This window comes from Lates calcarifer, linkage group LG19 (genome assembly GCF_001640805.2).
Source record: "Lates calcarifer isolate ASB-BC8 linkage group LG19, TLL_Latcal_v3, whole genome shotgun sequence".
Taxonomy (NCBI): Eukaryota; Metazoa; Chordata; class Actinopteri; family Centropomidae; genus Lates; species Lates calcarifer.
This window is the reverse complement of record NC_066851.1, coordinates 14289623-14433801: the sequence shown is the minus strand read 5'-3', so window position 1 is coordinate 14433801 and position 144179 is coordinate 14289623. Positions and strand designations below refer to the sequence as shown.

Sequence of the window (144179 nt, the reverse complement as noted above, 5' to 3'; positions counted from 1 at the left end):
ACGATCTTTTGAATTGTTTTTCTCAGTCATCTGATATACATGCAGAAGTATCGAGTAAAAAAATTATACAGCACGCTGAGAGCTGGAGTAGCAGTTTTCAACAATGGCTCAGTTTCACTCATGTTGCCGCCTTTGTGCTCAACACTGAAAGCTGCTGTCTCTCCCCAACAATAACAGATGTCAAAATCATGTTCTCCTAAAAGTTTATAACTGCTGTGTGCTTATTGCTGCCATCTTAGCAGAAAGCCAATTGTGTTTGATTGACTGTGACTGTGATTGGCAGAAACTTGGCTCTATTGTTTGGCTACTCATGTTATCACATTTGAGAAGCCCGGCTAGCCTACAGCAGTAAAAGCAAGAGGGGGATATTGGCTCCTGAGTAGCTGGCATCAAGCCTCTTTCAGACAGGCAATTCCAGGGGAGCAATTGTCTGGTTTAATTGCTCCAAAAAGAAAAGACGGAGAGGCGGTGAAACTAACAAGCTGTCTACAGAATCCGTAATTTACAGGCTCTGTGATAAAACAGATTTCTATTTTTCTTTAGTTTTTTTCTGTGTGCTCTCTCTCTCTTTTGCTGTTCCAGTTATTGTAAAATATTCACAGGGCAGGTTATTGGGCTGCTGTAATTTACACTTACACTCTGCGCAGTGGGACAGATACACGCTGATTTCACAAAGACTGATTTGATGGGCCAGAGCTGTCTCCCGCCTCATCACCTGGCCCACGTCTAAACTAGAAGGCACTCAAAAGGAGCAGTCATCTAAATTTGTTATTTTCAGAAATGTTTTAATGTGCATCTGGATCTGGATCCACATCAAACAGACATAAGGAGAGACAATAATTATGTACAGGTGCCAGATATTTTTTTCTTTTCAGTCAAATGTAGTAATTGAAGAGGGATTAGCAAAAATGTTCAAAAGTGATGTTGAGAAATCTGTTAAAAAAATCCTGGATCTGCACCAAAATCTATTTGTTGCTTGGCCCATTTTCTCATTTCCACTACAATTCATTAAAATCTGTAAACTACTTTTGGAGCTATTTGACTAAATAACACACAAATTGGGCCAAAAACATTACCTCCCCTCAGGATCACTGGGAGATGTTTCTTCACTCACTTTATTATCTTATTCTGCTTCACTGATGAAGCCACTTATTATTTTTCTCTTTTTCTATTATCATACATCCTACATTTTACAGCTGTGGTCAAAGAAAAGCGGCCACTGTAACTGTGACATTTAAGGATAATTTTCTCCTGAGAGTTACCTGGATTTGAGCAGCACATAACCTACATTATGTGGAGGCAGAAAAACAGCAGGCACCAGTGTGTCGGCCAAATGAAACACAAGCCTTTGATCTTACCACAGATATACCCTTCCCATCTATTGTTGTCACAAAATGGCTTCAATTTTACACAAAACTATTGATTGTGTTTCACAGAATTAATGACCTATGAAATCTGATTTTGAATCTCAGCAGTGAACACAAAGGAATACCAAAATAAGAGGGGGGAGAAATGGGTTAAGAGCAAAATGTGTGTAGAACTAAATCAGTGTGGCACAGACACAAATACGCACAAAAATATTGAATAATCATATCAGAGCAAATTCATGCACACAAATGAAGCTGAGCAGGGGGAAATGGACATTTAGAGGCACAGACACATCCACAGAAACAACGTGCAGTGTGTGTGTGTGTGTGAGAGAGAGAGAGAGAAAGGTTGTGGCCATGGCCTATTCCTCTCCCCTCTGCAGCAGCCTCCATTCATATTCATAACCTCCCAGAGCGATAGCAGAGGGAAGGAGGGAGGGGAAGAAAGGTGTAGGATGAATGAGGATTTCAGTGTGTACAAGTTAAATTGAAAGGAATAAGAAACACTGCATGTAATTTTTGTGTGCATATTTGTCACGAAGATATCTTTGATCATGGACAGTATAGATTTGCAAACATGAATTGAAGTGTAAACTAGAAGCTATAAATAAAACGGCTAATGACTCCGCTACTATTATCAATCGTTTGAAACACACCATTTGCAGCTCACATGAGTTTGACTTTGTGGACTCAGCAACAATATGCAGGGAGATTTAACAGGGATCAGGGTGCATTTTCTGGTTCATAACCATTAGTGTTGCAATTAAATTGAAATGGATGTAAAAGCTCAAACAAATACGTGTGGAATGCATGAAGGCAAGGTCCAGTTAATCATCAAAGGAGATTTTCTGTTTCCAAAATGGACTGTTTCATGTTCCCTCTCTTACTCGACTGTCCAATAAGCAGTTCTTACACAGTATACTGTCACCTTAAGGCTTCAGTATGCTCCAGCAGAAGTTCTTGCTGTACAAAGCTTGTTTAGCTTGTTTCGAGCATACCATCCTCCCTGCTACAATAGGGGCAAGGATAAGTATTAGTGTTTGAAAAAGAGTTCTCACAACAACAAACAAGTGTGTGTGTGTGTGTGTGTGTGTGTGTGTGTGTGTAACCTTATTGTGTATCCTCATCCTCTACTGTGTATTCTTATTCAGGGGCTTTTCACACACGCATATCTGTCACACACACCAATGCGCATCTGTCAATCTATCTAAATATGTCTGTCCCATCATTTCCATCTCCATTCCTCCATCTACTTCATCTCATTCATATCTCATCTCTTTCATCTCACTTTACCCTTATTCCGCTGTGGTATTTCTTCAAGAGAAATTAGGCTGTAAAAAGGGAAGTTTGTCATTATCTCGGTTTGATCTCCTGGAAAACCTGATCTTTTAATGGAAACAGTGAGACGAGCTTGAAGTTTGGTTTGGCATTGATTGGTTTTATACTATCACATGTGCTAATGGCCCTTGTCACTCTATGCTGATTTTAACGGTTCTCTCATGTTTGATTTCAACAGTTATGGAAATGATATGATTCATAGCTCTACAGCTGGCAATTAGCACACATGGACACACAGACACACACACAGACTCTTTTCATGCAATCCCAGAGGACCACTTGATGGGGTGTATAATGTGTTTTCATGTTCAAAGCATTTTACAGTAGACTATCTTAAGGGTTTTAAAACAGACGTGACTGTTTAATCATCTACTTGACACTCTGTGGAGCTTTACTGAGCTCTAAGAGCCCACACATCCTTTATCCACCCTGGACAGCAGACTAACCAAGTCATGCGGCAGAGGGACAGAGGTTATTCTCGGCAGAAAATGACAAACAAGTTTATAAAATTTATATTGTCCTCCCTTGTCCAGTGGTTTGGAAAAACTTTAAGCTGAATTTATACTGACTTGAATGGGAAATGAGACTAAAACTTAATGACTGTTCTAGCTCTGCTTATAATTACCTTTTAAAAAGCATGAAGAACAAATCCAAACACTTTACAACAAGGTACACTGCCAAGACTTTATTTCAACTACCACATTAAACATGTATAAAGCAGTATATAAACAATTAATGAAAAGGTTTATGAGACACTACAAAACACTATAATGTATTTTTAAGTGTTATCAGCAAGTACAGCGTTTATGATCAGTTTTAAACCCACCTGTGAATGATGTGTATAAGCAGTAAATGACACTGTAAAACTGATATAAGTCAGTATATGTATCAGTTAGTCCCCTACACTTTCCAACCTGAACCTTAACCTAAACCTTAACTGATGTGCTAACTAGTTCCTGTATTTGCAAATCTGCATTCTTACAATTTTATTAATAATTCCTTTTTGATTAACATTGTCATGAGAAAAACATCACTTCAAGTGTTTGACTGACAAAAAAAATAATCTAAAATAATTTCCTAACACATTTCATATTGAGTTATTAAATTTAAACTGAGAGCAAATATCAAACATTGACTGGATTCAGCTTCTCAAATATGAGGATTTGTTCTCTTTCTCTTTATTATATATGATTGCAAATAAAATTATACATAAAGTATCGTTGACTGTTTTGGACAAAAAAAAGCTGTTTGAAGACACAACCCTAGGCTCGGTGACACTAGTATTAATTAATAAAAAAGACATTAATTATAAACAAAAATAAGAAATAAGCTGAAAATAAGCTGCAGCCCTAATTACTTCCTTATTTGTGCTTATTACTGACTATTTTTGTGTTTCCTCAGGTACAGCAGTGCTTGAGTGACCAGGAATGCATCATTATTACTTAACCATCTAACGAAGATGAGGGAGAAAGTAAAGCTGACACAGCCACTGTCTAATTAGTGTATTTATGTAGCTGACACTTCAAGTCGAATGTCTTCAATCACTTTCAGATGGAGAATCCAATTCATGTACAGTATGTTCTCTGCCCACACAAGCTATTAGCTACCTCCGCTCGCCTAATTACTGTCATTCATCCTTTATCAATGAGAAGTGGTGGGAAGCAGCTGCTACCGGGTGGCTGTGTTCTCGTATGCATGCAAATATACATGTGCACACACACACTGCTAAACATGCAGACACTGCTCAGAAAATATCTCTCAGTTTGAAAAACATGATAGAGAAGTGGGAAATCTTTTTTTTTTTTTTTTTTTTTTTGGGCATATTTTGTCCTTTCTAAGTGATCTTCAGCCAGTCGGTATTTGGCATTACCACACTGTCTCCCAGCACACTAAGCCTGTGTGTGCATCTGTGGGAGGGGTTATGTGCAGGAATCTATTTGAGGCTGTCTCTTTGACACCGAGGTGATGGCATATTTTATTAGCTCCTGCTCAGGAACCAGCAAGAATCTCACCTGAGAACTCAGCTGTGACATTGTGGATCCTGAACTTCTTTGTTCCCTCTCATCCCCTCTCATCTGTCTTCCTATCCTGTTTCAGCTCCTTCAAATCACCCTGCCTCCATCTCTCCCCGCCCACCACTTCCATCACCTTCCACCCTAATCCCTCTGTCATTCTTACTTCACTTCTCTCCTGCCTTCAATCCTCCAATCCCTCACTCTGCTTGTGCCCTCTCGTTGCATCTCCAACAACAGGTGCCTGTTATCGGTAAAATAATCCCTCCATGCTGTGCCTTCTCCTTCTAACCGGCCTCCGCTCATGACAACTGGCTAATTGGGTGTCACCACGGAAAATGAAAGTTAAATGGAGAGTAGATAAAACCATAAAGCTGTCAACTGTCTCACTTTTGGCAAGAGAGGAGGAGGCAGCAGAAGAAAGGGAGATGAGATAGATTATGTGTAGAGGTCAGTGAAAGAGTGAAGAGCACTGGAAGGACGGTGAATGGACGCACGATTGGGAGGATTGAAAGCCAGATAAATGTGAGAGAGAAGGAGAGGATGAGAGAAGAATAGATATGCGCCAAGAGACGTGGGATGGGAGAAGGTGAGAAAGTGATGCCAGAGGGAAAGGCCACAGCTGCCGTTCCCTGTGGCCGCTAATAAAATGCTCCAGTCAGACCCCTTGCATGTACACACATGCATGTGGAAACACGCACACACATACACAAAGGGCAGTTAGACTTCCTGATCGATTGAGCCATGCCCTGCTCTGACATCTCAGCAGGCCTCAAGATAAATGAGCTGACCTACAAGGGAAAAGAGAAAGAAGAGAAAAGAGGGAAAAACAAACCTTTGGCTTTTAAATCTCAGAGGTTTGTGTCATGTTGGTTAAAGGATGCGAGGGCGTAGTGTGTTTATCATCACTCGTGGCTGCTTTGTCATGTCTGTGTGAACTGATTTCTATAATGTGCCACCACTTCATCTAAGGCTTGGTTTAGATTAGGCAACCAAAACCACTCAGTAAGGTTAGGAAACACCACCTACATTGTCTTTTACATAAAGTAAATTGACTACCTTTGCCTCTGTAACTTTTCTTGTCAGTGTGCAGGCAATATTTTTTCTATGAGATGGGTCTTAGAAGATCTTTTAGAAAGCATGGATTCAAGAGTGCAAACCCTCCTAAGTGTTTGCCCTGACAGTTTTAGTCAGAGTGTTTAGTGTCACTTGCTTTGTGTATCCAACCATACCATCCATATCACCTGCTGTGAACCTAATCCAGGCAACAACTATGTTTCCTCCAAAACATACTTGCCAAGCAAATTAGGAGACAAGACTGTTGTGTTTGCTGAGTTGGTAATTGGTGAGTGTGTCATTTGGTTGCTTTGCTTTGTAGGACGTATGCATTCGTGCGTTTGTATCTAGCTGTGTGTTTCCAGTGTGTTATTGACTGCGTAAATCTGTGTGTCTTGAACTGAGCCATAGCCAGAGACAGATTTGAGCAGCTTCTGTTCAAGCCAGCACCTGAGAACCATCCATCACTTCTCAGCCGATGGTCCACCACTGGCCGGCTGTGTCACCACCGCTCAGACAAGGCAACACTCACGCGGCAGCCAAGAGAATGACTGGTGTGCACTGAAAAGGGCACATCGACTAATAACTGGAACTGTGCCCATACTGAGCTCGAGGCTAATTAGCTGTGTACCACCAAAAGTGTGACCTCCATACTAATAAAGGATATTTTCTTTGCAGCTATTCGGTCTACAGCAGGTAGCTGACAACAGACTCGTCCTCCATTCACTTTTCCTTTGGTACAATCAGGAAACGTTAACATAATGTAATCACTCTCACAAATATTCAGTGATGATATTAATTCTTCATTAAGGCAATTAGGAACAAGAGAAACCAATCAATCAATCTCATTAGCTTCTTTCTGGACTAGTCCGTCTCCCTTCCCTGCATGGCATACAGTATTTATTGCCATGACGCTCATTTAGAGTCAGTGCTTATTCAAGTCATTGCATAGCTTTGAAAATGCCTGGTCACAGATGACTTCCTATTACATTTCATATGGAACATATAAATGAGAATATTAGTCAGGGAGATGATGACTATGCTATTTTATGAGAATGATGGTAATTTTCTATGTACAGTAATAATACAATCCCTTGTATAAGAGAACAGCAGGTACTGTGGCTGACAGTAATTGTCTAGCTGTAACTATCTCAATCTATCTCATTTGCTCAGACATGCACTCAAAGCACCTGTCTGCACACAAGCCCTAAAACCATCTTTGAAGCAGGCCTGGGTCCAGAGAATCATTGAGCTGCTGCTGAAATTATGGGGTGCACTTTTCATAGTTACAGCATAGACTGTGTGGGGAGGAAATGGCTGTGAAGATGGCATACAGCACACAACTAATGCAAGCTGTATGCTAAATGACAATTCATACAAGCAACTATTGACTGGTGGATCTAATCCAGCAAAACATAACACACAGTAACATTTAAATATTCCTTTCAGACCTATGTGAGACAAAAAAAATGCTCTGGTTTGAATAATTAACGTCTGATATGGTTTTTCTACAAACAAAAAATCTATAAAATACTTACAAATTCTTAAAAGCACATTTTCTTCTTGTCATACATTAAATGCATCATTTTAAATTAGACACAGGATGTCTCCATCACCCAAAAGCCCAGTCTCAGTTTATTTATTTCACAAAATCATGCCCATTCATGTCTCGAAATCCTAAAAAAAATAAATGCCAAATTTATAGCGAGCATGACAAAAAATGCTTCATTTCAGCTACTCTCTCTTCTTCAATCAACAGCTACTAAAGGTCCAGTTACTACTGAATAAGCAGTCTGTGTTGTTAGGACACATACATGAGTTCTTTGAGTTCCCATGTAAGTGTGAGAGGCTTGAGGATGGTTCAGATGTTAGTAGGCAGGCTTATTTCAGGCAGATGCTCTCTGTCATTATCAACATTATCAACATTATCCAACATTACACAGGACAAAATGGTATCTGTTCACTACGTTGTTCAGCTTTTTTAGTCATTTTGCAAAGTACATTACTTGCTTTCTAATTACGTGCTGTACATCTTGTGACCATTCTGGACACACAAACAAAATGTATTGCTATCCCTAAGTGTGTATTTAAGTGGTGATGAGGTGTGATGCCAATAACACCGTGGGCTGCTGAGCAGACATGTGGTGAAAAGTTTTACAACAAAGTCACCTGAGAGTGCCTCTATATTAGTCTGAGGGTGCTCAGCATCCTCAAGCACCTCTGTAGAAGTGATACTGCTTTAAAGCTACCCTTTTCAGACATGCATGGGTGGCAAACAGACAAAATGTACCTGCGCACACTTGTATGTACTCACACATTTTGCAAACTCACAATCTCCCACCGTGCACACACACACACACACACACACACACACACACACACACACTTCCATGGACAGTAAGCTCAAGGGAAAATCACTCAAACCACTGAAGAGCAACAGGAGGTGATTACTGTGGTCTAGCAGTACTCTTCTTGTACTCCAGTAATGCAGCCAGCCACAGTGATGCCTGTTGAGTTGATGTTTTAAGAGCTTTAATGGACTGGCGAGCTACAGATGAGAGCTGGGTCTCTGTTGCTCTATTTTAAAGATGCACTCTTGTATATACTGAATGATATGATGTGTGCAAATTAGATAAATCTCTTAAGACTACTAACCTATAGAAATGTGAGGTTTCTCATTTTTAGCCCTGCAAATGAGTGTGTCAGTAGTTTGGTCTCAGAGATGTAAGTGGGGGGGCTTGGTCTCTAGGGACTTCTAACCAAGTTTACAGACTGGTTTTGAGTGTTGATTACTGCTGGAGCGACAGACAAACATGCATTTTAGAGTGTCTTAAAGGCACCATTATTATGTTGTCTGAAGGCTACAATCACATTACTGCTGGAGTTGGAAAGAGCTTAAATGTGCTTTTACAAGCAATGTTCTAAAAGAGCCATGGCTGGTGATTTAGTCTATCTTTAGTCTATCTCTATAGATAATGCTGTGTAGCTCTCCCAGGGGGCTGCATTAGTAGCTCAGATTCTTTTGTGTCTCCTTTAACTTCACAATCCACCTCCTCAGTGCATTTAACTTCTGAAAGTCTAGTATTTTTCTCCCCCTCTCATGCCCTGTTTCCCTTCTGCTTCACCATTCTCTTCTGTGCCCAAGCCTTATGTAGTGTAGTGTAGCACATTCAGTATTGATGAGGCAGATCGATCAGAGGAGCACCACCCTCCACTTTCTGTTACTATAGGTCTTGAATAATCTATCTCTCATCCAATATTCTGATACAAGCAATAAATGACTGCAGTTTAAGATTCCTCCTGCTTTAAGATCGCAGTCTCCCGAGCAAAGAATTCTGACTGTTGAGACTTTATTTATTTAATATTTGTACCGCTATTTGCTTGCACTATGGGACATGCAGTTGTTGCCAGGTAATATTCTCCCATTAAATTACATGGATGAGAAATAAGCCTGAGTTACATAATTACAAGTGCAGACATGTATTCATCACCTCTGAATATTAGAATACATGCCTCTCTATATATATGTAAAATCCCAGCAACAGCAATCACAGCAACCTTTTCTTTTATTTTGACTCTACAGTATGTTCTTTTGTATCTTGGGTCTGCTGACATCATTTTGTGTCAAGCCTCTGCTGTTATGAGTCGGGGCTTTAACCTCGCCTCGCGTCCTCTAGAGACTTCGCCGCAGAAGTGATCCTTGACTGTAGCACCTCAAGTATCAGTCATCATCACAGGAGGATTATGTGACTTTTGGTCTAATGTGGAGCAATATCAATATCATAGTTTGCTCTACCTCTGCCTCGCCTGGAATTTAACTAGATATAAGATACTCTGATGATTGCCTTTTTCCTCTGAGACTCCAAACTGAGTTACATTTTAATCTCCCATTGAATCTAAACACTATGACTTAGAGTATCTAAATTAAATGAAGTGGTCTGCTCCAGCAAAACTGACACAGTGAAACAGATCTGGCAGAGGAGTAATTGTGGGAAATTAAAGTTGCGCTCTGTGTACTGTGTTGTTCGTTGAGTATAAAAGAAATGTAATTATTCTGACGCTGTACCGTACAAACACGCTTACATCAGGATGGCCTGTGGCCTGTAGGGTAGCAACAGTCTGGTTGCACAATTGGTTGACAGTTACCCACAATTCCATCATAGCTGGTCCTTAGGGACTTTGACTGAACTCGACCGGAGCAGTTCTTTTTATTGTTGTTTTTATTTATTTATTTATTTATTTTTACCACAGACAAGCAATTAGTAAACTCATTGTAATGCCACAATCATAGCCTGGTTGCTTTCTCGCACTTGTTAATTTGGCCACTAACGGTTTGTTTGTGTTCCCTTAATCCTTCGACAACAAGCCGGTGATGATGGTAATCAGCCTTAATTGTGAATTTGATGTGATTTTGAAATTAAGACCGTGAGTAAGCTCAGAAGAGCTCACAGCTCAGGCCATATCCGAATAATTCTGATTGTTATTGATTGGCTTGAAGGATTGCGCGACTGTGAGAGATATTTCTGTAATGTGGCAATAAACACCTGCATAAACACATACACACACAACCAGACCAAAGACAATGTTGTCAGATAAAATGTTAATCTTTCCTTTCCCTGCTAGGAGAAGTAAACAGGGCTTATATAAATGTCCTCATGCACTTCAATACTTGTTAGCATTTGTAAATAAGACAACAATGAGATAAGCTAAAATAAATGCATGTTTTTGTCTCCATGTAACTGTAGCCAGTCATGGAAAACATGCAGAGGACAGAGGCACAAAAGCCCACATACTCCCTGCCAAATGTGTACACACACACACTTAAACACATACACACACTTGCACTTTTACCGCAGCCTGGCTAGAGGTCTCAGAGACAGGAGGAGTGTGATGATGGATGTGTTGTATCTACTTCCTTCAGACAGCTGGTCTGCAGAGTGGACAGAGGGACAGGGAAGGCCATCAGTCAACACACACTTTAGCCCCTATTTTAACTTGTATGTGTGTGTGTGTGTGTGTGTGTTTGTGTGTGTCTGTGTGTGTGTCAGTGCACATCCTGGCTGCGGTCTTGTCTCTGTCTCTGACCACGGTTCCTCCAGTGGAGGACTCCGGGCCTCATTCTCCCTTCCCATCTGCCCCAGCACCGCCTTTCCGTCCCTCGGCTTGCCGTACTGACAGGCGGAGTTGCTACGGTGATGGATGACTGTGCGCTTAGTTTCGGTGTCAGAGTCCTGCACCTCTGCTACCTGCCGTGTGGGTCCCTGTCAAAGACTTCCTGTTGGGTCAGCTATACTCTTTCTCTCCTCCCACCCCCCCGCCCCACCTCTTCTTTTTATTCAGCTCTTCATCTCCATCCCGCAGCTCTCTCATCTCTCCTTTATTTAGCTCACTACTGGGACCCATTTCAAAAGTTGGAGCAGAGTGTAAAATTTCCCAGAAATAGGTTGTCAACCTGATAACTTCTAAGAGCAAAAAAAAAAAGGCGCTGATTATGTTGCTTATATGCTCTCTCACGTCACATAAAACATCACTTTCTTTCAAAACAATTCTCCCACAATCAGTAAGATTAGTTGAGTCTATCAAGAGTTTACATACAAAGCATGTTAATGAAGGCATTTTCCTTAATGAGCTGCATGATGTGAAGTCACCACTCCCTTTCTTGCCAGTAAGTTGTGCATGGTAGTATGTGAATTCTGTGATTGTCTGTGTGTGTTGGCCTAAATGAACCTTCATTTGCCAGTGTGTGGCCATGTGTTCATTATACAGCAAGCTTCCTTAAGAGTGACCCCAGTTTCATGCCACACATTTTAACTACTAGCCCTTTTGAAACGAGGTCCATAAGCAAGGCACTCATGAGCTTTGTCTGTGAATGTAATTAGCCAATTAGTCTGTTCTTTATTAGAGACCAGCAGCAGCCATGCGTCTCTGCTACCAGGGACTAGTTAGTGTGTTCTAATGAGCCTTTAGCTTCCAACCAGAAACCCTGTCAAGCATTATTAATAAAGAGGCTATTTGTGCAGGCCTTCCAATTTAAACACTGTTAATACCAGAGAGCCATGCTTATTAAGATTTATCTGCAAGATTCATGAACAAGGTTGCACTGCAAAATTTGAAGAGGGTGAAAAAGAAAAAAGGGGTAAAATCACATATTCATACTCATTAATTCATGATTCTTTTTGTACAAAATACAACTAAATGTCTGTGTTTGTATTTTTGTTGCTGTATTTTTGTAGGAACCTCTTTGATCAATGCAACTATCTTCACAATATAACCAACAGAGATATGTTTTCTGCAACATCTATAAATGTCCACAGGTTGTTTTACAATTACATTCATATTATACCCACATTTTCTTAAACCATTGTGTTACACTATTAAACTGTCACTGGGAACAAGGAAGAGCAAAGACATGTGGGATTACTTATTCTGTACAGTACATGGGAAAGAGAAGGATATATTTAGGATTCAATTCACCGTGCTGTAGTATGGCACTGTAATCAAAACAGACTTGATATGCTAATAACAAAAGCAATTTATGACAGGTTAGTTTCAGAGTAATTGGTGTAGGATTTCTCAAAGCCTTGAATTGATCAAAGAGACACTGAGTGAATAAAGACATAGAAAGTGCCATTGCCATGCATAAAATTGTGCTTTGAAAATGATTTAAAACACCAATACCAAGTAATGGTTGAACCACCACAAACTGGAAATTGTACAGGACTGGATGTTTACATGTGTCAGTAAGCCAGCTAATATCAGCATATCTCTAACTATCATATTCATATTCAAACTAGGTGCCACATACTCCCAAGCTTATCCAAGTGATTACAAAAAGGATAAACAGGGGTTTAATACACCAGTTGGAAGACAGAATAACTGAGCGTAATGGAATGACAATAGTAATGCTACTCAATATCATGTAAGTTAATTAATTAAGGGATTTTATGTCTTAAGAATAATGCAGGTGCTCAAGTGAAAGGTTTCGCAGTACATGGAACTGCTTATTAAAGAGATTTCAAGCATAATTATGATGCAAACAAGAATTTATACCAGCTGAAAAGGTTTTTTGCTTCCATGGATTGGTTGACTGATAGATTTACAACTGCAAAATCAAAAGCTGAATGTAGGGAGAATATACAGTACATTATATTGTACATTATTATAACACTAATATAGGATTATAGGCTGTTGCAGTTTAGTGCAATGAAACAGCCGCTCCTGCTGAGTGAAGATTTGTGCCATTTTATGTGGGATATATAGTGCTTCCATGGAACTAAGTAATGTTGTCATTACTTTTGCCTGACTTAGATGTCTATTATCCACTGTTGTTAGGAAGTTTACCTGTCAGCCCATGTAACTTTATTTCTACCCAGGGTTGGACGATATGAGATATATATAAGTATATACCATGAGATGACAGATAGATCAGAGGTCTTGCCATAAGATTTATATTGTGGTTGCTTCTGGTTGTATTAGACCCTTGCAAATCAGTGAACAGAACTGCTTCATGGTAATATTGGATATTTATAAGTTTTGGATCAGTGTGATAAAAGAAATGTGATTTTTCAGGTGTGTTTAATTTGCTGGATTAACTCAAACCAGATATTCATGTCTGACTATTTTATCCATAAACAGTTTCTCATCTTCTCTTGCATCTCCTGATCTTCTGTCTGTTTTATTGTTCAGAGATCAGTATTAAATATTCTAAAGGAGAAGTAATTGGAAAGAAAAAAAAAGAGGAAGCTGCCATAGGGAAGTGGTTAGATGAAGAGGTTGCAGTTTGGTGGAACCATATATGCAGCTTCCACTGGATGAGAAACCACTTGAGTATTCCAACTGTATGGAAATCCCGCATAACAGCAGTCAAGACCCCAGCTTATCTCAGACACACAACTGTGTAAACCACCTGGGACTCTTTACAGTCTGAAATGTGACTGCTGCCTCTCATTTCTCTCAATCTCTCTCTCTCTCTCTCTCCCTCCCTCCCTCCCCACAGCCTCCCTCCACAACACAGGGATGAGTGATGCTGTCTCTGCCTCGTCTTTGACTGGCAGAATAAACGCAGTTACCACAACAGCAATGCTGGGAGACAAACTACAAGCAACAACAGAGGTAGACAGACACACCACAACTGTGACAGTATACGGCAGGAGAGATAAAGCTGTGACAGTGTTTGCAGAGATAGGTGTGTGTGAGCTCAGCGATGATAACAGAGTTAGGAGGCAGATATACAAGCATGATACTATGAGAGAGGATTCACATGAATATGACAGCACAGGAGCAGGTCTGGGTGGGGAAAGGGGATAGTGACGGTGTGACTGAGAGGCTGACTTGGAATATGAACATAACTAGGGTTTGCATATTAGTGTGCTACTGCTCTGAGCATATTATTAGTGGGGGAAGAAGGGATACTGAGAGAGACACAGACAGACGACATTCAAATGGTGTTTAGAGCACAGACAGGCATGCTATTAGAGGACCCAGCCACTGAGAAAAACAAAATTAGCATTAAAGAAACCTTTTAAGTCCCACCTTGCTCTTTGCTACCTGTAATTAACACAAGAAAAAGAGATGGAGACAAAAAGGTAAAGGAGAAAATGGGTAAACTGAGGTGGGGGTGGTGAGCGGGAGTGGAAAGCAAACAGGAGCGAAGGATGGAGATGAAACACTGGAGGCAAAGCAAGGCGCGAGCAGAAGAAAATTTGCACATGAACAGTAAAGCATGCCAGACAACAGCGCGAGGATAGAACGACTAAAAGAAACAAACAAAAATGTCAGAGTAGAAAGGGAAGCAGTGAGAAGCGGCACAAACAGAGATAAAGAAAGATTGACAGGCCAAAAGGGAGACTACAGAAATGTACATAGCATCAGGCTGATATTGTCATTCTGTGCAGCAGCCCAGCTCCAATGTGCTGATTATGAGAGCATCATTTGAGACTGACAACCTTGTTGCGATAGTACAGCATGCCAAACACATTCCCAGCCCCCATCTTTCTCTCTCTCCCTGCGTTCTCCTCCTGAGCTCGCACAATAGCCGTCTGATGAAGACTGAATGATTGGAGGAGAAACGAAGTGAAACTTGAAAGAATAACAGGAAAAAAACATACTTGGAGAGGCTGGTGATGGGGAGAGTGCAAAAAAAAACAGAGAGAGAGAAAAGAGTGGAGAGGTGTGGAGAACATGGGCTCAATGCAGCTGCAATTAAGGGAGCGATTTTGTGCCAGGGAATATGCTAATTCCTCCTTTGTGTGAGCAGTTGATTGGCCGTTGCGCTGCGCACCAGGCAGTGAGGGAAGGGGAAGCAGTGGGCTTGGACGCCTCTGTCTGGCACGGCGTCCATCACAGGCCTCATTTAGCTACACCATTGCAGTTGGCAGCATCGGAGGAAAAAAGACACACTTGTATCAGCTGTCTCTCCCTGCGTCAGTATGTACGTACATCCAAGGGATGTAGGGAAAGAGGTGCTAGTTCAATTAGCAAGCTCCAGAGACAAAGACCGGAACAAAGATACTCATTAATAGTCACGTATGACCTTTATATATGAGCTGAGCCTCAATCCGCTGAAGACTGGTTGTAATTTTGGACCTGAGGGATTCTGGGAATATTCAGACTATATGAGAGGAAACTGAAGCCACTGTATCATTTCCACTGCAGTTAATTTTGGTAATGCTAAATCACAAGATATATGTTGCATTTTACCTGAAATATTTACAACCAAAACGCCTCAGTATGTATTTATGATCTCCATACGAAGAGGAAATCAAACAGATGGCAGGATTATCATGGTTGCTTATAAAAACAGTACTGTTTAGAAATAATTACAGCTTCTTTTACTGCTACAATAGAGCAGCTGATTGTCTCATTCCATTTTAAAAACTAATCACATGTAATTATTCTGGAGTCTAAAACAAGCATGAGTAGGCTCGTCTGCTCTCCGATTCATGGTCCATCATTTTGCTGAGACATGTGTTGTCATTCAGCATATTGCCTCCACAGCATCACATACAATTAGTCACTCTTTTTGGGAAAGTGGAGGCAAAGCATTACAAGGCAGCGTCAGCCTGCCAGCTGAATGTGTTTGGTGATTAGCACACCTGTCCCTGTGGTATTGAATAGCATGCACTCGAACAGTGAAATGATGGGAAAAGTGAGTTGCTATCACTGATACTGATCAAGCAGTATTTATTTACTGTGGCATGTACTGTAGTTTTGCTTGTCTCCCCAGTCTCAGACATGTCATAACCTTTAGGAAAAAAAGGTTGAAATGTCTTAAAAAGCAGCTTTCAGTGCATTTACAATAAAATAACAGTAGGATATATAGGTTGGATCAGGTCTGGAAGAATTATCAGATTCATTCTCCGTAATTCAGTATATACACTTAAGAACACCATAATAACATTGAGTAGGGCCTCCCTTTGCTCTCAAAATAGTCTTAATTCCTGGATGATGGAGAATGTTGGAATGTTCCTTTGAGATTCTGCTCCATGTTGACATGACTGAATCTCATCATTTCTGCAGATTTGTCAGCTGCACATTCATGCTGCCAAGCTCCCGTTCTACCACATCCAACAGGTTTTCTATTGGATTCATGTCTGGTGCGGCCACTGAAGTTCATTGAACTCATTGTCACACTCATGAAGCCAAAGTACTCATTATAACACGGTAAATTGTGGCCATAAAGGGATGTACATGGTCAGCAACAATACTCAGATAGGCTGATTGATGGTGTTATGGGGTCCAAGAAAATATTCCCCACACCATTACACCACCCCCATCAGCCTGGACTGTTGACACAAGGCAGGTTGGGTCCATGGATTCATGTTGTTGATGCCAAGGTCTTACCCTACCATCTGCATGCCTCAGTAGGAATTTAGATTCATCAGAGCAGGTAATTTTTTTTCCAGTCTTCACCTGTCAAGTTTTGGTGAGCCTGTGCCCACTGCAGCCTCAAATTTCTGTTCTTGGCTGACAGGAGTGGAGCCCGACCTGGTTTTCTGCTGTTGTAGCCCATCCGCCTGAAGGTTCGATGCAATGTGCATTCTGAGCTGGTTTTTGCTCACCGCAGTTGTAAGGACTGCCTTTCTGTCATCTCAAACCAGTCTGGCCGTTCTCCTCTGATCTCACTCATCAACATTTCTGTCTGCGGAGTTGACATCCGCTGGATGTTTTCTGTTTTTGGCACCATTATCAGTAAACTCTAGAGACTGTTGTCTGTGAAAATCCCAGGAGATCTGCAGTTTCAGAAACACTCAAACCAGCCCATCTGGCATCAACAATCATGCCACGGTCAAAGTCACATTTTTTCCCCATTCTGATGTTTAATGTGAACATTAACAGAAGCTCCTGACCTGTCTCTGCTCAATAATTGCATTAATAAGCAGGTGAACAGGTGTTCTGAATAAGGTCCTTCGTGTCTTTTTCACCTCAGCTTTATCCTCCATACAGTACGTGTTGTAATTGATTCCCTTCCTTTATCTAAACTTTGCTTTCTGAGGAACAAAATGATCAACATGCAAAGTACATTTACACAAGTCCACCCCATTTATATCAATAAAGGTCGCCTAAATATAAGAAACAGCTCTCAGTTTAAGGGAATACAATTCAACAGCACCACAAACTACAGCCTCATAAAATGACCATAAAATTCAATTAGCACATCTCTGAAATAGTAGGGTTTAGTTTTAGCTAGGTGCACCAAATATAGTGGCCACTGAGTGTCCATTATGCATGATGATGAATGAAGAACTTTTAATACTTTAGATCAATTTTGCTAATAATTCTTTCATACTTTTAATTGAGTTAAATTTGAATTATCTTTACATTAATCATCATGCAAGTTAAATTATGTTACAGTGTTATAAGTTTTGATTTTGGTCTCGTGCATAGAAACTTGGTGCTATATGTAAGTTATTGCAAGTTGTTGGCTATATAGCAATAGCAAAAAAAAAGTACTTTTACGGTCTTGGAGCTTAAACAGTATCAGTGGATAAACAATCTATCTGCTTCTTGAGGAATGTTTTAGTTGGTCAGAGTCCATTTAAAATGCAACATAAGCTCCTATATTTGAAATACACTCTCTTTCTTTCTTTCTTTCTTTCTTTCTCTCTGCCCCTCTCTCTCTTTCTCTCTCACTCCCTCCCTCCCTTTGTCTTTGACTGATGATGTCAAGAGCAGTTGGGTGGAGCTACCAGTTCAATCACCATCTGGTCCCCAGAAGAAGGAGGCACAGCAGTGCTCACACGACGCACACCCACTCACCAACCCACCACACGCACACACATACACGCACATCCACACATGCAAGCAAACAAACAAACAAATACACACACACACACATCTTTACTCCAAGGCAAATGCCAAGATCCTGCAGTAGCACCTACGTGAACGCACACACACGCCAACACACATGCTGGCACCAATAGGAGCATTCACAAGCACACATACAGGAGCTTGCAGACTTTACCACCCACACTTTCTACAAGGTGCAGTCCATCTGCTCACTCCTCTCCCCATAGATTTAGATGGCAGACTCCAATATGTGATACGAATTACCAGCTTACTGCACATCACAGTCCCAGAAGGTACAGGTGCCTGAGGGACCCACAGAAACCAAGAGATCCTGAACATTAGCTTTGGCAATATTATTGGCCAATTGCAATCTATGATAGATTTGTCTATCATGTTGGTCAATATTTCTACTGTAAACGTCCTGGACAGTATATATCTGTGCATACATATCCAGATTTAAGGGATTGACATAAAAACATTATATTATTTGTTAAAACATGTTTTTTAGCTCTCAAATATTAATGCCTGTATCAGCCTAAGAAATCTAGTCTCAGATTTGTTCTACAAATCACCAGGAAAAGACACATGAGCATACACAAGAAGCTAAATACAGATATTCACTGGAAACAGGCAGGCACTGCTTAAGGTCATAAAAATGCCCTGAGGCATGTAAGAAAACATACAAAGATCCATGAATAAAATATACTACTCCACTCTGAACAGGACCTGGGGCATAGACAGGTGTAAACATCACTGAGACATACCAATAAAGAAAAGTTGGATGAAGGATTGTCACATGCAAGGGTATATGTGTGTGTGTGTGTGTGTGTGTGTGTGTGGAGGCATGGAAAAAAAAATCCCAGAGCAATTTAATTGTAACACTCAAACCAAAGTGAAGCTGAATGCCAATTGAAAGCAGACTACAGAGGAGATCAGCCTACAGTACAGAGCCCTGAGCGCTCAGGTTGCTTGCTGCAGCTTAAAACATCACTGATGGCTGTTTCACCCTCTGACTCACTAAATTAACTCCAAATCCATTTACCAGCGTTGCAGCTTAAGCCCTCCAGTTTGGTCTTGGTCTTCAGCGGTTTCTTCTAATTGAGTTTCTAGTAATTACCACAAGGCTAATGCATTGTAAGTGCCTTCTAAATCAGGGGTAAAGATTTTGTTTCAGACTACAAGTGCACACAGTGATCGTATGCATCGGGATGTGAGAGAAGCTTTGGGGACGCATGTGGAAAGAAAACAACATAGATCCATCGCAGCTCAAACCCCAAAGAGAGGATGATAGTTTGTCATATGTCCTTGAAGCCCCCAACTCCCTTTGCCTTAATCCGTGACTTTGATTCAGAGTGCCAAGCAGAGGTAACCTGGCTGACACGCTGCACAGGGTCCTTTGATCTGCTCTGGCAAATTTGACAACAATGAGTGGGCTGACGCTGGTTGGATAAATACACTTGAAGCAGAACAAATTAGCTAGTTACCTCGTGTTGCCCATTTCTTGATACCCCTAAAAATACAGGAAGAAATGAAGACTTTGTAAGAAAAAAAAAATGGCAGGATCGTGTGTTCACCTCCTCAGGGTTTTCATTATCTCAGTACTTTTTTTAACTTTGTTGTGATGGTCAGGAGAGAGTGAGAGGGAGCAGGCAGGAGGCACAAGTAAACACACCGCTCTCTTTGCCGTCATGAAGTTGCCTGGGACTTTCCCTCTCTCCGAAGATTCCTTTAATTAGGCTTTAATTGCCTTATTAGCTCTGGCTATCGATGAAGGAGGGAAGACAGAGAGAGAAAGTGGTCAGGCAAGGAAGAGAGCTGGAGAGGAGGGAAGATAACAGGGCAAACACACAAGGCTGAGTAACAGGGGCAGGCAAAGGACTGGAGGACACAGAGATGTATCCACCCACACATGCAAACACACATACATTACATGCATGCACACACATGGACGCGCAAGGAGCAGGGTTGCTGCAGGTGAAAGTGAGGCCATCTCCTGTGGAGAAAGAGTTGTCAGGTGATATAAAATAGGAAGAAAAGACGGCATGCGGATACATGACTGCTCCTTCAAGAACGGGCTCTGTGGTGCGTCCAGGCAATTGACCCTTCACCCTGACCTTGGTATGGCAGGGGAGATGGACGAGAGGAGAGGAGGGACAACGAGAAATGATGAATGAGAGGGATATGGAAGAGAAGGAGATGAGCAGGTAGAGAGGGGGTTGCAAAAGCAGGACAAGGAAGAGGAAGGTAAAGTAGGAGGAGGCCGCAGTAAATATTCCTCAGAGAACGCTCCACACACACTCTGGGTCTCTCAAGTATCCCTCAGTGCTGGGGCTGGAGTACCTCAAATGAAAACTATCGAAATCAAATGAAATTAGCCTATGATATAGACTTTTAACAGTCCTAGCTAAATGTCTGGCTTGTTTACTAATGATTCATGATTTAAACATCTTATAGCTATTTAGTAAAGAGGCATGTTTGCCAGTTTAGGGTTTGCAGTTTGTCTACTTGTGTGCTTCTAAGTCTCCTGTCCTGCATTATACATACATGCAGCTCATACTAGCCTTTTAAAATTCATAGCCTGGACCTGGGTTGCTAGCTAATTTCATTTTCAATTTGTATTGTGAACATCATAGCTGGCATTTGTTATTTTCATTAGCCTGTGGCTAGTAATATCCGTTTCAACTTTCATTCCACTGAGACAGAGAACAAAAAAATAAATAAAATAAATAAATAAAAAAAACTTCAAAGACGTGAAACTTAGTGGAGTCAGAGCCCAGTGCACAACACAACACAGAAATAAAACTAACATCTGTTATACAGGCCCAACAAGAATAATGACTGACATTTTTTTACCACTGCTGTAGGCTTTACCAATCCATCTGTTGCTATATCAAACTCTACCTAGTGAAGTGATGCTATAAAAGGATGCCAGTGGGAGTGAAGCTTTCACATAGGAGCATCTGCAGAGGCAATACAGCAAGTTACCTTTCCACTATAATATCTCCTCTTCATCTGCCACCCACTGCACACACTCACATATGCACACAGTACACACTTTATAGCTGCAGCCTGGGAAAAAGAGTAGTTGTTTTTAGTGTTGATTTTCATGTGTCTCCACTTTAAGTATTCTCCCATGTGCATGGCAATGTAATTGTGCACCTTTGCACCGTGAGTGTTCATCAGCGTGTGTGTGTGTGTGTATGTGTGTACCTGCATGTGTTTGTGTACATGAGTGCACGTCAATCCATCAGGGAAACGGAGGAGTGTTTCTTCCTTTCCTGCACGTCGTTCCCCAGCCTCATTAGAACCCATTCAGTCAATCAAGCATGAATCCCTAACACAATAACATGCAAAGTGCTTTGTCTGGGTGTAATTGGCCTTGCCAGAGCTGTTTTTCTCAAATGGTTAGCTTCACTCGCCTCTCTCAGACCGCAGCCAGGAGCCCTGTCCAAGAAATGCAACTGGCTAGGTGAGGATGGAGCGATGAAATGAGTGGGAAAAGAAAAGGCGATAAAGATAAGGAAGGAAAGATTAAATAGACCAAGATAGAGGGTGAGAATGGATTATTAGCCTCGTCTGTGGGTTCATTTTAGAAATATCAAGTATTCATAAAGTCATTTAAGCCATTTTTCATAAGGTTATGCTCTTGCGTTCTCTCTCTATGCGTTCTGTGTGCATCAGGCCTGTGTGTGTCTGTGTGTGTGTGTGTATGCACACGTGTGTGGTGCAGTACTGTGTGCGGTCATCCAGAACTCCTGTCTGTCACAATCACACATGTTCCTCATTACCATGACAAACCAGTTGACCCACCCACCCACACACACAACACACACACACACACACACAGAGAGAGAGAGAGAGAGAGAGAAACAGACCACACATGCAAGGAGCTACTCACACATGCATGCAGACTAGAAAGGCATGATGGGAGATGGATGGCACATACGCACAGAGGCATGGCCCCCCGTCTGAATCCCCACAGGAGAGACCGTTTGTTCGCTATGATGGGTGACACGGCTGACTGGCACTTTCCTCCATACCAACCAAACAGCCAATCTACTGAAATTGTGCAGTGACATTGTTGATTAAGCAGACATTCAGTGTACTGCATGGGTTTTGTTACAGTGTAATGGGTTCACTGGTGCAAGGAAATGCAGTCTTTGTGTGTGTGTGTGTGGATATATGGTTGTGTGTGTGTTACATGTGGATTCCATAGACATGTGACCGCATGAAACAAAGGAACACGATTGACTTTGAACCAGAGCTTTGCATGACTTAAGCCAGGCCACAGCACCTCAAACTGCTGAGATAATCATCAGCAGTCAAGTGCTGCCATCTAGTGACATTAAAAAAGAGATTCTTCTCACGAAAAACACCCAGGCAAATATGATGAACTGCTTAAAATGCAGAGTCACATTTGCCGGAAAACTAAACCTAAGTTGTAAATTCGGCTAAAAGCTGAGCTTGCAACAAACTTTAATTACTGAGGCCATTTTAAATGGACACAGCAGGATCACTTGTGACAAAATCCAGATTCATGAGTTTATTATCCTGACACACTTCCTGTGTCTACTTCTCATTCTTCTTTGGATCTCCCAGCCTCCCCTCAGATCAATAGCTTTGTTTGTTCCAGCAGCACCTCCCAGTGTTTTCACTTGTCCCTCTCTGCAGGAAACGAATTGGAAGATCTATCCTGTGCCGTGGTTATGCTGTGAATCAAAAAAGCCAAATTAAATTGCCTAATTGGTTTCCTTGGGAAGGGTAAAACAGATTTAAATTGATTACCGGTAATGGCCTTTTGTGGAACCACATTGGCTTCTGCTGTTTGAGGAGGATTTAGCAAAACCAATTAATTTGCCTCACCTCTTCCGCGCCCTCCCTCTGTCTCCCTTTGTCTCTGTCTGGGAGCTTTTTCATAGTTTGGTTTTTCCACTTTCTAATGCCCTCCTTCATACTAAAAAATAAAAATAAAAAGGATGATGATGATAATGTCACTGGATAACAATCATTCTGGCCTAATTGGCTGGATACTGTCAGACCACGTTGCTGATAAAGTGGCAGAGATGTTTTTTCCAGGCCTACTGTTACGAGACTCGCCTGACAAAAGATAATTTAAATCTCTCTTTCAATTACGTCAGCTGTGCCTGTTTGCTTCCACATAGCAGCTCTCATTGCTGCTGCTGCTGCTGCTGAGGGCAGAAAAAGTAAGATGTCAAGGTCACATTTTGTCACACAAGCTGATTAAATCCTTAATATGTTCTCCCCCTCTCTGTTTCCCTGGCTCAGTGTTTCTCCCTCCCATCAAATATTATCACAACCAGGCCTAATGTGACATTTAGAATGGGAAAATTACAAGCACTTAATGTGATTTCATTAATTACACTGGGGCAGCTATTGTGTATGATTAAAACAGATGTCACCCACCTCATGCCGAAAAGAGAACAATTATTTTCTCACCCATGACTTTTACTAGCTAAGTCAAAGTTTTTAAACATTTTTCAGCACATCATAAAATGTTTAAAGCCAGATCATGAATGCAGCATCATCTGTTACTGTGTTTTGTGACTAAGCAAAGTCAGATTGCTGTGCTGAACTTTTTCAGTGTGTGCAGTAAAATTAAATGCAGTTACTGAATAGCCCATGACAAATGAACAAAATAATTTTAAGCATTGTTAATGTATTTATAGCTGACTTCATGGATTACAGATGAGTGAAGCAACCTTCCACTGCCTAAAGGTTCAATGGAGATGTAAGAATAATGACTTAAGTACTGCTGTTTAGCTGGATTACACACAAAACCCTTAAGCATTACAAATTACGGTTGAAAGAAGGCCGGATTCCATTATGGGATTACTTTACACACATTTGGTGTGGGTACTGCAAATCTGTATTAACCCAAGTTGGTGTATCTTACCCTGGGAACTATGCAAGGGCACCAATTTGACCCTGGATAGGTCGGTATCGTCAGTATTAAACACCTGAGCAGGTATACTCTATCTGGGAGGTTCGAGTGAGGGCAGAGCAGTGGTGAAAAACAAAGTTATGTAATACTTTAGCTAAACAGTATGAAAACAGGGAGGCAACATCACTTAAATAATCTTTAACAAAACTTATGCAGGGTTTAGATTTTAAAGAGGTGGAGTTTTGTTCATCACAACGACGGAAGACTTGAATATAAACTCAAAGGGGGGCCTAAAAGAGGTCAACGAAACAGAACTGACTGCAGAATACAGTAAACTGAACTGCAACAGAGCTTAACTGACTAACTGGCCAAACACCGAAGACGTAAAGGGTGAACAAAATCCATCAACAAAAAAAGATACAAATAAACACAAAATGATGGAAAAGGTCAAATTAAAGTAAAGATGTGAGGATGAGTGGACATGATATTACAAGCCTTTTTTAGATTACCGTGCGGCCATGGCAGTAGACATCACAACGCACCACTGATTCATTTTATGAGCATTTTGTGCTCTGGTCATTGCTTGTGACTTATTTCAGAGTCACATTGTAAATGATGAACCATTTTAGTATTCCATCAGCAGTTTTGAAAGATGAGGATAATTCGTTTCTCCTTTCCTACAGTGTCATAATCACAGTTTACCACAGGAAACAGATTATCAAGGATTGGGCGGATCAAGTGTCAGGATGGGGGGATGTGATGAGAGGATGATCTTGAAAGCAAAAGACAGTCTGTAAAATGCATTGACGGTAATAGAGGTCAAAATACATACCGCTGAGATATTCCTCTACAATCCATATTGGCTTTTTACCACATCAGACAAGAGTTTCAACCACAAACGTGTATAATTCCAGACTCTCTCTGGTTCCATCATTGTGTTTCATTATTTGTTCACATTTCCCAGACAGATCTCCTTTCACTTTTACCTCCAGTCTGTGCCCTTACCTGCATATGAAGAATGAATCTGAGATAACCTTTTACAAACCACAAAATGCTTTTTTTTAAAAACTGTATCCGGGAAGATAAAAATGCTATCCAAACGAACAAAAACTACAAAGACCAGCAGAAAACACCAAAGAGGAGATAATTCTACCAAAATATATTTTCCACTTCTGAAACTCCCTGTCCAACGCTTTCATCTTTGGCCTAAGGTTTGCAAGCCAAAGGCCACAGCAGCCATCAGTATCAGAGGTGGCATCTGAGTCTAAACATCAAACTTTCTGAACAACAAACACTGTTGTTTTTAGTGAATAATTTATGTTAGTCAAAACTAGTAGAGGCATCGAAGCCAGATATAGCAAAAAGCTCTTACATATGAGGATGAAATCTGCTTTTTAAAATATGTCATCTATAAATGCTCAACTTGTCTTAAAGCAAAGTTCTTGCCCAACTTGATGTGCTCACATCTAAAAAACTATGAATAGAATAAGAATATTTGTAAAATTAAAAGCCTTTTTTACATATATTTATACAGAGTACAATACATTATTAAACAAATAGGTCTTGACTGAGGGCAAACAGTTAAATTTATAGAAGCTAAAGCTACTATAATTTTCCAGCTACAAGACTGATCCTGTACATTTGCATTCTACAGTAGTAACAAACCACAGCTACTACGATTTTTTTCACAGATTTTTTTACACTTTGCTTTCTATCCGTAAACCGAACAATTTAACATGTTACCAGTACTACCTGTGCTGTGACAAAATGTTTCTAGTAATATAAAACAAATAAATTTCTTATTAATGCATCTACATTATAGTGGTCTAAAGTAACAAAGGGTACATAAATAAGAATACAAATAATTCACTTGCAGATCCCTACATGCCCTTACAAGTAGAATAGAATAATATTAATAATAATAATAATAAATATTCACATGGCAATAAACTGTATTTGTTATTCTGTATTTGTTAGTCATTGACTGAGCGCTGCTTTGCCTTTGTGTCATGAGCAAACTTTAATGATAAAACTGACTATTATATCAGCACAGCAACTGTAATATAAAAGGCAACAATAAAAAGCAACAAAATCACAAACATAAATGTTTATTTTTTTTATCTCTCAGTGTAATCTTTACATTTATTTACAATCTTAAATCATTACATCATTAAAAAGTTATTCTATTAAAAGTGCACCAAAGTGCAGAGGGACTCTCAGATCACACCCCACCGAGGAACAATAAAAGAACATTTTGTTCCGTTACTCAGTTTCTTTATGAAATTAAAGTAAATTATGTGTCACTGTTCTCCTCCTCACTGAGGAAAGTCCTGGACCCTGAAAATCCAATAAACATGAACAACAACCAGTTAATGGACAGTGAACACACGCATACATTTACACCCAGAGGTTTAAATTGTTTAAATAGCAGTTCCCTTGGTTGTAAGAGAGAGAAGGAAGGAGTATTAGTTTTTCTCACCTGCTCAGACCAGGGGGTAGCTGGATGCAGTAGCAATGCCACACTGGTTGTGTTTGTTCCTGCTCATCATGATGTATCCTTTGTCTCCCCAGCCCAGACCCCAGCTACAGAAACACACATATTACCAACTAAAATTAGCTGCTGTCTATAAAACAGAATTATTGTCTCAACAGAAGCTACATCAACATGTAAAGTAATTGTAATAGCTGATAATGACACTGTGTTTAAGAAGCTGACAAAATCGTTTCACTTCATTTTGGCAGCTATAAATAAGATGTCTTAACTTAGCTCCCTGTCTCAGCTTTAACACTGTTTACTGACTGCTAGCAGGAGAGCAGCCAGCAATTTAAAATAGGTGGGTTACCTGTTTTTGACCAGCCAGTAGTCATGTCCATTGTCAGTGCCATAACCTACAGCCAGGACACCATGGTCCAAGTCTGTGCTGCTGCACTCTGGCTCACTATACACTCCTAGAAACACACACACACACAAACAAACATGGATAGGTTAAACAAACAAAAGTTTTTCTTATTCCTTTCAGTGTTTGATGAGGTTATTATCTGGCAGAAGCAACATAGTTTCAAACAGTTTTACCTGATTCATAGAGCTGGAAGGAGGAATGAGAAGCGTCAATGGCCACAGACACAGGCCCGATGGTGGCCACGGCCTCCTTCAGGGCATCCTCATCACCTTCTTTAATATCAACGTAGCCCGAGCATGTGGCACCAATAGCACCAGGGTTGTAACGGCACTGTCCATCCTGAATCAGAGACAATATTTTGCTATTTACCGAAAGATTTAACATGTTGACCCATCATGACAGAGGTGATTAATTGTAAATCAAAGAACAGAACAAATACTAATATCCTCAAAAGATTTAACTTTCAAGGTTTAAGTCCATGAGATGGTTATTGTAGGCTTTGTGCTGACAGTCTGCCAGGGTCTAGTTGTACAATAATGTGTCCACAAGATGGCAGTATTGTACAGCTCTCATGTGAAGGATGTAATTTAACACATGCAACTTGCTCCAACTCAGTTTTTAGCATGTTAATGACAAATTGTTGTTTTAGACTGTATGCAGTTGCTGTATTTAAAGTTTATGGCATAAATATCATATCCACGTAGAATCACGCTCAATATTTTTTCAACCAAACCAAACTTTTCTGTTTACCTCAGCCTCATAAGGGTAAGAGTCCTCTGTGTCAATACCTCCGTTGGCCTGGATGTATTTGAAGGCGCTGTCCATCAAGCCTCCCATGCAGCCCATGTTGCCAAAGTCACCAGAGCAGTCAACCAGCTGCTGCTCGCTCAGGGACACCAGCTTCCCTGTTTTCCTGAAGTTCTGACCCTCCAGTGCGCCAGTCTGGAAGAGGGATGAGTGAATTTGTAAGGTTCAGAAAACATTTATGTAAAATTACCTGCATTACTGGAACAACAAGTTAGATTTTACATACTGCGCTGAAGGCCCAGCAGGAGCCACACTGCTTCTGGTCCTTGACGTCAGTGACGTATCCCTTGTCCCTCCAGTCAACAGTGTTGGGCAGATCAGTGCCTTGAGGCAGCCGGAGGAAGGTAGAGCCATGGCGAGGCATAGAGGCGTTGAAGGAGCCCAGGCAGCCCTGGGAGATCAGGCGTTTGTACTCCTCATTTTCCTAATGAGGAGGGACAAAATTCTGTATCATTTAATATGGTCTCCATTCAAAACAGTCAGTCGCTGTATCCTCACAAGCTGACTGCAACCACATGACATGTTTTCCTATGCATACCATGTCAGCAAAGTAGGTCATGCCAAGGCGGTAGGACTTGATGCCCTGATCGGCCATGATATTGTGAACCAGCACCAGTCTGCGGTTGCTGAGCCAGATTTCCTTACGGTGAGCCTCCTCTGATGGAGAGCTATAGGACCTTCCTGCCAAGGACAGAGGAAAATGATCAGTGATAAATTATGAATACTCTTCCAGTTAAGAGATTTGCTTTCATTAGCTGACAAACAAAATATAAGCCATAAACATCTGAACATGACGGCATGTTATGAATCACTTTAGACTTTAAGATGTGTGAATGAGCACACTTACAGACAGGATCTTTACAGACCAATCAATATCTACTATACTTGATAAAAGAAAACAGTCTAACGAGAGCCCTTACCAAACTTAAGTTTCCAGGCATGGAACTCCAGGTCTTCCAGGGAGATGGTGGCACAGCTGGCCACAGCCAGAGCAGCAGCAGCAACCAACAGCAGCTTCATCCTGACTGACACAGGAGCAAAGCAAAGCAAAGAGATCCCTTGTGACTTGCAGGAAACCACACAGGTTGTGACTGAACTCTTTCACTTCAGCTTTGTTTCAAGACCGTTTTGTGTCATGACGTTGCCCTTCACATGTACCACAGCTAGAGCTTTATTTCCCGACTTCTTTGAATCTCTGTTTCATCCCTCCCACAAACTCATCTTTATGAGTCTCTATTTCTTTTCTTTTTTTTTTGCATCTGTGCACCTGCTCTACAGGAAGTGGGTGTGGGTTCTATTTGTCTGCATGCATGTGTGTCCGGGCTGCAGCTGCTTACCTGCCTCTATGTCGATATGTGCAGTGAAGTTTGAGGTACAGCTACCTGTAGAGGATGCAGGGCTAAGGCAGGGAGCCGTCCTTATATAGCCGTCCACAGTTATGACTTACAGTGTGTCCAGTCAGGTGGCTGTCAGCAACTCATAAAGCCACAGAGAGAAAGCGCTAGAGTCAATCATTGAAATAGGGAATAAGGGAGTTATACATTATGAGAAGTTCGCATGACACCATTCTTTTGGGAAACACATTTTTCAACCTCAGCAAAACAAGGAACGTCAGCATTATGAATTAGTATTTCTAAACTGTTTTTCTATGAGGGCATGACTAGTTACTCAGCATGTTGTTATTCAGGAATTATATAGTCATATAAAAAGGAACATGGTCTGTCTGTTTATTAATGTGATGCCTTCATGTGAAAAACCACTGTTGGGATTTTGTGTTCCCTCCACTGCACTGGTTCCAGTCACACAGTGATGGGGATTCCTCTCAAAAAATAAAAGCAAAACAGAAACAATCACATGCACATGTGCTAATGTGTGCCTTCACAGACCTTTCTTAATTTAAACCTTACTGTCTAAATTATGCCTGGAAACTGGAAAATCTGTAAGAAGCTGGTGGAGGTATATTAATTTCTCGAAAATGTAGGTGGCACTCGCACTAACGCCCACTTATTGAGAGTTTGTTCGAGTGATTTACCTGAAGAATCGAGTGTTATTTTAAACTGTTACACATCTTTCCTCCTTTAGAAGACATGTCCACATTGGATTAAAATATTATTGAATTTATTTAATCAGAGATGGAGACAAACTGACCAGGTTCCTACAAATATGTTTGCAATGAACTTTCACGAATGTTTGCCTTACAGTTAAATATTTTTTTAGATTTGTTGTTTTAACTGTATGGCAAAGAATGATTCTCTGAAAAAACTGTTTCCCTGCCAACCACTCATATTTATACAGTTAATATCTTACACATACATGACACGCATTCACATTTCTGATAAATCAACCTTCTCCCAACTTCTCTGTGATATAATTTCATTCATGATTCATGGCAGTTTCCACTGACTGTTATTCAAGACAAGACTTCCTTTCAGTTTCCACACAAACATCCTGTTTCCAACTTGCCTTTAAATGTTTTGATTTGATCTGCAAATGTTACCCATTCATGACTGTTAGGAACATGAAGGCAAATGTTATCTAGCAATTAAATACACAAAAGGGAGACTTCATAACTATGAACTTGCAGAAACCAGCAGTGAGAAATATTCATCAAGAAATTATTTTAGTTTCAAAAATAGCTTAGTTTCATTTCTGAAAATGATGGCAACAGGAATGTGGATTTGTTCTTTTTACATGTGTTTAAGCAAGTCAGTTATGTTTTAACTGCCGTCTGACCACATTGTCGCTGGCCTGTTGTCTCTCTGCCTGTCTGACTGTCACAAGGCTGTCATGTCATGACAGTACTTCAAACCATAAAGACACTGGGAAGTGAGTTAAAACTAACAACTAAGCTAAAAGTTTACGGATGTCATTAAACTCTTTCTAGCTTGTCTCATGTACCTGCCTGTTTGTCTCCTGCATATACTGTATAGACTGTACAGTCAGTAGTGTGCACACATATTCTGATTCCTTCCTATAAGAAAAGTATCGATAGTTTGCCTGCCATTGAAAACAATGGAAACATAGAAGAATTGATGTATCTTTATATCAATCTATATTAGACTGTTAATACTGATCCATTAATGTGTAAGCAGAATTTTATTGTTGTAGTTAGTCAAGGTCGAGCTAGTTGATTTACTTTATATACAGTGGTTCCTTTCACCAGATAAACTTTAGGGGTCATCTGCTACACAAAACTGTGTCAGATTTTTCTAATCTGTATACTTTGTTGTAATATTTTGGATTCTTTGTCTTTAAGACTCAAACACCAACCTTAATGAAACCATCTGAGAAGTTTAAAGGATAAATCACTCTTAGGTGAAACTGCTAACATCTGAAACATGACATACAGCTTTTTATATGGTGATGTTTTAAGCTTATCATATGTTTTTAGTAAAAGTGTAATATTATAGTAAAGTGTAATATTTCCCTCTGTAATGCAGTGGAGTCAAAGTACAAAGTAGTATAAAGTGGATATACTAAAGTGAAGTGGCATATATTGTACTTAGTTACTTTCCACTGCTGCAGTTGAGCAGCAGCTCTTTGAATGATACTCAGCTACTTTTGTGCATTGGGTACAATTTCATACTGAAACTGGGAGATTCCGTATTTATAAGCCACATGAACACAGATATGCATGTGTACGTGAACCTTTGTAATGTCTATAACCAAACATATAGGTGTGTGAACGAAACTTTTGTGAACACAGTTACTGGGGGGAAAAGGTTGGGAAATGCTGGCGTATAGAGTGAAAAGACCAGCTTGTTCTGAGTTCTACTCTGAAGCAAAAAGTCAAGTGCAACTTTATACACACATAAAGTTTGTGATGTTCCTCGTTTGATTAAACATTTACAACAACAGTCAAGTGACAAGATCAAGTCCTGAGTCAGTACAATACAAATGCAGCAGGAAATTGAGTCCATTGAGTCCATAGATCAAGGTTTGTATATGTTTGTGTGCGTGGCCTTTAGGAAGAACTTGAAGTAAAGCATGTGAACATGTTTTCATGTATGGAATACACTCTTAAGTTTACGTGTGTGTGTGTGTGTGTGGTGTGTGTGTGTGTGTGTGTGTGTGTGTAGGGGCTGACAAGTTATTTGATTCTGCGAAGGCAAAACAGAAACCAAATATAAAAGTCTTATGTGATTTCCACTATCACTTCGATATAGTGTACCACGTGTTTTGGTTGCAAGTAATTTCGTTTTATTTGCTTCTATCAGGTTGCACATGACAGCTAGATTTCAGCTTTGGAAATGACATATTAACTATATGAAATGCAGGGCTAAGAATACACAGCAGTGCATCTGAAACTAGGGTGAGTAAAACAAGTAAAACAAGTAAAACAACTGTTTACTACTTTATACAGTCAGTAAACAGGTTGACTGGCAGGCTGTAAAAAGATCAGAGTAAATCTCACAATACTTAGTGAAGAAGTTTATGATTGCTCCGATTAGGTCATATCATCAGTCGGGGAAAATATCAAGTTTTGATAGAAATGTGAGAACTTATGATTTTTTTCAAATGATTCTATATTTGTTTGTTTAGACTGTTTGTTATGATCAGACAAATGATTCTGAATGTGAATCAGTATTCTGTATCATGTGACTTTGACCAATGACAGCTCACATGGCCCACTATCTTTGAGGTTGAGAATGGGCCAGCTCAGGGGTTTGTTTAACTGTAAGTGGTGACTCAATGCATGGACACCACAGATGATAGAATTAGCTGTTCTCAGAAAATGTTGGTGACTGATAACACTCACTTCCCCATACTGACATCTACCCGAGTACAGTTCTAGGGAGACTAAGAGAGGGTTTTCCAAAACTACTTTTGGTCGAAATTAAGCACACTGCAGTCATTATTGTAATTTTATGTATGTATGTATGTTTTTTTTTTTTTTTTTTTTTTTTTTTACTTCCCCAATTGCCGGCAGTCACATGCATAATTCCAAAACAGTACACATTTGGTGTAATTGATGCAAAATCATACTATTTACATTGGTTTTCTGTTGTTTTGTGTGAAATACAACACACTCAACCATTTATAAACCAATATTATTGTCATGTTACATCTGTTAACTGCAACCCCTGTTCTGAGTGATAACACTGATCAGATGTTTGTCAATTTGATTTCAAGTTATTCATCTCACAGTTTCACATGCTTCTGTAAAAGCACCATATAGGATGATTTTGTTAAAACCAGTCATCGCTGAGTGAGTGAGTCTTGGAAACCCTTTTCTTTATTTTTAGCAGGTGCCTGCAATGTTATAGACACACCAGGAGAGGGCAGCATTTCCTTGCTTATGCAGTATTTTAGTTCATTGGTAAACACAGCTTCCAGACATTTAATTTTATGTCAGTAATAAAATAAATCTGCAGCATTTGTCCTGCTGCTTCATCTGCTAATTCATTCTGAATCAATCAATCAGTTCATGTCACTGTTATATCCAGCATTCATGATGACTGAATTTGTGTGACTGTTATCTCCCTGTTACAGTATTGTGGTTAACGTGGCTAATATGAATTGCTATGTAGGGTCTATTGACAGTAACATAATGTGACAATAACTGTGGGTGCATGGTAACTATGGAGTAGATCCTGGAGGATCCAGTGTGAAAAGGAAACCCTTAGGCCCAGTGACAATACTCGTGTGAAAAGGCAGTAAGATGCTTGGCATGGGAAACTGAGAGGAGCGCTATCCCTGGTAAACTCTTCTAATTTCATTACTCTACATGTTTCCTCAGCTTAGAGCCAATCACATAGTTGGCCACTCTCTAGTGGGGGTCACACATAACAGCCACTAAATTGTGATAGTGGCCCAGTCTGGCATACCTTAGCGCATAATCTGATTATCGGATCAATAACACAGCAACATTTGGTGCATAGCTGGGATGGCTCGCTTCTTCTCTGGTTACACATTGCTGGCATTCACCACTCGTTCCCACTTTATAGGTGACAAAGTGTGAATGCAAGCAGGAATTCAAATGGAAGGCCTTTTAAATAAGAGCAGTCGCACAGCATAGCCTTTATCACATCTGGCTGTGCTACTGTCTCTAGGATTCGCACAGCTACTAAAATATCAGCACACTCTAAATAGAAGTGTGTAAAATCAGAAACTGATCTAAAAGTCTCAATCAAATCCACATGGACCATCATGTGCATTCTTTCTAATACTGAGGTACATTTCTTAAAGCTAATAGTAGCATTTACCCCCTCTCTGTCCAGCTACACTTCCAGCGTTCTTTAAATTAGCAGTAGCTCAAATACTATCACTTAACATAAAGATTTAGGAGATGTGACAATGTACCATAAAAATATTTATTGACATCACAATCTTCTTGGACACAAAAATGAGAAATGACACACAAAAAAACATCCCAAAAATATTTAGAAATTCCACATTCAAAAGATCTAAGAATGACAGAAGAATAAAGAGCTAAAATGGAACAACATCATCAAATTTAAAGGACACAATCTGTGAGTCTGTTCAGTGCAAACAACTTGTCGTTTACCTGAACCAATTTATCTGATATGTTTTTCTGAGAAACGATCTTTATTCTCCGCAAAACATTCCTCCGTAGATAGATGAGAAACTCCATCAACAACACATGGTATGGTCATCTCCATCACCTCTGTCTTTAGAAAACACAATAAATTGAATCACAATAATTTCAGAACACTGGCCTAACCAAACATTTTAGAAATGCACATAAACACCAATAAATAGAAACACTTTATTTCAGAGAGCAAAATTATATAATATAACCAAAAAAAGGCATCATGATGACAGTCACAAAGCATAAACCGCCATAATTGCTGCTCCTGTTTGTTGCCGTATGTTGCATTTGTGAAATGCAGATAAGTGGATGATGACAACCACTGTACCAGCAAAGAGCATGAGACAGAGATAACCAGGGACGTTGGAGGGAATCCCTGCTCGCCGCTATTTATCCCTCTGTCCCTCCATTCATCCCTCTTTCTCTCCATCCTCTGCAAAAGTCTGTTGTGATCCTGTCTTTCTCAGTCCAAACAGGTCACTGTGGCTCACACCTTGCCAAGGTCTGTGCTGCACCGGCAGCGACAGGAGAGGGAGCGGAGGAGAGAGCGACCGGAACCCGATTATGGACAGTCTCTCTCCCTCTTTCTCTCTCTCCCTCTCTCCACTTTATCTCCATGGTGCACACACGTCGACCTGGAGCAAGGCTGTATACTGGCAGGGGAGGCCAGGAGTGGAGAGAAGGGGGTAGATGGATGAGGATGTTGTGTGTGTGTGTGTGTGTCTGTGTGTGTGTGTGTGTAGGAGGGGAGTGTTGTGGGGGGGGGGGGGGGATAAAGGGACACGCTGCTTCAATAGCAGAGCAGGTCCAGGGACTAATTGGATCTGGTAATGGCTGGTCAATGTGACTGGAGGGCTCGTTAGAACCAGTACAGCTCCTTGCCTTTCTTGTGCTGCTGGAGGCCTGAGAAAAAAGGACAAAGAAACAATGAGGAGGACAACAGTGAACAACAGAACACAGGTTGTCATGGAGCCTACTTTTTGCCAAACATTCTGTTTTAGAGAGGGGGGTGGCTTCTCTGATGATTATGATGTATTGTGTGTTTGTGAGTGTGTGTCTGCGTGCGTGGGATTGTCTATGGATGGGGTCTGGGGTATTCAGCATCACAAGTGTACACATCTGTGCATGCGTTTCCTACAGACAGTATCACAGGAGTTGAAAAGAGATGCAGATGTGTGTGCAAGTGTGTGTGTGTGTGTGTTTGTGTGCACGTTATGTTTTCTTCTATATCAGATTCAATAATTTTATTACTCACGTTTCACAAGTGCCTGTTGTGAAGTGCTCTAACAATTAATCGGAGGAAAAAATACATTTGTTTCTCTTTTTTTTAATAGCCAGAAATAATCTAACCTTTCTATTTGCATCTGTCTACACTGAGTCTGAGTGGCTGTCTTATGTAAATAAAGGAACATTTGTGCTGTGGAGAAACTATTTGCAAAAGTCTGACATGGTTGAGTGGGTACCTGCATCCATGTTGAGTGCCAGAGTCTGGCTGACATCTCCTGGGGGAAGCAGACTGGGCCAGGACGCAGTGGGTTCCAGCTTGCTCACCTCATAGTGGCTCGGCAAGGCAGGGAGGTGAGGTGGCCTCACCGTGGGCATCAGCAGGGGCCCGTAGTGAGGCTCCAAAGCTGAGGGTGAATACAGTTCATGGAGAGGCCTCGGAGGGCCGTAGGCCTGGGCCTGGGGGTATCCCCAACTCTCTGGAGGGTGAGGGTGGGAGTGAGGATGAGCGTGCGGGTGAGGGTGAGGGTGTGGGTGAGCCAGGCCCGGGTGCAGCCCTGACGCATATGGGTCCATGGAATAGGAGGGTGCCCCCGTCTCACAGTGGGAGCGGCTTTGTGGCGAGGAGTAGTTACTGTCCCAGAAGGATGGGGGGAAGCTTCGTCGGCTGCTAGGCGAAGGGGTATCTAATGGGGGAGGGAGGGAGAGAAGGAAGGGGGGGGGATCAAATTTAGGCCAAGCTGTGAACCCTCGCACAACTGTGCAGTGAATCACTTGATTTATATAGACAAATTGAAAGGCTGGAGCTGTGCAAGAGGAGCGACCCGTGCTAAAACGTAGATGTCACTCACATGACTGCTACACCCTCTGGCCCAGATATCTTCCCCATTGGATCATACTGTCACATAGCCCTAGCCCCAACAAGACACAGAAATAAACACAACAACGTTTGAGCAGACAGAGAGAGAGAGAGAGAGAGAGGGAGAGAGAGAGAGAGAGTGACCGACAGAAAGGTAGAAAGAGAGGCGTCCCTATATCCTAGAATTCTATATAAGGCAGACGCTCTGACCTGGAGGCAGCCCAAGGCTCACAGAGCCTTAAATCACTTGCTGTGGTGACATCTCTCACTCTCACGTCAGCCCAGTACTTCTGAAAGTCTCACAACAAACTCATGCACACACGCACACACACACACACACACACACACACACACACACACACACGCACATGCACATACATACATACTGAGACACGCAACTCTGGCCCTGTGCTAGCACCCACCGCCCCTCTCTTCTGTCTCCTGCACCCCCACCTGTTGTTTTCTCTGCCCCCCCTCCCCCCCCCCTTCCTCGCCCTTGACAGAATGTCAGCAAGCCATTATATGTTTTTAGAAGTATACTTTTATATTTAGATATTCCTCTGAAAAAAGACACTGTGTGGCACGCCTTGAGCTAGTGCACCCCCCACCCCCACCCCCCATCACACAGACCGCAGCATATATAAATCTGACCGGCAAGGCAGGCAGGCAACTGACTGAGCAACCATTGTGGGGCAAGAGCTGGAGCGAGAGTCAGAATGGCAGCCGCGGAGACGTTTGAAGGGGATACGCCGGCGAGGCTGTGCGCTTACGGCCATGTATAAACATAGCATCTGTTGTGAGGCAGAAAGTGTGTGTTAGTGCCGAAATGAAGACGTCCGACTGGACTAGGAAAGAGACTAACAGCGACAGCAGAGAGAGGGAGAGAGTAGAGGCTATAGGCCCTACATGGAGATCCAAGGGAAGGGTCTGCAGGCTGCTGGTAGAAAGGGACTTAGGTGTCTTCAGAAAATGTGTAAATTAATACATGTTACTTCTCATTTCTGGTGCAATCAGAATGAAAGCTAAAACAAAACCAAAAAAGTATGAACATCTAACTATGTTGCAAAGTTTAGGCATTATTCACAGTAATAATTAGGAAATATTTGTATAGCTTTTGGTAACAAAAAAATGTATGTTTTATCAGAATAAGTATTGAATCACAGCAGTGTCTGTAGAAATACTTAAAGATCAAGCCAAAACTAATCTAACCACGTGCATGCTCTCTCTTGCTTTCCTTGAAATCTTTACCCCTTTTAAGTCCCCCTTTGACTGGCTACAGCTCCTGCCTTCCATGACCTATGACCCCTGTGCCCTGACCCCTCCAGGGACAACAGCCCCAACAAGCAGACCCTCTGTCCTGTCACCTGATCACATCACCTGTCTGACACTCTGCTGTGCTCTGCAGAACTGTCAACTCACCCAGTGTGGCCTCAAAAGTCGAGTACAAGACACCACACAGACAACTGCTGCACACTACCATAAATACATGGAAGTTATGAAATTGGGTTAGCCAACTTGTTTTCAGGCTTGCATGTGTCTTCGTGACATGAATTTGTTGTAAATGTGGTAATAAGTCGGTTTAACTGGTGCAATAACAGCTGGATGCGGTGCCAAATTCACTTTATGAAAAACCATTAATAGCTTTGTAAAATGCGCTGATGGTTATTTCCTTTATGTTTGCACGCTGGTGAAAGGATTTACTCAACTTTGTGTTTATCATTACGTCACTTGTGGAGTGTAGCCAGCCCATCTCTCAATTAGGATTAATGGAAACCATACTGTGCTGTAATGGACATGAAAAGTTCTTCCAATGTCCAAAAAGTAGGTGTGCACCTTTATTTGTTCAAATGAGTCTTTACTCATGGACTTTGCAATATACCTGTGCCCTGTTGGTCTGGCGCCCTCCGTTTGCCCTCTCCATCCATGTAGGAGCTGAGGGCCCGGGAGAAGTGTTCGTCCACCACACTGCTGATGTCCCCCTGGTAGTAGGTGAAGAGGACACAGCGAGAAGTGAGGTACTCAGCCTCGGGGGCCTCCTGCTTCTCCTTGGGGCCCTCCTCTGGCCTTGAAGCTGCAGGTGTGTAGGAGGAAGACGAAGAGCTGGATGAAGACGAGGAGGAAGTTGATCCTCCGGTGCCTGGGCCCCCAGACATCCCCTCGGGACCCCTGGGAGTGTCCATAAAATCCCGGCAGTGAGGAGAAGTGTTGCTCAGACCTGTGGGAGCCTGTCAGGGGGGAGTGAGGGGGCAGTGGAAGGGGGGTTAGAGGAGAGGGAGGAGGAGAGGGGAGGGGAGGAACAGGGAGAGGGTTAAGACAGGTGTTGCAGAGGACAGTTCTGGAGCTGTCTATGAGACATTTTGACATAATGCTTTTCTTTGTGTGTGGCATCACTGGCATGTGTGTGTGGTTTGTGCGCGCGCGCGAACGACCGTGCGAGCGTCAAGATATGACTTTTGCGGGTGCACAGCGAGTTCTGTGCGTGGTTAGACACACAAACAACATCGCTGCAAATATAGATATTCATAAATGGCTGATTAATTCAAACGAATACCTACATCACAATCATAAAACACTTTTTATGCAGAATTTTTCCATCTGTTTTTTTTTTTTTTTTTTTTTACGCATACGCTGTATAAACTGGCCCTAATAGTTGTTCCTTACCTCAGCAACCGCCATCTCCCCGCTGACAGTATAAACATAAGACAATATCCAGGGAACATTAGAACATTTGCTCACTTCCTACCTGTAAGCTATTGATAAAAGCAGGAGCAGTCGGTGCGTACGGTGCGTAATGTCCATAGGCTGGGTACATAACATCCAAACAGCTCATGGTAAATGAGCGGCGTCTTCACTGTTCTCTGGAAACCGACCTTGCTGAGAGAGAGAGCGACAACATTCCGTTTGATTTTTTTCCCCCTCTCCCTTTGCCGAAGAGAAACTGCCTCGGCGATCGCTGATTAGTGTGAAAAAGCCCGTGCCAGACGCGACATAGTCACCATGGAAAGAGCGCACCTCTCTGCTCCCCTGTGTGTGCCACGAGCAGCTGCGGCAGCAAAATGTGGTGAGGTTTATGGAGCAAGCATGAGGGTGTCCTGTCCTGTACATCTCTGTGTCAACCCCTCCCACCTTTACCAGCCCCCCCACCGCCCCACAATTCACCACCAACCCTCCCACTACCACCACTGCACAAATCACATCTAGACATTACTGATTGCATGCAAGTAAACCCATTATTACCTGTGATATTTAAAACTGGCAAACCATTCTAAAAATTGGCAGTATATGACAAGTGTAGGTGTAAATCATGTAAAAGTCAAGGATCAAGAAATTTCCATATAAACATAAATACAGGCAAAAATGTTTTCCAGAAAAGCTGGGAACAGCCTGTGACTACTGATGGCTCCACAACATCTTAATCCTGGTATAAAATAAAGGTTAAATAGAATGTCATCCAGTCACACAAATAGATTTGGATGAAGTCATTGAGCTCCACATTGAGCGTCCACACGACAATGAGCACATGATACATGTGATTCAGTGACTTTTTTATTCCTTTCCATGTCCTGCAGATACTTGAAAACTTTGTGCTCAGTCCAGGCTGAAAGTGTATCCATGGTCTTAAAACAGCCATCGGTTGCCAAGTAAACCTCCAAGTCATCTGAAGTATTTAGTGTGTTCCCAGAATGACACATAGGTGTCAACTACAGGTTGCATACACTAGTCATACCAACATAGAGGAGAAAGGGACTCTGCACAAATCTATGACAAATTATCACCTATCAGCAGTGCAAACAAAAGGATATTTTCACACACAACCACAAACATACCCAGTGTCAATACCAAACACCACAGGAGCACAGAATTCATTCATTCATGCATCCATGTACAAAAAGACTTTAAAAAACATCTTGAAAACATTAAACCTGAAACAAGAAGTTAGACACATTCTCCATTAAGTGTAGCCAGTTTCTCTTCTTTTGAGGATTTACAGGTGCCTGGTGTTTGGGCATGCCAGTCTTTTTGACAGGCACTTCAGAATGCTTGGGAGAATAGTGTGGAAAATTTGCAGAATTCCATGGACGAGTGTCAGATGAGGTGGAATGTCTCTGATGTATGCTAGTGGACGAGCTCCTCGGGAAGTTACATCGTCCCTGTACTGCGTTCTCTAGATGGAGAACATGACCAATGTCTCACTGTACATACATCACACATAGTATGAATAACTAGTGGCAGGTTATTGGCATGCTAATGAATTGAACGTACTCTTAAATAGCAGCGGATAAAGATGACATGCAACATGTTCTCACTTTGTCAGCTCTAGTCTTGCATCACTGTTCTAATAAACTGATTTTACACCACAACAGTGCAATACGATACTATGCATTGTACAGTATTATGTTGCATATAGCCTCAGAAGAGCATTGGCAAGCAGAGTGTCAGTTTCTGAAACAAACTGATGAACAAATTTTAATTTGTAAATCCACTTTTCAGTTTTAACATTACTGGGGCATTAATCTGGTGCATGGTGCGCAACATGGGCCACTAGATCCCTATAATGCAGGGTACTGCAGGACAGCATTGGAGTCATGGAGAAAGAGAGTGATGCAATGCTAGAAAGCTCACTGTTACACCAGCGTGATCAACAGCTGCAGCTGACGGAAGGGAAGAGAGGCCACTATTAGTATTAATGGCCATGACTAAATTTCTCTCTGTCTCCCCCTCCCACTTGTCTTCCCTAGTGATACACACACCTTTTCTTTATTTAATCACCCTGTGCTCCCTGGAACAGCCAACCCCTACTGTCATTTGCGTGTGTGTGTGTGTGTGTGTGTACTATTGAGTGTGCATGCACACATAGGCTATGTCCTGCAACACTTGTCATCTAGTGACCAAACTAGGAAGAGGGCAAGAGGGACAACCAGCTTGCAGAAGCATGTCAGTGATCCCAAAGTCGAAAACTTAAGTCAGTCGGTACATTTGTGTTTGTCAGTGATACTGAACTGTGCATGAGAAAATCTTTGCATGTAAAGAACAGTATGTGCAAGAGTCTACAGTTGCTCTCTCATGTGTGTGTGTGTGTGGAGGTGTCTGTGTGTCTACATTTACGTGTATATGCTGAAAATAAACACAGGTTACATCACTCCTTGTGACCCTGCCGCACATCGGAGGACCCGCCCCTTTTAAAAGAGGTCTGACCAGACAAAGTCTCTCATTGGCTGAGATGTTGCAGGGCCAGTTGAGGTAGTAATGGCAACCTGGTTTTATTTAGACCACTATTCACATTGCAACACCACCATTAATAGTTTATACTCTATACTAAAAATACCTGAGTACATTAAAGAAATAACTGCACACATGTTCTTTTATCAACCCATTAGCTGATCGTTAAAGTAAAACTGATGGTCACAATATAAGAAAAAGACAAAGAATTAAATATGTGAATGCAAATCAGGGCAATGTGATCACCAAGCTTATGGTGGTGGTCTGCAAAGTGGGGCTTGTTGAGATATGAACCCGAAACCATATAAGCTACCTCCTGAAACAACAAGGCCTCTATTAAGGTCTCGGTCTGGCTTGGTCCCAAGGGGGTCGGACCTCAGGATTCCACTGTTGTTTATATGCCTCAATGTGTATGTGTATATGTGTCTGTGTGTGTGAGAGAGTCTGTGTAAGACAGAGATGTACAGCTGCCCCATTGTCCAGTTCCACACAAACTCATCTCAGCTGTTCAAAATTATCACTAAGTGTCATCGGAAACACACACACACACACACACACACACACACACACACTCACTCAGAGGGCCACATATGGACAGGTCTGGCTCATTCATCCTTCTACACAAATGTTGGTGATAAATCCTCTGTGATAGAATGTGCAACTGTGCCGCTATTTTCTTCCTAAAACAACTCTCTTATTGTCCACACAGACCACCAGGACTCCAGGAACCTGGAGACTCAAGTCTAGGAGTCAGTTAAAAATAAATAAAGACTTTTAAGGATCATACTTGTTGCAGCACATTCATAAGAGATCATGTACACTTAACATTACTGTCAGTCATTACCCACAGCATACCGAGGCCTTAGTTTTTACATTGATTAATGTATTGTTACCACCTGACAGGAAGTCAGTCAGTTTCAGTTCATGGCTGCAAATTTTGAAAACCAACTTGCAGGGTTGTAAAGCCTGACTGCGATAAAAGAAAACATTTTGTTGCTTTAATAGTTTTCTTGTTGCTGAAACTATTGATTGTAAGGCTGGGCAATATATGGATATTTTACTGTGATAGAAAATATCATCTGAAATTTCGGAGACTCAAACACTGTGATACAGCATAAATGTTGTCTTTTCCTGGTCTTGAATGTGACGTTACAGCAAATTTTCTTTTCTCAAATATTTCTTGAAATATATTCCAAAAAAAAAAAAATACTGAAAATCTTTGCAAAAATGTTGTCACATCATATCAAAATTAAGGAGTTTGGTCAAAGTATTCTGATTTATAACTGTCAACATCACCTGGTGCTGATTGTTCATTTTATGGCATCCATGTCAATTGATTTGCCTCTAACTCTAATGCTGTTATGCAACTCACATCTTAAATGTTGTTGCTTTCCATCAGCACTGACTCTGCCATAGATTGCCCTCAAGCAAGTTTAATGTCAGTGCAAATTGATTTTAATGCCCTACTGAAATTAACAGTACTATAGCTGCTTAGAGGACAGGGAAAACACGATCATAAATCTGCTTTTAAAACTGGTCAGTGCTATTGTGAAGTATATGTGGAAAGTAATAAATTGGTTTAAGCTTACAGATACACAGGTTTGGTCCTGCTGTACCTGTGCTTTGGCAGCTTTAGGTGATACAAGCTGTCTGGGCAAATGTGTAATAAAATAGAGCTGCTGAACTTCAACTGTTATTAATACAAGGAAGTAATCCACACACTTCAAACCATATGCACACAAACACAAAGTGAGCTTCTACACAGGTAGATACACACTGTTTATTAAAGGCTAACCCTCTGAAACGGACAGAATGTGAATTAACAGCATCCTTGGAGAGGCTTACAAGTGCTACATTCCTAACATCCCATTACCGAGCGTACCCTGCCGTCACACTGCTGCTGGGTCACTGGAGTTATGCACACACAATCACAAATTCACGCACACAGATATAAAGCCAAAGGCACACATACAAACACATGAAAGATGCACACAGAAACACCAATCTGGGCATGGGGGATTGTCACCTTCCTGTCTGACATTCCTGCTTCAGTGTGCCAGGGAGGGCTGCAGTTAGAAGGGCACTGTGGGTGGAGGGAAAGAGATGCGGAGGGTGGACGGAGGGCAGAATCACAAATTTGGCATGTCACATGGTCAAACAGGGAAGATTTACGACTGATCAGGTTCCACATCGGCAGCATGGTGTTGTGGCTTCAGAATGCCAGGTATGGGAGTGAGATCAGACTCCGGCTTTAGTTTATACACCCTTTCTGGCAACTGCAGCCAGTGTGACTGGCTGAAGATGGCAGTGTTATTGGTGGCTGGCGTGGGGAACGTGGTCTTTTGTTGCCTGGTCTTTTACATATTCCTGGTTGCATAGATTATTTACACACCTCGGAAAGCTCAGACGTAACAAAATCGGTGGGAACACATGCACAGAAAGAAATCTGATACAGATTTGGAGTGAAAGCCAGAAGGCCAAAAGCATCGTGACATTAGTTTAACCAATAAAAGAGAAATGCAAACAGGCAAAGAGAATCTTGAAACAGTTGAGAAAAAAATACAGATCTTCTTTTATTTCTCTCATTTTATTTCTCCCTCTATAGTCAGGAGCTATGATTTACTCACCGGTGACATCATGGAGACCACAGCTATTTTTATTGGATGGTAAATGGCTAGCTCTTCTCCATGCTATGCCACCTGTCCAATCCGCACCAGTCAACAAGCCCCTGGGAAAAAAAAGTCAAGCACCCAAAAATGATTGAGAGTTGAAAGGCGGAATATGATACATGCATGCCATGCTACTGTCCTAGGCATGTTTCACAAGTCAAATGTCTTGTCACCGCTACTGGTTTGCTTTCCCTATTTGCCTCTGTTATTCATTACAGTCAACTGTGTATCCAATAATTCAACAGTCACACACACATAGCTATCTGGTGTAATGTCTTTTTCCACAGCTCTTTAACCATCACTCAACATACATTTCTTTTCATTTTTTCATGTGAATCTAAAATAAAATACCCCTGTTTTGAGGAAGCTTTGTTATCTATGCCATGCTCTGCTCCCTTGTTCTCCACTGCAGGATTTTTGATGCATGTATGTGTCTGTGTGTGACTCCAAGGGTGGGATTATTCTTGGCCCTGTGTCGTGTACTCTAAGGTGCATTTTAGTCACATGCCATCTGACCAACCCGTAACCCTGAAAAATGATAAGTACAGTAGCCTGTGGGGGGGGGGTTCATCATAACCCACTGCCCTGCATGATGTCAACTATACCAAAAAACTGGTACTTAAGGTAAAGAACACATGTATGAGATGACAGAGCTGTTAAAGGCCACATTGAAACATATGAAATTTTCAAGTATTGATAGAAGGCAAAATCCTAAGAGACTAAAAGACTAAGGAAAACTGACACTGTGGTCTGCTTATGGAACCACACAGAGGTCTAAAGATCACAAATGAGACCCAGAGAGTCTAATGTATTCCAGTTTGATATTTGTAAGGGTTTTTTGAATTGGCAGGTAATAGGCTCTGTGAGTTTATATATAGACTCACAAACTCATATAGATGCTTCTAATTAGTGCCAGAATCACTGGGAACAGACCAACAAGAGCACTTCATAAATGAATAGCTTGTAAGCCTAAATGTAAGGCCCACTAAAGGATCTGCTGATGAAATGTCTTTTATGTGTATGTGAGTAAGTAGAATAACATTTAGTGTTATTCTTTAGAAGTGAAACCCAGAACTGGTCCTGGATGGTGATGTGCGATAATTGCACACCTCACAGAGACTACAGTACTCTTAACCTTACTGCCTTACTTAAATCACAAACTCATGACAGTGACTAGGAGTCCACCTTGTGGCAAGACAGGAAATTGCAATTAATACTCTTTCTTCTCAGAGCATTCCTTGGAAAAAGTGACTGCTGTGCTGTGATACGGCACTAGTAGGTGACAATGGTGATATCGTGGCATTCATTTTTTAAATATATATATACTTTAATATCCTTAAACAAAGGAACTTTAGAAATAGTGAGATATTATTTTCCCCAATGAGATTTGTTCAATCTTGTGATACATGATGCCTCATTGATGCAAGAGCACCAGAAAGAAACAAGTGAACAGGATGAAAGATGTGATTGTGTTAGCAAACAACATTAGATCACCCTTTATTACCTTTTACAGTCCAATAATATAATATACGTTGTTCTGAAATTGATCATTCTCCCATAATGAGTACTTTTACTATTGGTACTTTAACTATATTTTGATGCAGATACTTATCTACTTTTACTTCACATTTTGAATGCATGACTTCTGCTTGAAACAGAAGTAAAGGAGCTGAGTGTTCTTTGACCACTGGCAGTCAGTTGAGAGGAAAGCTGAATACAATCACACAGGACACTAATGTGACTCTTTGTGAACAACATTTCTGAATTAAATTGAGTAGAATGCTATTCTCCTATCAAAGAAAACATTAAATCTATGATCAACAGGCATAACTTAAGTGTACTGAGCCAAGTTATATTTGAAAGGGAATTCTACCCAATTTGAGAATTCATAGCCTACAACCTGTATCAAAGGGTACAGATTAAAGAGACTCTGTAGATTGTGCACTTTAAAGTTGACTTACCTCCACTTGGCTCTCTGTCATCACTCTTAACAAATATTTTAAATAATTTAAAATCGAGAAATTTAGAGATATACCACATTTTTAATAAAGATATACACAGCCTCTTCCGTACACAGCAGAGCAACTGCACGTCTGCCTGAACCTCTGACCTATACATCCTAATATGAACAGACATTCTCCAATAAAACCCAGTTGTTATGAGAAGTAGAAATTGTGAGATAGTATTTCATTTTAATGAGTTGAGTTTGCGTAAATTACTTAAGTATTTACACATTTTAATTTATTTATTATTATTATTTATTCTGCTTAATATCAAATTCTTTGGGATCTATATTAACGTTATATGAGTTGGAGTGTGTGGCTAGTCGTGGGTTACACTTGGCTCCTCCGCGCCACTGGGGGGCGCGCGTCTGCTGTAAATAAATGCCATCGTGGGTTGACGAGGCCGCCCAGCCATGTTGAGAAGTCTGTCAAGCAAACTGCAGCCCGCCATTGTGTAGAAACCAGGCTCTATAGAGAGATAGGGGCGCTTGGCTGAAACTCTTCAATAGCTAGACAAATTCTACACCCTTGCCGCTTTTATTTAGGAGTAAATACAGTTACACAGGCGCCGGGGGGGAAAGACATGTCAGCCAGCAGCCTTCTTGAACAGGTAAAGAGAGGTATTTTCTGAACATTTACGAGGGCCAAATTTCTCAGCATCGCGACGGCTAGCGAGGATAGCTTAGCTCAGAGGCAGCGGCTGTGGCTCAGTAGTGCAGTAGGCCTGACCACCTGCTAAAGGAACTGACTGCTGAAAATATATCTCTTCATCTATTTTTTCCCCTTCCTCTCTTCTCATAAATCAAACCTTCATGAATCACCTGGACCCAATCCAGAGACCGAAAGGCCAAGGTAATAAAGGTAAGACCAAATCCTGTCTTACATTATCGACTTGGGTTGAGTGAATGCGGATCTTTTTTACGTGCGGTGCGCTTTGAAAATCTTGCGTGCGCGGATGAGATAGCTTGTCCCCTAGCGTCTTGGCAAATAGGCCTGTCTGTCTAAGTTGTGAAGATTTTTCATTTAATTTGCCAATTCGATGAAACACAGATTGGCTTGGTGTTTCATAAGAGTGTTCTCGGCCCTTTACTCACCGTTTGTGAGTTTCCCTTACATCCCTGAAATGACACTTGTAAGGTTCCCACAGTTAGCATTAGCTATCTTGTTTAGCTAACAACGTTAAATGGCAACATGATGCACATCAGCATCATTTTCCTGGTTGTACTCGCAACGGTTTTATGGCACTGACAGGTACGAAAATACGCTCTTATCGCCCGGTCTTTTCTCGATATCAGTCAGCGTAACACATTTTTTGCAGTGTTAGGCTACAGGTGCCATCCTAGCACGCTGGCCACTGGGCTAATGTTAGCCAGGTCCGTCATGTTGAAAGGATTGTTGGCGCTCGTTAACATGGAGACGCTGCGCACTGCATGCAGCTAACCACATAGCTAGCGTGCTAACGTTAGCTGGTTGCTAAGTTAACCCAAAATGACACGTCTTCCGACATGCTTTTCCTGTGTCCAAACGGGCCTCACACGTTCCCGTCGTCATGCTGTCCAGACTGTACTCTTAGATAACATCAAGTTAATAATCTGTGTTTTTTAACCTAACTTTTCCATATCCCGAAACGCTTTCAAAGGCTCCCATGTCATCCAACACAGTGCCGCCAGCTATAACTGAGAACACTCGTAAACTTGTGAAAACAAACCATGTAACAGTGGTCCCTCTTCGTCTAGCATACACCAAATCTGCTATGGAAGCATCATTAATGATGTAACCCGTCCCAAGTTTTAATTAGTCTATTTTGAGGGAATCCGAATGCCTTTAGTTATTCATTTATTTCTTACTACTGCTAGGTGCGTTTAATTCTTAAACAATGGCTGCTTCGTCTCATTGTACATGTTTAAGCTTTGTAATCTGAAGCATATTTAGCAGTTACCATATGTGGTGTCTTGGCTATCTCAGTTTGATTCTTGAATGATTGCAGGGAGTGGTTTTGTTATGTAACAAGTCAAGTGGTGATGATGCTGATGTGAAATGGCCACATAATGTAATGTATCTCACCACTTATATTACTGTAGTCACACAAACTTGTGTACTTTGTTAACATCAGTGTTGCTTTCTTTTCAGTGCAAAACGGAGCTGTGACCCAAAAGGATACTTTGAATGACGATGAGTTTGAGCCTTACCTGAATACTCAGGCCAGACAGGTAAGCTTTTATTGACAGCTGTTTGCCCACAGGTGCTGCTTTTCAGTTGAATTATTTTTTTCATAAGCGACTGAACGACCTTAAAGTTAGGTTTTGTTTATGGTTAATTCTTAATCTTTTAACTTATGGCCGACCAAATGATTGTGGTGTAGTTGGTAGATAAAATCAGCAGGTTTTACCTGGAATTCAGTACTTGACTTTCTCTGTGAAGAGTTTGTCAATTGTAGAACCATTTTCAATAAATGTCAAAAAATAAGCTTAAGTTACAGTAGTAGTACGTAGTAAGTAGACTAATGTCCAGAGTTGACAATATTGACTTTGTGATTGCTTTGGTCACTTTAGGTTCAGATTCATACTGATACTGACCTTGCAGTTTTGCTCAGAACATCCATAATAGTGATACTTTGCATGCTTACTTGGATACACAATGTATTTATGGATATTATATTTTAGACATGGGTTTATCCAGATTCATTTAAACTGAATATGGAATGCCTTGAGCGTTGACTAGAGATGTTTTCTCTGAAGAAATTTGTTGGTGTCACCTTCTCGGTAACAGCTTAAAGAAATTTCTCTACTAGAAGATTAATATATACACTTGGAGTCTAACTTGTTTCAGTGGCCTTGAAGCCTATTTATGCGTGTGCATATCCTTGCTATTTGCATCATGAAGGAACACAAGAAGACCTTAAGAATTTGCAGCTGCATTGGGAACATTTCCTTGTTTAGTGGCCTTGGATTTTATTTCACTTTGCAGCGTGGTAGCTGGAGTTCCCTTTGTGTAGTAACACAGACACTGTCTGTTAAGTGGGCTGTAGAGGAAAAGAATGGACCCTGTATTTTCCTCCACTCAAAAGAATGCACCATCCCTTTTGTCCAAGAGACTATAAATAAGCAAAAAGTAACATAGTTCAGTGCAGTGCATTTACAGATCAGTTGCAAAGAGAGAGGAAAGGATACTTGTTATAGATGCTTTGTTATTATGTGGTGAATCTTGGGCAACAAATGATGACAGTAATTTTATAACTTTGCTCATCTATTATCTTGCTCTGTTTACATGAACAAGGTATACATCTATCAAACAGGAGCTTATCTTAACGGTTAATGTTGGTTATGTGTGTTGTTGCTGTTTTTTTTTTTTTTTCTTTTACAAGATCTTGTCACTAAAACACAATCTTTTTCTGTTTAGAGCAATGCCTATACGGCCATGTCGGACTCGTACATGCCCAGCTACTACAGCCCCTCCATAGGATTTTCCTACTCCCTAAATGAGGCAGCATGGTCCACAGGTGGGGACCCTCCTATGCCTTACCTGGCCTCCTATGGACAGCTGAGCAATGGGGAGCCCCACTACCTCCCGGACGCTATGTTTGGCCAGCCAGGCCCTCTGGGGAGCAACCCTTTCCTTGGTCAGCACGGCTTCAACTTCTTCCCCAGTGGCATCGACTTCTCGGCGTGGGGCAATAGCAGCTCTCAGGGACAGTCGGGGACACCGCAGAGCTCTGGCTACAGCAGCAGCTATGCCTATGCTCCCAGCTCCCTTGGGGGTGCCATGATCGATGGACAGTCCCCATTTGCACCTGCTGCCAATGAGCCGCTCAACAAGGCACCTGGTATGAACAGCCTTGACCAGGGCATGGCGGGGCTTAAGATCAGTGGTGCTGCTCCTGGTGGTAATGGGGACATGACTCCTAAGGTGGTTGGCTCTGGCTTGCCTGGTGGGGGTCCCCTTGGCCCTGTATCATCTGTAGGACCTCCCAGCATGCCTCCTGTCTCAATTGCCCCTGCCAAGCCCGCCTCCTGGGCCGACATTGCCAGCAAGCCAGCCAAGCCTCAACCCAAGCTGAAAACCAAGGGTGGCATGGCCGGTGCCAATTTGCCTCCTCCGCCCATTAAACACAACATGGACATCGGCACTTGGGACAACAAGGGTACCATGCCTAAAGCTGCCACCCCTCAGCAGGTGCCCCCTATCCCCAGCAATGGGCAGCCGCCCAATCAGGCTTCCCCACAGCCCGGAGCTACTGCTGCAGGGAACCCACAAATGCCCCTCAGCAATGGACAGCTGGTACCGCCTGTTTCCCAGATGGGGCAGCATCAGCTTCCACCCAGTGGGCAGCCAGGTATGGCTCCAATGCCCCAGCCTCCACTTTCCCAGGGCCCTCCTCCTCCACCAAGCCAACAGCAGCAACCATCTCAGCCTACTCGTTGGGTCCCTCCACGGAACCGGGCCAATGGTTTTGGGGAAGCTGGTGGGAGTGGGACAGGCCAGTCACCTCCCACCTCTTCGGGGGTGGGTGTTGTACCTGGGGTCCCCTCTGAGCCTCACCCAGTCTTAGAGAAGTTGCGTATGGTCAACAATTATAATCCCAAGGACTTTGACTGGAATCCCAAGCAGGGCCGGGTGTTTATCATCAAGAGCTACTCCGAGGATGACATCCACCGCTCCATCAAGTATAACATCTGGTGCAGCACGGAGCACGGCAACAAGAGGCTCGACACGGCCTACCGTTCGCTGGGTGGCAAAGGGCCACTTTATCTTCTGTTCAGTGTCAATGGGAGTGGTCACTTCTGTGGCGTAGCAGAGATGCGCTCACCCGTGGACTACAACACGTCTGCTGGCGTGTGGTCACAGGACAAGTGGAAGGGTCGTTTTGATGTGCGCTGGATCTTTGTTAAGGACGTTCCCAACAGTCAGCTGAGGCACATTCGACTGGAGAACAACGAAAACAAGCCAGTGACCAACTCTCGGGACACACAGGAGGTACCACTGGACAAGGCCAGGCAGGTGCTAAAGATCATCGCTGGATATAAACACACCACTTCCATTTTCGATGACTTTTCTCACTACGAGAAGCGTCAGGAGGAGGAAGAGTGTGTGAAAAAGGTAACATAATTACTGTTGAATAAAGTGATCAAAGAGATGAATGAAAAAAAGTATTGGGCTTTAACTTGTGTTGAAGAAGGTGTAGTATATGAAGCCTGTGTGTGTGTGTGCGGGCATGCACGCATGTTCAATGTTGTTTTTTGCATTACAAAGGATTAGATGAACATCAAGGATTTACAGCTGGATTGAGATCTTTGTCAGAATTTGATGTGATTGTACACAGTAGGATATTTGGTGACTTTTTTTTTTTTTTCTTCTTTCTCCAGTTCTTCACTGTGGTGTCTGTTTTATCACTCATATGTAATGCCCCATATTAAAATAGGAAAACATATGTAAGAATGACACTTAAAAGCTGATATTGTGAAATGCTAACATTAAGCAAATTATGAGAACACATTTAACACATTGATTGGTTTGTGTTGTGGCAGTATCAGTGGTATCTGTTCCTATCTACAACATATACTCAGTTGCGCAACTTCCTGAAGTGTTAATGTGAATTTATTTATTTAAACCCTTTATATCTTAACAGGCATTTTGGTATTTGGTGATATCTGTTTAACTTATGTTGAACTGATCAGCATCAACATAAGTAACAAACACAAGGAACATAGATAAACAAAAACAGGAGTAAATGTGTATTGTAGCTCATAAAATATATGCTTGTTTGCATTTCTCATTACTTTCTGAAAAAGGTACTGGTTAATACTGGGGCTCTGATATCTTGCACAGCTGTATTACACATTTTGTAACCTTTTTACCTTACAGAGGGACAAATTAAGAGAGAACATAATATTTCCTTGGAACTTTCCGTAACACAGCAGCTTGTTAACTTGGATTAAAGTTTCCTTGCTTGCTTTTAGATGTAGAAAAGCTTGTTTTATTCTGTGGATACACAAACATTTATCCTCCCAGTGTTTAGTTGGTTCATGCCAAGAACTGCTGTTATAGTTGGATCTTTATATTCACCCCACTGTGTATTTTTAAGGCATGCACTTGAGGGAAAGTGTAATGGCTTGTTAAAGCCACAAAATGTGCTGCCTAAAGGTTATGGTTACTACTGAAAAGCTAAGATACACGAGCTGTAGAAACAAGTAAGTTGGTCAGTGTCCTTTTTTAAAATACTTGCTTTATATTACAGATTTTGTTGAACACTGTTTTTTTCTGCTACCTGTTTCCTCACACTTTGCAGCAAGCAAGCAAGCAAGATTGTACAAAATCAAATGTACTAGATGTGATGATACAGACATTAGTATTACATATACATTTGAAAATTATTTTGCAGGTGCATAACTCAGTGTGTTCACAAGTATTCATTTAAGACGTATGAAGTACTTTAAAATGTTAAGTGACTGTTATTGACTGCAGTAAAATTGACCTATTTGTTGCATAGTGCTGGATGCAGTGGATGAGGTTTTTCAATGTATCATTGTTGAGTCAAATTACACTTGACAGTAGTAGAATACTGATTGATGTATAATATAAAAGTTAGGTTTTAGATTTGTTGTGTTTGAAATTTGGTTGTTCCAGTTATGCTCAGTTTTCACTCCTCTGTGTGACAGGTGGAGGTCCAAGGCAGTGAGCCATATCCCAGCAACCCAAGCAACAGGACTCATTACAGGCTTCAGGTAACTTGCTTCATCTGTCGCCATATGCAGAAGCAGTATGTATGTTGTTATTTTTGTACCTGGAGGCTGCTTGAAGTCTTTCAGTTTGCTTCTACTGCTATGCAGAATTGTACATATTAAGTTGAATTACTAACAGAAATCAGGCATTGTTGTCCTGTTATGGGTGGTTATACGCATTCAACTTCATCAAAGAATGTACTCGAATGAAGTTGTGGGGATCTGGGTCATCTGTAGTTTGAAAATACATGTATGTTGTATTTTGCCGTTTCGTAATTTTCTGTCTTTTTGATTGTATTCTAGGAGCGCCAAGGACGAGTCAAGTAACAGTGCTTTGGTCTAGAGACTGCAATGGCCCCCCCTAAAGCCCTGTCCACCCCATTACATCATTACATCCAGATCTCTTAAGAAAATCTAATAGGGGTGAAGAATTAACCAAGGACAAAAACTAAATGAAGACTTTCTTTGATTTCTTTGACTTTAAAGACTTACTTCGAACTTGTAGTAAAAAGAAAAAGAAACGATTATAGGACTACAACTAAAATACATAGCATCCTTAGGTGAAATCTTTTTTGCCCCACCCCATTCCACTACATATGCTTTTCCCCCTGTATGCTGCTTTGTCCTTTTTTCCTTTTTTCCTTTTTTCCTTTTTTAAATGAAAGGATCCTCTGTTTTTATGGTCCAAGAGCAATTAATTATCTCATAAACACACAAATCCAATAGAAATGTGTAGTTTTGGCTTATAATAGTGTCCCAAAGTCAAGAATGGGCAGTTTGTCTCATTTTCTTTGTACCCCCTCCCCCACTGTCTTCTGAGGATGCTCAACTCTTCAACCAGGACCCAGTGGAGTTTTCTCCTCAGTGGATCTTCATCATAGGCAGGTGGTGTCAACGATACTCACTCCAGAATCTGTTTAGTACATGCTTGCCATGTTTTTGGTTGAGAGGACTGCAAGATGTTCAGGATGGCCCTCTATTTTGTTTTCGCATGTGTTGGACGGAGTGTGTGGGGAAGGTAGGGTCTGGAGGACCTGGAGGACCTGGAGAGGAGTAGGGAAGGGGGTCAAGAGTTTGAAAGCAGAAGAAATGTTAAGTTGATGAGCCTTGCTCTGTGTATAATTTTATGGTCTAAAAATGGGGCCCTCTGTTAACCAGTCTTCATCGGACTTTATTTACCCTCTTTTTCTTTGTCTTGGACAAGTTAATTCATCGTTGCTATGGGCTGCTTTCTTGTTTTTTTGTTTTTTCTCCTTCCCCCCCGTTTTCTAAAGACAGTGATGCGAGTGGCCTTGCCCCCACTCTTTCTATTAATCAGTTCAAAAGTAATAAATGTGGTATATTCAGCAGAACTGGTGTGCATTCCCCTTGTTTGACTCTGTAAAGCAATTTTGTCACGCAGTACGTCTGTGCATTATTTTCATCTGTTTTTCTTTTCCCTGATGGGTATATGAATGAATGTTTTTCTGCTAACCTTCATACTCAACCCGTCCACTCCCCACCCTTACTTCCAATTTTCACCACTGTACCCTGCATTTCTTTCCAAACCTGCCTCGTCCTCCACACTCCCATCTTCCTGTTTCTGACTGCTCAGCCAACCATACATAGTATAATATCACAAGCAGCTTCCACCATTTTCAGAATGTCATTGTTGGTGAGTTAAAAAAAAAAACGCAAGGTCCTCTTTCAGAACTACTGGCTTTTATTTGTGGCATAATAAAGATGCTCCACAAAGTCACGTGTGGGTTTCCCTCATCATTAGCTATGTTTATTCTGAAGTCACGTGGGTGGCCTGTCGCACCTGTCTACTGTGTTGTATCATAATTATCACCAGGCAGAAAATAATACCTGTTGGGATGTACTAAATTGGTCAAATCTGTTTTTACCGTGCTGTCTTTAATTTCTTTTGTGGCACTACACCACTGTAACGTAGCCCTATAAAATTTGTGCAACGTATTTTTGTCTTGGGGACTATAAAAGGTGTTTTACGGTATTTACGGGCTAAAGCTCATTTTCCATCGGCTCATCAGCCACACCTGGGTAGAACTGATTTCAGACCAAATTCATGCATGAAAGGTAAGCAATGATATTAACTTGACACACCTTAGCTGTTAGAGGTATTGAAGCGTTTAACATGGTTAAAAATGAGATGCATTCGTGAATATGTTCACCGTATCTCGTTTACCTGCGTGTGTACAAAACTGGGAAACGATGTGGATTCCGCCATTTTCTTTCTCCGTCTTTGTGGCTATAACGTTGCGGCCACAAGAGGGCGACACAGTATTATTTACTGCTGTTCATTTTCCATCCTCAAAAGAGGACAGGGTCTTCTTCAATTGGGGTTAACGGGTTTCTCAAACGGGTCTCAGCATTAAGCATGGATGTATTAAAGAGTAGACCTTGTGTACATTCAGTCTGAATGTGGATATATGTTTGTTTTTATATATATATATAATTTGTTGTTTTGTTTCTAATGTCGGTGAAATACTGCGTATATCACCGACATTAGAAACAATCTAACAGAAAATATTTTTTGTATCAAAACTTTATCAGTTAATGATTAGTGCTATGTTGTCCTATGTTCCTGACATTTGATGGTTGTATGTAACGTATAGTGGAGACTAGGCAATTTAAACGCGGGAAACTTCCAGTCACAGGTGTACTAATTTTGAAATTTGCCTGAGTCATAATATTACGACCAGTAAGCCAAATAAACAGGTAAACCTGCCACCAAAACTAACAGCCTTCTTCCTACGGAAAATCAAGCATACAAGTCTTTTTTTTTTTTACAGGAGCCAAGTCTAGATAATACGTTTTCACGTTGTTAGGTTTGTTTACACTAGTGTGTTTGTAAGCATTAAAAACCATAACATAGTCTACTCTATATAGGCCTATATACATTTTACAGAAATCATAACAGTCAGCACAAAATTGCTTTTAATCTGTATGTGAAATATTGAATATTAGGCTATAGCCTCTGTGAATTTAATTATGATTTACAGCCTATCATGTATTCTTGTGCCTTTTTTAATTCACACAGATTTTGCATAGTTTATACAGATGAAGCACTGCAAAAAATTCTGAATTATGTCTGACCTTCACCCCTGGATAGAGGATGTACAAATTAACCCCAGACCAAAACTATGGCCTCAATAATAATAATAATAATAATAATAATAATAATAATACTCATGATAATTATAGGCCAAATGGTTAAAATAATGATTTACTGACAGAATCAAACTAAGAAAGGCCTATCTCAGAAACTTTGGCTGGTGATAGACCCAGTGTTCAAACTGGGAAAAAGAAAATCTGAGGCTACAACAGGAGAGCATCACTCAGCTTTTTGGGACTCAAGGGCAGGGTCTTGGGAAGACAAGACCTGCGTGTGCCTGTGTGTTTGCTTGAGTGTCGGGGTGGGGGGGTTGACGGCACGTGTCGTGTCTGCGTTGTGGGTGCGTGGCAAACACGCTGCCTCGAGGGGATCTCCCGTGACCCTTATCTGCGCGTCTCTGGGGACGTCTTTTAGCCCCTCCTGGGATGCAAATGAACGGCCATAAAAGAGAGTCAGATACAGGCACCGAGACGATGGAGGAGAAGAAAGGGAAATGGGACCATGGGGAGAAAGTGCAGTTGGGGGGGGGGGCTGAAGGCAAAGAAGAGGAGGGGTGGAGGTCAGCACTCACATCTTGAAGCGCATGAAGCTAAATGCATGGAGGAGATGGAGAAACAAAATAAGTTGCCCTGCGGTGGTGAGAGGAGAAATTCCTCACTCTGCTGATGACAGTTTTGTAGTGTACGTGTGTGTGTGTGCGCGCGCGTGTTTGTGTGTATTGGGGAACTTCATGCTTTTTTTTCACGCGCAGAATCTCGACTCTATATAGGAGGCACTCGAATTATAATAGTCTCCTTTCGCCTGACTTCAGTACAAGCTGCGATTCAGACAAAATGAAAAAAAATACATTTACTTTTTTTAAAAATCATATAAATCATCATATTTTTGCATGGACCCATTTAAGCGATTATATAGGCTGTTACTCGGTTAAACTGTTTCCATGGATTATATAGGGAAAAATATTTACAATATAGTGTGTTGTATTTTGTCTGATAGACACTATTGTTTAGCCAGAGAGCCGCACATTAAACGTGCTGTGTCTATGGGTTCATATCGCACTGCAAGGTCATGGTTCTGCTTTATTTTCCCTCATTACCATGAGGCATCCATCTCTTTCTTCCATTAGTGACGCTTCACCATGTCGCCAACCCGACCTCTATTTACATGACTAAATTAGATTTCTTCTCTCTTTTCGTGCGTTTTGTTTCCAATCGAAAAACCTGCCTATAATATTCAAAAGAAGAAAACTGTAATAAAGCCAAATAAAGAGATAAAGAAATAAAAATACAGCAACATAAGTGACTAAATCTGGATTGTTTTAATATATGAAAAAAAATATATTCATGTTATGTTCAAATTTTGCAAATAAGCTACATACATACCTTGTGTGTGACAAACTATTTGATACTAAAATACGTTTATACCTTATACCTTTTAACACGTTTGATAAAATGTCTCTTTTCTGTGGTCTGTAATCTTACACCTGTCATCAATTTATCAGCCTTATTTTCCATCATAACTGAAAGTGGCAGCCCAAAAAGAAAAAAAGGGGGGCTATTTAGGAATAAGAATGTCATGATGATGAATGTTTTTATCACGTGACGGGGTCTATATGTGGTCACCTGCTCTCCATCACCAGGGGTCCCTGCACTGTTGACATATTGAGTATCGCCCCCTCATTTCTTCTAGTATCCCATTTCTATTGAGAGTTTTTGAAAATGCATAATGTGTAGACAGGCGCAGGGGCCTGAAAACAGTTGATGACCTCTGTCTCAACATATGTGGCACACTTGCCCTCTGCATGCTCTAATTGTGTGGAGATGACAGGCAATAATTAAATGTCACCCACTGGTATATAAAAATATCAGAGAAGCACATAGGCTTAATATAGATGCAGGATGTATTGTGGAAATTATAATTACATGTGTGCATTTGTGTGTTCTTATTATCTCAAGCTTACAATCCTGCATTTTTTTAACTGCTTAACTCTGATGCATGATTGTTTTTGTGTTGATTTTGTTCATTCGTCCTACAATATAATTGATTGAGTCATATTATTGTTATATACTTGGCTAAAGTCTGAGAAAACAGAGAATTAAAGAAATAGATGGCAAAGAATCTGACCAAAAATCCACAATTTCTTTTTCTTTCTTTCTTTTTTTTAATGGTATATACTGCCTCCATCATCTAAGATGTAGGTCAACTCACTCTCTATCGCCTACAGCGATTTACAGCTGGAATCATTTGATGCAGCTCTGTGATTATAGGCAGTAGAAATGAAGCTCATTATTTAAATTGCTTGATGTGCTTTGGGCCTTTATACTTTGAAAAGAAATACTAGATAGTACAAATAGAGATGTATTCCATGAAATGACTTCTTTATTGAGACTTTTTTGCAGGACAAAAACACAAACAAAAGCGCGATACTGAAACTCCAACAGAAAAAAACAATAATTTCAAATAAAGTGCAAAGTCGTGGTGGTGGTGGAAATATGCTCAGTTGAAATAAAATAAATCAGCATGCGTGAGAATGATTCAGGAGGTTGTTTGCTTTTATGATAGGCCTACTGGCAGAACTGAGTAAAAACAATAATTTTTCTACAGTACAGCACATCATGCTCTTATAGCACTCTCACCCTGTTTTTCCATCTTCCCCTCAGATAGGGCAAGTGTACGCTCATGCGTAAACACACAGACCTTTGAAGTGGCCCTCTGTCACCACATGGCAAATCCCCCTGGTGTGATCCCTCTGTCCATTTGGCCACAGGACCGACACTGGTAGGCTGCCTACAGCTCTGTCTGTTCTGACATTATGGAAACCAGTATATTAGACTGGTGCCCAGTGATTATGATACATTTCTCTCTGTTATGTTTCCTGTTTGTCTCAGTAATATATATATATATATATATATATATATATATATTATATTTATATGGCTTACATTAAATGACCTGTATACCGGCTTCTGGTCACTGCTCTGTCACCTCTTTTCCTAATGCTTCCTCTCCTGCTTCCCTGTGACTATTAATGTTAATCTCATAGGATTGTAGCGGAGATCCATCTGTGTAGTTATCAGAGCTACTCTCCTGTCCTGTATAGCGGCTTTATGCTGGTCTCTCAGGTGAGCGAAGACTGTGGCTTCTCTCTTGGCATTCACCGCGTGCCTTAATTGTATTGAAATTAAATCAAGGTCCACTGTGAACACAAAGAGCTCAAACCCAAACTTCCAAAACGTTCTTGTGTCGTTTTCACGTCCTCTCCTCCTCTAACACTTACCCTGCTTTTAGCAACACTTGCCCTCCTTTATATTCATGGTCTATAGCAATTTTCAACATGTGCTCTATTTGCTAATCACTTAAAAGTACGTCCTGTTTTTGTTTTTTACCGGTCCATCCCTGTTTGACTTTCTCATTCCTCTTTCCTCACCTGTGATCTCTCCTCCCTGTGGACTCAAAGGCGGCTATGCGGTCCTTTCACACGTCAAAGTACATTGCATGCTAATCCCACAGCAACATGCATTCTCCCTTTGCAATGAAAATAGGTTTTCAATGCAGACAATACAGGGGGGAAAAAACACACATAAGATACAAACCAGTGACATTGTGATGAGCAGCCCAGAGTGTGTAAATGCATGCATTGCGTTTGTGGATGTGCAAGAAAGGGTTTCCATCAACAAAATATGAACAAAGAAAAAATAAACATCTAGTGATCATCAAAGCAGCATTCACACCATTAAGGCATTCTCTGTATACGCATACTACAGCGCATTTAAAAAAAAAAAAGCACCACAGAGAGAGGAGAGCACAGAGAAACAGGGAGTGAGATAGAGCGAGCGAGCAGAGCTACCTTTGTTGCACCATAAAGAGAGCAGCAGCCCAGCTACCTGATTGCTGCCATTCCTGCAGACCATCTTCCCCCTCAGAGCAAAACAAAGGATGACGACTAGATATTTATGAGTACACACAGCGATGCGCCGCTACGCCTTATCCTCACCATAGCACTGCCTCCGCTGCTCCTGGTTAAGAGCTTGGTATGGCTTTAACCAGACCAAGCAGTTCTTCATTACAGTTGGTAAAGCTGTGTCGTTATCCCCCCCTCCAACCCCACTCCTACCCTCCCTCCTACTCTCCATCTCTTCTCTACTGTTCTCTCTCTCTCTCTGTGCACTCTGCGCATGTAACCACAGCCATGTACAGACTGGAAAACAGAATCTAAATAACAAGTCTCCATCCTCTGATTAATAACTACATACTGAAATGAATAATTTAACAAAGAATAAATTCTAATCAATGAAAAAAAGCAAAAACCTAAGAGGAAGAATTTAGCTTCTTTGCCATTATGCAAGACTCTCAGGTCCAGAAAAACTGCAAGTTACAATTAAAATACCTCTCTTTTTAAACTCTTGACCAATGCGCTTGATTCCATTCTGTATTTGCCTACATAGAATACTACTGTAGCACAAGCAGAATAGGGTTTTCTCAGATCAAATATATCCTTCCTCTCTAAAGATGAGGCGAAAAACAGCAGAGGAGCTGCAGAGTATTTCCTCCTTTCAGGTCCTTGGTCCTGGTTTTGTTATTGTTGTTGCTGTAGTTGTAGCTGTGACTGCGCAGCTCCATCCTGTGAAGGTCCTTGTGGGTTGGGAAGATCAGGGGAGCAGGCACACTGGGGGTGGTGGGATGGTGAACAAGGGGGGCTGAAGGGACGGGAGGCAGGCAGGCAGGTGTCACGCATGCAGTCAGGGGAAAGAGGAGAGAGGGTAGCAGGAACAAAAAAAAGAGAGAAAAAAACTCAGCTAAATTCTACCCAGTCACCATCATTAGAAAAATCCATTTGGATCTGCTCAAGACAAAACCAAAAAGGAAGACAAAAAAGCCCAAGATGTAAAATATACATATATAAGCCGGGTAGGTATATATGTATAAGGATCCAAGGGAGAAGGAGGAGAAGGAGAGAGATAAGGGATGGACGGACGAGGAGGAACAGGCAACTGGCTCACACACAGACACACTGCGCCGAGGCGAAGGCACGGGCTTCAATTTATGCTTTCTGGTCGACACCACCCCCCACCTCACATACACACGCACGCACACACGCGCACATACACACACACACGTAGACACACACACACACACACACAGAACGTCCCGCCCCTATCTGCCCCTGTCCCTGTCCTGTCCCGTACTGGATGCGTGGCCCAGCTGATCAGTGCAGAGGGATTAGCCATCGGGGCCAGCTGGCAGGGATTACACAGGCAAAGTGGGGGGAGGTGTGTGTGTGTGCGTGTGTGTGTGCGTGTGTGTTGGTGGGGTGGGTGGGGTGGGGGGGTAGGCCTAATACTGTGGATGGGAGGGGGGTGGTTGGGAGGCCCTATCTTGTCCTGCACACACACACACATGTACATGCACATACACACAGATGTGCTTGTACACACACACATTTCGCTCACATATACAACACTTTTACATACACATTTCATGCAGTCGCACATGAGGTATCATGCACCAGCACCTGAACACAATACGAAGCGCTTGCAAATGTGACTTTGCGGCGAATGCACAGGCTGCAGCGGCACTGACTGCAGCCGGGCCAGTAATGCATGCAGCGCATCCCCTCACCCGGCGAGCCACGACGACACACGGTGTTGATAAATGTATGTAAATATGCACAAGGGGGACGGAGTGGAGGAGTGAAAAGGAGGGGGCAACAGAGGGGAGGGAACTCCACGGGCGTGTGGGGCTAGGCTGACAATGCAAGGCTTTGACCCCTGACCCCTCTCCACTCCATCATCCGCAGCCATCAGCTGATCCCGGGAAATGGACAGCCGCAGTAAACCCCCACCCCCTCCTCTTCTCTTCCTCCCTCTCAAACACGCGCACACATACACACATGCTTGTCCACTAAAAGCACTGCTGAATCTACCAGGGCCCACCTCAACTCTTTTTTTCCCCCTTCAATCCTTTTCCATCTCTCGTTCCCTCCAGCCCTCCATTGCTCTTTCCCGTCTCATGCCTCACTTCACCACTTAGCTCATCCCGATATCCCCGCTCCTAACCTCTCTCATTATTTTGAAATGTGTCGACATCTACAACTGTCATATCTATGCAGGAAGAGATCCATTCTGAATGAATATATTTTTTTATGTGTTCGTGTTTTGACTGATCCCATTGTATTCAAGATTTTTTGCTTATATTGGCTGTCAGTCTTAGTTTTACCATTTTTTCTAGTGCTGTTTAGACCTCTGCCACAATGCTGTCATATTTTATCTCCAGTGCTTCATGTAGGAGTTAAAGCAGTGACATTTTTTCTATTTTTCAAATGCAACAAATTCTTTATCAGTATATCAAATACATTTATGCACTGTTTTTACATTGCTGGAATTGCTTTGTCATAATGAGCACAGGAAAACACATTTTAGGGTAAATATACTGGCTGTTAGCAGCACTTTTTTCTGTTTAGTACGGGTTGATTGTGATAAATTCCTCATGTTCATTTTATCTGTAAGAGTGCACTTACAAGCAGTGTTGGAAGGTAGAATCCTCTGGTTCGGTCGCTGCTGGTAGTATGATATTTGTCAGGCACTATAAAACCATGTAGGCTAAATGGCTGCATGTCTGCCCGGTAGCAATTCGACACACGTTTACTTCACACCCTTTGATCTCTGTTTTAGTAAAACCATAAAATATCTATTTCAGCATCACACCGAATTACATACCTTGATGGGATAAAATGTCCTAGAATTTGATATATCATTTTTCATGGTAAATATGATCTGTCTCTAGTCTGTCACTACATCTACATAAACTGCCATGCTGTGTAGGGATAATTCAGACACATGTTCAGTTAGTATTAGTCCAGTCAAGTGTTATTTTGTGAAAAGCTAAATGTCAAAAGTTTTTGCAGACTGTCAACAGCAGTTTGAGCTACAGTTTATAAATAAGACAGAGACACAGCTCCATCCAAACACACACAAACTCACGTATACACATGCAAACATTACACAGATGCACACACACACACACACACATACACATAGAGGCAGACAGTGTGATTTCTGTAAAATCAAAGAGATGTTTTGCAGGGCCTCGCAGGCAGAAAACTGCAGCAGTGTCTTATAGTAAATGTATAGAATCAGACATGGTTGATATGTGACAAAAGGGACATTAGTTTAAATCTGTTTACATGAAATGCACACTAACATTGCAACGGGGTACAACCGTAGAGACAGCTTGGCCTTTTATTTGTGAGGGATAGAGAGATGGAAGTTCAGAGTGAAGATGGTTTGTATGGAAGCATGAACAAAAATAAATTACCTTTTGCTTTATTTATTTTTGTGGAATATACTTGTTCACTCTTTGTAATTTTTGTGATTTTTTAAAAAATATTTCCTTAACAAAGCTTAACCTGTATTATTTATAGGCATAAATTACATGCCATAAATTTTATGCATACTGTACTGTATGCATTTGTATGTTTAGGTTAGGCCTGTTTACCCTTGTGCATGTTGGCACGAAAAGAGGAAGGAGATTTGTGACTGCATTTTTATGTCCTACCACCCCGTCCTCCATTTTAAAAGCTTGTACATGTGAGGATGAGAGCGGGCAAACAGGCATGCAACCCTACCAGCAGACAGCTAGGGAGATCACAGAGAGGCAAGCAAAGAATTTTTATCATACAGAGAAATACAAGTGGAAGAAACAAGCGGTTATACAAAGAGACGTTAGAGAGACAGACAGGCAGGAAGACAGAGAGACAGGCCGAGACAAATAGACAGTACTCGTCCCTAGTTTGGTAATCTGATGGAGAGATTAGCAAGTAGGCAGCATTTGGGTCGGATTATCGAGTCATTAGAAAAGACTGGTGCTCCAGAGCCTCTCTCATGTGTTAATGTGGCTTTACAGATCCTCAGTACAGTCTGCGCAGATAGTCTAGATTGTGTTGAGAGTATATGCAGTAGTCTTTCAATATGTAAATAAGGCCACATAAACCTAATTCTCTACAGATTTATTTGTTTGTATGAAACTGCATCATTTACATGCCATATGAAATACACCAATCTTTATGACTGATATTCTATTTTTTTTAATTCTTGCAACTCTTTTAGTTATTTTCTAATTTCTCTGTATTAACAAGATTTTTTTTTTTTTAATTTCTACTTTTGTAAGGAAATTTCCACATTGCAGTGCTGTAGATGTGTTTGTTGCAGAACTGTATCACACAGAAATGTTCCTTGAATGTGAGTGAAACTAATCAATATAAATCAGATTTTATTTTTGCATCAGCTGAATCACCACTTCATGTTTGTTCCAGGAGAACTGCTAAAATTTATTTATACCTTTTACCTAAAAAAAAAATTCAATTCACCACCTATCATTGAATTTATTTTTGTGTAAAACACTACTCGTAATTTATATTTTACGCTTTTTCCCTCTCTCAAAACAACTTCATCTGAATTTTCAGCAATGACACACAAATTCTGGCCCAGAGGGAGGTGAACCTGAAGACAAATGAAGGAGTCTCTGGGCAAATGCATCAGCACAATGTAGAAGTGTATAGCTGGATAAGCTGTAGCATTTAGCGCAGTAGGTCAGTGGAGAATACAGGGGTATATGGCCTTCATGCACTTGCAAATCATACAGCTGTGATGTTCAGTGATGACGGGATTTAAATGGGATCAGGAGGAAGCTGAAGAGCTTATACATGTGTGTGTGGGTGTCTGTGCAGGGGAATACATGTTTTTACAGTAGGTTATGTGGATTTATATATTTACTCTGTAAATATCAGTGGCGATACACACAGCTCATCTGTGTGTGTGTGTTGTGTCAGGGGTGGGGGTAGTTGGGTAGTTCATTGACAGCTGATCAATGCTGCTGACACTCTCTGTGTCAGATGTGCTGATATGGTCCAGTGACCGCAATATCAGTTTCAATTTCACTAGAGTGGGCATTGGAGCCTCTGATGGGTGGTGTGTGTGTGGCCTATAATATTTTCTAAACACTACAAAAATATACATGTACACAATCATGTGTCAGCAAGATGACTTTTTCCCCAATTCCACCGCTGACCAGGCAGTTCTTGAACGAGTCTCAACAGCTCGTAACTTGCAACTTCCAGGTCGAACATACACATGCTCAATCTACCCTCACGCACATGCAAACACACACTATCTGATCTGCGGTCCCAAAAACCTTTCCTTTTGCTGCTGCCTCTGCATACACCATGCCCCAGTTCCCCACCCCCATCCCTTTTTGTCAAATAAATTGCTATGTGACCTACTTCCCATTTTGCACCATTTCTCTCATGTTCAGATATTATTGTTTGAACATGAGTGATTTGCTTAGGGGCATACAGTATCAAAGAAAACATGGTGTATATAATATGGGGAAGATTGTACTGTAAAGTATAATGAATGAAATGTGATTTTAAAAAATATGGAAACGTTCACATCAGCGTTGACATGTTTTTTTTTTTTTCGAATCATGATTTGGTGTTGTAGCAGCATGGCAGCTTCTTTTAATGTGTGGGCAACACGTTATGAGTGTGTGTGTTTTTTTAAAGGCTTTTGTTTTTAAAATTGGCCTTGTATGATTTGTAATTAAAATACATGGTTCACATATTTTCTGATTAACACATACAATAATACTCACAGCCCTCATAATAACAGGATGTCTTTGTGATGGTCATAGACTGGGGAAATAAGGTAAATCAATTTTGCAGCCTAGTTAAGCAGAAAGCACAGTGGTAATTTTCAGTAATAAGCATAGCTAATTCATTGGGCCACATTGCATTTATAACCCAGTTAGGTCTGCACTAGTTGGCATCCAGTATTCTGTTTGGACCTGAGGTGCATTTTTAAAACGCTCCTCATGATGAAGGGGATCATATGGCACAGCACTATGTATCCCAAATATCACATGAAGGCGGATTTTGCAGCAGCAAATGTTAGGACTGCAGTAACTTTTATTTTATATTACTGTTCATTAATTTACATATAATTTTATGTATTAGACAACTTTCTCTGGTTCTACAGATTTTATTTCAGCTGTATGTTTAGTATTAATTCACACACATTTGATCCCCTTCACAAATTGCACAAGGATTATCACATTTCTCAATGTTTCTTATATTTCTTGTTCAACATAGAGATTTGAGAGATTTGGATGCTTTATTAGAATAGTAGTGTGTGTGTAAGTTTGTGTGTTTGTGCACATATGTGTGTGTCAGTATGTGTGTGTGTGTGTGTGTGTGTCTCCCAGATCAAGGCTCCATCCTGCCTTTTCCCAGCCATGTAGAGATGGCACCGGAGACCACACTGACCCTGATTTATTGGGATCAGAATCCACATGACAGCAATTAATTTACATCCATTAACTACATCGCTCGCTCTCTCCCTTTCTTGCTCTCTGTGGACATTTTGCACTCTCGCACAATCACTTTGAACATTCTTCCTTTCTTCCCTCACTCTCCCGACTTTCTCCTTTCTCAGCATGTTCTGTCGCTCTCTCCTCTTTAATCAGTCACTCTCACTCTACCAGTCACTCCAGCGTCTTGCTGCCCGTTTTGCTCAAGGTACTGGGGCTCCATACTCCCAAACCTTGAAGAAGACCTATAGCTTCCTGTCCTAGTTCCGTGCATTAAGGGCTGATACGTAAACAATAATGTCATCCTGTTCATATTTCATGTACGTGTATTTGTGTTCATGTAATGTGTGTGAGTCTGTGTGAGGCATGAGGAACCTCCGGCTGGCTGGGAATCATATGAATGAACCCTATAAATAATCATTATGTTACATGTACTCAGATTTTTTAATAAGCGAACAGACTATCTGTGTAATCGGAGCAAATTAAACAGTGCTCAACAAATTGGCTGCCTATGGTTACACAAGGAATTTGACATTAACATTATAAGCTCAGCATCTTGTGATCATTTCAACGGATCCTCTGTGTCGTTTTCTCATTAAAGCATCCAACTCATGCAGGTTCTCATGCTCAAGGGTCTTTTTCCCTGCCCCTCACGATAAGACACTTTATTGCTGGCCTACATCCCTCGCCGCCTCCCTACTTCTCACTCTCCATTCTACCAGTTTTTTTGTCTGCCAAGTGCTTTTTCCCTGGCTTTTCAACTCAAGAAAGGAGACTTTGCTTGAGGGAGAATTTGCCATTTATTTCCAGAGACATAAAAAAAAAAAATGAAAGGGGGCTTTAGCACTTTGTATCTTTCCCCCTTTTTTGTCTTCATTCTCTACGCATCTTTGCTCTCTGCACCATTGTGGGGTCTCTTCATCCAGCTCAGGCCTCCGTGCCTTCGCTCTGTCCTCGGGGTGAGAGGACTGGGAGAGCACGGCTGGCTAAATGCACTGGGGGTTGGGTGATTGGGGCAGAAGAGTGAAGGATGAATTCTTTCGACTCTCATCTAAATCCCTCGTCCTACGAACTATCATGGACGTGCGCAAAAGATGCATACAGGCACTGTTAAAGCAAGAGCTCATACTGTATGCACACTTTCTATGTCATGCATTACTGCATTCTCATATGCACACACACGCGAGCAGGCATTTCATTACAGCATAGTGCGAGCGCAAAATTTAACAGCTCTTGCCTAATTCCAAATTTATTCTAAAGAGGAAGACAATGCAAAAATCCATTGCTCACATCTCTTAACCAACATAGCTTGGGGACAGGTTCTACCAGTATCTGTGTAAGGATTGGCTGAGGATGTGGTGCGGGAGGAAAAGTTGCAGTTGGCAGCAGGCAGAAAGACACTGCAAAGGGAGCGGGGGTTCACAATAAAGGATTTTAAACCAAAGCCTCTTTGGTAAAGAGGAGGGAGGGAGGAAAGAATGGGGCTGTGGGGGAGGTAGATAGATACAGGATGACACAAGGTCCAGATTAACCCTAATCTCAGGCCTGGTGGTTTAGGTAAGGCTGAGGGACCGTAGGAAGCTATCCCATGCCAGGTGGTCATGAGGAGGTTAAAACTGGGAGAGGGTGGGGGTGCACTGGGAGGATGAGGATGGGACAGGGTGTTGCTAGGGAAGACAGAGGGAGACAGACAGAGAGAGAGAGAAGGAGAAAGAGATTTGAGCGCAATGAGGTGTTTCGACGTCTCAGATTCCAGTGCGCTTTATTCGGTTAGAAATCCGAACCGAAAATCCAAAATGACTGACCAAAAACAGAAACAGAGAAGATGTTAGGGATCGGGGGGTTGTAGGGGCTGGAGGGGGGTTGCACAGCTAGTAGAACAGCAGGCACTGTGACGGTGGCTGCAGGGTGATTGGGTGGTTGGCGCATGGTGACAGTGGCACATGCCCTGGTGTATGGGATTAGAGGGACAGTCAGTAATCTGCTGTTTAGGCTGTATGTAGGGCAAGAGTGGCTTAGCCTAGCCACTCTTAGCACGGGTGGAGCGCCAGAGCAAGAGGGAGAGGAAGTGGACTGGCATTATATAGCTGCACTCAGCTCACTGACAAGATCACCTCTTGCTTTCTCTGCATTTATCTGTCTCTTTCCTCTCCCCTTACTTGTATTCAGCATATAACAGCCTATAATATCAAAAGTTCTGCCTGCTATTCTGAAATTTCTGATGATGTGCGAGGGAGAAAAAGATTTGGAAAGAGAAAAGAAAAGTCAGAAAGGGGTCATTTCACTCAAGTACTGCACTTAAACATTTGGACTAAAATTAAGACCATGCAATTTCCCCAATTACAAAATGATGTATTTGTGTAGGGCTTGACTCATTTATTTCATTAGAGGAACAAACATTTAATGGAGATCTAATACAATAAAGTCTGAAGGGTGCAAGTAAGGATCCAAGAGAAAGACAGAATCCATGTCGAGCAGAGCTTCTCCTCCTACCCATGATAAATATTGAAAAAGAGCTATTAAATTTAAAATCTAGTCCCCAACAATCCCTGCAACACTGTATATAGCCCTTCAATCACAGGCGCACTCATAAGCACCACTTACATGACAAACATTTTACAATGAACCAAAATCACTGAACAAATTAAATCTAATTATTTGAACCACTGAAATAACTAATCCAAAAACTCACAATAAAATGATGTGCTACATGGCTCTAAAGAGAGACTACAAATTGTCTCTTCAGCAGCTGAGGCACATCCCAATCGAGTGTAGACTCAGCCACCGTCAAATGGGAAGAATACACAGGAAGACGTGGCTGCCCAAACAGGAGTGAATACAGTTTGTAATCTCTGTTGAGGAAAGGTTGAGTCAGAGATGCATTTCTTCCTTCACTTTAGAAAGAATACAGTCTTATCATGATTGAGAATACTTATGAATAAGAGGACAGTTTGTTTTATATATATCAGCTTTTCTTCCACTTGATATACTCTTTGATGATTAAAAGATAGACATATATTGTTGTTATTAGTGCTGAAGCAATTACTTAATTAATTGATTAGTCCATCAACAGAAAATGAATCTGCAACTATTTTGATAATCACTTGATCTAGCATGTCTGTCTTGAAGCAGAACTTCAGTGGTTCCAGCTTCTCAAATGTGAAGGTGACAGTTGATCGTACATTTAAAAATGTCACCATGAAACTGTGATGGCCATTTTTCTCTATTTTATTTTACAAAATTCACAGATGAATCTAGAACATTATCTGCAGATTAATTCTATGACAAAAATAATCATTAGTTATTATCAGCACTGGTCATTACTTTATGTGCTTTGTCTCATTTTCTCCATCGTCACCATTATGTTTATTGCTATTGATTTTGTACTTCATGTCAGTTAAGTTCATTGAATTGAGAAAGAAAGAGAAAGAGGATGGAACATTGCAAGGTCAGACTGTGTATTTACTCCCTATGGTGAAAGCAACTGAAAGACACATCAACCATCTTGGAGAGGTAACGCCATGCAATCTCCCCTCACGACAAACCCCCCAATCCCTTCTCTCCATTTTCCAATGAGCCAAGTGATTTATGTCAAGTGAAGTCAAGCATGGGCCAGTGTATGAATCAAAATTTGTCAAGTTGGCTTTTCCCACTCAGGTCTATGAATTGATACAGCTCCGTTTTGAATATGAATCCCCGGAGAGCGCCACGTTGCTTTTAACTGACTGTAGCTTCAGCCGAGCAATCAAACCCTTTGTTTTTTCACACCATCCCACAATCCCACCTGCTTCGGCGAGACGATGGAGGGCCCTTTGAAAACAACGAGGCGGCATGATTTATTATTCTAATTAGGCGAAGTGAGACTTTAGCAAAGCCACAATTACACTAAATCGCCAAAACAGTTTTCTGGTTGGCTGGCTCCTGTTCTGTTCAGATGTTAATCAGAGGCAGCTATTGAGTCGAGGTGCAAACTGCTTGTGAGTCACACTATTGCTTGGTAATATCTTCCACAAACACACAAACAATCAAACAAACAAACGCTAGAGTGCTGTACCGAATTACAAATGAGCATGTTGACTTATTAAATAAAACTGCATTAAAATGTCTTAACCAGGTACGTAACACACAACTCTCCGACCATCTCTCAGTCAAGGGGTTTAAGGTGCCACGATACCGAGTTAAAACCTACTGCAGCATTTAATTCCAGGTCATTTCATAATCTCTTTGATACTCACTCACATCTGCACATCTCTTTGCTCTCACTCACTGACAATCAAACAGCTGCAAGCTGGCATACTCACTAAATCCTCCGGTACAACACACAAACCACACACGCGAACATATGCAATCACCCGCCATGCACATACACGAGTGCCCATTAGAGAGCACACACACACACCGGTGCACACAAACTCACATACACAGACAAGTGTACACACACACACACACACATGCACACACACTTCTGCTTAAACTGCTACCGCACTCATGCAAAAAATGGTTTTATTCACCACAGATATTCTTCTGAATTAAAAGTAGATTCTTCCTTCATCACAGCAGAGTGTCGCAGAAATACAAAATTTATTGATCATCTGTGAGAAGTACACACACATACAGTAATACACATTTGGGCTCTATGTATGCATGTATGTGGTTTCCATCTATCCCTGTGGCTCTCATCACCTTTCCTTTCCCCTCCTCCTCCTCCTCCTCCTTTTCCTCTTCCTACATCTCCACACACCCCCAAAACACCCCAATCATCCTGCATCAACAGGCATGTGAACCCAGTGTTCAGTTCATCTCTCTCTCTCTCTCCCTCTCTCTCTCTCAGCCTGCTCTATTTTCATCTGTGTGCTTCCACTCTCCTAGCTTTCGGGTAATTACCTGGCATTTGCATTGCAAAGTCCCCTGTGCCGCCCTCAGCTCCTCCGCAGGTGATTGAGCTTCATTTCCCCAGCAGATAAGAGAGAGAGAGAAAGAGGAAGAGAGAGAGAGAGGAAAGGGGGATTGCAGCAGGGTGTGATGTTATTCTGGCGTAGAGGATGCAGGAACAATGCCCTGAATTCTTTGTTACCGGTAGATTGGTTGGTTCAAAGCGTAGACAAGACGTTCCCACACTTAAATAATCATCCTCATTACTATCACATCACTTGGTCAGACTGTCATGGAAATAAAATCTGGCAACTGTAGAATCACTTGTGTGTGACCTGACCAGTGCATCACTGTGACATTTTTCATATTATTTTTGCCTTTATTCAACAGGTTACAGTAGAGAATCAGAAAATGTGAAGGCGGAGTGAGAAAGGGTTGACGTGCACCTTTCTTGCATGTCAATCAAGAACATTGCAGTTATGTGGTACGTGTCTTCAACCGCTAGGCCGACATGATTTCACACTCTTGGTTACTCCTGTTTAGGGCTGCAACAAAAATGGGATTTCATCATTGTGTGGTCCACAATAGTGGGAAAACATCCATCAGAGTCCACAATGACATCTTAAAGTGTAGAGTTTTGTCCGACCGACAGTCCTGAGCCTAAAAATGTATAGTTTACAGTGATGTAAAAACAGACAAAAGCAGCAAATTCTGACCCCGGAGAAGCTAGAGCCAGAGAATGTGTGGAGTTTTTGTTGGTGAAAATGGTTTAAACAATTAATTGATTATCAAAACTGTTGCTGTTTCATTTTCTGTCTATCGACTAATCGTTTCAGCTCTCATCTTTATTGTCCATGGATTCTACATCACATCTGTAACAAAATGTAAGTCACGTCCAGCTTTTGGTGACTGAGACACCTCCTGGACATGAATATTCAGTATTACACTTTGACAATACCCTAGACCGGGTAACTTATACCAGGTAACTATTTTAGTGATGAAATAACAGATATAACCCAGCTCACCTGCTCATGATTTGTAAAGCACAGCCTCTCCAAACATGTCCCATTGTAACTGTAAGCATCTTATCACAATACAGTTTTTGGACTTAAAAAAAAGATATAGAGACCAGAGAAAGATGTGTTTAAATTTCTTATGGGATGGTTTCTATCAATCTCTTAATCAATCATACTGATGCCTTTGGAGAGGAAAGCATCATATGGTCAGTGCTGAGTGCCAGACTGAATGAACTGTCTCTATAGGAACATGATCACTGTTCTCTTCACAGCTGATTTTCAACATTCAAGGATAAAGCAGTATTTTTTTAAAACAGCGGAGTCTTGAAGATTAAGCCCAAACACACATTCCTTGATGTAAAATGAACCATAAAGGGAAACCTACTCATCCATACATCCACACTCAAACTCCACCAGAAGCACCTCCCACAGAATGAGAGCTGATAATTGGCGAGAGCTCATTTGCATGCTGAACGGCGTGGATATTTATTTAAATTTAATTTCGTTCCCGCACACGGTGCACTGTAGGCTTTTGTGCCAAAGTCATATTAACCCCTTGACTAGTTAATATGCAGTGCACGACGTTGCCCACGCACGATGAATATTCATATTGATGGCGTTTTCGCCGCCGTCTCTCCACCACTCCCCCCCGTCGTGAACGCAACAGCGTGGTGCAATGGAGGCATCCCGGAAGACTCAGCCACATACACTAATACACCCAAACACTAATACACACAGTTTGGCTCCTTGTTGCCTCTGTGTCGATCGCTGCCGCTGATACAATGGCTGATAAGACTCAGCTGCCGAGCAGAGACCGCGCTCTGAAAGGAAGGGAGGAGAAAATGGTCGTGGCAGGTAAATAACACACGGTGACAAGTAGTAAACAAAGTGTTGGAGTTGGCACGGGATGGCACTTGGGTAACTGCCAGCATGCTTCAGTTGGGTGTCAGAACAGTTTATGTAAAAATAATGAAAGAAAATAACTTTACACAGATAAGGAATATAACTGCTAATGGAATTCAGCACGAAATGCTTTGTTCTGTTGTTGTTTAGTTGTAAAACAACTATTAATTTAAGACAGATGCTTGCAGAAGTGAAAGTAAGCTGACATATAGACATAACATGACGAGACAGTTGCAAGCAGATGAGGTGCTTCCCTTAAAACATCTGTATTTTGGCTTTTAGGCCACCAGACTCTGTATAGCGTCATGCAATGAAGTCGTGTTCAGCTTCCACAGAAAGATTTCTATTATTATTATTATTTCTGTTAAAAAAATTTTAGCAGAAATTTGCACCATCAGAGACAGAAAAAGGACATGGGCTGTTTGACCACAGGCTTGAACTTTTCCAAAGCCTCCATTCTGTAGCAAACTCAGACAGCACACCAGTTCAAACCTTTTTCAGGTGGGTGTCTGTGGTTTGGACTGTCTTTGCTTAGGGAGTCCTTGACATGAGAAAATTAAAAATGTTTGTCCAAGAGTCATCTTGACACAACCCCTGTGTCTGATGACATTATGGACATGTCCAAGATGTGGAGATGAGACAGAGAGACAGAATCACATGAGACAGAATCACAATTTCAGATTTACTGAAATGATAGCTATAGAATTTGTCAGTAGTCGGTTGTTAAGAGACCACTTTCAGAGAAAGCTGATCAAGCTCAAATGTGTAAATGTTTTCAAAATGAAAAAAAACCCAAACATTTTTGAGGTCTTTATAATTTTTGATGTAGAAAACTCAAACCCAACGCAAGCAGCAGTACAACAACTCTTGATGGACAGCTGCCAGCTTTTCTGGATGTTCAGTTAATATATTCTCTGTTGCACTGACTGAAAAAAGGTTGCCAACTACAAGACTTAACTGCTGTGAATCTTAGATCAAGTATCACATAAATGTATTGTATTCTTGAGAGAATATTTTGATCCAGTGTAAGGTTTACATCCTTTATCGACAGTGATTTCTCCCCTTGAATTTGGGCCCTCGGGAACCTAATCTAGTGCAGTTAACCTTATAAACCGAGTATGGTCCAAGGTACATTTGCTTTAATACTTTTTTAGCCTGTTCGGGGACAGTAATGAAATCTCTGAGTCAACCACAAAATCTGAAGTGGCAGCAAAAGCCTGTTGGGATGTATGGTAGGATAGTGTTGCAAATAGTTGATGATTAAACAGGGATAAAGCAAAGCTGTATGGATCAAGTTCTCAGCACTGTCAGAGACATACTGGCATCATAGAGAATATGACATTTCAGTTACTGTTTTCTTTAAAATGTTGTAGCTCTTAGTCTAGAGTCAAGTTGTCCATTCTTGATTTGGGGTGCCCATTCAAACCTCTAACATCTCAGCCCGTCTCACCCTTTCATTCATCTTTCCATCTCACTTTTTGGGAGTGCGCGTCAAAAAAAAAACACACAGTATGATTTGAACCCAGTGCTCCCAGTCGTCACCTACTACAGACACGAGCGTCCACAAATTGCATTGTGGGAGCTGGGGGTGTGAGCGCATAGGAGGAAGCGGTGCGGTGCCGCAGCGTCCAGGGGCCCATCTGGGCATTATGCGCATGAAGGCTCCGCCCCGTCGTAAGTTCCTGCTCCGTCTGTCGAAGCAGCTCGGAGACACCGCATGGCAGAAATCTGTTCCTCCCCTTTCACCGTGGGGGGCAGCTTAGGTGGGGACGGGGGTTGTTCTAAAGTGTGTATGTGTGTGTGTTGCAATAGCATGCTTCTGTGTTTGTCAGTGTGGGCCAGCAAGCATGAGTAATTTAGGGATTGCAAGCACTGTCTCCGCATATGCCCTTTGCTGTCCCAGCCTTGAGTGTGTGTGTGACTGCACACATTCTGTACAATAAAAATCACTAATTTTGAAAGTTGCTTGAAGCCCTCCAGCCTCTTTAAAGAAGCTCCTTATTCCTTGTTCAGACGTCCCAGTGTCCTCCGTTCCCTCCCTCGCTCCAGCGTGTATAATGTACTCTGTGACCTTGGCGAGAATGATCCAGTGGCAGATTGCTACATGGTAGGGGCACAGTAGCTATTATTTTGAGTCAGTGCAGAATAGACTGCCAATATTTCTTCCAAACAGGATGAGAGAGGTCAGCTGACCAAAATCAATCTCTGTTACATGCTTCTCTATAACTCTTTAAAACAGGTTCACTGTGAAGATATATTTCTGGCATTATTTCTCTGTTGTTTTCTCATCTCTGCTGTCTCCAGATGCCCTTGCTTTTAGGATTTTGCAATGAGCTCAGAGGGCAAGAAAAAAAAGTGTAGGTAAGTGGGAGAGCATGCAAATCAAGTGTACAAACAGTGGATAAATAAATGCGAAAGATTTGCTCATGGGCAGCGCTGTGGCTCAGCGATTAGCACGATCGCCTCAGCTCAGGAATGTAATGTGTTTGGACCCAACCTGAAATGTGGGGTTTGTATGTTCTCCATGTGTCTGCATGGGTTTCCTTCAGGTGCTCTGGTTTCCAATCCCAGAGACCCTGAATAGTGCACCATACATTTTGCCCAGTGCATGCTCAAAAGTAAGCAACATAGAAATTAATGGATTTGCACTGATAAATCTACAGAGGGAGAATGTAAAGGTAAATTTTCTTTTGCAAGTTAAAAAGAAGGCACATTTATTCATGTATGCTGACCAGCAGGACACCATCCCTTTCTTTTGAGATACATGTTTGAACAGGCCCCAACAGGATGTGCCTCCATCTTGCTTGAGGAAGATAATGGAACCAGTGCTATAGTAGATAGTCCTCTCCATAGCAACTGTTTCCGTTGCTAGGATACAGCATGTATGGAATGCATGGATGGCTTGAAAGTTGTACTCTCCAGTGTTGACAGTTTTCCCACCCTGAGCGGAGGCAGCTTCATATGTATGTGTGTTACAATACCAAGTTGGGTCAATTGTTTTCAGGCCACAGCAGCATCCTTTTCCTTTACTTACCTCTTACAGTTCTTAAAAATGGACCACCTCCCACCAGCCTTGCCTCTTTCCTCCCCCTCCCCTTCTTTGCCCCACTCTTTCTCGCCCCTACCCATCCTCCCATACAGCAGAGGGTAGTTGGCACCAGTATAAAGCATCAGCCTCCTCCGACAACTCGTGCCTGACTCCCTGCCAACCTGTGTGAAGCTAGGAAGAGGAATAGTGAGAGGGAGGGAAGAGGAAGAGAGAGGGAAAGAGAGAATGGATTTTTTGGAAGGAAATAAACAGAGCAGCCTGGAAATCAACCTTTCCGTCGCCAGTTTTGGCATCCAGGGATAGAACCTCTCCCGTGCCTCTGTGTGAGGGGGCAGCAGCACTTGGACTTCAGTTTTTGTGGGTGAGAAACACAGGACCACGGGTAGAACCGAAGGGTAACAAAGACTAAATACCCGGCGAAACAAGTCAAACTGGACGTTATTATCCGCTAAGCAACAGATAGATTGTTGTGCACTTGACTGATGGTAACCATGATACAAGCAGAGTGGCAGGGCACCGGGTCCGATGTTTTGGTTCTGGTCCAGGCGCCTACAACCATCAGGCTAAAAGCAACAAAAGGTGACCAAAGTATTCCGCTTCAGCCCCGCTGTACTGTATAGCCTGCACTGCGCTTTTCAGATATCCTCGAAAACAAAGGCGCTCAAAAGAAATCACGCCCATATCTCATCCAAGTTGGAAAAAAATCCTTTTCATGAATCCTTCCCCCATATTCAGCCTGTTTTCTTCTTTTGTAAGCTCAGTCAGTCACCCTCCCAGCTTGTTTTTTGTCGTCCTCTGTTCTTTCTTTTGCTGGCGTAGTGAGGCAGCGTAGTGAGGGTATTCAGCCAGCTCTTTCTCAGTGCCTGTGTGTGTGTGTGTGTGTGTGTGTTAGGTGGGGTAATTCTGGCAGAATGGGGTGTGGGCATTGGGCTGGCAGGGGGGAATGCTGGGCTAGGCACAGTGAAAGGAGCCAGCCTGGTACCGCCTGGACCTCTGCCAGCTGCTCCATGGGAGAAATACCCACAGCAGAGGTTGGTGTGCGAGTCGATTGTGCGGCTGATTGCGTGCGCTCTGTGCGTGCAGGCGGGCGCGCATGTGTTTGTAAGAGGAGAGTGAGGGATGATGGGAAGGTGGCGTGAGGAAGAGAGTGCGAAGTGAAGATGGAGAGCAGCTGAGAGAGACGAGAGGGCGGGGAGTTTTGGCTCAGAGTCGGCTTCTCTGGACAGTGCTGTGTCGGCGTGTTCTTGGCCGTCTTCATTTTTACCTCTCTTTTTTTTGTTTGTTTATTTGTTTGCTTGTTTGTTTTCTCTGTGTTCTCTCTTGGATGAAGTGCTTGGTCTTTTTATATAGCGCCCAAAGGCATGGTGGTCTGAAAGCCAAAAGAATCCTTCACTGCCTCTCTGCTACCCTCATCTGTTGCTTCTCACTGGCTATTTACTCCTTTTATTGTTTTGGCAGGCTGATCTCTCCTCCTCCCACTCCTCCTCCTCTATCGCACACTTGTCTCTCTCTCTCACTCTCTCTCATTTTCTCTCTCTCAGTCATTTGGCAACTTCAGTACTTTTTATCGCCGCGGCCAGAAACGAAGGACGAGAAGGTGAGAGTGAGCAGAGGATAGAGACCAAACAAATTCAGAGAAGAAGAATGACAATTTCTCCTGTCCTCCCACCACCTTGAGTCACCCCCGCGGGCTGAGAATATTTAGCCAGTACAGTCACTGACACAGATATACTTTGATTGCAGCTGACTGTGCCCGTGAACGTGACCTGGCATTGCCAAACAACCTGCTGCTAAAAGACAGAACTGTCGCACAACAGGAGGGCAGGAAGGGACTGCCTGAGGGCAGCCAGGCCTCTGTGACATTTTAGGAGTCTTTTATGCTTCTGCAATCTGTTACTGCACAGAAAAAAACCAAACAGTTTTGTCCAGTATCAAAAAGCGCCCTTAAGGTGGCATACCAAGACAGGCGTTATCAGCTCAAGTGCTGCGGTGCCTCTTTTACCGCCTATATTCTTCCTAACACTTGTTAATCTTTAGGGCCCTGGCATGTCAAAACAGTTTGTTTTCAGTGCCTTTGTACTATGTGGCTTTACAGTAATCACTTTAAGTCTGAAATAAACTGCAGGTAGCTGTTGGTCTTTGGCCCGTTGTTACAGTTAGAGATCATCCTGGGCCTATCTAGGAAATGAACTATTATGTCTGTGTCAGATTAGAGATTGTTTGTATTCAGGTCATTGTCACACATCTCATCTCTGAGCGGCCACAGAGCAATCACACATTGAACTTAGAGCAAGCATCCATTATCGGTATGTGCCTAAGCTCTTGGTGTACCCTGTGGCCTGTTTATCTGTAGACTAATATTAGTGGTTGCAGTACAAACCAGCCTTGCTTAGTGGAGATTTGCACGCTAAGTCACCTCAGTCTTCTTAAACCCTAATCCTCCTCACACATCTGTGGGTTACACAGGCACACACACACACACACACTTCCTTTTTAGCACTCTAATTCCACGCAGCACAGTTGGCAGTAGAGTGCCACCCCCCTGCCACCTCTCGGCACTCCAGTTTGTTTTACTTATTGGGTATTTTTAACATGGCGGAGATTAGGATAGCACTGGGTCTACTTGCGAGGCCCTCCCCTTGCCTGCAGGGTTATACAAGTGCGTGCGTGGCCCTGATGTGTCGCCGTCGGCTCGCTTTTGCGGGTACCTGATGGTCCCAGGCCTAGCTCTTAATTCGCTCACATTTAAAAATGTAAGAGAGTAAGAGAGAGATCAGGAAATAACTGTGTTTAATTGTGGGTATTGAGGAGAGGACAGCAGGGATAGAATGGCGGTCAAAGCCGTATAATCTCTTAAATGTCTTCCAGCACAGAAGGCTCTGGCTCTGATCCGCTGGCCTGGGTCAGTCTGTAACAAAGGGCAGACCTGTGCGGCCTAGTTGAAGCAGCGAATGGGCCTCTTAACTCACACACTGTAATTTGTACTGTTGAAACACTGTTATGATCTGATACCATATTTGCACACTGTGTCCCTTCACAGACAAGCATGCAGTCAGTGGGAATCCCACTGTGGAGCCTTTTCCAGAAGGCATGGAGACCATCATGTTTGGTGAGACCGCACAATCACACATTTTTTAAATCAGTAATAACCCAGTATGGAATCCTCTGTTGCCAGTTTGCAATCAGAAACACATTGTGGTAAAAAGCTGGCCTCTCTGTGGACAGTATCACAGCGTAGTAGCACTAATAATGTGTTTGTGTGTGTGTCCAGGTATGGGCTGTTTCTGGGGAGCAGAGAGACTTTTCTGGCGGCTTTCTGGGGTCTTCTCCACACAAGTGGGCTACGCCGGCGGCTTTACACCCAATCCAAGCTATGAGGAGGTCTGCACAGGTACTACACATTAAAAAAAAAAATCTTGTATATTTGCAGCTTCTGTGCTTTGATTTATACTAACCTAATCATGCTACTTTCCTTGTGAGGAGGTGAAGGGGTGTTGGCAGGACATTTCTCAGTAAGATCAGTCAAGGTTCAAGAGACCAAAAAAAAAAAAATGAAAAGGAAAGGGAAAAAGATAAAGAAACCGAGTCGGAAAGGGTGTTTTAAGTACAGCGCTCTCATCCTCTCGCCTCCTTCCCTTCATCTGCAGTCAACTACTCAGAATGCACTGCTCCAGATGGGCTGCACCCCCTCGTCCCCACCCCCCCATGACCTACTTGTAAGGATTGGGCTCTGTACTGTGCTGTACTGCGGCGTTTTTGCCAACAGAGGTTACTGTGTATGAGACGCCATAAATGGGCTTCTTTCCCTAAGATTATGATTTAGTGAACAAGCGGTTTATACTTGAATTCTATGTATTTGCTATCAGGGACAGTGAAAATGTTTCGCTACCTGTTCGTGCCTCTAAATTTGTAACCTTCTGTTTACCTCATTGTGGGATTCAAGTAGATTGTGTAGGGTGTTTATATATAATTTAAATGAAGATGTCTAGGTTCTGTCTTACTCTGTGCCTCTCTTGTGTTTTAGGAGTCATGAGCTGTTAGTTTGGGGCTGCTTCATTTCTGAGGGCACATCATTGCAGGCAGGCATGGGGTCTAGGTGCAGGCACAGCATGGGGGACATGGAGAGGAGGGGAAAGATGCTTTGGACTTGACTGGCAGACTTTCTGAGCAGAGCCCTTCAAGGGATTGTATGTTTCCTATCTGTCTGCCTTCCAGTCTCTCTTTCTGTCAGCTCCCCAGCAACAAGATGGTCAGGATGGAGATGGAGACAGATGACAGAGAAAGAGAGATTGAGAGCTGCAGCATGTGAGGAAACTGGCAAAATAAACTTTTGAGGGGAAAGAAAATTTGAGTAAGGGGAAAAAAAGTGTGAGAAAGAAAGAATGGTTGCCTGTCCATCGGCTGAGAGAGTGCAGGCGTCGCTCCAGTGGCCATGACGGAGCAGAACACTGCGACGGCATGAGACCGAGGAGCTGTCAACACAGCCAGGGCAAGAAAGACAGCTGGACAGACAGACAGACAGACAGACGGGCAGAAAAGAAGGGTCTGATGGAACTGTCAGCAGAGCTGGGGAAGGATAGAAGGACAGGAAGATAGGTGGATGGTCTGACAGACAGAAATAAGAGAGGCTGAGGTGCAGTCAGACAGACAGACAAAACAGACAGCTGAGAGATGGAGAGAAGGAGATGTTATTATCAATCAGCATTTTGCAGTACAGAGTCAAGAACTGATGCTTTAATCTTAACCTTTTGTGCTTAAGCTCTGCAGTGCTGCATGGAGTTAAATCCAACAAGTCCTCAAAACATAATAACAAAATAGGGTGCTGATGTTGTCAGCATCTTTCAGATAACCTATATGATTGTTCCAAAAATACCTCATAAAAGTGTTTTCTGCTCTGCCAAAGTTCAGGCAACAAACTACTGGTGAAGGTCAGAAACTGTGTGGTCATACTTAAAGGAAAGAAACCAGCATTGATGTTGGTACAAGATGAGAGATAAACTGCGGTTTCCTTGAGTCCCACTTTGTTTACCCAGCCATCCACTGTGACCTCCCCCCCAGAGAAGATTTGCAATGGTCAAACAATACCACACAACTTCAGTCTTTGGCACTTTAACCAGATTTATACATGGCACAAGGGGTTAACTTGAGTCCTGCTGTAGATAACTATAGGTTTTGATTTATGGTTCAGATACTCCTTGATATCACTCTAAACTGGTATATCACACATGACTGAGCCAGAGCATGCTTTTAGTATACTCCCACACCAACTGTGTGTATGGATGTATTCCATGCGGTTGCTGTTTTTATGTTGTTTCAGTCACTGTGACACAGACTGGAGACAGTGGTGAGCAGAGGGTTTGCAGTGTAGATTGCTTTGCTATATGTGTGTTTCTGAAATGGAAAAGATAACTGTGGCTTTTTAACATGCTTCATGTTGTTTTCACTCTCATCCATCGCTACCGGCAACAGAAGTAGTAGAAAACACAACACGACTGATACCTGTAGCCCTCATAGCATGTGGTTACATTTTTGAGAAGCCGCATGTCAATTACAGCGTAGCTTCAGAGTCCTATAGCTGCCATAGATACATTGTAACCCCTTAATACAAAAGTATAAATCCAGCTTTAGAAGACATTCTTGTTACATCTGTCTGTTATATTGTTAGTGAAGCTCAGCTTATCTAACAGCAGAATATTGGAAAATCTGAGAAACCTAACCTCATGAAATCACTCATTACTGTTTTCAACAGCAGGAAATAATTAAACGAAAAAGGGGGCAACGGGGTGGCACGTTGATTTGGGAGGCTGTCGTCACCCAGAAGGCCATTCACTCTGCTGAAGTGTCCTCCAGCAAAACATTGAATCTCTTGCAGCTTTAGTGGTACTGGTCTGCATCACTTCTCAGCCTTTCACCCCCTTCAGTTGGGACAAGCGTGGAAAATCATGGAGCATGTTCACCTTTTTTTTCAGCAGGTCTTGACAGCTACTTTTGTTGCATTTGTATTTTCTGTTTGTACCACTAGAAGTGTCAAGTCTGTAACACAAGCAAAATATATGCAGTCCCATATGGTGAGAGACTGCGTGTGCATTAGTAAAAAAGACGCACAGTGATAAGATATAATATGTCCGTATATGTTGCTATTAAACAGAAAAAATTTGAGCAGCTCCAGCAAAGACTGACTATTTGTTGTTGTACACTCATGGGAACTGTTAATATCCACTGAGAAGCATGCCCGTACTTGATTTAGGTAACAACTGTTTAAACAGGTGAAGTCCTCTATGATCATTTGCCACTATATGGTCCTTTGGGTGTGTCATTTCGAGACAGAAAGTGGGTCTCGGGCCAGATGAATGAATTTGGCAGCCTTTCTCCTATTGTCTGCAATGCACCTGATGCATCTAACTGTGTGGGTATGCTTGTGTGTTTATAATGTATGTGTGTACACCTGCGCATGTGTCTGTGTAATGTGTGAACAAGAGTGGGGAATGGCTACTATTGATACAATCCTAAGCTAACACCTCTGTATTTACATTTAGCAAAGGTATGTTAGGATGAGGTGTGTGAGTGTACCTTTTCTGCTTTGAATGTGTGTGTGTGTGTGTCTGTGTGCATGCACCTGCATGCAAGACCTAAAGCAGCCCCCAGTTTGAGAATGCCTGCAGGCAGCTTGTTGAAGCTTTGGGGTCCTGGCAGCTGCAGACAGGAGCGAGCGTGTGTGTGTGTGTGTGTGTGTGTGTGTGTGTGTGTGCGTGCGTGCGTATGCGTGTGTGTGTGCTTTTGGCAACCTCCACCATAAGCTCCAACCTTTACTGTGCCTTCTCTCTCTCTCTATCTGCACCTCTCTCTGTCACTCTCTCCCTTTCTCTCCCATTGTGCCATAAGCAACAACATAGCTCTGTGTGGATTCAACCTGAATGTCTTCTACCCGTAGCACATGCTCTCAATGACTCGTACACACAGACACATTAGCATGCTGTTCATGAATTTTCTTTCCATACAGACTTCATTATGTTGATTTTGGTGTTAGTCAATTGTATTGGCCAGGATTTGTAAGTGAACAGTGTGTGTGTGTGTGTAGGGATAAGTCAAGCCGACGACATCAGTGAAACTTTGGTTTTCGTTAATGCAAGTTTTTAATTCTCCTTTAGGTCTGACAGGTCACACTGAGGTGGTGAGGGTGGTCTTCTCCCCTGAAGACATCAGCCTTGAGAAGCTGCTCAACCGCTTTTGGGAGAGCCACGATCCCACACAAGGTAGCAACACACACACACACACACACACACACACACGCCAACCCAAAAGTTGCCCTCAAATAAAACCTGTCCCAAGGGGCACGGGGTGTATTAGAGCAGAAGGATGATGCCCAGACGTGTGCCTGCGTGCACGTTGTGGTGGTGGTGGTTGGGGGATGTGGGGGTGGAGGAATTCTCATGGGTGTAAGTCAACGCCAGACTGTGTTAATGTGTCTGAGATCCAGCCATCCATGGAGAGAGACACCAGTGTGGTGCGTGTTCAATCCCCAACTGCAAAAAAACCCTCTCTATGTTCGAGCATGTGCATGGCATGTACTTTGTCCGACCTGAACCAGGTGAGGGATTTTTCCCTTTTGTCATTCACGCCACATGTGCGCTTCTGACTGATTCACTGATGATGCTAAATTTGTCCCTTTTTCTGGGTCAAAATTTTTTTGTTTTATTGTGTTCTCTGAGTTTCATAGGTGGGTTTATTCCCTCGACGGCAATTCTGAAGTTGTCAGTCACAAAACCTTTGCTGTGATGATGTGACACTTGCTGAACAGCATTATTTGGCTTGGCTCTGGTCCATATTCCTACACTACATACTCTATACAGATCAAATTTATGGCATTTGAATCCTGGTCTCCTCACCTCTCCTCTTTAATGACACACATCTCTTCTCCATCCATTTCTCAACGCTGACAAGAACCCCAACTCCCCAAAAACCCATTTCGCCATCTCTTTGAGCCTCTCGCTCTCTTGTTTTCTCTGCTCACTGGAGGAGGTGATGTAAGAACATTAATGCACTGGGAGGGCAAGGGGAGGGTGTGTGTGTGTGTGTGTGCGCCTGTGTATATGTGCGTGTGTGTGTGCATGCACGTGTGAGAGAGAAAGGACAGGCAAAGAGGTACTCTGCTCACTCATATTGAATGTAGGGAGGAGCATGACAAGTTGGGAAGAGATGGATCAAAGATTCATAGGCCCGACCTTCAGCTTTAAAACAGGCTCACGCACACACACACGCATACACACACATGCCACACACTCCGTGACTTTGCCCACGTCAGTTCTGTCATCTCTTTTACATCTGTCATGATTGCTCTCTCATACGCTGTGTGACCCGAATACACTATAATGTCAGCCATGTTTGTGCATCTTTGACAACTACCCAGCTAAATACATCATTCGTTCCTTCACATTTCACTTCACCCTCTCGGCTAGAGGTGGGTTTACAGCAGGAGGCAGGGGGAAGGAGAAACTATCGAGTGATGAGGTTCATCTGAGAACCGCAAGAATGCCAATCAGAAGAGATTCTTCTCCTCTTCGCCATAGCCAAGGGCAGAGACACCTCTTACTACGGGCAAAGGCACAGGCAGAGTCAAGCCGACACGCCACGGGGCAACGGCGCTGAGGCCAAAAGAGTAGTCATGCATTTCCCCTGACTCACTGCCTTGTCTCATCTCATGTTTTATTAATAGCATGCAGCTTATTGTGTATGCACTCCGCTAGTTTTTTTTTTCGTCACAGTTAAGACCAGGTGACATATTTCGAAATAACCGCTAACGCAAACATCCGGTTTTTTTTGCTGGACGTCTCACTCCCTGCCACTTCTCTCCTCTCTCCGATTCTGGGTTCACGTGTAGCAGAAATTCCTCTGATTTGACAAATGTGGCATGGAGAGGTGGAAGGGGGCCCGCTGGCTGTGCCTTCACGCATGCTTAAGCTCCAATTTATTCTGTCCACCTTAGAGCTGGGCTTAAAAGAGAATGGAGAAATTAAGGAAGTTCGCTCTTTTCCCTTTTAACTGTGCAAATTCACTCGAGATCATTGTATATGGAGACGAGCCCGGGAACATAATGAATTCCGTTTTTCTCCTGACACATATCAACACAGAGCCCATCCTGCTTTATATATACACTCTGTTGGAACCCATGCAGAACATGTATAGATGCATATTCACTTGCATGCAATACTTTCTTTTAATGTGTATGTGTGGGTGTGTATCTGCGAGTGTGTGTATGCACATATGTGTGTGTGTATATGTGTTTTGAGATCTGTGCCTCTCTGCTTTGCCTCAGTTCAAAAGGGTTTAGTCCCGACAACGTGATGTCAGGCTGCGTCAGCTCCACCAATCCTGGCCTGGATAGCAACATTAGCAGCCAATCAGAAACTCCCAGCAGCCTTTGCTGTGTGCCCTCTTTCCATATTCAGCAACACTAGTCTCAATCTGCTGGCTTCCCTGGGATGTTGCATAAAGACCCCCCATTCAACACGCTCCCATATTATAAGTTTCTTATGTCTGCATTACGACAACTCTTCAGTAACATTACTTTCTCATGTGAGTGTGTGGAAACGCTGGAACACAGGTGAACTCCACACTGTCAAAGTGGCACCCGCGTGTCAGGGGGTAATGGCATTTGTGTTTCATCGTGAGGGTTGAAAACACGATTTGATGTGTTTAGAATGATCACTGTTGAGACACAAACACATTGTGCTGTTCTGTCACACGCTGCAGATCAATTGCGCACACATTTTCATACGCGAGCATACTGTTCACTTCACATTATGCGTAAGTGCTCATTATGCCTACTCATTGGCAGCTTTGCTCCATTTGTGCATGGATGCAAATAAGCATAACACACACATACTGTACATGCAGAGGGTGCACACAGCTGCACCAGTGGCGTGTGAGTTTGTTCACTGTATGCTTCCTTAGAAGTCCGTAGGCCCCATTTTGCTCCTTCTATCTCTTGTCCCCTTAGATAGAGGAACCTTATCTAGCCACTTCTTTACCCTGCCAACCTGTCAATCCTTCTGTTTTTCTCTACTTGCCCCAAAGTCCCTTTATAGTCATATTTTTTTTGCTCCTTAACCTATTCAAACATAAGGTCATTCCCATTCCTCTTCTCCCATCTTTCAGTGATTTCTTATTCCTTTCTCTTTCGTCCTTCAGTACTTCCCCCATTCATTTTTTTCCAAATTCTTAATCAGTTTCCCGCTCTCCTACTGTCTGATCCCCCCCCCCCACCACCACCACCACCACCGCCACATCCAACTCACCCATCTCACCCATCTCACCTACACCCCCCCCCACCCCTGTCCCTTTTACAGCAAGCAGAGCAGAGGGGCGAGTGAGTGAGCAAACGGCCCGGAGCCCGTCAGCACATCCGCACAGCATGCTCAGAGAGTCGACCGCTCCCCGAGGCCATCCGCTCATCACACAAACACACTCGCATCCACTCACTCCTCTTTTATCTCTTAGTCACTCTCTCCTCCCAGCTTGCCCCCCTCCCCCCCAAAAATCTCTTCCTCCGTAACCCCCCACCCCCACCACCCCTTCATCTTAACAACCGAGGCTTCCCCCCCACCCCCACCTCCACTCCTCTTTGTTTCCTCCTCATCTCTTTTCCTCTGCCTTCCTTCCTCTTCCCTTGTTCCCTCTATCCTCCTCTATTTTTTGAGGCCATGCAGTATTTATGGTGTGGGCTGCTGATGCTGCGTCAGTGAACATGCGTACGCCGATAGACACAAAAACACAAATGCCCAGCTAAGATGGCGGACACGGCTGTCCTCATTTGATAACGTCTCCCCGTACATGCACACTCACCCTTTTAAGTAGGTAGATGTTGGTGGAGTCACTGAGTAGAGTTACAGATCTATTAAATGACTAAGTGCTATTCAAAAATCAGTGATGGTGTCCATCTTTATTCATTTGAGATTTTCTTTTTTGTTATTTTCTTAGATGCATTGCGTAGTCTCTGCATATAAAAATGGCTTATCACGTATGACACACAAATATAGGGTCAGATCACAAAATAGACATATATCAAGCTGTCAAATCTGCTAAGTCACACTAGTGGCAGTTACTCTCTGACAATTGAAATGAGCATGAATATTCCATTTATATAATATCTTCACCCCAGCTGGCTGCGACACACGCCAATTCCCTGTTGGGGTACCCCCACGTCCCCCCTGTGTCACCACAAACCTTAATTTAGGGGTGCCCCCTTCCATCTAAAGCCAAACCCCACAGGAGATGACCTTGACCCCTGACCTGTGACCTCTGCCACCCCCACACTTCTAACCCAACCCTTTCCGTCTCCCCTGGTTGGTTGAGAATGGCGTGCTCATTACCAGGTGTCATTTATTACACCCTCACACACGCTGACAGCCCTAATTTATGGAGATTGCAGCACGTGTGTGCACAGCATGGGGGTGGACATGTGTGTGTCCATTTGATTATGTTGAAGTTATAAGTCTTATAACTTATATGTCCTTTTTTTTATTAGTCATCTTGTATTCATAAGATATCATTTTTGTGCATTTGTTCATCTTGCATGCAAATAACTACTCTTGCATATAAGAAGTGGAACAATATGGGAGAAACAAAATAGAAACAAAAGAAGAGAAGAAAAGAAAATACTGATAAGGAAGAGAGAGAGAAAAAAGCAAATATTGTTACAGCTTCAAAAAAAATAAACCATTAGATCTCAACCTAGAGCCTCAGTTGCTGATTAGAGACAAAGACCTCAGCATCAGTGTTGTTTATAATAATGATTAACTAATGCAACACACATGCACACAGAGCTAAAACACTTGCAGCCTTAATTTCCAGTTATCAGAGTTGTCTTTTGAGTGTTGGGGAATTGAGTTGACATTTCACAAAATCAGATGAACTGTACTAAAAGATTTTTTTGCTCCAAAATAAGATGTGCAGCATTTGAAAAATCAATATCTTCTTACAAATATATTGCCTGCAGTGAAGTGAAACTGACTCTGGATTTCATTGTAAACAGAAAATTGAAGAAGTAATAGTAATATTATTGTTATTAAATTTGGACGAGTGTCTCTGTTTACTTTATTTTGAAATAAGTAAATAGAAATATGTAAATCTGATAAAAATTGAGCTCTCTGTTCCCAAAGCTGTGTTTTAGTTGTGAGAGCGAGGCTATGATGGAAATGTTCCACATATTATTTGTAGCATTTGCAGCTGCTGACCTGAACACTGTCTAATGTAAAGTTGTTGGGGTTTTTTTTCGTCATCATATCACAGATTTAAATCCGAGGAAACCAACTTATGTTCTCATCCGGACTGATTTGGGTGCAGCAGTAGAACAAGCTCTACTTGTTGGCTTTAGATGCAGCTAAAAATAAACAGCACAAGGGCCAGAGCCACAGTGCTCTGACAACATGCCCAGAACCATGAAGTGATCATGTTAGAGAGCACTGCTCCAGTAGAGAGAATAAAATTTAAGATAAGGAGAGAGATAAAACAGATTTTTAAAGGAGATGACAATAGTTACTGCAGTGATCTACATGATGTGCACGCACACCTTCAAGTCATGAATGCACACATGCACAGCTGCACACTACTATTGCTGAGGCACACACGGGTCCACTGTTGATTTAAGGATGCCTCCGTATGTGTAGTGTCACCATCTGACAGCCAGCAGAGCATCACTTTCTGTTTTGCCCTATATGTTTGCATATGTCACATATTCACTCCCCCTGTATATATTTATATATAAAGTGTGTGTGTATGTATGTGTGTGTGTGTGTGTGTGTGTGTTTGCACGTGCAGGCGAGTGTATGTGTGTACCCGCTGGGGATGCTCTCACCATCCCAACTCCGTACTCTGCCTCTGTCTCCAGCCCATCAGGAACGGCTTACATAAGAACAGGGCAAAAATAGCAGCTGAGAGAGGAGTGGAGGAGAGGGCTCTGCTGGCACGCACACAGTCGTAACGGGACCGCAGGGCACAGCACAACCCTTAGTACTATCACGCACACACACATACACACACAGAGGGAAGACTGCAGTTATCAGGCATTATACTTTTTTTTATTCATAGTGTACTTTTGTGACAGAATAGTAGAAATGACAATAGCTGGTCAGACCCCTTCAGCGTGAAAACCGCCAAATAATCCTCAGTGATGCTATGCCTGTGTCTCTAGAACTGAAGTCAGCATTGCATTAAATGACAGTGCAGGGAGTTGGATGTAGGGGGTAAGAATACAGGGGTAAAAGAGGAGGAAAAAAGAAACTACATTAGATTGTTCATTAGTGCTCACTCTGCTGCAGTCTAATTGGTTCACAGTGCCAAGTGCAATAATTCTGAATTCACTTCAAATGTTTTCAAACTCAGAAGGATGCAAAAAGTCACCAATTATGCAGAAACATTTCTTAATTGCGGACACTGACAATAGCTTGACTGCTGAAATGTTTATTTTTTCATCTCTGTAATTAAATGATTTTTTTTGTTGCCTCATTTGCAATCTTTTCTTGTTTTACATCTATTTGAGTGCTGACTGCCTTTCTGAAATGCAGAGGGAGTGAGAGAGCTGACAGATATGGAGGGGCAGGAGGGACAGTGCATAAGGAGGTGAAGAGGTTAGGCCTAATCTCACCTCTTACAGTTGTTAACGGATGAAGGATCGTTGTGTAAAAGACACCAGGGGAGACTAAGCGGGGGGTGGGAGCGCGTTAAAAGTGCGACACGCATCGGTACAGTGCCCTCGCTCTTTGCCGGCCTGTAATTTCTTCCTCTGTCTCTCTCCTCCCTCCTTTTCAGTTTTTCATAGCAGCCAACATCCCATTTAATCTGATTACCTTCTTACTGTTTCATCTCCCTTTTTTTTGTGTTTTTTTTGTTTGCGTGCAACTGAAAATCACAAGTCTCGCTACGCGCTGTGCGTGCCCACTCCTTCTTTCACCACACTTCAAACACACAAACATACATGCACATGGTGGATAGAGGAAGGGATGGATGCTGGAAGGAAATCAGTGAAGGGTGGAGTTGGGGGGGGGGGGGGCAGAAAGAAAACTGAGCAAGTACAAATTGCAGAAAGAAGGAGGGAAGGTGAAGTTGGAAGTGGGAGAAATAGCAGGCTTTTATCCCCAACAGCCAGCAGGGACAAGCTGAGTGGAGCCATTTTTTTCATGCAAGGGTAAACACTGGAAGAGATTTTACAGAGTTGCAAGAAATCTCAGCGGGTTTAAACACAACAAGCCCAAAAAGTGTATGCATGTACATTTGTGTACACAGGTTTGTGCATGAATGTCTGTTGGAGAGAGTACTCACTCCCTCCCCCCACCATCCCCCTTCCCACTCTGTCTGATTTTAGCTTCCATTTGTGTTGGAGGGGTAACTTTCAAATCTTCTGATTAAGGGAAGGGTGGGGGGGCAATTAATAAATATTTTTGGCTTTCGTGGGTATAGGTCAGTGACCCCAGAGAGGTGGTGTGCGTATGCATGTGTGCGTGTGTGTGACCCGTAGCCCCTCCCCTTCTGTCCACCCCCCATTACCCTCTGCTTTCAGAGGCAAGGCTCTCATGCATAATGCAGAGAGAACAGGGAGGCTCTCATTAATAATTACTGCCGCCTTTGATGGATGGAGAAAATAACGAAGGGGGCTGTTAAAAATGGAGAGAGCGAGAGAGAGAGATGGAGGCGGGAGGAAAGAACCAGAGTTTTTTGGGTGGTATTTGTTGCTGTTGTAATTCTTGTGAGGACTGAATGCTTATGGGGATGGATTTGGAGTTAGTATAATCAAAAGCTAGGCTGATGTTTTGGATGGTGTTAATATTTTGATTAGGAAGTAACTCCTCTTCTGATGGTGGAGGGAGCTCTGAAGATGAGACGAATCTTAATTGTCTTTGTGTTGGAAGCAGCTATTACCACTCAAGGGTTTTTGTCTCCTGACTTTTCTCTGATTTTCCATATCTTCAAGCCTTTCTTTGAGATGAAAAGCCTTTCCCGTCTTTATTTTTTTTTTTTTTTAGATATTAAAGGTGTACCCTTTTTGCAAGGTAGAAGATGAATTGATTGTTCTGCTATAAAATAGCTTTAATCAAATTACAGAAGTCAAACCATTAGTTTGATGATAAATAACAGGTTGCCTTCTTATAATTATTATGCATACTTTGTCATACATAATCTTGCACATGTATATGGAAGTGTAGCTGTGTGTGTGTGTATGTGTATATGGCTAGGTTGGTCAGAACCTCAGGGTCAGCAGGGAAGGTCAGAGGGAACAGCAAAGCTACAAGACCCCTGCCAGCCAGCCAATCAGAGTAAAGGCTCTGGTGGACAGCCAATGACAGAGAGGCTCGGTGGCCTTTGATGGAGGGGCCACCATTAGCCTCGTCACTGAACAACAGCGCTGGGGGCAAGATGGCCGACATCCAGCAATGCAGAGATGGAGGACAGAGATGGATGCAGAGACAGAGGGAGAAAAATGAGAGTGGATTGACAGTAGACGGAAAAATAATCAGAAAAAAATGGAAAGATGTTAAATGAGGAAATATGTGTTTATGAAACAGTAGAATATGAAATCAGGGATGTTTTTATCCACGCTAGCGGCATAGCTCTAGGGACGGCACTGGTAGTCTGTAAGTCGGTTTGATCCTGACTGAAATTTCTCAACAACTTTTGGATGGGTTGTCATGAAATTTGGTAAACACATTCATGTCCGCCTCATGATGAATTGTAACAGTATCACCAGGACAAAACAGATTCAGTACTTGTGCTTCAGTGACCTGCAAACTAACAACGTTCCCATCAACCTCAACTCTACTTTGTTTGGTCGTAATTAGGAAACATTACCACGCTAACATGATATACTAAGTTGGTGACAGTGATAAACATTATTCTTGTTGAAGAGAGCACCAGTTGAGATGGAAAGGTTTTGTGAAAGGTTAAGAATGGAGGGAACAAGAAAAGAAAGAGATCGGCCATTTTGACTGTAAACTATCTGCAAAGTTCTTTCTTTAGTTTTTCTCTTCAAAGCTCTTCTTGGAAAAGTTGAAATATAAAACTCATTGCATTTTTAATAGAAAGGGAATGCTCAGCATGAACTTGAACAGATCCTAATGATATGCAAACATTTTGTTCAACAGGGTAATCACCACAACACACATTTTTGTCATATTTGAACCACACAAGCATTTGATATATGTTTGAAGATATTTTCAGTGAAGCAAATTCTCTGAGGCAGCAACATTAGTTATAGTGAGTTTATTCAGTGTGTGTCATAGAGCAGGCGACGTCTGCTTGTCTGCTCTGATTTGAATGAAGACCAGATGAATACTTCTAGCCATTTTATCTGAACAGACTGTGTCACAGATAGGTTGTGACACTCAATGATGCAAGGTAACATTTAATCAAAAGAGAACAAGATATGCAGATCACTGTGTCAGGGAGGTGTCAGCATCTTGTGGCTCCAGCTTGTCTGCACATTCAGTAAAAATCAGTTTTCTCCCATATACATGAGATATTAACAGATGTAACTTACAGTATGTTGTTTGACAAAATGTGAACAACTTTATCTCCTGAAGCAATTATTACACAACAGAGTTTAGAGAGGAAATTTTTATTAAAACTTTAAAGCTCAGCCCATTTTTTAGGTTTTACAACCATTTCCAGCCCTAGCAGCCAGCTCGTCTCAGCAACATAAGCTCTCACAACTCCACTGCACACAACCTGCCAAGCAAACATCAGGTGGACAAAGTCAGAAACTATCTCCTGAATGTAGTGGAGAATTTAGCAGCTGAAAGGCCTGTTATATCCCTCAGGAGTTGGTGGAGAGCAAAACGGAGCTAAAAGGAGAGTGAATGATGGACTCATATTTGTCGAACAGACACAGACACAACTCCAAACAAATGCTAATGTATCTAATGTGGCTGCATGTCTGATGTGTAAATAGGCAACTATTTGCCAACATCTTTATAAGGAGCTAACGCAGCGTGTAGTTTGCAGCTCATTTCACTACCGTCAAGTGGCCAAAAGAACTAATTAAAAAAAGTTATTTGAAAAACGGAAAAGAAATGGACATGACAACAAGACAAATACATCAACTGTGACATGACAAATACACTGCATGCAATAAGGTTCAGAGTTCAGAGTTCCTCCACTGAGTTTTGACCATCTTAAGTGAAAGTGTCAGGAAAGAGGGGATGTCCGTTGTTCAGATGAACTAAGCTGCTATCACTGTCAGCAAGCTGAAAGGCAAAGCCGTAAAAGCCTCAAAGAAGAACACAAATGTGCCACTCGCCCCGGCCTTGTGACAGAAGGCCAAAGATTGAGAAAGACAAGAGTTTAGAAACGCAGAGAAGAATGAAACCTCCTCAGAAACAATAAGCAACAAAGGCTGAGTGGGAGAGACGGTGAGAGATGTAGACAGAGAGGAGGCTGCCGTAGGGATGTCCATGGATGCCAGAGCTGCTCAGAATCTGAAAAGCATGGCAGTGATGGCAGCTGTTTGGCCTCCCAATCAAGGTACACTAGGCCTGGGCCTCCTCCAAACACACTGACGTAAAGCTGATGAAAATTTTGACAGTGCCACATAGATGACAAAAAAGACGAAGAGAATGCACCCACCTACATGAGCCCATACACCTACACACAGCAGGACCTCCTTAATGAAAGCCTGAATCTGCTGTGATCTTTGAATTCATTTAGCTTCATGAATTCAAGATGCAGGATGATGACATAATTATGAAAACCTTTTTCATGCAAATGACAGTGTGTCTGCGTTGATTGCAGTACTTATGCTTATTTAAGGGGCGTCATGTTTTCCCTTTGTGTGTGTGTGTGTTTTTACGCAGGTATGAGGCAGCACAATGACCACGGTACTCAGTATCGTTCAGCCATTTACACATCCAGCCCCACTCAACAGGAGCTTGCGCTGAAGAGCAAAGTGGCCTTCCAGCAGGTATAATGCCCGCACACACATCACAAGGTTTCGTTATAACATTTACTCAAGCATGGAGTTACATATAACCAAACCATGTGTGAAGTAAGGCAGTAGTGGCAGAGCATGTGTTGAATAAGTGTTAAAAAATGGGAATGCTGATTCATATATTTTCTGCCCAGTGCCCCTGTCAAAGGATACAGTCATGTGCTTTGATTTCCGTTTCATCACATTAACACCAAAAGGAGAATCAAAATAGTGAAGAAAATATCAGATAACTTTTTTAGCCGTTAAGTGGCTGAGCTGTAGCGTGGAGTTGTCCCAGTTATTTGAATAACAAGTAAAAACCTCTGGAGTGGTGACCTCTTGGAGCTTGATGCTGTTTAGTTAAGCAAAGCCACCTCTGTTTAGTTGATCCCCATCTACATCTAATAGGTGACACCCTCTTTTTTTAAACTGAAAGAGAGGAAAAGAGTCAATAGGTCATCGAAAGTCATTTCAAAATCTCTCCCTTTCAGTGGGGCACGCGTCCCCCTTTTGTTCTCTCAATCCATCTGTCTCTCCCTCCCTCCATCTATCCGTTGATCCCCCCATCGGTTTGGTTTGTTCGCCTCTTACCTCTCTCTAAAAGGTATTCATGGACAAGATGGCAGGGGGGAGCAAATTATAATCGTCATGGTTACTTAAGACACTGGGGGTCAGCAGTCATAGGCCATGGGGCTGTTATGTTGCCAGGACAACAACCTCCCAACCTTGGCCTTGGCCTGGGGTCAGAGGTGAGAGAGGAGTGACAGCTGGGACCAGGAAGGTGGGGGAGGAAAGCAGGAAAAGAAAAAAAAAATGAGGCAATCAGATCAGAGGGCCATCAACTGACAGCGACCCCACACACATAACACACATACACACCTCTGTATAGAATAGAATAGAATAGAATAGAGAAGGCTTTATTGTCGTTGTACAGTAGAGTACAACAACATTGTTTGTGCTTCACACATTCAAACAGTGCATTGTAGAAAATTTCCACCCATACACTCTCACAGTGTAGAGCCACAACTGGCATGGAACAGCGGCAAGAGGAGTAAAACAGTCATTATTTGTACATATATGCATCCCAAAGCATGATGGGATCTGCAGGGCCAAAATATATTAATCACAAAAAGAGATAAGAAAAATAACTTTTGAGTAACAAAGGTCATTCTTGACCTTGAAAACAGCAGTTACAGCAGTTTATAGTCTCACCTCAACATCCTAGGTTTTCAGTGTTTTTGATCTTTCTCATCCATCTTGTCTTAAAAGTTGAGTTTCAAAGTTTTGTCCTGACCTTGGAAACAACAGTCGGCTAAATCATTTAACTGCTAATGGTATAATAATGTTGTTTGATGTTTATTACAATATAATAACAATAATTTAATGAACTTTAAACTCAGCTTTTGAGACAATGTGTCTCCTTGACAACTTAGCAAAATCTACTGATGAAGATCACGTGATATGACCAAAATTGCCAGAACAGCAACTAAATGGACCTTGAGTGTTTTTTACACTGTCAATACTTGGACAGAATAAGACTGTGCACTAAACAGTGTCCCATCACTGTGGTTCTTTTATTTACAAATGTTCAAAAAATTTCATGAAAAGGTTTATTATAAAAACCTGTACATACAATACCTGATTTCTGAGCTGTCTAACTTATTCTGAAAATAGCCATGTAATGATATTAAATCACTGTGTCCTTAAGCCTGTAAATAAACAGAATGAAAACCAAACAAAAACAAGAAAACAGTGTAGGGCTCACTTGAGTTAATATTACAACAAAAAAGGCTGCAGATACTCACAAAACACACATATTTATAAACATCCATAGGAGAAACAGCACTCAGACTATTCCCTCCTTCTCTCTCCTCACCAACACTGCTGACACCACCGATCTGTCAGCCACTTCAGTGGCACCCCAGTTTCATCTGAGGGCCACTGGGACACATATCTTCTCAAAGCAGCTGACACGCTCTGAACCAAAATGGCAGCTTCCTGCCCTGAAATGGCTGCCTTGCCGCATTGATGCTGAGTCTCAAGAACGCCTGGCTTGAAAATGGCATCTCTACCGAGGAAGGGCTTGCTCTGTGTGTGTGTGTGTGTGTGTGTGTGTGTCTGTGCGTGAGGATGCTGTGTGTGTGTGTGTGTGTGTGTGTGTCTGTGCGTGAGGATGCGTGTGTGTGTGTGTGTGTGTGTGTGTGTGTGTGTGTGTGTGAGTGTGAGTGTGAGTGTGTGTTATATCCTAAAAGGCCAATGTTCTCTATTGGGAGAAGTGAGTTCATGTTCGGTAGAGTGACAAGAAAGAGTGGGTGGAGGCGATCTAAGACGACCAGAGATAAGACAGGCATCACAAAATCCAGATTCCACCCCACTGCCAGCCATGACTCACACACACTCACATGTAGCACAGAAACACACACACACACACAGACATACATTTGGCACATACACGCACAGCCCAATGAATAATTAACCCATACGAAGAGTCTCTTCTGCAGGGCTTTCAGTTTCTTAACTTCAGCATTGCAAGGGGTGGGGTGGGGTGGGGGGTGGGGAGTTAGGGGGGAGTAGGAGAGTGAGGCAGAAAAGCTTGTTTAAGCGCGAGAGCAGAGAGGGGGAGGAGAGGGAGAGGGGAGAGGAGAAGGGGGTTCTCTATAATGAAATTTGAAATTTGCAGAACATCAAAGGCTTCTGTAGCCAAGCCGCTGTGGCAGCAGAGCAGAGAGGAGGAGTGCATCTCTTTCTCTCCCTCTGTCTCCCCCGTCTCTCACTCTCTCTTTCCCCTTCTCTCTTTCCCTCTATCCCTCCCTTTCTGCTAAAATGTGTCTCCCCAGAGCTGGGTGAGGGGGGTGGGTGAGTGAAGGGTGAGAGAGAGAAGGGATGGGAAGAGTTGATTAGGAGGAGAGCGCAGGGTGGGGGTGGGTCAGAGATGGGTTAGGGTTTGGAGGGAAATGTGGAAGAGCAGGGGTTCTATATGAGAGTGTGTGTGTGTGTGAGAGAGAGAGAGAGAGCAAGAGAGAGGAGACAGTGTGTGTGTGTGTGTGCGCACGCAAATGTATGAACAATAGGTTTTATCAAGCCAGCATGAATATTGCGTGCGCGTGGCGCGTGCACATGCGTGCGTGTAGGGCCTTGGAGGGGTGAGTGTGCCCTCTGATAAGGCATCCTAACTTAATGAGCTTGAAAGGGAGGTGGAGGGGGGTGGGGCACATGGGTTCGGATGATGGGTGGAAAAAAAAAAAGCAAGGGGGATCGTTTGGGGCTAGAAGTCTTGAGGAGAAGCCCGGGGGTTGTTAAAAGGGGGCACAACATCAGCAGGTTTCATAATCGGGCTTCATGTCACACAAGCCCACGTTTTTGGAAAGTATTCAAAAGTCAGATTTACCCTCCCAACTATTCCACAGCTCTCACATTTTATAGTCTGTCTGGGCTTGACAGGAAAATCTTAAAATACTTTTGCTGCATGCTGAAGTTATCGATAACGAGACATCTTGCTTATGTGGCTCTGAAACAGTATCGGCTTAGATAAAAGAGAATAATAAAAATTGTTACTGGTTTAATGTTCACAAAAAAAACTTTTTTTTAATCGCCAGAAGGTAAATGCCCATCTTTCAGTGAGATGTGGTCGAGCGCATCGCAGCCAAAATGATAAAAGACGATCAGTTTTCACAAAAATGCAAGGGCTGATCTTCTGCGTTTTTCGGTCTTCAGATGTTGAGCTACTTGTTGTCTGCCCTGGAAAAAAAAGAGAAACAAAAAAAAAAAAAACGTAGGAGCACGCACCGCCTCGCTCTGAGACTGAAGTGCGTGCATCCTCTCTCCCTCTCAAAATGTAGGAGTGATGGCTTCCTCGCTCACAAAATGTAGGCGCGCTCGCTGAAGATTAGAGCCCAGCTAAAATGGATGCCTGACCCGCGCTGAGAGAGAGAAAGAGAGATGAACAGAGCAGGGCAGGGGAAAAAAAACTCTTCATCCGCTGTGCATAGATAGACATGCAGAGGGAATAGACATCCTTTAGCTCACACACACTTACACGCACACACACAGTTGCAGTGATGTACATGACTGTTTTACATATATGGCATTTTACAGAACCTCATGGGAACAAGAAGCATAATGTACTTCTCTCTCAGACTGTTCTGTTTATGTTTTTTTTACTGCCTCACAGTCTGTTTTCATTCTGTCAGTCTCTCTATAATCTCCCATGCTCCTCTCCTTCTTTACTTCACTCCCTCTCTCCCTGCGTGTCTCTGCACCATCTCTGTGTCTCTTTCTCTCTCTGTCTGTCTTTCTCCTTCATCCTCTCTCCATCACCCCCCCGAGGTCATTGGGGGCAAGCGTGGTGCAGCAGACTAGTCGATAAGTATCATGTCAGGCTATTTCATGTGTTTTCAGGCAGAGTCACAGTCTATCTATTGCCAGCGTTGTTCCACGGAGCAGCTTTGCTGTCTGCAGTACTCCAAGTGTATTTACATTTTTAAGATGTTGAAGGGCTTTTTGTGCACCAGTGTTCAGGTGTGCAGCTGCAGTGAACGAAAAAGATCGAGTATCCGTATTAATGCATAAACCATTTGTTGTCTTTAGTCTTTAAATTCAGAATTGCTGCGGTGGAAAGCAAGTGCTCTATTTCAGTACAATTTTGAGGTGCTTGTACTTAACTGTTTTTATTGTGTTCTATTTTATACTCTTTTTCCTCTACATTTCATAGAGGATCTTGCATTTTACTGCATTTTTTTAACAACTGTAGCCATTTGTTACTCAAAAAACTCTATATTTTACATACAAAACTTATGATAAACTCATTATATTAATATTCAATATTATAGCTCAAACTACCAACAGTACATGAAGCAGTTAAAATTAGTTCATCGAGATTAGCAGCAACATTAAAATGCTGCATATGCAGCAGTGTGTCAGTAATAATAATCCTTGATAATCCAGAAATATAAAACATAAGAGCACTTTCACTTTTGATACTTAAGTGCAGGTAAATAACATTAGAGTAACAGATTTTTTTTCCTGTTTATCTTCTATCATTACGATTGCAATATAGATAGATAGGAAACACAGGGAAAGAGGGAGGGGTTGATGACATGCAACAAAGGTCCTCAACCAAAATTAAATCTGGAAAGTTGCGGTTATGCGGTATATCAGCAGGACCCTCCTGTAATGGATTATTGTTTACAATGTTATTGTTACTTCCCAGTGCTCCAGCCACCACTGCTGAATTACTGTACCTTCTCTATAAACCGTGAACAACATGCTTCGACAGATCAGTACTAAATGAAATTATGGTCATGCCAATTAAGCAAATTTGAAATCAAGACTGAGATGAGGACACTGAGAAAAAAGACATGCAACAATAGAGGTGTGGAGAAATGGCAACTGGTAAACCATTCACCAGTAACAAGAGTGGACTATGGGATGATTACATAAATCACAGAATTGAGGTCATATCCCTCCTCAAATGTCTTCACCATGAGTCATCGGATGTCACAAACTCTATGTCAATGCGCGTCTCTTCCCCACCACTCTGCAGCCGTAGGCCTTCTGAGGGAAAACGACAGAGAGAAACAAGACAGTGGGGTAAGGAGGAAGAGAAGGAGCGAGTACATTTTCCTCCTCCTTCTCCTCCTCCTCCTCCTCCGCCTCATCTTCTTCCTCCACCATCTCCACCCTCTCTCAGGGTGTCACGTCCTATTTGTGTCCCGGGGCCGTCTCTCTGGCGATGGTGATGGCGAGAGGGGCTCTCTCGCTTGGCTGGATAGCAGGGAGGACTTGGTAGCACGAAGCGATGGTCTGTGCTCACATGGGGGAGAGAGAGAAAGAGAAAGAGAGAGAGAGAATCAGAAATGGAGGATGGAGAGAGTCAGAAAGGAGGAGAGGGAGAGAGAGAGAGATTCACCCGTTCAGCCATGTCTTTGACAGGGGAGTCTTTCCGACAGGCGTGAAGAAAGGAAGGGCTGACTGGGCTGAGTGAGCTCAACCCTGGACACACACACACAAACATGTTTTTGTCACTTAGGAGGACATTGCATTGATTTATATTTATTCCCCCATGATTTAACCCAATGTTACAACCTAATCCTAACCATAACCATAACCATTCCCTTAACCAAAACCTTTTACCTAACCCTAAAATGTAATGGTTTACCTTGAAGGGATCAGCTTTTGTCTCTAAATAAGACGCGAGTCCCCATAAGGTGGCTTTTTGTGACCCCACAAATTGAGTAATACATATACACACACAAACACACGGCGACCTATTCTTAACGTTTCCCTTTGTTTCAGTCTGTTTTCACTCATACATATACAGTGTATACACATTTCTCTCTCTATGTAGCCATCATTTGAACATCATCATCAAAATGCTCAACTGGAGGACATCTATTTCACTTTTCCTCTCTGGAATTTTCTCTACTCCATCTTTACCATTTTTACCCTCCACATTCTTCCCTCCATTCCTCTGCTGCTGCTGCAGTGAGAGAGAGAGAGAGAGAGAGAGAGAAAGCGAAGCCACATAAGGTTATACACAGTGGCGTGACGCCATGCATTCTGATTTATAGATCTAAAATGGCTGCCGTGTTGTGACTGCTGTAGAGCTGGATGGAGAGTGAGGGAGTGGTGCGGGGGTGTATGTTTGCTCGGAATAGCAGACCTTTTCTTGGACGTTGTGTTCTCCTCACATGAAGCATCCTCTGCCCTGGAGGGTTCACTACTACAGTGGTTTGGTGGTGATGACTGATTAATTAGGCCACAATGTACAAAAGCTCCATGCTCGTGTCAGCTGGTTTACTACAATGCTGTCGGATATAGGCAGGGGAAATGGGTTTTCTCTGAATGCATACTCTGTGCATTTGAAAGGTAAATATGTCTGTGCTTGTGATGCTGCTCAAGCTCCATGTTGGGAGCTGGGTTGTGCTGTAGTTTGGTTTGTGGACACTGGGTCCTTCCTGCAGGGAGATTAGAGCCCTCACATTGTAGCGGCAGCCACTGAGGACTTAGAGGTCAGCTGCTGCCTCAGCCTCTCTGTGGGGTGCGGAGCTTTGATTTACTGACTCCACTGCATCACCTCCAGCAAACACACACACACTCAAATACACACACACACACAGCTAGTACCACACTGCCTCCATGTGGACAAAACTACACACTACCCTGCTGCCCTTCACTGACATTACTTCCTCTTAGAAATTAGCGGTGATACATTTTCAGATAAATCATCTCCCCCTTACTTGCACAATTCCAGCTGACCTATTTAATAGAGGTAAAGACTGGAACCAGTCTGTTCTGACCAAAATAATTCATTTCCATGCTTTAGTTAGGTAGCTCAGTTCCAGCAACAGCATAAGATGTGTGAACAAGACATGTGGGCTGTACCTTCTCTCTGGCATGTATTTTGCTTGGCTTAGTTAATTTCAGGAGCGGGAAACAGCCGATCTTCTCTGAACTCCCACATAAAATTCGAAGAATGGGAAATTTCACAACAAATGCTTATATAGGCAGACCGGTGGCTAAACAAACCGGAAACACCTAAATAAATGAGTTGAATAGAGTTATAATGAGTATATAATAATGAGTTATAATTGAGGTGCGTGATACGATAAGATTTTACACAAATAATACATAATACATAGTACATTATACATTTGGAGGGTATTTTCTAGACTCAGCATGTATAAATGTGACTACTTTCAGATGAGTAAATAAAGGTTTCAGTATACCTGACTTTATTCCTGACAGTGTAGAAAGGTATTTCAACAGGCACATTCTAAAACAGGGTTACGTTGGTGTCACTCATCAGGGGACGAGAGGTCAGTGAATGCTTTGAGTATGAAAAAGATGTCAGTCATTCATATCATTCAAAGTTATGTAAACCAGTCACTAGATCTCAGCCCAAATAAACACCTGTGGGAGATTTTGAACCAATATGTTACAAAGAGCTCTCCACCATCATCGAAACCAAGTGAGGGTTTATCACTTGGTGAAAGGTGTTCATCAGTCCAGTAGCGTTTCAAAGAATTTATATGTGCCTGTTAGTGAACTCGAGGCTTGTGGTGGTTCATTTCATCAGTAAGGGACCTCTATGTTTGTTTTTCATCTAATTTGTCACCCTTTATGTATATTCTTTCCTCAATCCTTGATGATTTTTTCTGTTTTTGGCCACTTGGTGGCAGCAAAACAACCCATGAACACAATATTGTACCATCCTATAAAGTTACTAACACATCAGCAAGGCCTTGGCTGCTTGGATCAATAGAGTCATCTTTATAAATTATCACAGCTTATCCCCTGAACACAACTGCCTGCTTCTGTTGGAAACAAGGTTTGAGAAGAGTGAGAGAGGACTAAAACAGTAATGATGTGTTCCACAAAGCTGAAACAATGAGCAACAATTGATTGCAAAGTCAGATATTTGTTGGATAACTCTCTGCAATTTTATCATTACAAGCAATACCTTTTACATTAGGCATCATTTGAGTGTTTGTCTATGTAAATACATTGATTGACAGCTTTAAAATGACAGCTATATCCTGGAACCCTTGCCTGCTCGCAGTCATTTTTCCTGTCTTACAAAATTGTCCACATGGAACCCATTGTAAACTCTGTGAACTCAAGCTGGCTACAGCTTCCATAAAGGAGCAAGCTACAAACTTTAACAGGCAATTTTCAAGTTGTTCCACCTTAAGAAAAATTAGGTCCCTTTCTTTAAATGCTCCCAACAGCATCCATGGCTGTATCATGCAGAGAGGCAGGATGTATGCTGAAGCTGATAAGAACAGGTTGAGTCTGGATTGAATACATTCAGCTTCTGTATCATGCTGCTTGCTGAACCTTGCCAATTGACGCCTCCACAAAGCAAAGCTCCTCAGTGCTGCACACTGTTTTAAGGTGTAGTGTGCTACATGCAAGGTACTTGTTGCCCACAGAGGGTCCCAGCGCACCTAGAACTTGTTGTTTTGTCAGCTCTCTGGAGCACTGATCTAGAGAGGACTGAGCGCTTGTATTATTAGACAGAGAAAACCACTCAGCACAGCAGGTATACCTTTGATATATCTGTCAGAGGTGTTTAGTGTGTGTATGTGTGTCTGTGTGAGCGAGTGTGCTTTTTTAGTGCGTTTGAAGCCTTCTCTCAAGGTGTTTAGAAAAGTGTAAGTGTGAAAGTGTCTTAAGGAGTTCTCAAAGAGAGCGGATACTCTTTGATGCTTTGTCCCACAGAGAGAGCCACAGAGGCAAGCTGCACTACAAAGATAAAAAGATGTTCCTTTCTTCTGTCACTCAATCACCCTGCTTTCTAGTTGAGGAGCAGAAACTCTTTACTGTATTAGTAAAAGGTATTGAAAGTTCACATCCAATACACTACAGAATAAAACAATCATTTAAGAGGCGTGCTCATTTTTAGGAAGTTATGGCAATCAGAGAAAGTAGAGCTGAATCTATGTCATGACTTCAATGATGGGAACAGGTTGCAGAATCTGAATACATGAAGATGCTGGATACTAGGAATATTTTCCTCACAGATAGATTTGTGTTAGTGATTATAACCTTGAATATTACTTTAACTTAAGAGGGCTTAGAGGGCTTTAACTCTATTATTATTAGCACAGAATGGTATAAAAAAGAAAAGGGTGCAGATTTCTAGAGAAACATTTTTCCATGTTGATTTAGTCAGAATTAGTCTGACTGGTTAATAATCTGATTTTTTTTTTTTTTTTTAGTACAGTATATGCACTGTAGAATGTTTCCTGTTTCATCAACATAAACAAATGGTTCTTTTTTCCTACTTGTCACTTCAATTTGGAACAACTGGATAGTCATTCTTTTTGATTTATGTGTATATTCTTACCACTAGGAGTTGGATAAAAAAGGCTATGGTGCTATCACAACTGAGATCCTGGAGGGGCAGCAGTTTTACTACGCTGAGGACTACCACCAGCAGTACCTGAAGAAGGTACCCAAAGGCTACTGTGGTCTCAAAGGCACTGGCATCTCCTGTCCCCTTGGAGCCAACAAGGACGAACTGTGAGGATCTGCAGTGAGAAAGACAAGGGTCAGTTGAGGATTTTGTAAACATACATGTCATCATTTACTGTTCTTAATCTTTTATCTTCTTTTTAAAACTATCTGATACACTTCAAATATATATTTTCAGTGTATCTGTTAGTATTTTTAACCCTAAACTATATTAATCAAATATCATATTAATCAAAGCCTCAGGGAATTTTCTGGTCAAAGCTTCAATAAGTCTTTGCTTCCTGTAAGTTATGTAGAATACATACAGTTTTGTAGTGGGGCTGGAGGAACCTTTTTTAAAAGAAGAAAGCAATTCAAAGCGATTTGTGTGATATAAAATATATTAGCAATATTTAAAAGAATGATAAAATGAGGTAAATGAAAAAAATGCTAGAATTAAGTTGAATTGCAGTAGCACTTAGCTGCCATAGGGTGGCGACGTTTCTCAAAAAAATAGCAGCTCCAACAGAATGGTTTTTTTTTTTTATGTGACCTATTGTAGCAAAGAAACCATGTGAAATCATTGTCTTCCACAGTTGGTTGATTGGAAGAAAAATCAATGGTTTTCATGTCCATTTTAAAGCCAGAACACTGTGACGGAGCTCACTGTTCACTGACTAGTGTCAGAGTAACAGTTCTTAAGATTTCTTAAATGCAGACTTTACTGTGATCATATGAATTTATTAAGTAGCTTAGTAAAAGGAAAATACATTAATACCAGCTTGACTTTAATGCAGTCTCTTTTTTCATTTTACTATAAATAAGTCATGTGCATGAATTTCCTTCAGTCAAAACAGACTGAAAACATTTTATTACTGCCTCACATTGGAAATAATAAAATATATTCTCTCTTTAACATCTGTTTACATACCATCCACGTGTTTGTGTATGTGTGTGTCAGCGAGTGCTCATGCGTGCATGTGTCTGCCCATGCAGCTATATATATATATGTACAGGATATATTAAAGATAAACCACTGCTTAGTTTATTTGTCCCCTTTTCTGCCCCACTTGAGAAGGGACCCACCAACGAGGGACAAATGGATATGACTCACTGTGACACACAGATACACATTCAGAGACTACTCATTCTGAATCGCAGAATGAGACACTTGAGGCACTCATGTATGCAATATGATACACACTTTGCTTAAACTCTCACTCCACTCCCCCCACCCAAACCCATAATTATGAATAAAAGTCCTACTTTACATCATATAATTAGATATCATTGAACTGAACTACCACTGAATAAGCATTGTGTGCTGTGTTTTTTATAATTAAGCACATCAACCTGCAAGTCTATTTAAAAATGAAAATCACACTCATGGTTAGACTCCAAAATACAGAGATGATACCTAGAAAAAGGTTTTTGGTCGACCGCAGTAGTGTGATTCACCCCGCTCTCGTTTTTCCCCTCCCTCTCTTCTATCTCTCTTTCTCTGTCTGTGTGTATGTGTCACATCCTGACACCTGTGTGTAGGTGTGGACCAGGGCACAGGTGCAGGTGCAACCTCTCAGGGCCTATTTTAGTATTGGGGCAGATATTTTTGCATGTGTCTGCATGCAGCAGCCGCGTCTGTGCGTGTGTGTGTGTATGTGTGTGTGTGCTTGCGTGTGTGTGTGCCGGGGCATGCGAAGCTGTGGCTTGCTTGATCGAACCGCGCAGAGTGGTATGCGGTTGGGCCAGCTAGCTGTTTTTCCAGCGCCCGCCTATATTTTTTGCATGCTGTTGTGTTTTGTCAAGAGTGTGCGAGAGGAGATAACCTTTTAATAAAGTGATCTTCATTTCCTTGGTTTTGAAAAGAGGTTGGCGTGAAAGCTTTAATCACATGGAGAAATCAGTTTTTCCGCCATCTGCGATGATGTCTGACTTCAACAAGAGATGCCTCAGTGAAGCACGACATGATTCGGTTTATTTCTGCCACATTACAGAGAAGGCGTTATCACAAACTAAGGTTATGACTCGATTATATGTAGGAAGAGATCTGCTGTGGAAAATTACCAAGTTTAATGCAGACACATTAAAGTGACATTAAGAAGTAGCTGCATGAGTAAGTGTATGTTTTCTGTGTATTCCTTTGTGATAGATTAAAATGGGGGCATGGAAATGCATGGTACTCTCATATACGCATCCATACACAAACACAGTGAAGCAGAGCAGGACACGAACCAGGCTGTGTGTGCCCTTCAGACAGAGCCTATTGTTTGCAGATGGGCCTTTAGTGGCCCCACAGCTGGCCACAAAGAGCATACTGCTCCAGCTCGCCACTATGCCTCTCACTGGCCCTGTGCTCAGTCACCCCTGAAGAGAGGAGGCAGTTCTCGGGCACACAAACGCCACCACGTTCATGCATTTGATGTCTTATTCTACTGCACTCTCACAAGCATGTTTGACTCTGCTTCTCCCATCCTTCGATGTCAAATTCTCTAAGCTCGTAAAGGGAAAATTATCACCCCGTTATTTAAAGAAAAGAATAGGTTTGTGAAAATGTGTGGTACTGTGGAAGAGTGGGCTGAAACAGAGAGGTGCTGGTTGTTTATCTGAAGTACTCTGCACCCGTACCCACACATGCATACATACACACACACACACATACACAGGCATATAAACACACGTCCCAACCACTACCTCTAAGTTCGTCCTGTACTGCCGCCTAATGCAAAAGGTAGCGCCCACGCATGAGAAACAAACACACCAAAAAGACACCTTGCAGAGACATGCACCCACACAAATTTCTTGCACTCTGATACGCTCTCTATTGTGTCCTCCTTTCACAGCTTTTCATTTATCTTCCTCATGACAGCTTCAATAAATCTCACTATATGTATATACAATACCATATATGTATGCATCATTGAAAGTAGCCCTGTTTTATTCCTCTTTAGGTGCAAGCAGCAAAATAGTTTATATTTGAAGGACACCAACATGGCATTGTTTGGTGAGCTACATAAATAGAACAATAGCGGAGTGGTATATTCTGGTGCTGTCCTACCAGCTGGAGAATTGTTGTGCCTTCTTGTCCTGCTCCTCACATAATTACTTTTCTGGATTGTAGAGGTAGCAGGCACATAGTTGGATATGTGTGTGGGTGTATCTTGATAGCAGAGGGAAAACAGAGCTCACATTTTTCTATATGGCCTATACATTTCTCTCACGATGATATGAGAGTGAGCGCACATTGGGTTTCACAGATGCCAGATGTGTTTACGTGCCCTCCCTTGCTCTCCCTTCCCCTCCCTCTGGTTCCTGCATGGGCGCAGGGTCTCAATCAGAGCATCAGGGCTCCAGGAACCGGAGCACAGCAGTCTCTCTGTGCTGCCCAGAGAAGCACAGCCTTGTCTGGGTCAGTGCATCTGCGGCCTGGGGGCGAGCCCGGGGGGAAAGAGGGCGAACCCTGGTGCCCTTGCACACCAGTTTCACTCGAGGTCTTCTCCGTCGGCGCGGCCTGACCCCCCGAACTCCGGGGGAGGCAGGCAAGCTCATTCCAAAAACAGTAGATCTGCACGTAGCTGGAGAGGCTCCTGTGTCTCAGTCATGAACAGGTTGATGACATATTAAAACTTTTAGCCAAACTGTATCCTAAAATAAGTTAGCTTGGTGTTGCAATACCTTTATTAAAAAAATAAAAACAAAAAAAGACAAGCTCACACATGCTCATGCATACAGTACACAGGCATGCATTCTTTCCCATAGAGAAAAAGTCACAAGCCTGTCTCTCCTTCCCATGGGGAATAGTGATGGGTTAAGGGCTGGGGGGTGGAGGGCAGCACGTGCTGCAGGGCCTAGTTGGCTTGCTAACTGGCCCACTGGCTTTCTGGCTGACAGCCCACACTGTGACACTCTGCACCTGGGAGCCTGTGAGTCGTCAGCCATGCTAGCTAGTTCAAGCTACCACCGCATGACACACAGGAAACACAGAAATAACTGCTGAGTGTCTTCAGCACAGCAACTTCTCACCAGGTCTGACAGAAAAGGGTTAAGGAGATGGGGGTTAAAGGAAAATAGGAGACAGAGGAATACTGGCTGGAATGGCACCGGGTGACAGCATCAGCGAGTAAGAATAGAAAACTGGAAAGGAAAGTGAAACACAAAGATGCTAAGACAGTTGCACCTGTGCCATCTCTTGTTGGAGGAAGATTCCACCGGCCTTGATTCAGACACTTTGTTCAACTTTAAGGTGCTTTTACACATAATAACTGACATATGCAGTGTATCCTGTTTATCATGTCGTTTTTATAATCAAACCACGACAAAGATGATTGCGCAAGATTCAGAGCTTGACATTTTACAGCTGAAGCACTGATGTAACAGTTAAATTTCCAAAACATGTCTCTCTCTCTTTGTCTCTCTCTCTCTCTCATGTTCATTTATCTGCTCTGTCCATCTGCGCCTTGACTCATCTCAGCCTCACCTCACACAGGTGTGGGGTGGAGTTGGGTTTTAACGCTGCTAACAAGCCTTCGATTAGAACTGAACAGAGGAAAGTGTTGTGCAACATTTGGGCTTTCAGGTGGTGATGTGTTGATGTGTCACCATTCTGAGGAAAGAGGACAGAAACAGGACACACACAAACAGTTCACATTGCAACATGCATAAACTGTGTTTTCTGTACTCTCGCCACAGCCAGCTAATTTCTGCCAACGGTGCAGATTGAATTTTGTGTTTGGTTTCTGATAAGAGCCGATATGAGATAGCGGTATGATTGTGGCATTGGCTATTTCTGACTGGATATAAGTTTCTGTCTGTGTAAAAGAGAGAGATAGAGATAGATAGATAGAGAGAGAGAGGGAGAGAGAGAGCAATAAAAGGAAGAGAAGAAATAGATGTGAAGGAAATGAGTAGATAGTGGGAGAGAAAAAGAGAAGGGAGGAGAGATGGTGCTGGCTGCACCAGAAGGAAGCTGGGTCTGATGCTTCTCCATGCAGCTGCTCCCAAACACCCACACTCTTCCTGTTGGAGTGTTTGTTTGTGTGTGTGTGTGTGTGTGTGTGTGTGTGTGTGTGTGGTGTGTGTGTGTGTGTGTGTGTGTGTAGATTTTGTGTCTTGCTGCAACATGAGGAAAGAGAAACCTGTATTGTTCAAGCACAAAAAAGTATACTCTTCATCAGGCCTTTCTGAAGATGCAAAATAGACACATCGGCTTACAACAAAAAAAAAAAAAAAAAGAATTAAAAGAAGCTTCAGAAACTTCAGGTATCCTACAGAAGATGCATGCTTAAATAGCTAAAGCAGGTTTTCTCCTGCCTGGCTGTGGCCCTGTGCGTCTTTTCAAAGAAACACTGGCCTCAAAAAACATCCGCTGGTGGAAACACTGGCCTGGCAGTCAGTGAATGGAAAGGTTTGAGGTGAGAATGTGGCCACGCTGAGGTGTCAGCAGCGTGTGCAATTGTGTGTGTGTGCGCGCAAGTGTCTGTGTGTATGTGTTTGGCGGTCTTTTTAAGTTTCCATCACAATGAGATGCAAAGGGCTTTTTCATCAGCCACACTGCTGTTGTAACTGATTGGTGGGTTTACTGTAGCTTCATATCTGTTCACGTTGACCTCTGACATGAATGTCACCACTAAATTTTTTAGCTTCACTTATACCCAGTATCATGCATCATTTGCAAACCTTCAGCTTCATAACTTTTGCTTCTGTTTCAGATGCTGGAAACTAAATACTTTCTATGAAAGAAGGAGGAAAATCATATTAAAATACACTCTGTCCTTTATTGTCAATGACATTACATTTTGCATCACTGACAGGAAACTAACAGTCAGATAAACAAAGAGTCAACAACTAAACATACACGACATTGAGATCACATTGTCAGTTTAGCTGTTACTGTGTATCCACATATGTAGTCCCTAGCCAGCGAGTCAACAAATCAAACATTGACCAACAATTAAGATATTGAATCGTATTAGGACACTGGGATGACTGGAGGCACGTCCTTTGTATCATTCTTTATATGCTGCTGGTGCTGGTTACTGAGGCAGGATACAGTACATCTGCTCCACACTCCATAATGATGGGGGAACAGCACGTGTTCAGCTCCTAAACTGTGTGACAGACTATTACATTACGGCGGTGCCAGTTCAGACTGGATAGCTATTATTGAAGGAAATAAGAGTTTGGGTAAATTACAGAACAGGATTTGCTCTTAAAATTTGGAGTGAAATTGGATTTTCTTTTAATTAAAATTTCATACTTCTCATTGGCAATTCCTAAGCCTTTCTTGCTCAAAGTAACCTTGTTCCAAAAGAATTAAAATTTTGAAAGAGATTATTCACTGTTGTTGGGGCTATAATATGGGTGACATCAAAAAAGAATTAACTGATACTGAATATAATCATTAGTTACAGAACTAGTCAAACGTTTTCTTTATTTTGGTACAGACGTGGTTATCATGTCATAATAAAAATTCACCATATTATTGATGTCACTCTATTACTACTGTATTGGCCACCGAACCCAAAATACAGTTGTCATAAGGATGTTTCATTTTTAGAGATGTTGAAGAGATGTAAAGTACATTTGAGAGGAACTGGACTAATGCAGGACAAATGGAGGCGATGAGACATGAATGGGGTGCTCTGTGCCGCCTACCACTGCATACTGATTCATCATATATTCTCTGAAATCTCATATATCGCAGCAATCTTTGATGACAAATATGCCTTCCTCCTCTACAACCTCCTCTTCATCTCCTCTGCTTTGTCTTTGTCTTGCTCACTCGCTTCTCTGTCTGTCACACTCCTTCCCCCCTTCTTCTCTTGGGGCTGTGTGAGATGAGTACAAGAGACAGGGGAGAGTGTGAGCTGTGGTGAGCCACAGACCAAAATAACTGGTACTTTTTTATAAAAACACATGTGCATCCACCCACACACCGAGTCACACATGTGTGCACAGTCACACACTCACACATACAGAGGTCCCTTTTTACTTGAGGATCCCTGGAGAGAGGTTTAGCTGGATATATTTTGGCCACGCCAGTAGAGTGTGTGTGTGTGTGTGTGTGTGTGTGTGAGTGTGTGTGAGTGTGTGTGAGTGTGTTGATATCCAGTGCTGGAAATGGACCACCATGAGGAGTGAAACAGGACCAGGACATGAGTAAATGCTATTGATGAGCTGAGAAATTGGAAGTTTTGTCAACTGTCTGGACTACATCACATTCAGAAATAAAGCTGTTTTATTCTTTCAGTTTCCACTCTTTTTTTTCTGCGAGATACTACTCTCTGTCTCTGTCTCACTTTCTCTCTCGGTATCTCTTTTGCCCTCTCTCGTGACAGATCCTGCAGCCTCCCTGTCAAGCTGGCATAGTGGCATCATTCTAAAACTGGTATTAGGCATTTCCTGCTGCGTCCGTTGGCGGGTGTGAGGGTGTGTGTGTGTGCATGCGTGTGTCTATGTGTGTGTGTGTGTGTGTGTGTGTGCGCCTGCGTGTGTGTGTGTCGGGGCGGAACGCACCTGGTCCGCGCAGCTGTGGGGATCCTAGCAGGGGGGAGAGAGAGATAGAGGAAGAAAGAGAGAGGGATGGGAGGAGACGAAAAGGGGGCCCTGTGTGTGCTGTACTGGGGACCCGATGAGTTGAAAGATGCGGGGAGAAATAGAGCGACTCGATTTTAAGGCAATCACAGCAGCGTAGGTTCACACTGTATCTACGCTCCTTCAAACTTTGCCCAGAGCTGCCCTTAAAAAACAAGATATTCTGTTTATGAAAGTCAGTCTGTTAAAGAGACATTTAAGTCAAGGTTTCTGTATCAGCCACGTGTGATAGTGACGGAAATCAGCATGCTCTGTTTCTTCTCTCCAGTAAGGGTTTGACAATAATCTTAAACTTTCCCACTTCATCTCATAAATTGTTCCTGTGTATATTTTAGAGCTCTGTTAAGATTCTGGCAAATGTCATTATTTATCTGTCATGTGAAAGGAAATGAGGTGCATGTAAAACAGAGGGCTTCACCTGCACAGCTGGTTATCGTCTAAAAATATTGCCTGAGCTTATGAAACTTAAATAATTCTATTGTGGTTTAAATGTACCCGATTTACATATTTAAGTCAGCTGTGGCTTGTCCCCTCCTTCCATTCCTGAGTCCCAGTTAGATAATTGGAAAGTGTGTCAGTGCACACTAGGATGTAGTTCCTCTGGTCTTCTGCAGAGGGGGCAAGGAATCTGGGAAAAACATAATGGAAGAGCAGCGATGGTTCAAGAGATTTTTCTGTGCAGATTTACAGTGAGCAAATAGGCCGGCGATAAGAGGAAACCACCTAGGAACCCGCACTAAGAGGAAACAAACAAATGTGTTTATCAGGCTTTTTCATTCAAAGTGCACATCTGTGCTCTTGTGTGCAGGGGCAGATGTGCACTTTGAACGCTCATGCACGCACACACACACACACACACACACTCTTATAGATTTACACGCATGGCCTACACAGCTGGATAGCCAATGAGTGGTCAGCGCTGGAAAGGTCAAACGGTCAGGTCAAAGGTCAAGCCACAGAGAACTGCAACAGAGGAAAGGGGAGCACGAGGGCATGGAGCACACCATGCACGCACACACACATACACACCCTCACACACATTTATTGAAGTCAAAATTAACACTGTTGCAACTCTTGAGCTTTTGCTCCAGATTGGCAAAGAAGGCAGATGGTGTCTGTCTACATGTAGGGGCAGTTTGGTCTGGAGAAAAATGCAGGATGCCCCCCCCCACACACACACACTGCCTGCCATCACCAGTTGTGATTTGATAAGAAGCCAGGCCAGACAACAAGGGTCAACATCAAAGCAGCAGCTAAGTAGATCAGTTCCCTGAATGTTTTCCTTCATTATTTGGAGGTTAGAGATTAAAAACCAAACTTCTTCCATGAGATATAGTACACAAAATAATAAGATGTTTTGTTTTAACTGATAATGTTTTAGAATGCAAATGTAAAATATAACAGATTGTGATGGTCCTATGCATGTTAATATAAGACAGTTACTTCTGAAAAATGACAGAATGCAATTTGACAAATGAAAAGTCAAATTCAGTAGCAAAAAAACACATCCTTGTTCAGTTCACTACACTCCAGTAATATAAAGAGTTTGCTGACTAAAATGACTCTTTTCTTGTGCTACTGTTAAACTATGTTGGAGCATTTACCACTATACTGTAACTGTCACTTGAAGCCACTGTGGCTGCTGTTCAATGAGCATTACATCCTCTGATTTTAGTTCTTGATAAGAACTGTATGAACTACTAACTGTGGCCTTATTCTCTGTTTTCTAATTCTCGCAGGAAATCCAGAATAGCTTCTTCCTAATAATATTCAGGAGATGTCAGGTCACAGCAGGTGACATGAAACAAATCTTAATTGCCTAGAAGTGACTGGACTAATGCATTACACGTCGGTCTGCTGCTAAATGCTCTAATTACAGAAAAGTGGATTAAGCAGCTATTTCAAAATGTCCAATTGCTACCTAATATGACCTTTGAATAGATAGATGTGTGTATGTGTGTGTGTGTGTCTGAGCGGATTTGGTTTGGTTGTTGGCATTTCTTCATGTGGCCATAAAGATAATGTGGATGCGCTATTTTGAGAGTGACAAGTACGTGAAATTGAGTTACAGAGGATTTGTGGTCTCTTATATGTGTCCAACAGCAAAGACATCAGAGGGCCTGAGAACTGTCCTGAGATCTGTGTGAAATTTTTCATTTGGGTTTTCAAACTTCTATGTTTATCCACATGTCCCTAACAAGTAATACTCGCCGTGATCTTTAAACATATTAGTACATCTATATGGCATGTAGGCAATATAAACTATGCTTTGTTTAATGCATCCAATGATGAAGAAGCATCCAGTTCTATACCTCCTGTACTATCACCAGCAGCAGCCAGGCATGCTTTTATCTACTTAAATCAAATCGGCATGTTTCAGTGGTTTTTATAGCAGCCAACTGTGAAAGCTGCAGTCTTTTCCCATAACGTAAAGCAGTAACACTTAAAACCACTTAACTCTCATCTTCCCTCCTTTTATCTAACAGCAGCTACCTTGTTGTTTAGTTTGTTATTTTTGCTTCAAATTACCTGTAACGCACAAACACACACACTCACACACAATCTTATCAGTACATTAAGATATGCTAAGTAACGTGTATGGCGAATGATGCATGTAAGTAACTCCTGAGTTCAATTAGTCCTGGCATGCAGCCTAATTTCATGGTGTGACCCCTGCTGCTGCGCAGACACACTCACACTGAGAAACCAGTACAACTCCCTTAAAATGTCTATCTGTGTCTGTTGGTGATCAATGTGTACTTTGAAGGAAGCACCAGCGAGAGGGGGGTTGGTTGGAGGTGGAGGAGGAGTTGAACGAACGCAGTACCTAAATGGATGACGGAGGAGGACAAGGAGGAGGAGAGAGGCGGTATGGGACGAGAGGTGAGGAAGGTGACTTTGTATCCACAGTGATGGATGGGTGTTCACAGAGAGAGATAGTATCTTTAGAGTCTGGATGACCCCCGACCCAACCCATAAGGCCTTCAACATTTGTTTTGAAACTGAGACAGACAGAGAGGTCATGTGGCAGAGGTGTGCTTTTTGAGGGAGAAGAGACTAGTCTCAACAACAACTTAAGAGATACTAAAATACTGTATGTTGCATTATACAGTATATTCATATGCATAATTATAATGTTGATATCTTAGGTGCCATTGACACTCTAGAGTTAGCTTATACTGAGATAAACAGACAACGCAATAACATGTATAGCTTTTCTTAGTCATTATGTATTTAAAGGAACAGGTCAACATTTTGTGAAATGTACTTATTCTTGCCATGAGTTAGATGAAAAAGTTGATACAACTACTATGTCTGTACAGTAAGTGATATAGGTTAATATAAGAGGTGTATTTTAAATCATCAAGGTTTTATTCACTTTTCCAACACGTGAAGACCACAATGCAACACAAGACAAATCTTGCACATTTTCGCTGAAGACAAAATCGAGCACATAAAATAAGCTAATAGAAATATTCATTTGATTGACTTTTATGCTGTACATGCATAAATAATTGAAGTCTAGGGGATACACTGAAATGGCCTAAAGGTAGAGACATAAATAATCAATTTTGTCCATTTCTGAATAAAGTGAGTCTATTTTTGAACCAAACTGAGCCAGGCTGTTTCCCCTTGCTTTCAGTGTTTGGGCTAAGCTAAGCTAATCACCTCCAGGCTCTAGCCCCCATATTTAATGCACTAATCAATCATCTAATTCTCTGAAGCAAATCAGCATATTTCCTAAAATATCAAGCTATTCTCTTAAACATATTTGTATCATCATCAACAAATCTGGTTTTAAAATTAGGGCAAAAAAATAAGCCACCACCTGAGGCCATAGAAACCAAAAGAACCAACAAAAATATCAGGTAATATAGGCTTGAGATGAGAGGTGGGAGGTATGGGAAAGCCCTCTGCACTCTCTGTCTCCAGCCAGTCTACTACAACATCTGGAGCTTACATCAGCCCTCCTCAGAGACTGGCAAAGCAACAACAAAGACAAAGCAACAAAATGAAGAAATAAGATGGTTAGAGAAAAATTACAAGATATTGAAATTTTTTTTTTCCTAAAGAGACTCAACATTTACTCATCCTTTCCTGAGATAATGTAAATGCAAAAGAGAGGCAAACAGCAACTGTGTTTGTGTTCATACATCTGTGTTTGTGGTAGGTGTGTGTACGTACACGCGTGCTTTTTGCTGATGATTTTCCAGTGATCATTGTCAATGCAGAGCAGAGAAAGCATGAACACTGGTTAGCTTCTGTGGCGAAACATTGTGTGGCAGGAAGCAGCACAACCTGTGATCTCTGCAAAAACACTAATGGAAAACCTCACTCAGATAGAAAATGTGGGTGTGTGCGCATAAAAAGCACAAGTGCGTGTGTTTACGCGTGTTCTTTCGAATACCTGCATGTGACTGGAGAGTGCCTTGCAAGTTGTAAAAATTCTAATTATTCCAAAGACTACACGCAAACCGAAGTATGTGTTTTTCTGAAAGGAGTATAAATGCAACTAACATCTGCTCTTGCAGCGATTAACTTGAGAACCACAGACTTTCCTTTACAGATAACAAGTGAGACTTCCCTTAGAAATGTGTAAACAACACAGACATCTCAAACCCTAACATTTTCACATGACAGTTCACGACAGCTTTTTATAAACCAAAAAAAAAAAAAAATACCACTGTAGTTTCAAACGTTGAGCTATATTTGGTTTAACAGCTGATTTTATATAAGATAAAGATTAAAATTTAAAAAAATATCACTACTCTTGAAACCTTGCTTTTCTCATTCAACACTCATTTTTTTGTAGTTTTCTTATGGAACTAATTCAATACTGTGTTCACAAAAGTTTAGTGGAGTTTTTCACATGCTGTTCTGGTGGGAATTTTGTGACATATAGGCCAGTAGAGCATCTGCCTGAATGTGAAGACAATTACAGGAAACAATAATCAACAGTGTAACTCAGACTCTGAATCATGCTGTTGAAATAAACCCCATCCATCTCGTCTTCATAGCAGGTTACAAAAAAATACACACATTTTTTGGGGGGAATTTAGTTTGACCCTTGTTTCTTGTAACTGGTAGGTGGTATCCCTCTGTTGTCTGAACAAAACCACTGTTTTAAGTGTCTTATTCTTGAGCTGAAGATACTTGAAAGGTGATCTCTGAGTAACATTTCTCCAGAGAATTGACAGAAAATGTTGCAGGGTCATGTCCTGACTTTGTGAGAATGATGTCTTAACTTGCTCAAATCATACCGGTCCTTAAGAGGAGATTTAAGTGGAGCAAGAGCTGGAAAATTAGGTTAAAATCAGACTTATCAAAGCAAGAGGTGACAGTGTGTGACTGTGTGTGTGTGTGTGTGTGTGTGTGGGTGTGTGTGCAGGGGTGGGGGGGGTCACAGGGATGTTCTTGACTGTGTCATCTCCAGCAGCTGTTTCCCTCAAACCCTGCCTCGCCCACCCCTCCCCCTCCCACCCCATCGCCTCACAATGAAACCAATACAAAGAAACAGGAAGTGCCTCCCGTTAAACTGGGGCCCAATCAAAGCCATCATTATTCCCGTGTCAGAATTTTTACAGGAAATGGCTTCTCAGAAAATATGCCAGCTGTGCAGGGAGTGTGGTATTATTGTCTTACAGGTCTTGTCTGTTTTTGCTTTGCTTTTATTTTTTTCACTTATCAGTCGCTGGCTAACAAAAGGACACACAGACCCATCTCGACCACGTGCGCTGCACACTGTCACTGCTGTGCATTCACAAGGCAAGCCAGGCACTGTATTCTCTGGGGCTGGGTGGTTATTGTGCGCACTGTGAAAAGGGCTCCCCTGCTGTGCCTGTACCGGCTTCTTTGGTTCCCATCCTGAACCAAGCAATTGTCTTTTTAAAACCCTGCGAGCTGAGCTGAGCCCAGAGAGCACACAGATGCAAGAGTGCATACACGATCGCACACACCCTCACGCACACATACACCAGGCTTTGCCTACTGAAGCCGCATCTGTAAGAGAGCTGCTCATATTACAGCATAAACGGTGGGTTTAGGTGAAGCCTAACGTTTGCCAGATGCTGCGGTGAAGTCACCAGGAGGTTAGCCTAACATTGGAGTGTTGTTGTTGGTCGGGGAGGGTGGAATCATCTGCCTCCCTAACAAGGGGGGCACACATCTGGCGTGAACAGAAAAGTCATTTATGAGCATTATCTTTAACGAGCTTGAATGGCAGCGCTGATGTTTCTGCTTATCTGTGATATTGAAACAACAGAATGGGACCAAAATCTTACGATCAGTTGGTCTTAGAGCTGACAAGAAAGGTAGCTGCTCTGTTTATCTAATCTCCAGTTTGTCCTCTGTAATCTCTCTGTCTCTCTGAGGCCTTGCAGACGTCTGGAGGACAATAATTAACTCAGTCACTCAACACGTTGACACAGGTGAGCACTACTCGGGTTGTTAAACAGTCATTATAGGGCTGTTGAGATGTGAATGAACACACACACACAGATCTGATTGATCGCCAACATTGTCATAGTTTGTCTGTCACGTTAGGCTGAAGCCTATTCAGTTACCAAATGCCACTGTTGACTGTATTAACAGTGATTAGATAAAGGTGAAGCTCCAACTGACAGAAGCCTCCACACCTTTAGTTTCTGCTGGCACTCAGTGTTAAAACCCACATGGAAAAAAAGCTTAACACTTGTGACTTTTGTGAATACAATACAAAGACATGGTGATTTCTATCAGTTTAACACAAATTACCACCTCTCATAAACTGGGCTTTGTCAGGCCTATCTTGTGTTTTGGCCAAAGGAGCTGCTCTGCGTCCTTCACTGTGAAGCTTATCAGTGGTGTTTGAAGTGCTCGTCTTTATCTGAGCTCACTGTGTTCTAGTCATAAGCCTGACCCAGTGGTCTTTATCTCTGGCTTCACTATTTCTCTGTCCCCTCTCTTTTTAAAAAAGAGATAAAGTTAGTTTTATTTGCCATGGTTTTGAGATCTTCATTTCTGAGATTTAAAAAAAAAAAGAGATAGTTTATGGTGCTGTTTATTTTGATAATATCACAGTATATATAGAGAAACAGTAACAAAGAGAGTGGGTTATGACATATGACAAATTTCCTTCCTTGACGTAGGTGTCTAAGCATGTGTTCAAGCTGAAAATAGCATGGCAGAAAAAAATGCAAGAGGCTGCATCTGCATCAGTGTAGGTATGTTGCTACAGGTACCAGCTAGGGAGCGGCCATTTTTAGTAGTACATCCAAGAGCATGAACACACATCAAAGGCCAAAACCCTGCACAGTGGGCAGAAATACTACGCGATCTAGTTGTTATACCTGTTGAGTTGATACGATATATGACACGATACGACACGATACAATACACTTCCCCATGGGGAAATTTGTCTTGGGCCATCACATGGGAAACAGCAAAATCACACTCTAAAATTGCAAAATACCACTTGGGTTGAGCAACACAAATAAATTAGTGAGCTGCACATTTAAAATTAGCAATAAACACAACCTTAAACCACTCAACCACCAGAAAACCCTCTCTTGAGGTTTTTTTTTTTTTTGTCTCCACTCCAGTTCAAATGAAAGCAGAATTTTGTTTGTGGTGTTCACGGCATCAAAAAATTAATAAAACACTTAATTTACATCTATCTATCTATCTATCTATCTATCTATCTATCTATCTATCTATCTATCTATCTATCTGATTTCATAGGATCTAGTTCTTGTCAAAACAAACAGTATGCCTGAGAATTACTGAAAGCAAGTTTCGTGGCTTATACAGTGTACACTGTTTCTGGAAAGAAACATTGTTGTTGAATATTTTGAATCAAGATTTTCAGTGCACTGAGCAGCACAAATTAAATTTCATTCATATCAATTTCAGGGTGTGAAGGTAGATATCTGAGAGACAAATATCTTAAAACCTGGACAAATAAAACCAAAACTATCTGCATGGCTAAATTCCATAGGGTAAATGAGACCATGTGTTTTCTATCATTTGGGTGAACCAACTTTTTAATGTCTCTTTTTCATCCATTTTGTGTGAATTTCAGAGTCTTTAATCTTTCTTTCCATGTCACTATATGAATGAAATGTTTCTCTTTTTTTAAGCTTAAGTGCTTCCAGTTTGTGAGAACTGGCTTCCAAAAGCCATATTCCTCTTTTGGTCATTCTGGAGGATTGGAGGAAGCAACATTTTTAGAAATCTTGAGTGGCTTTGACCCTCCACTTTGGCCAGACTCTTAACTTAGTGGTGTGAGGATATTTTCAGTAAATTACAGAGTAGCCAGGGAATGTTAGCAGGAAATGTCCATAATACAATACACACAGACCAGACATGGCTAAACAGATATAGGCATTTCCTGGTAGTGTTACTCTGTTTGGGGGGTGACTCATGGTTGTGTTAATCCCGTTTTTATTCTCAGAAACAATACTTAACACATTTGAAAGCATTTTAAAATGGGTTGCAGAGTCAGAGGAGGGTCTCTCTAACTCTGAGTTGTGGTTCATAAGCAGAACAAGACAAGTAATATGTTTTAAAACTCCCACAGTGAAAGATGAGCGTACCGGACCATTGCAACCTTAGTGACGTGTTGTGTTTTTAGGATGTTTTCACACATAAATCTCAATTAAAACCCTCTCCATAATGCCAGGCTGAACATGGCAATGCAGAGCTGACCATCTGGCAGAGTGTCCATTTTCCCTGAGTCTTTATGTCCATCCCATGATGCTGTGCACATCACAGCACCCTGATTACAGCCACTTCAGAGGAAGAGGGCTATGTTAGTGTGCATGAAGGGGATAAGGGGGTGGGATGGACAGAAAACTCACATATAAGATCACTCTAAATGGAGAATGCATGGAAGGAGACAAGTACATGACAGGCGGGCGGGGTGAGAGACAGTCCAGCAGCAAGGCCAGGGTGTGTGCTGTGTTTGATTGGTTACGGAGCTCAGTAGTCTGTGTAAGAGCTTTTAATCAGGTCACCAAGAGCCCAGACCTCTCTGCTCCCCCTCTGCCCCCTCCGTCTGGAGGGCTCCGCCAGGGGTGACCAAGAGGGGCACCACTGACCCAGATTAGGAAAGGGTAAGTGTGTGTGTGTGTGTGTGTGTGTGTGTGTGTGTGTGTGTGTGTCTGGGTGTGTGGGAGAAAGGAGAATCAACTGTGTATCATGTCTCAGTCCCCACTGTTTCAATTCATTAGCGGGGCAAAGAAGAGACAAGAGTGATGAGGAGGGGTGGCAAGTGTGTGCTCATGCATGCTTACTAACATATATCCATCTGTACATGCACTGTGCTGGAGTGTGTGTGTGTGTGTGTGGGTGTGTTAAATACATGCATGTGTGTTTCAAGGTGGGGGTTGGGGACAGTGGAAGAAAGAAGTGTTAAAAGAATACAATGTCAGTGACAGAAGGAAGTCACTGCTGTGGCTCATCTTAGATTTCAGGGACCCACTTGACCTAGAAACACATGACACACACACACATACACACAGGTGCAGAGATACCCACCAGGGACCTCATGGCCTCTCTGTCTATGTGTCTGTGTGAAGCCTGACCAGCTGATCCCCTGCAGCAGCAGCAGCCATAGCGTCAGGCTTCTCTATGTCTTTCTTTCTCTCAATCTGTCTTTCTTTTGCCATCTGAGCTTCCCTTTCTTCTATCTGCCGCTCGTCTTCAAGGTTCTCCCACAGTCATTTTCCACGCTAATGTTCTCTGCCTCTCTCACCTTGTTCCCTTCACTGGACTCTGCCTCCTAACCATGCAAACTTCCTGTTTCTATCTCTCCATCTTGGTCCTCCAGTCTGTGTCCATGCTCATGCAAGTCCATGTGACATGCATGAGCTTGCATTGTGTGGTATCTGTGAACAAAATGAACATCTCAGTTCTGGCCTTGATCGCCTCATCGTGCTCAGGCAGGCCAGCCGAACTTGTCAAAAAATTTCATCCGACCTCGTTCACTGCAACTTAATACACCATTGTAATTGGTCAAAAATGTTGGGATTGGTTTATTTCCATTTCAGTCGTCTCCTTCCACCACAGCTTCTCCCCCATCCAACGGATCAAACTGTAGTCTGACCACTTTTTTCTCACAGCGTTGTATTTGGGGGCAGTTTAACAGCCAAACACTCTCCATATCTATAAAGCAATGTACTCTGCGTGGGGTCTTAGAAAGTACAGGCCAAGACGGTCCTTAATTACAAGGTCAACATTCTAGTTCAAGTGAGTTTAAAGTGTTTTTACCACAAATGTTCCGTTTGCAAAAAAAGTGTAAGAACAGCAATGACACAAGAGTATTTGCAATTATTATGGTCATCATCTGGTAGTCATCTGCAAATTGTTGCTTGATTTAAAAATTGAGCGTGCAGCTCCACACTGAGAGAGGCCAAGAGTGGATGTGGAGCAGAGACAGCCAGTTTGTCTCCGTGCTGTCCACAGACTCACATTCTGGTGTTTATTTGCAGTTTTGAAAACAGAGGAATTGTTATTGAAGAGAGATTACTGCCTCCAGTGCTTCCATTAATGGTCATCCAATGGTAGACTACAGCAACAAACTCAGTGTCAGCTCTACAGTGGGTGTAAGTGATGTCTCTTGTATAAATAACTTATGAACATAATCCATTACAGTTTGTTGTCAAAAAATAGCATATATGCGATTCTACTCCAAAAAATGCTGCATTTTGTTTGAGAGGATTGATGGAAGGTGTTATGACTAATCAGATCACCCTTGTCTACACCAACTGGCCCCCAACTATGATCACCAAGTCTGACCTTAACCATGCTTACACAAAGCCAGATGTTTATCCACACTGGAATAGCTGCAGAATAAACGGACTGTTCCAGTCAGGGTCGATGAAAACGACAAAACAATGGTGTGACCAGCAGCTGGCAGCCTCTCCACTTGCCCAGTCACACTGAGTATTATAGTCAGCTTGTTTTGGCCCTATGTGGTGGCCATGGGCTTTACGGCCTTCTGTGGCTTGTGTGCCACCTGCTATACAGTTGCAATGCCACATTTTATTCCTGCATGGAGACAGCAGTAAAATATTCACACCCAAGGACATGGGCAGGGCCAGATGATGATACAGACAACAGCACGGTTCCCACAATTTGCAGCCACAGTATTGTGAAACTATAGCCTCATGTGCCTGACTTATCCACTTTCCTGACAATTCAATTTATTCTCACTCTACTGGAAATTTTTGAGTGATTCTTGCTTGGTGCCAAAACAAAGATACACAATCCCTGTTCACACCTTTGTTGTTATCTAGATTCCATTTAGATCCAGTTGAGACAGACAGCAGTTCACACCTGACATAAGAATGCGTCTTAAAGGGACACTCCAACAATTTAGTCTTACTCTAACAAAGGACAGGATAATTTTTTTTAAGTAATTATCAAAACTGATGCAACAGAGGCTGGCTCTTATTCCCTAGTATGGCTCAAGCTCCTGAACCACTGGATCCTACAGTTCCCATAATACAATTTGATAGTAGTCTCATTGAGATACAGTATGTTTTCTGCCTGGTGAACACCTGTGCCTTTCAAACTCAGTTTGTAATGCAGACTTTTTTGCCGTAATTTAGCATGAGTTAGGGTAAGGCCTGTTGACATAACTGTGGTGTCATCCATGTTATTTCCTCAGACTTGGCAAAACTCCTATGCAGTCACAGTAAACATTATGCAACTGTTACCAACTGTGCCGTACTCCTCAGGATGAGTAAACTGGCCTGTGTCATTGGTGACTACATGGGAAAGGATTTTACTAATGCTGCAAAGAAGAGATTCACATTTTTGCAACATTCAGACAGAGAAAAGGCATATCTGTGTCTGAATGGTTACCTACCACCACAGCACAGGTACAGGTACAGCCTAAAACAATGTCCAGATTGTTTTGCATCAGCAAATAAACTGCACCCAGCTGTGACTGGAGGTTAGGGAACTATCTGTATTCATTGTGCATCAACATCACCAGATTTGGTGTGAGCTGTCATATCCTAACATGTCCACCCCATAAAGATGCATTTGAATACAACCACACCTGTGTTTGGAGCTGTGTGTTTATATTAGCTCAAGCATGACAGTGTATTTTAGTATTAACAGCCACAATGGAGGCACAGAAACAATCCTGTCACGTAGAGTTTGTCATGCCACCCACCAGCCATGATGGACACATATTATCTGATTTACTGAATCAAATAATGAAGTAGCTTATGTGGGCAGGGTTCTTTCTTGTTACATTAGGTGTCTTGACATCTAAAAAGCAGGCAGGATGAATGAATGAGTAAATAATGACGCGAAGGCTTGAACAAGAGACTCTTAACATAAATAACAAGTGACCAGCACAAATGAATAATGTGCATAAAATGTCATGTCACTGCTTGGGTCAGAGCTTGGCATCTGTAGGCCGTTCAAAGCTGACGGAGAAGACTGAAGCGTCTTTGATGAAGAGCAGAGTGCAAAACAGGGAGCAGAGGAGGAGGAGGAGGAGGAGGAGGAATCCCGCATGACACACACACAACTAGCGTTACAAAGAATTAAGTTTCCTTGTTTCTTGACACTCAATTATCCCTCAAAGATGGGCCTGCACTTGTGGATGAAAAAGACACCCTTCTGTGTGCAACCCTGCCACTCCACATGACAGTGTGGTGGTTTTTACCCCCTCTGTCTCCTCCTTCCGTCTCATCTCATAAGATGACCCTCATTACTCTGCACTCTGTGCTATTGTCACCAGATGGAAAAAGAGACACTTTGTTTATGCTGAGAGAAGGTGCTGTGAGAGGTAAAGGTGAGTGGAGGGGAGAGATTCAGATCCTTCCTATGGAAACACATATTCAGTCATAGAGATGGAACAGATGTTTAGCCTTATTATTATGTGATAGAATTATTTTTCTTCCTAGGTAGTACTTGGTTGTCAATAAAATATAGATTGAAGTTTAATTGAGAGAGAGGAGGAGAGAGGAGAAGAGAGGAGGGGGCGCTGCTAATTATGCATGGCGATTGTTGATGGCTTGATTGTCTGCGTCCAGCTGCACGGAGGAGCGGGGAGAGGGAGAGGGAAAGGCGGGGAGAGAGACAGACTCACTGACGCCAGGCTCGGAATTCTCCCATCCATTGAAAGAGAGACCCGATTGTGTCCGGGGCCTTTCCGACAAGCACCTGATCCCTGCCCAGACACACTGGTGTGTGTGTGTGAGAGAGAGAGAGTGTGTGTGAGTGTGTATGTGTGTGTGTAGCACAGATTTACGCACCGGGAACTCTGGAATCTGCAGACAAGCGCTGTCATGGGTATCAGAGGAAAGTACTCTGTTGGCTTTTTTTTTTTTTTTTTTTTTTTTTTTTTGATATCCTAGAAATAGCTCCCAGTTCCTAAAAATGCCAGCGAATTCAGAGGCAGCGTTTGTCTACGGATCATCAAATGTATTCCAGTGGGGGCCTGTAATCCTGAACGCCCTAATCTACTTCGCCCAATCCCTGCCTCAGCAGTTTGCTTAGTCGACTAATACAAACAATTATTTTCCCACCAGACCTGGGAATTTTGGGGCAATATTTGTCCTCCCCTTGATATATTTAAGAAAGATATTTGAGGTCAAAGTCTTGTTTGGATACTCTGCACCGCTCACACAATATATCTCTAAAATAGTACTGGACCGAAGTCCTGTCTCACGGTTCAATAACGCGGTTTGCTCTAAAGTGAGGTCGCTGCTGAAATGACTTGTCATGCGGGGTCAACGGTTGGGGGGGGGGGGGGTGATTGCCAGGAGGAAGACTTTAGTGACTGGAACATCTGTTAAACCTCTGCATAATGGAGAAGATATCTCCAGCCGTGTGCATTTACGCACAAATGTGGCCCAGGACGAAGATAAGAATGCAGCGTGCTCGCACTTACTCATTATCTTGAAATAGTGTGATATGTTTTTACCCACTCTCTTCTTCTTGTGTGTGAAGTAATAGCCCATAATGTCAAATTTCCCTACAGCCCAAAATTACAATACAATTTAACCTTAAATAGATAGTTCCGGCCCTCGCTTCTGAGTGGGTGAGACGTTCAAGTGTAGTTACAAAATTATCGTGAACACATTACAGACTGGCACCCACGGACCGTTAAGCAACCACTGTCTTTATCTGACTACTGTGCAAAAACTACACTGGTTTATTTGATTGTGTAAAGTTAGATTTGGATTTGTCATGGCTTTAATGATAGTCCTTGCTGTACAGTGTTTTCCTGTCGCTTTTCATGAGGACATTCGCCTCCAGGCCATGTTGGGCTTATTCGTCATTACACAAGTTAAGGAATATTTGGAAAGGTTTCTCTCTTAATTTCTTCTGAGTACAACTGCAGACGGGAGGAGGGAAGCATTGGGAGAGAGGGTTAGGTCCATGTCCGTGACTGACAGACCCGTACAGCCAATCGGATCTCCGAGCGCCTCTGCTTCTCTCCACTCTGGTGGTGGACGGGGGAGGGCGGGCCGTCTGCCAAAGAGGGGAGTGCGCGTCGGGGTGAATGGATGACGTCGGGAGGCTGGCGCCAGCATGTCTGGGACTGGCGCGTTAGATCAACACAGCTGGGCCGGGATAGGACACACAGCTGGCTCAAGCCTGCATTCCTCCACAAAACAGGATTGTGAGAAAAGGGGAAAATAAGACCCAAATAGGAGCAGAACGGGACGTGCTTTGATGTAAACTAAAGGACGGCAACATTTGGAAATGTTGGAATATAATTTTCATAGAACACTCTCACCCAAATGAGCTTAGATTTCTTTTTTTTTTTTAGTAGAAAATAACTTTGCAGCTTTAGTGCTACTTGAGTTATAGACATTTTAAATGATAGTGATAGTGTGTGATAGATAGTGTAGGACTATAAGCAACCAAAACATATATGACCAATCAGTTAATACATAACCTATCCATTAACTGATCACTATAATAACAGGTTTATGGTGATAAATTCATGTAGAAACAACTTGGCCTTCCACTGACCTTTTACCTATATCATACAAATATCATATATTCAACATGAAATGATAGAAGAGATTCATTTTGTCACACTCAGACATATAGCCAAACCTCATTAGGGATGTTCAGTAATCAATAATTATATCATTCTCTAAAAAGGAACACCTTTCTAATGAGATGATCACATGATCTTTCTTTGGGAAGACTTTTATTGTTGTCATCTCTGGATTTATAACTATGTATAAAAGTAAAAGAGAGACAGAAACTGTAGTAAAATCTATAACAGTTGTTCTCTCCTAGTTTCTCCTGGTTGTAAATTAAAGTTATTCCTCTTTTTTTCACCTCGCAGCTCGAACTGGGCCCTACTCTGAAGACTTTTTCCATTTATTTCAGTATCAGTAAACACCACCTGAAAGAGGTAACTAATTGATTGACAATTCCCTTCAGGCATCCCATCCTAATTTCCTCATTCTTTCCAGGCCTTCCACAAGGTGATTTCAGCCAATGAGAATAGGTGTGCTCTGTGCACCGGCCAATCAGAGAACGATGCGAGAAAGGGGGCGTCAGCAGGCGCGCAGTGTATAAAAACTGTACGTCGCTGTCACTATACAGCACTGTAGCCTTTCAGGACAGTACTAAGGAGACCGCAGCGAGGAGAGAACCATCACCAACTTCTACTCAAACATCAAGCCGAGTCTGATTGTTGTTGTTGTTGTTGTTGTCGTCGTCGTCGTCGTCGTCGTTTCGCGCCCTGTTTTCATCATGAAAGCTATCAGTCCCGTCCGCTCGGTGAGGAGCTGCTACAAGGCCGTGTGCTGCATTTCGGAGCAGAGTCTCGCCATCAGCCGGAATAAACACTCGTGTCTGGAGGAGCCGGTGAGCGCCCTGTGCGACATGAACGACTGCTACTCCAAACTGAAGGAGCTGGTGCCGAGCATCCCGCAGAACAAGTCGGTCAGCCAGGTGGAGATCCTGCAGCACGTCATCGACTACATCTTCGACCTGCAGATCGCGTTGGAGGCGGAGGACACGGCCACGCCGGAGGTGGTTTTGTCAATAAAGGTGAGGACTGTGATGCAGCACGGTGGACTAATGCTCCTTCAACATCCTCGCATACTAACAGCAATTCCTCCGTAGATCTTTCCACAACAGATCATTTACATTGACAGTTCTAAAGTTTAAGTCCAATTGTGTGGATTTTTATAAAGTTTATTCCTCTTGGAACTTCCAAGATGCTTTGAGACATATGCATCCGCGCATGCCTATGCATATGCATGCTTTGCAATGACATTGTAGACTGTCGTGATGCAGAAGCAGATGATGTTCTCTGATATGTAATGTTGCGGGGAGATATGTTACACCCCCGCACAGATAGTTATTCTTGATTATATGTAATTAGAATAATGGTATTGCCAGCGTCTAAGACTGCTTCTCTCTCTTTTTGCTCTCCATTCAGACTGCGGACCTTACTCGCAATTTCTCCAAAGAAGAAGGGCGGTTGTGCCACTAGGACGAGGATGACAGATCATGGTACATAATCATCTTTTTTCTTATCAATCGTAACGTCTTCGAAAAAATAATGAAATCACAAGACAAATGTGCTTGGAATCGTCCAACCTTCGGGCAACTCGCTTAGAATTACAACAGTGTCTTGCTTTGACTTTCCAAACGAAATAAATAAAATAAATAAAACTTTGAATACCAGGGAGAATAGTGTAGGCATTGATGTGAAGGTCTCCTTACCCTTCCACATTCACCACGGTTGCCAATTAGACAGGCCAGTGAATGTGTAGCGGATTCATTGCTATCTGCCTGGGGTTAATGAAAGTTCCATGCTAGGCGCCAGTCTGTCTGCTCCCCTCTGCAGGGAGGGTGGGAGGGGAGGCGAGGGGAGGGTGAGAGGGAGAGATCTGACTTCACTTTTCTTCCTTTCTCTCCATGCAGGTGCAGGGAAACACATGTCTCCACTTCACTCCGGGCAAGAGGACAAGAGGGGCAGAAAGGGTGGGATAGGTATTTGGGAGAGAAGGGGAAGAAGAAGAAGAAGGAGGAGGAGGAGGGAGGTGGAGGGTTTTAAAGAAAGAAAAGACAGGAAAAAAGTGGACTGTTTCCTAGATGAGTGGGGATCAACAGTAGTGCATGAGCAAGAAAACAGAGACTCATTCTTTGGCCCCTGGACAGACAAATCAACACACCAAAGCAGAAGCCAGGATTGGAAACTGAAAGCAACCGGCTTTGTATGCCCTCCTCAACCAAATGGGATTCCCTATAGATAGAAGTAGAAACATTGGTACATTATTCTTTTATTTTCCATTATTGTGTTACATTCCAAACAGTTTTTTTGTGGATTAAACACACACACCCAACCTGAACCCATCATAATCTCACCTAATTTTCTCTGCATTATCCCCCACCAAAGCCCCACCCCCCCAAAAATCTGTTTTCTAATGATCTGGAGACTGTTACTTACAACTTCATACGAATGTGTACATATCTGCTGTGGGTATGTAAGGTGTGAGTCAATTTGGATGTCGGTATTTTTTTTTTTGAATGGGAGTTTGGGTTTTGTTAGGTATAATCAGAACTCTATACTAGAGTTAATTGTAAATGTTTGTAGGGATTGTGTTATTTCTACAGACAATGTGATGTGAGTTTCATAAACTCTTTATTATAAAGTTTGCTTTGTATGTATGTATGTTCTTATGTAATGAAATAAAAAAAAAGATGTGAAACTATTTGGCGAGTATGGTGTGATTGATATGAAGTAATGAATGAGTGTGAACTCTATAGTTGTGTTCTTCAGAAGGTGAGAGTGATGCTGACGTGACTTTTTGGCTTTGGATGACAACGAAATGCTGATACAACAGGATGTATTGAGATGAATCTTGAGGTTGGGTGGTAGGAAATCAAACGAAGGGAGTTTCCTGTGAGAGCTTCTATTTTTCCAGAGAATGAGTTACCAGCAGTTGAAAGCAGTTGAACTTCCTAAATGACATAGAAAGAGGGGGTGTTACATGATCAAAAACCAATAAACAAAACATTCTGATCATTCATAAATCTTGAAAACCAGGATAATCTAGATCATTTCAAGATTCATGATGCCAGAACAGTGTGTCTATGGCGCCTTGACCTTGGAAATAGAAGAGTATCATCTGTAATGCAGCATTCATGCAACTCTACTTTTAAGAAATCCTTTTCTAAGCCTTTTTACTGGCCTAATACGTATGGGAGTGAAGCTATTTTGAAGCTTCAGTCCTGGAATCAAATATTAACTGTCTAATGATAAATGATAAGCTATGGAAATTGTTACTGTATTTAGCTGGCCTTTAAAGCTGAACAAACTACTCCACCCTGTGGATTCATCTGGAATTTCAGGCATTAAATGTTGGCACGTACTACCAGTGCCTCATCTGGTTAATCAGCAACAATAAAGAAACATTTTGTGGTTTTATTTCCTGTCTAGTTATTTACAGACAACAAAGTAAACCATCAGACTCCAATATGTTGAAGCATTGAACAACTCGACCTAGTTCTAACCTTCATCGTAATAATAAGGTTGCAGCGCCATCTAGTGGTTAAAATGAGTAACTGGCTCAAAGAAGGTTCAAGCTTGTGGAGCACCTCAGACATAGGCATACTGAATATTTACCAGATATTATTAAGACATTAACTATTAGGTGTTTAAAATTATTCATTTTTTAAAATCCATGAATTAATGTATGTATCATTTGGACTGTTTAAGAAGAGTTGATCTCTATTTCAGGGACATCATTATATAGGTACTGGTTTTGCATAATACTGTAAGGGATGAATGTCATTTGTCCTTCACCCCACATATGTAATTTATGTATGAGGGGACAACATGGCATGAACACCAAAATGTATAGTACATTACAAACAATGGCTGTGACAATCGTATAGAGGAACTGACACACTAAGCATTACTAATCATTATATTAGTATTTGTATTTTTTGCATGGTTATTGTATTAGACTGCATCAAACACACATTCATGATATTGTATCTATCCCTTTTTAATCAACAGATACAAAGATGAAGTAGCAACAATGCTTGAGGCTGAAGTAATGCATAAGAGCTACCACAAGATGGGAGTGTTGGATGACGATGCAACAAATTGGGCCCCCTGACATCCCAGGAATGTAAGCACTCTAAACACAATATAAGATAATTGTTGCAGATGTTAGAATGAACTTCTGTGTGTCAAGCACTGCTGTGACATAGCAATACGCCCCTTTAACTTTGCAACAAATCTAAACTAGTTTTCTATCAAATAGTAATTAGTAAGCATAAAGTGAAAAAAAAAAAACCTCAGGCCAAAATGTAATCCAAGGATTTTATCAGTCACAAGAGCTATATACAACCAGCTCAAAATCAGTGTAGCGACACTATGAGCAAGTTTTGGCATGTGTTAAAGAAAAGGTTGTTATTACAATGAACATTAAGTACATGTGCTGATGTGAGAGCATGTTTGTCTGGCCCCAGAGTGAGCCTCCAGTGTGAGGTATTTCACACTATACTTAGAATGACTTTAAATACACAACACAAGTTTATTTTGCGCCATTTAAATCCCATGTGAACGTGATGGTTTTTTTTTTTTTTCACTTTAAAAACAGCATTCACTGAATAATAGTAATAATAATATAAAAGATGCTGTCCTGGCTTTACTGATTGACTTACATTTTCCCCCCACAGCCACCATGATGATCTGTTAAGTCAAGTTTATTTATTTGAATGACTCAGTAAGTCATTGTATTTACAAGCCTATTCAGCACTGGCTCCTGACCAAGCCCAGTCTCTCTAAGTGGTCTAAACATGCATTAAAACCATAGCACGTGACAGAAAAAAACATGAATCCTCCCAGAAGTGGTTTCTCAGGATGTTTTTGATACACAGAAAATGTAAGTCTCATTCAAAGTCATTCATGCCACTGGCATCAATGTATACCTTAGAAGGGAAATTAATAAGGGCCAACACTGAACTCAGTGCATGATCACAGAGACTGAATTAAGTATGAATCTGAATTCCCATGACTGAGTGTGGATTATGCAAAACCACTTGTTGTTGTACTGCATTTTGTTGTGTAGTATGAAAAGGGAAGAGACAGAGGGTGGAGGTGATTTGAGTTGCATTATATGGAGAATCTTATGAAAGTTCTGTTAGTATTTCCAGTCCCTAACATCAGTTTACTGTTATAATGTCATTTCATACAAAATTAATTTCTTAACCAAAAGATAATAAAGAATTATCTTATCTTAGTGTAATGAGCAGCTGAGTCAGCATTTCCCTTCACCCTTAACCCTTTACTTACATTGTATATAAAGTCATTAAGTACTATCTTGAGTGCATAAAGTATAATTATCTTGCATTCAGAGGATATTTGGATTTAATGGTCTCATTTGAAATATAGTTCAGATTGAGGCACGACAATGGGTTTACTTTGGCTGGGAGTCTTCTTTGCTTTGGCCAATGAGGGTCAAGTCATATGGCTTGGGTCTGGTAGCTGTGGTTGGGGGAGGGGTTGTTTTCTTTCAATATCTCCTCTGAGCCAATAAGCAAGAGTGGCACTGAATGAATCCAATTATCATCTACAAACTATCCCCAGCAACACCTGCAGCAGCCTACACTTTCATCCAGGGGAATACTGATTCCCTTGTTAACAATGAAACAGCTCCTTACTTACTATATAAAGAGGATCCAGAAAAACCATTTCTATTCATAATCAAATATTATTATTTATATTTCTATATTTATTAATTTCTAAGTATAAATAATGCATTTACTCTGTCAATATACAATGAAAACTAATTCCATATATTCTCCACTATCTCCACCACCTCTATCTGATCTCATTATTAATACACATTTTCAATGACTATTAAGTTAAATGTTCAAATAAATTGATTACAATTTGTGGAAGCACTTTATTACACCAAACAGCATGTTTTGTCCATTTTTCCATATTTGTAAATCTGTAATCTTGGCTAAAATTTTGAATAAAGTTCTATTAGTTTTAACAACATGCCCACATAACAACATGGGTTTTATATTTATGGATAGGCCTGGAAGCTGAAGCTTGAGCTGCTGTATGATGCAACATATGGGTCAAATTGTTGCTTATCACGGCTTATATTAACCACAAAAAGTGTGCTAGCAGTCACAACTCTGCAATTATATGTCTGATTATATAGACCAGACTCGTTCATATTCAAACTAATAACTGTTCATTGTCTCCAATTCTAGCCTGGTAATAAAGGAACATTATGTCCCAAAAATTGTGCTACGGCCCCTTTAAGAGACGAGCCCCCTCCCCGTACAACTGTTTTATGCAAATGTGACAAGCCGAACGTGCCACGAGCCAATCAGAGACGAGTTCAAACCGCGGGAGATCTAAATTTCGCGGGACCAAGTTTGGCGCTAAAAAAAAAAGAAAAAAAAAAGAAGCTGCTCCTTCCCCAGCTCTTGTCCTCTTGTATGGAGAGCAGAGCTCTGAGGTGGACGGACAGGAGTCACAGACCAGGTCGGATTCCGCATCAGAAGTGGGGTCACAATAAATTGTCGATCTCAAGCTGGAGCCCGATCTCACTGAGACCTGGAATCCATCTGGTAGTGGACTTTTGAGTGGATGTTTGAAATTGTTTATTTATTTAGGCAGCTATTTTAATAACTTGTGAGGGAAGTTTCCTCTGCACTTTGTTACCGGACAAAGGATAACAACATCTGCTGTGTGTATTGACGAATATTAGTACAAAACAGGCCTGTGTTGCATGTTTAACTCGTGCATTTTGAATTTGAACAGGCTGATTTCAGCAGTGTGAGTTGCTCTTGGTTCGTTTGTTATTATATTCGCAAGGTAGCAGTATATTTTCATACAAAGCCTACAACAGCAGCGGCTTGTCTGTAACAGACTGACTGGTGGTGCTTAGCCAGCAGCACATTTCTTCCCTTCGCTTGACCAATCCGGTTAAATTTAGTTTACTCAGGAAAAATGATGCGAATCCCTAAAGGCGTCTCTCCGGCATCGGGTCGGCCGGTCGCAGTGGGACTGCCTTGCTCTCAGCAGAAGATGAAGGTTTTGTCCACCGGAGGAGTGAAGACCGAGTTCTTCAGCACCGGACTGTCCAGCCCGCCGATGAGCACGGTACCGGCTGGTTATTTCACCCAAATCTGCAACACCGCCGCGGCCGAACAAAGAGCCAACAGCCTGTACTCAACCCCCCACGGACCAGAGGCTAAACCCATCAGATCATCCTCCGGGCGGCTGCCGGTAAAAGAATCAAACACACACACATACTACAACTACAAGTCTGTACTGCACATTTACACTCTTTTTTTAAATAACGAATCACTGACTCAGTGTCCAGTGTAGTGAGTTGTGTCTGTGTGTGTGTGTGTGTGGGCGGAATAATTCTTGCCTTCCACTGGTATGCATGTTTTAGCAGCGTTTGGGGCACATTCAAATATGTTTTGACGTGATAAGACACAGAGGAGGCTACTGTGCCTGCTGCTGGACGTGTATGAATGGTATATGTCCCCTTTGCCTGCCATGTTAAGATGTGTGACATCTTTTCCCCGCAGTCCAGCTGTAGCCAGACAAGACCAAACGCTGTGTTTGATAGTTTTGGTGAGGGGGGGTAGTTGATAGTGTTTGGAGAGTGATTGGGGGGCCCCCCCTCTCTTGTGAAAAGGAAGGATGAGTGGCCCTCACAGTGGGAGATAGCCTGGGCAGCAAGGGGTACGCAATCAAACAATGCTGGGGCGGTGGCAACCAAGCTGATGACACTAATGTAAATACAGTATTTTACACTCGGCCCTCATCTGTTCTATTGACCACTTTGGGAACTGAAAATAGGCTCTGAATCTAGAAGAAATGTTCCCAAGTTGTTGCTCACGCTCTTATTTTGACAGCTTTTTTTGAGATTACACCATTATGTACGACAGCTGCTCCAACTGCACCTGTCATTAAGGCAATACAGGACCTGCGTAACCCGTTCCTATCACTGTAGGGAGGAGGTGGAGGTCGTAGGTCATAACCGGACAACTGTTGTGTTTCCCTGGGAGTTGATGCGTGTGTGCTCAGGTGGAAAGAACTCTTACAAACATTAATTTGTACTGTAAAAAAAAAAACAAGTAAACAGTGTCCTTGCCTTGTATTAACAGAATTGCCTTGCCTTGTATTCCTGAAGGATTATTTGTGAAGCTTGATGATCTGAGAGGATTGGATCACACTCAGCGACGTGTTAGTGCTCCACACCTGCTGTTGTTTGTTATATCTGTCGCTTCTTTCCAGCCAGCCCCTGCAGTGTTTTAGATTTACTGAATTGCAGTAAGGCTGAAGGGGTTAGGGGTTAGAGTGTGTGCAGCAGGGTTTCCAAATCTCACGTTAACCCCCTGCCCTTGGGCCCGTATTTACTAACAGGCCCTTCAAGAGGATTAGCTGCACGTAAGTAAAGTGAGAAATAGGCTGCCACCTGGTTTATCATATGCCAAGGTGGACATAATTACAAATCATGTCTCTATGTATTCCTGTCACATGGTAGGACGATCCATTTTGTTGTTATTCTCCCTTTCAATCCAGCTTTAAGACCAGTTCCTGTGACATATAGCTTTCCCTATAACTGGCTTAGACTAATATAGATTGTCTTGGATGTGGGCTGATGGGAACTATAGTGCAGATGAAGACTGGGACAAGTTGCAGATAAGATGCCAGAACGCTGAGTGTGTTCTCACACTGATAATTGTGTTGTCTATTCTTCCCCTCTGCTATAAACACAGTTAAATGTGCTTACCACGTTATCTTCTATTCTTAAGTGATGGCTCAAAGGGCTGGTGTGCACAGGTGTACATGGCCATGCCGCAGCTGGTGGGAAAAAAAAAAAAAAAACTCATTCATGTCACCAAAATGAGAGCTTAATTGAGGTGAGAAAGAGTAATGCACTTTAGAAATTACACAGCAGGTTTCAAAAGTCCCAAAGTCCCATGATTATGAAACTTCCTCTGCACATTTCAGTAAATTAAGTGAACTTTCAGTTCTATGGGGGGAAAAAACACTATAAACGTTTTTAAGTCTTGCAAACTAATGATGGTATGAGTAGATGATGGGTTGAAACTTTTTCAGTATATATCTTGTTCATGTTAAAGATAACTGAAGGCTAGTGATCCCATTTGATTCCCATTCTCAGAAATGACAGTGACACAGTGGGCAGTAAGGAGTTTAAAGGTTTTTCCTTCCTTCCCTCTTTCTTACCTCAAAAACACTCAGTGATGATCATCTTACAGCTTCCTCTTTTTAGTATTATTCTTCCATGTAAGAAGACATTTTTATGGGAGCTTTATGATCTCTGATGCAGACCTGCATCAGCACAAACTTGAGTCATTTAGGGTCATGTCCCAAATACTAGAACATTCTGTCCACCCCTGGTTCCCTAAATACAGAGGTTTAGATGTGCAGAGCTGTATCCAACTTAAGGTGGGCTTCAGTTTTCAGCCACAGAGGTTCACTGCTGCACGTGGGATGGACATCACTTAAAGATAATTCTCAGTTGTCCATACAACAAACTGTCCTTTTTTCTTTCTCTTGGAAGCAGGCTTAGTCTCTTTATATATTTGGACATGGGCATGACTGCATTAGTTTGGGACGATGTCTTCATTGTGATTCTGATTAAAGTGACAAACCAAAGTAAATACAAGGTTGTCATGGCTAAGGACAGCTAGCATGCAACACACATTTGTAGAATAATCAAAACCAGTGACAAGTTTTAATGTTCTGGCTGATGATATGTATGTACATGCTGACACAGCAGCTTGAATGCATGTTCAGTCATGGTTCTTATGTTTACAGGAAGCGTTGCCTTTGCATGTACAACTCACTTCCTTCAACTTAAACGGCATAACAACCATTGTCTCTGTCACTGCTTTTTTTGACTGAGGAACAAAATCAGAGTTCCTTTAAGTTCAAACAGACTAAACTCATTTACAACAGCAACAGTCATGCATTATCCCACACTCAAAAGCTTGGTCATGGGGCACGTGCCTTCACAAACACTTCAAGAAAAAGTTAATGTTTGACTTTAGTTGCAGAGATTTGGCCTTTACTTATTAATCATGCTGACTGTAGTAAAAGGCAACGTATCGACGATCGTCATGTGAGTTTTAACCCAGGGTGTGTTAACTGTTGATTATGTTGTGTCACTCCGGTTCCATTTCAGCTTGATAGTGATGTCAATGTGTTACAGGATTTAGGCATCCCTCCAAAGTCCTGGGAAGTCCTTTCTCTTTTTGACGGCTGCTTTCATTTCAAACTACACGTGAATTTGTCTGTTTTTGAAACAACAAGCAATCAAACGGCAATTTTGCCAGAAGATGTATCTGCATAATGTTGTGTACCAGAAACAATGTCCCCATTATTCCCTGCTTATGTCACATGTGCGTGTTCCCAATTTCACGGAATGTGTACAATCTGCAAAATAGCATACGCATTAATATCAGCCTCATGAATTACTCTTTCTGCCACTCGGTAGGAGCACACAGCTCCTCTGTGAGATTTCTTACACCAGTGCTGTCTTGAATCACCTTCTGGCTCCATCCTTCTTGGACCCCATATAGTGAGCCCCCATTCAGACCGATATCACCTGGGTGTGACTTTGGCCGCAACTGTATGCACTCACCCAAAATCTCTTCTCTCTATTCCCTCTCATTCACCTTGTTTTACCCCAGCCTCAGGCCAGCGCTGGCCCTCAAGCATAATGTCCTCAATAGGGGGAGTTTTGCATTTCAAAGTGGCCTGCACCCCCACCCCACCCAGCTCTCCACCAGCAACCCAAATGGGCAGATCCACCCTTCTCTCCTTCCACTTTAGGGACACACTGACAATCTCATCAGCAATGCAGCCATTGTTTTTCTTTAGACGAACCATGGGTGTGGTAGTGAGGGGTTTGTGTACAGAGGAGCAGATCCTTGCAGGCATACTGTAACTTGCCCTTGGCTTGGTTGGAATCTGAGTCCCATGCAGCTTGACTGACGTGGTTTGTTGGTTTGAGGAGAGGCCTGGCAGCAGAGGTCCCTCACTCACGTGACTGTGACTTTGTGTGCGAAATACCATTGCAGAGATTTTGCCACAGCAGCAGGGACGATAGGAATCGGCCAAAGGAATGTACATCAAACAGGCTGCCATGTGCAGTGCTTGGGTGTAACTGGGTAGACAAGCAGGGTGAGGTTGGAGCAAACGTGAGTGGGCTGATACCGCAAGTTTTAAAGATAAAGAGTTAAAAGGAGGGTAGTTGACTCAGGCCTTTCCCCTTTCCTCTTTTTCGACAGCAACAGGCCTAAAAGTGACTTGCAGCACTACATAAGAACAGATTTAGATTGAGTCATATGCTTGCTGTAATAATTATAATGCACACAATGTCCAGCTTTCTGTGTAAGACTAACTCAATGATCGGATTCATGAGGTTTTTCATTCATGAGGTTTTTCATTTGTGAGGTTTTGTGTGTTCTGAGATGACTGTGTCAGGGGCAATGTGCCTGTGTGCTTGGCTCCATTTTCAATAAATGCAGTTTTCTCTGATTGGTCCGTACACAAGTGACAGCCTGTCTTTCCACTGAATGAAATGGTGTTTGCGTAATATGGTTGACTCACCAGAGAAATCCCTCATGCAAAAAAGGAGCACCCAAGCCCCCACCTTAACCTATACAGCTGCAGGGTGAAACCGTTGGTTCCCTCTTACAACATGTCACCATGCCTGTGGCTGCAACTTCTAAAGTGCAGACCTGCAAGCCTGAAGAATGTAGTCATGGTGCAGCCTGGTCTGCACATTTAGGTAACAGAAGTTATCAAGCTCCACTATACTTTATTTGAAGGTTTCTAAATGCTTAGCACTGAGATACTAGGGATTGAAGAGTTCAGCAAAACCAGACAGAACTTCTCTGTGTTTAAACTACAGTTGTCACTGCTTGTACACACTCTTCACTGTGACCCCTGGTGTTTAACAGCTACGGTCAGTACTCTGAGCCAACAAAAGCACAACTTTTAATCCCACCAGAAGTCTTAATAAATGCTAACAGCTACCATTTTGTTACAAAGTAGCCAGTCACTGTCTCTGTGCCCTGCTGAAGTGTCTGTGTGGCTGCCTGTGTGCTTTAGGGATTAAAAGCCACCCCGCCAACCGCACATACACTTGCTGGGCTGCTCCAGATGTCGCCAGTCTAACAGGTGTACATGTCAGGAAGCACAGTGGGACAATGGCAGCCTTTATTATCCCTGTACTCGCACAGGCACATCCACACATGGTTAAGTCAATGCAGCACTTTTCCCCATCTCTGAAAATTGTCAGTTGCCTAAACCTGTTAGTCAAAGCAGCTCACTGTCTCCTTTCGCGCTGCAGTGACAAAAAAGGGATTTTCGTTGTATTTGTCGAGAGACACAGAGGAAAGGAGAATACTAAAAAGGTGAGGTCCTCACCAGATACTACAAATTACCCAGCAGTCACACTAACAGTGAGCTGAAATCCCACGCCTCGTTAGTTCAATCACCAGTGCGTTTTGTGTGGGCGTGCTGCGTGAAGAGGGGAATGTCTACTGATTGACTGCAAAAGTTTCTCCTCCACCGTGAACACTTGTTTGTATTAACAATTCACAGGCAGGAATTCTGCACATTAGGGTGTCGCCAATTTGCACAAGTTGTCATTTTTCTGACAGTTGGTCATTTCTCAATCTTAAAGAGGGAGGGCTGTGTCCTTGTGACTTTCACTTTTTGTTATGTAGGTCAGTGCAAAATAAAAAGGTCACATGAAGATATTTAGTTTATCTTAGCTCCAATGGTTGTGTTTACATGTTTTCAGTTGAAGCCCTAGGCCTTGGAGTGTATGATGCATTACAGTTGTAATCAGGTAATCATCTGTTTGTGTATGTGTGTGTGTGTGTGTGTGTGTGTGTGTGTGTGTGTGTGTGGAATGAGCCTGTGTGTTAATCCTTAGAAGAAAGGGGATGTAGCAAGGCTTGAGAGGGGGAGGAGAGGTCATTGAGTGATTCCAGGGATTTCCTGGCAGTTTGCAGGGTTGAGAGCTGATTGCCCCCCTTTCTACTCCATCCACACACACACAAGATCAGGCCCTATTGAAGTGCTTGGGAAAGTGTGAGGGGGGATGCTTTGTTTCTGCACTTGAGGGCTGTTGGCACATTTATGACACGGCACTTTTCAACAACCCCCTCTATTTAGCACTTTTGCCAGCACTGATGTCACAGTTTCATTGAAACAATACGTTTTAACAGTTTAACTTTCAACTTGCCACTATGAAGTCAGTGAGGTTTGTTAAGTAGCCAGCCTGACAGATTATTTCCAGCAGACTATAGACACACTATTTATATTCTTCTCAGTAAAAACTGCAGCTATAGGAAACTCCCTCTTTGCCCTCAAATGTTCCAGTTTTTAATAATGTATATAAACCATCTGCTTTTTAGGCTAAAAGGAAGCTGGATCTAGAGGACCCTCTTTACCTCCCAGAGTTCCGCACACCAAAAGGCAAAGGCAGCATCACAGCCAGGATACCAAGTCCAAGGAGTGAGTACACTTTCTGTGGGCAGACCCTTTGTCCATGTGGAGTTGGAGACACAACAGGAACATTAAAAAAGGAAAATTGCAATTACAAAAAAATCATCAGAAAGTTGTAACAATAGGAGGAAATGGTCAACAGTTAGGTCCAATTTTATTACAAGATGAGCAACATGAAAGTCCCAGGAAGTAGTCTAATGGTTCTTCTTTACAATGGTCCAAGTCCAAAAGGGGCTAGATAGCGGAATGGGACTCGGTGTAGGGGGTAAATGGATGGGGCAGTTTTGAAGTTAGCTCAAAAGGTAGAAGCTCATTTAACCAGTCCCAGAGAGAAAAGCAGCACACACTTTTTTAAACTTAATGTCCCAGGAACTCAAGAGCTCCAGATACTAAAATATTAGTGGTTTCAAATGATTTACAATCAGTGAATGAGATGTCAAACATAGAAAGCAAAATGAGTCACATTCACACCGGAGTAAAGGCAACTGACACATTCATATAATTGTTTGTTTTCATAGTGGTTCATGGTTGACAACAGCTTGAATGACTAATTTGATAAGTGTTTGAACTATTACTCTGCATCAGCTGATCAACCAAAAGAAGTACTCAAAGTATTTCTAAACAACTTAATATCTGCACTGCTTCATCCGTTGGTCATGCTGTCATCACAAAGTGCTCTCTTCTCATGTGCCATTTGTCTGTGTCTTCGCCCACAGCTCCAAAGTCTCCAGGTGAGCGGACGCGGTATGACACCTCCTTGGGCCTGCTGACCAAGAAGTTTGTGGGTCTGATTGCTGAGTCTCCTGATGGGGTTCTGGACCTGAACTGGGCCACTGAGGTTCTGGAGGTCCAGAAGAGACGCATCTATGACATCACCAATGTCCTAGAGGGAGTCCAGCTGATCAGAAAAAAGTCAAAGAATAACATCCAGTGGCTGTGAGTAGAAATGGATCAGCAGAGATTTAATATTTGGAATGGGAATAATCTTATGCTCTAGCTAATAGAGGACATAGGTGGAGATAAGGCGTCAGAAGTTTATGCACACTCACTTTCTGTGGTCTGATTGGATCATGGCCCTTATTAAGAAAGAAATCCAAGATCAATGCAATTCTATCAGCATTTAATATAAGAATTAATAAACATTTGAATAAATAAGAAACCCAGTACAACACCATGAACTACAGTCTCAAAATGAATTTAACCATCACTTCTCTGACACAACAAAAATGAAACCACATGTCACAAAGGTTGTATGTATTCAAGATACATTGAATGTGTTGGATTGCATCACAATATGAAGGTGTAACCACAACAGTATGTATGTTCCTGCTGACACTGAGCTTATCTGCCACCTAGTGGCTGTAACTAGACAAAACAAAATCTTAGGACACTGAATCACCACTATGTAGAATGCTTACTACCTATTACACTGTCTGCCCTTCGATTTGAGTTGTTATGACAGCTAAAGACATTTTCTTAACTAATTCTAATGCAATCAAATCATCACACTTTTTTATGCTTATGTGTGTCTCTCAGGGTTGGAGATGTATTTGAGGGTGGTGCAGGTGGAGGAGAGAAGGCTTGTGCCCTGAGGAAAGAGCTGGTTGACCTGGAGAGAGCAGAGAGATCTCTGGATGAACTGATTCAGTCCAGCACCAAACAGCTCAAACAGCTCACTGAGTACAAAGACAGTCAGAGATATCCTTTACATGCCATCTCCGTGTTTAACCACATTCCTGCCTCAACCCTTCTGTGTTTGGTTACACATGCAAATATCCACTTGACATCTGTTGCTGTTGTTACCCCTTGACTTCACACTGCACATTGGGCTATGTGACGTACCAGGACATCCGCTCCATCGGCAGTCTACGGGACCAGACAGTCATCGCTGTCAAGGCCCCTGCTGAGACCAAGCTGGAGGTGCCAGACACAGCAGGGGTGAGAGTTTATCTTTGCTTGAATTTTATTGTGTTCTTGTTTCCTCCCTCTCACCTCATTCACTTTCTGGGCCACTGCACTCCAATGCACATTTCCTGTCATGTGTCGATGCTGCTGTCAAATAGGATGAAAGTCTTCTTAAATTTATTTTTAAATTCTTAAATTAGTTTTGCCAAGAATAGTGAGTAATATATACAAAAAACACTTTTTTGTTGGTAAATACTCTCCAAAAGATAAATGAAATACATGCAAAGAAACTAGTAAGTATGTCTAATGTGTTTCAAACTAACAGTAATCTGTTTCTGTCTCCCTCTGTCCTTACAGCAGGGATCATTACAGATCTATTTAAAGAGTAAGAACGGCCCCATTGAAGTCTACCTCTGTCCAGAAGAGGGTCTTGAAGATGCTAGCCCTGTTAAGAGTGTTGTCACCCCTAAAAAGGAGTTCCCTCAGCCCCTCGGCCCTCCAACTGCAACTCCAGTGGCACCACCAAGTTACAGCGTCAAGGAGGAGCCTTCTGAATGTAAGCAGAGGTTTATTGAGGGGCATGCACTGTATAGTAAGAATCTGACCCTACAATGAACTGTGCTATTTGAGGTGCAAGTTTGTACTCTAAAAGCTAAAAAGCCTATTTGCTTCCTTGTTGAGCTGCAGTAGATGAGCAGATCACTGTCTATGTGTTAGCTTAGGAGCTGGAGCCAGGAGGCAATTAGCCTAGCTTAATATTAAGACTAGAAGCAGGAGTAAACAGCAAGCCTCTGTCCAAAGTTCAAATATATGCTTAACAGCACCTCTAAAGCTCAGTAAATTTCATGTTATAACTCTTATTTCTTATCCATAAACAAACAGAAATGTCAAAATAAAAATATCTGGTTACAGGCCGTGGAGCTCAGGCAGTTGTGAGCCAAGTCACTGAGTTTACTTTACTTCTAAAAGAAATAGTTGTTGCACGTAACTCACCGCAAAACCACCTACTGTCATTTATACATTTGTGTGTGAACAAATGAGATACAACATGTTAGTGAACTTTAGAGGTGCTGGTACGCGTATTTTTGAACCTTTAGTTTTTACGCTATGCTAAGCTAAGCTAATCATCCTCTGGTTCTTACTCCATACTTAATGCACAGACTAAATATATATATAAAATAAAATAATATATAATACAGATACAGAAGTCACAAGGGTGAAGATAAGAAAAAAGTATAAATAAAGTTTTGAACTTGTGGTAGGAGTTAAGATCTTCAGCTGTTACCAGTTAGCTAACCACTGGTGATGTAAGCTAAAGCCAACATCCCCAGAGATTTTTGTCATGGAGTCCACACTCAGACACATAAATTTAATCTTCCTCCTCTCCATCCTCTCCCCTGCTCTGTCCTTTCTTTAAACACAGCCAATGTGTCCACAGCAGCTCCAGCCACCTCCTCAGCTGCAGCCTCCAGTTCCTCTCTGCTGGACGTAGAGGGTCTGTTGGGTTTGCCCCCCAGCCTGCTCCAGATCACAGAGGACCAGCTTCCTGGCACCTCATTCACCACGGATCCCAACACCCCGTTTGTCAGTTTCTCTCCACCCTTGGACCATCGATGATTACCTCTGGAGCCTGGAGGATGGCGAAGGAGTGTCCGATTTCTTTGACACGTATGATCTTGGGGATCTGTTGTAGAGCTGAGGTAAAGATGAAGGGGGGTGCAGGGTGGGGGGTGATTTATGGGGAAGAGGGGGAAATATTTAATTGAATGCCTTCTGGAAGTAGGAAATATTACACTATGAAGCCATCACTCTTTGTTTTTGCCATGTCTGTTTTAATGGCAGTGATTCCAAAGGGGGATTTACCCCCTTTGCTAATTTTAATAAAGTAAAAATCACAATTGTACATATTGTAAAAAAAAATGCTCAGACTGGGAGAATGGGTGAGGCTGAGATTGACACTGATGTCATCTCCAACCATATAGAAACACTGTTCAAAAAAGCAGGGACTGTTT

General features: G+C 42.2%; 6 protein-coding genes across 9 annotated transcripts in view; 4 read left to right on the top strand and 2 right to left on the bottom strand.

The window, feature by feature from the left end:
- Nucleotides 1–26055: 26055 nt before the first annotated feature.
- ctsl.1 (cathepsin L.1) lies at nt 26056–29147 on the bottom strand. 2 transcript variants are annotated; one of them, XM_018663708.2, is made up of 9 exons: nt 29008–29147; nt 28591–28695; nt 28209–28351; nt 27897–28094; nt 27614–27805; nt 27037–27202; nt 26807–26912; nt 26443–26546; nt 26056–26300 (listed from the first exon to the last, which is right to left on the bottom strand). In XM_018663708.2, the coding sequence occupies exons 2-8, from the start codon at nt 28688–28690 to the stop codon at nt 26447–26449; spliced, it is 1005 nt and encodes a 334-aa protein (XP_018519224.1). In that variant the 5' UTR covers nt 28691–28695; nt 29008–29147; the 3' UTR covers nt 26056–26300; nt 26443–26446. The 2 variants fall into 2 exon arrangements, with proteins under 2 accessions (XP_018519224.1, XP_018519225.1); XM_018663709.2 differs by having other exon boundaries at nt 28591–28691; nt 29008–29119.
- A 4823-nt stretch (nt 29148–33970) lies between these two features.
- On the bottom strand, nt 33971–41073 carry vgll2b (vestigial-like family member 2b). Its single transcript, XM_018663710.2, has 4 exons — nt 39050–41073; nt 38186–38531; nt 35687–36133; nt 33971–35126 (listed from the first exon to the last, which is right to left on the bottom strand). The coding sequence occupies exons 1-4, from the start codon at nt 39134–39136 to the stop codon at nt 35083–35085; spliced, it is 924 nt and encodes a 307-aa protein (XP_018519226.1). The 5' UTR covers nt 39137–41073; the 3' UTR covers nt 33971–35082.
- A 5524-nt stretch (nt 41074–46597) lies between these two features.
- On the top strand, nt 46598–54655 carry ythdf2 (YTH N6-methyladenosine RNA binding protein F2). 2 transcript variants are annotated; one of them, XM_018663651.2, is made up of 6 exons: nt 46598–46808; nt 47035–47050; nt 48329–48408; nt 49598–51295; nt 52855–52920; nt 53221–54655. In XM_018663651.2, the coding sequence occupies exons 1-6, from the start codon at nt 46782–46784 to the stop codon at nt 53242–53244; spliced, it is 1911 nt and encodes a 636-aa protein (XP_018519167.1). In that variant the 5' UTR covers nt 46598–46781; the 3' UTR covers nt 53245–54655. The 2 variants fall into 2 exon arrangements, with proteins under 2 accessions (XP_018519167.1, XP_018519166.1); XM_018663650.2 differs by having other exon boundaries at nt 46599–46808; nt 47035–47059.
- A 16228-nt stretch (nt 54656–70883) lies between these two features.
- Nucleotides 70884–105060, top strand: msrab (methionine sulfoxide reductase Ab). Of its 2 annotated transcripts, none has more exons than XM_018663735.2 (6): nt 70884–73137; nt 79275–79343; nt 79506–79625; nt 83383–83487; nt 94075–94181; nt 104044–105060. In XM_018663735.2, exons 1-6 carry the CDS (start codon nt 73065–73067, stop codon nt 104215–104217), a joined length of 648 nt encoding a protein of 215 aa, XP_018519251.1. In that variant the 5' UTR covers nt 70884–73064; the 3' UTR covers nt 104218–105060. The 2 variants fall into 2 exon arrangements, with proteins under 2 accessions (XP_018519251.1, XP_018519248.1); XM_018663732.1 differs by lacking the exon at nt 70884–73137 and adding an exon at nt 76597–76813.
- Nucleotides 105061–127289: 22229 nt separating this feature from the next.
- id3 (inhibitor of DNA binding 3) lies at nt 127290–129430 on the top strand. The gene is made up of 3 exons (XM_018663670.2): nt 127290–127757; nt 128152–128225; nt 128640–129430. Exons 1-2 carry the CDS (start codon nt 127458–127460, stop codon nt 128203–128205), a joined length of 354 nt encoding a protein of 117 aa, XP_018519186.1. The 5' UTR covers nt 127290–127457; the 3' UTR covers nt 128206–128225; nt 128640–129430.
- Nucleotides 129431–133143: 3713 nt separating this feature from the next.
- The window catches only part of e2f2 (E2F transcription factor 2), a 12520-nt gene continuing 1484 nt past the window's right edge, over nt 133144–144179 (top strand). Inside the window, 8 exon segments of the mRNA XM_051077974.1 lie at nt 133144–133980; nt 140172–140271; nt 140979–141198; nt 141799–141962; nt 142088–142200; nt 142525–142723; nt 143591–143772; nt 143774–144179. The exon segment at nt 143774–144179 is cut by the window's right edge and continues 1484 nt beyond it. Of these exon segments, the coding sequence (XP_050933931.1) occupies nt 133702–133980; nt 140172–140271; nt 140979–141198; nt 141799–141962; nt 142088–142200; nt 142525–142723; nt 143591–143772; nt 143774–143860 (1344 nt within the window). The 5' untranslated portion in view covers nt 133144–133701 and the 3' untranslated portion in view covers nt 143861–144179.

Coding starts and splice junctions, on each gene's coding strand:
- ctsl.1 (XM_018663708.2), bottom strand. CDS start 28,690: ATGAAGCTGCTGTTGGTTGCTGCTGCTGCTCTGGCTGTGGCCAGCTGT. Junction 27,806..27,896: donor CCTGCTGGGCCTTCAGCGCA/GTATGTAAAATC, acceptor TCCCTCTTCCAG/ACTGGCGCACTGGAGGGTCA. Junction 27,203..27,613: donor CTTACCCTTATGAGGCTGAG/GTAAACAGAAAA, acceptor TCTCTGATTCAG/GATGGACAGTGCCGTTACAA.
- vgll2b (XM_018663710.2), bottom strand. CDS start 39,136: ATGAGCTGTTTGGATGTTATGTACCCAGCCTATGGACATTACGCACCG. Junction 38,532..39,049: donor CTTTTATCAATAGCTTACAG/GTAGGAAGTGAG, acceptor CCCCCCTGACAG/GCTCCCACAGGTCTGAGCAA. Junction 35,127..35,686: donor GGCACTCAACATGGATGCAG/GTACCCACTCAA, acceptor CTTTTTTCTCAG/GCCTCCAGCAGCACAAGAAA.
- ythdf2 (XM_018663650.2), top strand. CDS start 46,782: ATGTCAGCCAGCAGCCTTCTTGAACAG. Junction 46,809..47,034: donor CCAGCAGCCTTCTTGAACAG/GTAAAGAGAGGT, acceptor GACCCAATCCAG/AGACCGAAAGGCCAAGGTAA. Junction 51,296..52,854: donor AGGAAGAGTGTGTGAAAAAG/GTAACATAATTA, acceptor TCTGTGTGACAG/GTGGAGGTCCAAGGCAGTGA.
- msrab (XM_018663732.1), top strand. CDS start 76,717: ATGGTAACCATGATACAAGCAGAGTGGCAGGGCACCGGGTCCGATGTT. Junction 79,344..79,505: donor CATGGAGACCATCATGTTTG/GTGAGACCGCAC, acceptor GTGTGTGTCCAG/GTATGGGCTGTTTCTGGGGA. Junction 83,488..94,074: donor GAGCCACGATCCCACACAAG/GTAGCAACACAC, acceptor GTTTTTACGCAG/GTATGAGGCAGCACAATGAC.
- id3 (XM_018663670.2), top strand. CDS start 127,458: ATGAAAGCTATCAGTCCCGTCCGCTCGGTGAGGAGCTGCTACAAGGCC. Junction 127,758..128,151: donor AGGTGGTTTTGTCAATAAAG/GTGAGGACTGTG, acceptor CTCTCCATTCAG/ACTGCGGACCTTACTCGCAA.